Source organism: Ambystoma mexicanum, chromosome 13 (genome assembly GCF_040938575.1).
Source record: "Ambystoma mexicanum isolate Mex_15411 chromosome 13, UKY_AmexF1_1, whole genome shotgun sequence".
Taxonomy (NCBI): domain Eukaryota; kingdom Metazoa; phylum Chordata; class Amphibia; order Caudata; family Ambystomatidae; genus Ambystoma; species Ambystoma mexicanum.
In genome coordinates, this window is record NC_090938.1 from 829661776 (window position 1) to 829805954 (window position 144179).

The 144179-nt window shown below is 46.0% G+C and overlaps 1 long non-coding RNA gene across 1 annotated transcript; it reads left to right on the forward strand.

The window, feature by feature from the left end:
- Positions 1 to 23088: 23088 nt before the first annotated feature.
- On the forward strand, positions 23089 to 107549 carry LOC138520702 (uncharacterized). Its single transcript, XR_011282868.1, has 2 exons — positions 23089 to 23639; positions 107242 to 107549. It is a non-coding gene; the product is annotated as an uncharacterized lncRNA (long non-coding RNA).
- Positions 107550 to 144179: the final 36630 nt, after the last annotated feature.

The window sequence follows — 144179 nt, forward strand, 5'->3', positions numbered from 1 at the left end:
AGAGGTGAATAAGAGATAAAAGTGACGGGAACCTAGCTCCGAAAGGGGGTGGAAGGCGGCACCGCATAGTGCTATCTTGACTAGTACTGGGAATATATGAAGAAGTGGAATATGAAATAAAAGTGTTCAGCAAAAGGGGGCACTGAGAATATATTAGTGATCGCTATTACTTCTTTCTTTTCTTCTCTTTAGGGGTAGGGGGAGAATAAAAAGTGAGATTAACACAACCTTAGGGGACAAGTAAGAGAAAAAGAGTCCTACTGGAAGGGGGGAGAGCAGGCTAACATATATATATATGCGCATCCATATATTCAAATAAGACGGACAGGGACAGCCGGCTAGGGAGGAAAGGGAGGGCAGCTTGAATGGTGAATTGAGTGGTGCCAAGAGGTGTGTGCACCTCGTATGTGCCAGAAGACATTTTGATGTTGTGAATGTGTAAAACGGTTATAAATGCATAATGTTTAAATGGTCATGGTAAGTGTGACCGGATAAAACCCTTTTTTTTTTTTTTTAAGACAACGTCGATACAGTGAAGTGAGTGGGTACCTTATGATTTCCGGGTTGATATTGTCATAATAAATGACGGGTTGCTCTTGTATGTGCCCCCCCCCAAAGAGAACAGAGTAGACACTGTGTACAGCCAGTTTTGTATTGTGCAGTAAGGGAGGGGGAGAGCCCAAAGGAGCCCAATATTGAATGTGAAGTAAAATACGAAGAATAATATTAATACTACATTTACATTGTAGTTGCAAACACACAGAGACACACCAGTACTAGGAGGGCACAGAGATGGGGGCGGAAACACCCTTATCACATATTTGTAAGAATCTCCCGGGGTACGCCGAGCGGATTAAAAAATATCACGACCAATGGGTGACCGAGCTAAAGGGGGAGGGGTTACCTCAGATTTGGCCCGAGGGAGGGTCATTTGATAAAAGTGTTCTGGATACGGTGGCCACATGCATTTTTCTAAAGTACAAAGGGAAGCAGTTGCAGAATAGGAAAGAAGTATTAGATCTTTGGAGGTTATTTGAAGAGATACCACTGCCTAAAACACCAGCATTAAATCCTGATCTCCCGTCCACCACAGACAATCCACTACTAATACAAAGAGCTGTCAAAGAAGGGTCAAGTGTAGCGCCACCAGTAGAGGTAATAAGTTTGTACCCGATATTAAACAAGCCTGTGCCCGCAGTGGGGTACAGTGACCCCACTTACGTACCTCCCCCGACAGCTACTACACCCCGCCGGCCCACGGCACCTCCGCCATATGAAAGCACGAGGGAGCGAGCCCAGGCAGGCACACAAAGGGTAGACATAGAGAAGCTCACAGATGATTTAGAATCAAGACTGTCGATAGCAAAAGATGAGCTCTCAAGGATAAAAGACATATCCGAACGAACAGCACTAGATGCAACTAGACCAGGGCGTACGTCTAGAGCATCAGGTGAAAACAGAAAGCCCGAAGAGGGGTGGAAAAAGGGGGAGATCCTGTTTAGAATTGAGGAAGAACCAACACGAATAATAGAAGTAGGGACCCGAGAGGGAGATGTTGGTAACGAAGAAAGGCCTGGGGGAATTAGAGAGGAATTACTATGTGCTATAAGGGACGAGTTAGAAGAAAGCGACAGGTTGAGTATGGTGATGGGAGGGGGAAGCGAAGGGGAGGAAGGTACATGTTCAATGAGAACCCTGGATGATGAGTGGACGGGGCGACTAAGGAACAGAGTGGGGAAAATGGCATCACTGGGAACATCAGCAGCCAAAACGGGTCCGGATGCAACAACGAAAGGAAGGCTACAGCTCCCGTTGATACACAGGGGAGGAGGGAGGCCTAACTATATCCCTTGGGCACAGATGGATAAATCCAATTTATTAAAGCTATTGCCCCCGTTATCAGGAGGGGCAAGTAAGTGGATATACGCCTTTGAGAAACATACTGCTGGGGTACCCCTAGCTATAGGAGATGTGAAAAGTCTGCTCGTATCAGCAGTGGGCGATCAGGCTGAAAGAGTATGGGTTAAAGCCAGCTTCCCGGGAGTAACGCTAGACTGTGACCGCCATGATGGGGCCTCCTTTAACACAGTGCGTGCTAGGGTGTGGGATGCCTTACGCGAAACATTCCCAGACACACCGGACTTACAGTCAGTGATGCAGTGTACAATGAATGACGGGGAGGAGGCTATGGATTACATTTTTCGGGTCCAAGAGATGTGGAGAGCAGAAACGGGCACGCCCTGGTATCAATCGACATCCCTATTTTACTTCATTATAAAAAGAGGGCTCCGAAAGGAAGTGCAGAAGGCGCTCGACAAGATAGCAGGTATTGAAGCAAAGGGATGGCCAGAAATTCAGAGCATAATAGTACACCATTGTAAACGAATCAAGGAGAGGGAGAAGGAGGTGGCGCAGAAAAGATTGGCAGACGAGGCGAAGTTAGTACAGACAAAGTTGGTGAAGGTTGCAGCAGCAGTAGCCGCGCTCCCACACAGCAGGGAGGGAGATGATGAGGAGGAGGGGCTGATAGCACTACAAGGAAGGGTGGCAACTAATTGGGCGGGAACAGGACAGAGGCAGTGGAATGAGCAGGAGCAAGGCGGAGGTCCGCAGTGGCAAGAGTGGACCCCTCGAGGGGGACGAGGTGGGTACAGGGGCCGAAGAGGAGGTGGACCGGGGTACGGGGGAATGGGAGGAAATGGATGGCAAGGTCCTAGAGGTGCACAAGGAAGTTGCTGGAACTGCGGGCGATGGGGGCATTACTCTAGAGAGTGCAGAAGCAGACCCAACAACGGGTTCCAAGAGGTAGAACAATATGGCCATCCCCACCCGGGAAGCCCATATGGTCTCCCGATGGGACAACAGCAACTAAGGAACCCAGGCCAGGGTAATGCGGGCCAGCAACAGGGACCCCAGTACAGAACACAGAACCACCCACAAAACAATGACAGTATGCAATACACGCCAGGTAACCCTTTCGCGACAACAGCAAACGGGGCCCCCGCACCAGCACCTTACAACGGCATGTCAGTGGTTTCAGGAAGTGTCTTTAATGAGGGAGGGGCGATGATACACCCCGCATAGGACAGCCCACAGAGAACACTTGCGTGTCCAGTTCTATCCACCACCTACAATGCAGCAGAGGAACCATTGGTAGGGGCGCAGATAGGAGACAAGCAGTTCATATTCATGGTTGATTCGGGAGCGGAAAAATCATGTGTCAGAGAGGGCCGATTCCCGTTATCTAACAGGAAGTTAGAGACGCAGGGGTTCTCTGGGGCTGTAATTGAAGTTCCATACACAGAAGCTTTGGATGTAACAGTGGGGGGTAAGACTGTGAAGGCACCCTTACTGTAGTACGAACATTCCCCAATAAATTTGTTAGGGAGGGATCTTCTGAGTAAACTCAACATGACCATATCATTTACCGAGAGAGGAATAGTGTGTTCTACACCCGGGATATGCCCCTTGCGTGCGATGTTGGTAGTACAAGCCTACACAACCACACAGGAAATACAAGGGCTGCCACAAAATGAGGAAATGTTTATTGAAGGGCTAAAGACTTTGGCCATCATAATTCCAGAGCTAAGAAGCATGGACTGGAGGATTCCAGCGGAGTTCCTCTTCCGCCCCATAGTGTGCCCCAACGCAGCACCGGGATCAGTGGTATCATTAGACTTGCACGCTGTGCAGGTATCAGCTAAAAGGATCGCTGTGATTGGAGTGGACGGGGAAGGGTGTGAGTGGCGCACAGTGCTGTGTACAAACGCCAACATCGCCCTACGAGAAGTAACAGATGAGGATCTCTTTTCTGACACAGAAGGGGATGGCGAGGTAGTGATGGAAATAGCAATGCCCTGTGACATTTTAATACAAGCCAGGGGGACCCCCGTCCAATTAATGACAGTGGTAGGAGCACCGCCGTCATTTTTTGATGACGACATGAGGCTCGTCCCAAACAACTTATGGACAACAGGCCCCCATGATGTAGGGCTGTTGCACGGAGTACAACCTGTGGTAATAAAACTAAAGCAAGGAGCAATTTTACCCCGAGTTAAACAGTATCCATTGTCCCGTGAAGCTGAAGAAGGGATAAAAGAAACAATAAATGCACTACTAGCACAAGGGATAATAGTGCCTTCAAACTCCCCATGTAACACATGTATTTATCCAATCAAAAAAGCGAAAGGAGGGTCTTGGAGGATGATACAGGACTTACGCCCCCTCAATGATGTAATTCAGAAGGAGTTCCCTCTAGTCCCGAACCCTGCATCGGTACTATGCAGCATCCCGAAAGTGGCATCACATTTTACAGTAGTAGACTTGAAAAACACATTTTTCTCCATACCCCTGGCTGAAGAGAGTAGATACCTTACAGCCTTCACGCTGGGGGGTAAGAGATATGAACACTGCAGACTACCACAGGGATACTGTGAGAGCCCGAGCATATTCAACCGCATATTGCATGAAGACTTGGGAAACCTATCAGTTGAGAGTACGATTATTCAGTACGTAGACGATTTACTCGTCTGTGCACAAAACGAAGAGACATGCAGAAAAGATTCCATAACACTACTGACTTTACTGGCCAACAAGGGGTACAAAGTGGACAAGGGAAAGCTACAGTACTGTCTGACGGAGGTCCTATACCTGGGACAGCTAATTTCAAAAGATGGAAAGAGAATAATACCCGACAGAGTAGAAGCCATAAGATCAGTAGGAGAACCCACAACAGTAAAAGACATGCAGAAATTCCTGGGAATGTGCAACTACTGCCGAGCATGGATATTAGATTATGCGGCATACACCAGACCCCTATTACAAGCATTAAAGGTGGCCCAACAGGAGAACAGAAAGATGGAATGGACGGAAGAGATGAGCTCCTCTTTCCAAGCATTAAAAGATTTAATTTCAAGCGCCCCAGTACTCGCAAACCCTGATTATGGACGCAAATTTTACCTATTCTCACACTGCAAGGAAACAGTCATGACAGCAGTACTGACACAAAAAACGTCCTTAGGACACAAGCCATTGGCTTACTATAGTGGTACTTTAGATGCCGTGATGCAGGGCCATTTCGCGTGCGAGCAATCACTCGCTGCAGCCGCGTTCGCGATTGAGAAAAGTGCCACAATAGTAATGGGTTGCCCTGTAACATTGTTTGTAGAACATTCATTATTTGCAATACTTGAGAGATCAAAAAGCACACTGACCACATAGCGGGCGACAGCCTACGAGATTATATTGTCCAGCTCCAACATCCATATAGTGAGATGCAAGATTGTGAACCCCGCCACATTCATTACAGAAGCGTGCACACTAGAGGACATGCAGAACCACGATTGCGCAACCTACACAGGAGAAGGAGGGGAGGACACAGTGGTGTGCTAGAACGCTCTAAGCGAGGGGGAAGTGTACTTTGTGGATGGGTCTGCATCAATTGACGTGGACACGGGAGAAAAACACGTTGGCATGGCAGTAGTAAGGTTGGAAGACGGTGAGTATGAAACACTAGTACAATACTGCCTCCCATCACATTACTCCGCACAGGCAGCAGAACTGATTGCGCTCATAGAAGCACTACATGCAGCAAAGGGTTGTGCAGTGACAATATACACAGACTCAGCTTACATGACGATGACAGTACATGGAGGTCTAGCCAGATGGCGGCGTAGGGGATTTAGACGGGCAGATGGAACGCCAGTACAGCATGCAGAATTGTTGAAAGAGTTAATTGAGGCCCTACAAAACCCTACTGCAGTAGCAATAGTAAAGTGCCAAGCACATACGTCCAACACCGATGTTGTGTCTTTGGGGAACGCGGCAGCGGACGCTGCCGCCAAGGAGGCTTCCTATTTTCAGAAAAATAACACAGGTGAGTACATGCTTAAGCACAAGAGAAACGAAGAGCCCCCAGAAGGATATAACATGATGCCCATATCACAAATACTAGAATTACAGGAAGGAGCTAGTGCAGAGGAAAAATTAATGTGGACAAAACGGGGGTGCAGCAAGTCGGGAACAGACCTGCTGTGGCGGCAAAATAACTCAGGGAAAGTGGTAATGCCAATACAGTTACTAGAAGTTGCATTTCAACAGCTACACTTCCCTGCACATAACACCAAACAGCACATCGCAGCAGAAATACAGGAAGAATGGTTCGTGCCCTGTCTCCAGGAGCATGTGTCTCAATTGGCAATGGAATGTACAACATGCCAAATATACAATTCAGGAATGACATTACGTACTCTCCGGGGAACAATTCCTAAACCCATTGGCCCATTCAGAGAACTGCATATAGATTACGCAGACATGGGGGAAAGGTGTAATGGCGCGCGGTACATGATCGTGGTTGTGTGCCCATTTTCAAGGTGGGTGGAAGCAGGACCCTGTGCGCGACCTGATGCCAAAAGCGCCGCCAAGTTCCTAGTAAGGGAAGTGTTCCCGCGATGGGGAATTTGTGACGTGATTCGCTCAGACAACGGCACTCATTTTGTGAATGAGCGTTTCAAGGAAGTCACTACATTATTGGGAATAAAACATAAATTATGTTCGATTTATCATCCTCAAAGTAACGGCGTAGTGGAAAAGATGAACGGACTGTTAAAGGGCAGGTTATCAAAACTATGCTTTTCATTGAAGAAGAATTGGATTTACTGTCTACCCCTTGCGTTATTCGAATTGAGAAATCAGCCAAGCAAAGACCACCATTTGTCCCCGCACGAGATCGTGACTGGGAGACGAATGAACACAGCACACTCTCCACTGCGCGAACACTCAGATGCTCACAGAAGCGCCGCAATATTGGGAGATGAGTTCACAGACTATTTAAGGAAATTGACAAGGGCAGCGCGCGTGATATCAAAGCAACTCTCCCCACCCTTTACTAGAGAGGAGGGAAATGTAACAGGATCTGTCACAAAGCCAGAGCAACAGCTACAGCTAATGCCAGGCGACTCAGTTTATGTCAGAAGCTTTGTGCGTCGGTGGAATGCACCACGATTCCATGGCCCATACGAGGTAATATTTTGCACGCCCACGGCAGTAAAGGTGAAGGGCTTGAGGTACTGGGTGCACTTGACCGATGTACGGAAGGCATATAGCAATGTACAAGAGGAGGTAGATGAGGAGGCACAGACAACAGCAAACGATGCAACTGAGCTGAATGTCTGAATATGAACTTGTGTGTGTGTATTGGTACTAGACTTGAATGGGAGAATAACTGATAAGGATACTTAAAAAAATGTTTTCTCTTTTATCTTGTTGAGTTGTATATAATTAATGGAATGACAAAATTATGGCCTGTATACACCCTTGTCTGTGAATACCCCTCCCCGCATCCCCACCCGCTTCCATTCCCCGTCAAATATATATATTGGCACTGATGGTGCTAGCAAAATGTTTACATGCATGCACTTAATGCACTTTTATATCTCAAACAGGAGCTTCCATGGCATCTAACGGGCAGCCTGCAACGGATAGAATTAGTAGAATGAGAGAATTAGTACATGAAAGATGCAGATATTCGTATGAGTGTGGATTATCTGTATGCATTACACTGTTTTTTATACTAATGTTTGGCCTGGTCACATATTGGTTTGTAGCGTTCATCTCTATCGAGATGAACGAGGGGGGAGGGACTAACAGCACTATTGGACCCAATACAACTACAAGGGTCAAGACAAGGGAAGGTGATTTTTTGAGATGGGATGGAACTAAACTTGTATGGGGGTATCATACCACACCATCCAGTGCTGTCATCTTACAAAGAAAAAAGCCACAAGGTGGAATGCAGAACAACACAGTGTCTCCACCAGGGGTATCTAATTACAATGCCCACAGTTTAAATGACCGAAACCCGTCTGCCATATCATGGTTGTATAACACCCCCACCAGCCAGCCTGCCCCTATACTAAAAAACAACCTGCCAGATAACGTCAGGAAGGAAGAGGAAAAGCTACTGGCAATACACGAAATATTATATGATGCATGGGCCAAGGGGGGCGGGAATGAGAAAGGGGGGTCTAGTTTGTCCCTTGCCCAGGGAGTTGGAAAGTACATGAGGAACAAGAACAACAGACGGAAGAGGGAAGCAGGGAGGAGGAAGTATGATGAGTACTATGGGCTAGGTCTAGATAAGATGGAAGACCCACGACACCCCCACCAAACAAATAAGTGGTATGCAGATATGAGTGCCACAGCTAAACAAACAACCAACGAGAGCTGTTATGTCTGCTCCCTCATCCCTCACGCATCAGGCACACCCAAAGTATTGTTACCCAAAGAGTTGCCAATTATAGATGCCCAATGTCTCCTTCATCTCACGTTATGCAGGATTAAGAACACCTTCCAGGCACATGAAGTGACTTTTCAAATGCTGCAGAACGAGAAAACGTGCTACCCAAAACCGGCAGGGGTGGTATGTCTGAAAGAACCATTTTTTGTAATTGAAGGGACACTTTTTTCTGATAACAAGCGGAAGGATGAAGAAGTAGTGTGCAAAGCGGAAGCACTGAGAGGTGTGGCACCGGAGAAATAGCAGTGGATAGAGGAAACATGTACACCAGTATGGAAAGAACACATTTCAAAACTAACCTGGGTAACCGCCATCGAAAAACCTTTCAAACTACAGAGCGAAATGGACTATGAACTGTGTTTTAAAGGAGAAGGGAGGACCTCCATGGGAACAAACAAGAGCTGTAACAAGACCCTCACCATCCCAGATCTAAGAAAAGGGACTGCGGCCCTTATGGACACGTACTGGGTATGCGGCAACCAGGCATACCTACACCTCCCCCCGTCATGGAGTGGCAGCTGCTCAATGGCCACTCTGCACTCAGCTCTAATGGTGATACCAGAAAGCCACATCGATGGGAGCAAAAGGATACAGGAACGCATGCAACAGAGTGTGGCTCAACCAACTGCAGAGTCACAAATGTATGTCCTGTCCTCCGGAAGCAAGGGAGAGGTGCTGACCCGTAACAGACGAGCATCAAATTACATATCACAGGCATCATCAGAACTATTGGCTCAGATCCCAGACAAATATCGATTATTCAGCTCAGCAGAAACATTTTTTGCCTCGCTCGTCTCAAGTGTCCAAGCAAGGGCAAACGCAAAATGGCTCCAGATAACCCGCTGGGAATTGATTCAGCTGGCAAACGACACTGAAGAAGGGTTCAACATAAAAAAGATGGAACTAAGAGCTTTACGACTGATGACCATGCAAAACAGGTATGTCCTGGACCTGTTGACGGCGATGGACGGCGGTTTTTGCCGAAAAATAGGAAGTGCCTGCTGCACTTTCGTACCTTCTGAAGACGCAGAGAACGGCTCCCTGTCCCATGTGATCGAAGCAGTCCACAACCTAGGAGAAAAAATGAAAATGGAAGGTGGAGCAGAAGACAGTGCATGGTTCGATAACATCTTCTCCTGGGTCCCCTCATGGCTTGGAACAACTGTGAAATTTTTGATGCCAGCTGTGGTGTTCCTCCTTTTAATTTTTTGCCTGTGCCAGGTGGGTCTTCGAGTTTGTGCTAACGCAGTACCAAATGGTGCAATGATGATGGTGACAATGGGCAACTCACACGGTACAATAAAAACGATTCAAGAAGCACAAGTACAAACAGGGATAGATAACGCACCCAGGTACCAACTGGTGCCTATGTACCACGATAAGGATATTGTAGATAAGTTGTGGCACACCACCATCAAAGAGCCCCGTATACTAGAATGGTACGAGGAAGTTTGGGTAGATTTGGAGGGAGATGGTGGATGTATATATCTAACGTGTACCCCAGATGAATACGCCAGGAGAGGTGAGAGCTTAAGGGGGGTGTGCAGAGCATGGATGCCCATCAAAGGAACTCCTGCATGGGATGAGGCGGTGATGGACGAAGCAGAATGTAGGAGGATAGAAGATTTAAAGTATTCGTTACTTAAGTAACGAAAGGGGGGAAATGTAGGGGAGGACTGGTCCAGGAGACCCCCCTCGCCTGCGTTTTCTCCCCAGGTGAGGGCAATGGCTCATTGGGCGTCCCCTCATGCCACCCGGGCCCAGGTGGTGGAGGGTTCACCCGCTGGAGACATTGCCCACACGTATTTATTGCCCACATGTATTAAAATTTAGCTAGGCCTAGAAACCATTTTGTCCGGTAAAGATGGTGTGAGCTCAGCGCACTGTAGCGCGGCCCCCACACTTGGAGAGTCTCAGTCATCCCTGTCACCGCAGCACCCTGGCAGATCCGCTGCGAGCACGTTCCCACGAACAAGACGGACATGAGCTAGCGTAGTACACTAACATTGTAACAGTTCACCTCCCGTAGTGTATCATCGCTCCCAGCATGACCCGGCCAGCAGGCCTGGGAAATGGAAAGAACAGTAAAATGGTCATCAGATGGCAGACAGTCTTTATATATTAATGTCAAGACCACTCGCAGAGTATGCTTTCTTCCACAAAATCCCTTATATTACAAAAGCCTGTAAAATGTATAAACATAAGAAAGCATGCTTCCATGATATAAGCGATGGCGAGCCTACACCATTGCAGTTGGGTGCTAATAATAAGGAGCGCTCCAGGGATCTGTTTGTTACGTGTATCACTGGGAAACCTACCCTCCATGGTTTTGCGCCATAACCAAGTTAATGCTGCTAGAGTACACGAGAAGACGAATGTAACCATACTATGGACTCATGTGAAGGATGCGCGAGAATGCACTCATCATGTGTGTATGTCTAAGCCCCTTATGTGCCAGCACCGTCACGTACAGTGGCGGGTCATTTTCTATGTACTCCACCAACCCGACTACTACCTCATTTACTGCAAATGTATATGCATGTAACTAAAATACTGTAGCTGTTAAAACATAGTGTACGAATACGGTGCTCGGACTGGGTATAATCAAGACACATCTAGCAAAGTTTAAATGCATGTTTTAAAGTGATTTGAATAAGTATTATAGAGAGTGTTCAAATGTTTGTGATGTCTTTACCTAAAGTCGGCAACACACGAGGGAGATACCTTTGTGAATGCGTGCAAGGCCATTCCCCCTCCCACCCTGCGAAGGCTGCCAAGACATGAGAGCAGAGGCCCGCTCTGCGCTACTCCACCTCCCCCAACCAGACTGGAGCCGCTTCAAAGATTTGTAGCCCCCTCTGCAGCACCCAAGGCCGCGGCCCGCCACCTGCATTATTTACAGCACAGCAGTAAACCTCTGCCTGAACACACGCGCCCCCTCGTAAACCCCACAACCCACCGGACTATCTTAGACTTATGGCCCTGTGCAATCAGGACACCCAACACTTAGACAACACACAGCGGAACATCCATAACAACTTCTAACAAGGCAGAAAGACCTGTACCGCCCGTCCCAGGCCCTGAAGCTTAGCCCCTCGACCTATGGCCCCGGTCAACAGGACACGGGTAACCATGTCCTGACGTATTACCTCCAGACCCCTCACAAGGTACATTCCTCCTGTGTTGCATTAACCTGTAGTATAACTTATTGGAAGATTTACTAAAGAAGATAATATTGCAATGACTGAATGACTGCGGTGTGCATGGCCTAGGACAAATAAGTCAGGAAAAGACATTCATCTCTGACACTGGCTGCGATGGCACAACAACACCGCCCGGATGAACTTTGACAACCTACCAGGCCCAGCCCAACCCACGAGGCTGACCAAGTGACGTTCTCCAGCCACGGCCAACCACATCGCAGCAGCATCTATAGTTAGTCATCGCCACCCAATCCCATTGAACTTGTGCCCCCTATAGTGTGTAGGTTCTTATGACGTTTTTTGTAAATATATACGCCTGTCTTTGCTATTGTCAGACAGAGCGCTCTCGGAGTTTGCAGAGTTCTTTGCATGCCCAATTCTGATTGATAAACTCCCATTTACGCTCACCCGCACTCTGTCTTGGCCTTATTCCCATTTTGGGAGAGTCCTTCATTGTCTCTCATTGCGGGGAGGATCGTGCTGTTTGGGGACGCTTGCCTTCACTTCTTATGTTGGATCAAGTTGTTGTACACCAACACGACAGCAGCAGTGTCGACTAATGGCCTCTGCTCTGACACTATTAGGTTAGAAAAGGGAACTTGACAAGGTTGTCCCTTATCACCCTCATTGTTTGTGTTGGCAATGGAACCTTTGACTATAGCAATCATGCGATGAGAGAATTGTTGAAGTGAACTATGGAGGTATATGTCAAAAATGGTGGCTTTATGTTCATGACCTGCTGCTGGTCCTTAGAGATTTGGACAGTTTGTTGCCGGCTTTGATGACCCAAATGGAATGGTTCAGATACATGTCCGAATATGAGATAAATTGGTATAAATCCGAAGCTATGCCAGGGTCGATGTTGGGCTTGAAGATGGACCTGACCTGACCTGACCGCTTTGGGCTTTCATTGGTGGTCCACACCACTTTAAATATTTGGGTACATGGCTGACGTGCGATGTGCGCCAAATTATGTTTGAAAATATAAAGACTCTAGTGTTACCACCTCACTTACCTGTCAGAGGGGGCGCGGTTATGGGTTCCGACGCGCCCCCTCCTGGCGTTGTTATCCCCGATACCGGTTGGGGGGATCGCGGCCATCCGCGGCACCCAGCGTTTCCGGGGTTTCTGTGTCCCGGGGTCTGCGCATGCGCGGAAAGCCGCGGCCCGGTCTCCGCGCATGCGCAATCCACAAGCTTGCTTCCCAAGCCTCGTTCCGGACGCGGCAGCACTCGGGACAGCACGGCTTGCGTTCCAAGCCTCCTGAGTGCTGCCGGTCCTATTTAAGCAGCGAGATCTCGAAACTCAACGCGTCTCAACGCGGTTTGTTTTGCGGATCGTGTCCTCGCTCCTGAAGCCTTGCTGCTTCAGTCCTTACCTGCCTCAGCCTGCCTTCCAGTCCTACCTGCCTCAGCCTGCCCTCCAGTCCTTACCTGCCTCAGCCTGCCTTCCAGTCCTACCTGCCTCAGCCTGCCTCCCAGTCCTTACCTGCCACAGCCTGCCTTCCAGTCCTACCTGCCTCAGCCTGCCTTCCAGTCCTTACCTGCCTCAGCCTGCCTTCCAGTCCTTACCTGCCTCCAATCTACTCTTCAGTCCTGCTCATCTGGCTCGCCTTCCAAGACCTGCCTGCCTCTTCCTTTCCGCCTACCTGCTGCCTCCAGATTGCGTCTTCTGTAATATACTAATGCAATCAGTCTGCAATCCTACCTGGCATATTGTTACATTCTGCAAGAACAAGGAAGGTGCACTTTTGGGGCGTTGGGAGCTGGTCCACCTCTAACCCTGTTGACTTCAGGGGAAGGGGTGCGCTGGTTTCTCGCGTTTCATAATCTACAATAACCTATCGGACAGCCTGGCGACCTCACCACGAACTACTACCGGAAGCCCAGGTACTCAGCGCCCTAGAGACGCCATCTTTAACAGATTGAGACGCCTGCCTTCCGATTCCGAGATGGACGAGACTCAAGAACTCCGGGAGGAGATGCGCGTTCTTCGGGCCGAAATTACAGCACTCCGCCAAGAGAACATTGGTCTAAGACAGATGATGTCACAATCCTCTGGAGGAACGTCTCAGGGAGAAGGGGCCATGTCCCAGACTACGCCCATCAAGTTTGACGGAGATCCGAGACGTGTAGCGGAGTTTTGCAATCATTGCAGAATACATTTCCTCTTCAGAGCCTCACACTTCAATTCCGATAAAGCCAAGATAGGATATATTTTGGGGAATTTGATCGGAAATGCCTTGGCTTGGGCCGTTCCGTTGGTGTCCACCAATAGCCCTATACTTAATGACTTTGCAGCTTTTGAAAAAGCATTTCTGGAAGTCTTTCAATCACCTAATTTGGCCTCCACTGCCCAGAACTTATTGATGGAACTGAAACAGGGTGCTACAGATATCATAGCTTACATTGGTCGTTTCCGTCAATTGGCAACCGACTCCCAATGGCCTGAGATAACCCAAAAGACTTTGTTCCGAAGAGGTCTACGAGAGGAGTACAAGGATGAATTATTACATATTCCTGAGCCTGATACCCTGCAACTATTAATTGAGCAAGTCTTGCGAATTGACCACAGATTGGCAGAACGGAAGGGTGAAAGAAGACGAGCTGAACGGCTGTTTACAAGACCACCCAACGCTCAAACTGGAAATTCCGGACCCTCGGACTCTGGCCCTGAACCCATGCAGTTGGGAGCCGTTAGGGGTCCGCTCTCGGAAGCTGAACGGAAACGCAGACGGAATTTAAGACTTTGCCTATACTGTGGGGCTGCTGGGCATTTCTTGGGTACTTGCCCTTTACGCCCACAAAGAAAGTCGGAAAACTAGTTGACCTGTCGTCAGTAGGAAGGGCAACGACAGGTCCAGATTCGTATTCAGTCCTTTCCAGTTCAGTCTCTTCATTGCAGCCCATGCAACCGGCAGTTTTATTGGTGGTGAGGATCAAGTTGTCATGGTTAAACAAGGAGACAGAGGTGCTGGGCTTACTGGATTGTGGAGCATCTGGGAACTATATTGATGAGACATTTGCAGCCTGCCAAGAAATACCCTTGTTACCCCGGAGAAGTATCTTGCCCGTCGAGGTTATTGATGGAACTCCGTTATCTTCCGGTCCGATTCGTCAACAAACCATGTGTCTTCATATGCAGATTAAAGAACACGGGGAAAAGATCGTCTTGGATGTCATCAGATCACCCTCTTATCCCGTGGTCCTGGGTTTACCTTGGCTTCTTCACCACAATCCTACCATCAATTGGGGAGCTCGCCTTTTGGATTTCACCTCAGTTCTCTGCCTCCAGGACTGCTGTTTGGCCGGTGTGTCAAGGAAGGAGATTTCCTCCATACCCCTCACGAGGGGTACTGGCTGTCCTGAATTTTGTGCTCTATTGTCTGTTCCTCAGGAGTATGCTGAATTCCAGCCAGTGTTTTCTGAACCCAAAGACATACCATTACCACCTCATCGAACATTTGATTGTACTATTGAATTGGTACCGGGTTCAGTGATACCACATGGGAAGGTATACGCCTTGACCATTACTGAAAAGGCAGTTCTTCAAGACTATTTGTCAGACTGTATTAAGAAGGGTTATATCACTCCCTCGAAATCACCAGCCGGATTCCCACTATTCTTTGTGAAGAAGAAGGAAGGAACCCTACGACCCTGTATTGACTACCGTCAATTAAATGATATCACAAGAAAAGACAGGTATCCATTGCCTTTAATTCGAAGCATCATGGAGTCCCTTCGAACTGCTCAAGTGTTTACAAAGTTGGATTTACGAGGCGCTTATCACTTAATCCGAATTAAAGAGGGAGACGAGTGGAAGACGGCTTTTAAGACCCCTTTTGGGCATTACGAATACAGGGTTATGCCATTCGGATTATGTAATGCCCCGGCAGTCTTTCAGCGTTTCATGGACAGCATTTTTTGTGATTTAATCGGGATATCTGTTTGGGTGTACCTCGATGATATCCTTATTTTCTCTGTCTCCCTAAAACAACATGTGGAACATGTTCGAGAGGTGCTTCGACGTTTGTCCCAGAACCACTTGTACGTGAAAGTTGAAAAGTGTTCTTTTCACCAGAAAAGAATGGAATTTCTGGGCTATGTGATCAGTGGCACTGGAATTTTCATGGATCCAGCCAAAGTACAAGCCATTCAGGATTGGACTCTACCTTCTGATGTAAAGTCCCTTCAACGGTTTTTGGGTTTTGCTAATTTTTATCGGCAATTTATACCCCATTTTTCCCAACTCACAGCTCCCTTAACTCAACTAACTAGCATTAAAACACCTTTTTTCTGGGATACACAAGCCACCAAGGCTTTCAACGTCTTGAAACAGGCCTTTAGTACTGCTCCAATTTTGCGTCATCCCAATGACGAGATGCCATTCATTATAGAAGCCGACGCTTCCGACCTTGCGGTGGGAGCAGTCCTTTTACAAAGAGAACCAGAAACGGATGTGGAACACCCTGTGGCATATTTTTCCCGCAAGTTAACACCTAGCGAACAGAATTATGCAGTAATCGAGAAGGAATTGTTGGCAATAAAAGTTGCTTTCGAAGAGTGGAGACATCATCTCCTCGGAGGTCAGCATTCCGTGGAAGTACGTACTGACCACCGAAATTTGCAGTATTTAAAGTCCCTTCAGTGCAGAACCTCTCGTCAAGCCCGATGGGCCTTTTTTTCTCTCATTATGACTTCCATATCACATACATTCCCAGTGCTCAGAATTTTAAGGCTGATGCCTTGTCTCGATCCTTGGAGGTAGAAGCAGGAAAGCAGTACAGAGAAGAGCCAATAATATCCCCAAAGCATTTCTTGTTCACTCTCTCACCTTATCTTCAGAAGATACTACAAGAAACAATATCCGATCCTGATCGGGAAAACCTCATGAAACGTCCACAGATTACTGAAGATAATGGACTGCTTTTCTTCCGGAACAGGCTATATGTTCCCACGACCAGTCTTCGAACTCTAGTGCTTCAGGGGTTTCACGACTCCCGAGTTGGTGGTCATAGGGGAATCGGGGCAACTCAAGAAATAATATCCAGACAGTTCTGGTGGCCTGGTTGGGCCAATGATGTGGAACGTTACGTAAAGAGTTGCCCTGTGTGTGCCCAGGTGAAGATTCCTAGGAAGAGGCCCCTGGGATTGCTTCATCCCACCGAGATTCCTCCATACCCTTGGCACACCATAGCGGTTGATTTCATTGTGGAACTTCCTCCATCTGAAGAATATACATGTATCATGGTTGTAGTGGACTGTTTTTCCAAAGCAGCGCATTTTGTTCCATTCTTTAAAATACCAACTGCTACTCAGATGGCATCGGCATTTCTTTTGGAGATATACAGGTTACACGGACTACCGCAAAAAATCATATCCGACCGAGGGTCTCAGTTCTTGTCATCATTCTGGCGTCAATTGTGCAGCCATCTCGGCATTCATCGTGCACTCAGTTCTGGATATCATCCTCACACCAACGGCCAGACAGAAAGGACTAACCAGACTCTGGAACAATATCTTCGCTGTTTTGCCAATGCCACTCAATCCAATTGGAAGTCTCACCTGGTTTTTGCTGAAGTCTCCTATAACAACACAGTCCATTCAGCTACGGGACTGAGTCCGTTTTTCTGTTTGTCTGGCTTACATCCTAGATTGGTACCCTTTTGTCCTGTACCTTCGAGTGTGGTTCCCTCTGCTGATTGGCTCATCACTTCCATTCAAGATCAACACTCCTTGGCTCGCAGTACTTTGGCAGAGGTCCAGACTCAGATGAAGAGACAGGCTGATAAGGGGAGGTCACCTGAACCTGCTTTTCAGGTGGGGGATTTAGTTTGGTTGTCCTCAAAACATCTTCCCATTCGCAATCTACCCACCAAATTGGCTCCCCGGTATTTTGGCCCTTTCAAGATCACTAAACGTCTGTCTGCTGTGGCTTTCCGTTTGCAACTGCCTCAAACTTGGCGGGTGCATCCGGTTTTTCATGTCTCCTTGTTAAAGCCATACGTGGTGGACACATTTGGCCGATCTACTCCTCGTCCAGCGCCTGTTGTGATCCGGGGGTCTCCCGAATTTGAGGTACAGGAAATATGCGATTCTCGCATCAGGCGAGGGGTGTTGCAGTATTTGGTGGACTGGAAAGGCTACCCAGCCTGTGATAGAACTTGGGAACCACACAGTCATGTACATGCCCCCCGCCTGGTCCGAGATTTCTATCGCCGTTTTCCTTGGAAACCTGGGGTTTCTGGGCTTTCTGGGAGGGGGCAAAGTGTTACCACCTCACTTACCTGTCAGAGGGGGCGCGGTTATGGGTTCCGACGCGCCCCCTCCTGGCGTTGTTATCCCCGATACCGGTTGGGGGGATCGCGGCCATCCGCGGCACCCAGCGTTTCCGGGGTTTCTGTGTCCCGGGGTCTGCGCATGCGCGGAAAGCCGCGGCTCGGTCTCCGCGCATGCGCAATCCACAAGCTTGCTTCCCAAGCCTCGTTCCGGACGCGGCAGCACTCGGGACAGCACGGCTTGCGTTCCAAGCCTCCTGAGTGCTGCCGGTCCTATTTAAGCAGCGAGATCTCGAAACTCAACGCGTCTCAACGCGGTTTGTTTTGCGGATCGTGTCCTCGCTCCTGAAGCCTTGCTGCTTCAGTCCTTACCTGCCTCAGCCTGCCTTCCAGTCCTACCTGCCTCAGCCTGCCCTCCAGTCCTTACCTGCCTCAGCCTGCCTTCCAGTCCTACCTGCCTCAGCCTGCCTCCCAGTCCTTACCTGCCACAGCCTGCCTTCCAGTCCTACCTGCCTCAGCCTGCCTTCCAGTCCTTACCTGCCTCAGCCTGCCTTCCAGTCCTTACCTGCCTCCAATCTACTCTTCAGTCCTGCTCATCTGGCTCGCCTTCCAAGACCTGCCTGCCTCTTCCTTTCCGCCTACCTGCTGCCTCCAGATTGCGTCTTCTGTAATATACTACTGCAATCAGTCTGCAATCCTACCTGGCATATTGTTACATTCTGCAAGAACAAGGAAGGTGCACTTTTGGGGCGTTGGGAGCTGGTCCACCTCTAACCCTGTTGACTTCAGGGGAAGGGGTGCGCTGGTTTCTCGCGTTTCATAATCTACAATAACCTATCGGACAGCCTGGCGACCTCACCACGAACTACTACCGGAAGCCCAGGTACTCAGCGCCCTAGAGACGCCATCTTTAACATCTGGTAACAAACAAGATATCCAGGATCCATCCATGTCAAAACCTTTTTTATGCCCAATTTAGCATCCCAAATCACTGTTGGGCCGTTGTATTGTCAACATTGCCTTTAGTGTTGTGGCTCACAAAGTGTCTACTACAAATATGTCATCTTGTAGCTAGTTCACTGATGGTTTTGTTGGTGCTAGGCCTGCCCAAAGGAATGCAGATTCAAAATTCAGGCTGTATGATTTTATTGACAATGGTATGCACCTGTGTTTGTTAGGGTATCAGGTGACCCATCGTTTGTTTAAGTAAGAGATATTTTGTTCTTTTAACTGCCTCATGTGAAGGGAACATGAGCAGCAGCAGTGGACTTAAGGAAATGTTTCGACTGCCCTTTTTCTAGGATTTTAAATTGGGCATGAAAAAAGGTTTTGACATTGATGGATCCTGGATATCTGTAGACATGTTGGCCAACTGTATTTTAGATACTGTCAGGTCTGTTGATTAAAGAAGTTAGTTTGTTTTAACCCACAGTTTTTTTATATGATGCTGTCAGGGGCTCCCCAAACGTTGAATTTGTTAGGTTTTGTTGTCTTCTGTTGTGTGCGTGGGTTGCACTGTGGTGCAGTGGGATGTATGCTGTTTTAGTCTTCGGATTGTAGGGGAGCAGCTGCATATCTCTTAAGGAGACTCCGCCCTCTTCCTTCCCTATATTGGGGACATGAGACTGTACCGTGTTTGCCACCAGCTGTTGTGCCAATACCACAGTGAGTGTTTGGAAGAAGATACCCATTGAGAGAACCTTATCGAATGTATCCCCGAAGGGATGATAACCTGCGAGAGGAACACCCTGAAGGAGTTTGAGAAAAGAGCAAAGAAAGGGAGTTAGTGACGTCATAAAAAATATGCACGACGTACCAAGATGCTGGCTGAAGATGATGTATAGATCCTAAAGAAACTAATGACGAAGTAAAGAATCAAGGGAACTTTCAAATATAAAAAAGGAAGATTACAGGAAAACAACTGTTCAATAAATGTACAGACGCTGAAACGCAACGTAGATGAAGTCATCATAGACGCTGGCTATGGTAGTGTATAGAAAGCGGGCGAAGCTGCCAATGTAAAGAAACTAGACATTGGTATCATGAATTTAGTAAGCCAGAACCCATGAAGAGGGAATGGAAAATTGTGTTGCAGCAAGAATAATCGGCTCATGGAACTGCATGGCAAGGTTGTCTGGCCTGGAGTCCAGACTGAAGCAACCAAGGTCAGCTCTCTATTCTGGAAAGGAGCGAACGTGCGGAGGATGAATCTTCTCACGATTAAGGTGCAAAGAAAGAACATCAAGGGTGTCAAGTTTAATTCATTTAGAGCATTTAAAACCTGCAAAATGGACCAAATCGTGGTCTCCTGTCACGTGAGCCAAGGATGGAAATAGAGTTTGAACTTGGAGTCCTAGACACGATAGTGAGTGCCCTCACTTCCGTGCATTCCCAAAGATGACGATACTCTACAAGGCCAAGTAGAAAGACTATTTCATGGCCGAAGGCATGCATGATGAGAGTTGCTGGTCTAGTTGTGTGGTCAGGTAGTTACATGCCCTATCTCCTTGAACCTGGGTCTGGGCTTACGTGCTGCTAACTGAACCGAATGTTCCAGATGTGGCACAAGTGTGCCATCCAATTACATTAGTCCATATAACAAAAGACCTTATAGTTTGAAGACCAATGAGAAACTGTGTATCTAATGGTTCTGAAATTACATGTTTTTTAGAGGTAGGCATAAGTTGTCCACCTGATAACGGAGAGAAAATAACAATCCTAGCTCATATGGAAAAGTATACTTAGATGTTGCCCTTAACCAATCCCGACCCTCAATAGGTTTTTCAATATTGCCACGTAGTATGACATCACTATTATGTTTTTTCTGTGTAAATATCTTTGAGAGACTGAGCGTATGTCCATTTATTTTCCTTGCAACCTCCCTGTTTTATGCAATTGTTAATACAACAGTCCTGAGTTGTTTCCATTATTTGGACTCAGAATTATTCTGGTGTGATCCCATCTATTACATATGCACTTTCCTAAAGGGCCTTAAACTCAGAATGGTGGTTGTGCAGTGAGGATTTAGTGCAGTGTTGTGAGGGCCGAGTGCGTGGAGTGTTTTTCTGTGGTTTACATTCTGGGTGGGAATTGCTGACTTAGGTGATGAGTGGTTTGAGTCTTTGCGTGTGAGGGAGGACGTTGGAGGATTACGCACCTCTTCTTGTGTTGCTGCTCTTGGACGCGAGTAGCACCACCCTCCCTGTATGTTAGTGTGTGGACATTGGCGGTTTGCTTGATCCACCCAGGCGCTACATCCGTGAGTAGCGATGGACCCTGGTCCGATGGTTGGGCAATCCATGATTCTCTCCCCTGTCATGCCTTCCCTACCTCTTGGTGTGTTTGGTTTCCTGTGTGGTTTCCTTGTGTATGGTTTGTGCCAGGATGTGGCAGGCACTGTATCTGGGGGTGGCAATCCTGGGTGGAAAGTGTTTGATTGTGTTGGGGCAAGACTGTGACTATGCATGTGCGAGTATTTTTGGGAAGGAAATGATCCTATCCTGCCCCCCTAGTCACGGCTGAAATAAATAAACTCCATACAAAGATAAGGACGGAGCAGCCCCCACCTGCAGCGTGCATATGAAAGCCTGATAGTGCATAGAACATTAGGCCTGCCCAGCAACTCTATTTTGTATTAGGCCCACGACAGACACACTGAGGGCTGCAGCGCTCTCATCCTGAGTTCACACAAGAGGTACCGGGCCATCCGCCAGCTCTGCAGGAGCCTTGTTCCCACGGAAGTCCATCCTTTCCCTGTCCTCTCATTGTTGCAACTATCTAATATCTCTTCGAAAGAATACAACCTGTGAAGAGCGTGAGACAGTACCAGGCCCCAGCGCTGTGTCCATCCATCTCCACTAAACTGCCATTGAATCCCTGGCCCCCACCCCGCCAGGCCGGAGCCCACCACACTTCTGCACCCAGACCCCCTAACTCTTCTGTGGTATTATTGAAGCCCTGAATGTTGGGGTCAACATACTTATATATTATTCTCCTTTCTTGTGGGCACCCCTTGCTGGTCAGGTGCCTGCCATGACTAATGAATAATTGGTTCCTGTTGTTTAGCTTAGATTATATAGAATGTTTCTAACATTCAGCCTGACGTTCACCGCGAGGATGAGCCCAGCTGACCCGCGTGCACCAAGATCGACTGGGAAAAGACCGCCAATTAGCGCCTGGCATCCCCTATGGAGCAGGCCTTGCTATATTTCCGCACCAACCAGCTTTGTGAATTGTTACCATATATGATAATGTTACTGATGATGTGTTTGGCCTTTTTAGTGTGCTGCCCATGTGATTTTTGGCAGAGCGCTCTCGGGCAGCAGAGTTCTTTGATGGCATTTATATTATATAAAACTTTGTTATCCTTGCAAAATTATCTCTTTGCGTTATTCCCTAACAGGGTGTATTGGCTTTGGTGTGTACGTTCAGAGGTCTAAACATTCAAGTAGTGTTGCAAATGACTGAAGTGTGCATGTTGCTCTTTGTATATGGAGGGAGATGTTGCATTGTATGTCCAGTCTTATCCTGTTCTGCTGCCTATGAATGCATGCTGGTAGAATGTTGGTGAGTGCGATGATTGGCAGCTCAGGAGAATGTCGGGCGAGTGTTGTATCTGAATGTTCCAGGTGCGGTGTCAGTTGTGGGCCTGAGCTGGTGATGTGAGGGTGGCCGGTGGGTGTCTGTGTTCACCACGTGATCTTTGTCCTGTACCGTAGCTGAAAGTAACTGGAACTGTACGCTCGTAAATATGTACAATAAAGACTCCTGCAATTACATCTGAGGCTCCACAGCTGGAATGTGTGGGAGCCGTTGAGCCCCATACCTACACCACAACATTCACTTACTTGCTAAAATGCGAGTTCCCCATCACCTCCCAATATCGCCCGACTGATTGCACCACTCCTTCCATAGCTGTGTAATAATGTCATTTTGTATATTTGTACAGTACTCCTCTTCATTTTAAGCACGTCTCCCTATACCCAGGGTTCATGCTATCTGTGTAAGTCACCTGCTCGTTCTATGTATGTTTATTCTTTCTTTGGTTTCGTCCCTGCTCTATTTAACACTTGTTTACACACTCATAAACGGACCCCCGCTTGTTCTCATCTTTGTGCTATTGTACAGGCACCCCTCTGGCACACGCCTCTGTTATTGTAAGTCATTTCTGATAGAAATTGACATCCCTGTTCTTCAAATAAATGCAAATCTAAAAAGAAATGCTCTGATCCCCTGCTCTGATGTCACAGTGCTGCCTTCCAAAGCTCTGTTATGTCACAAAGGGCAGCAGCAGCCCCTCAATCAAAGGGGAATCTGGAGCCATCGAGGAAAGGTCCTGGCATGTCCCAGCTGCAGCTGGGAGCACCACACAACAAGGGGCCACACTGATCCTCAGGGGGAGAGCTGGGACTCATGCCCAGTGTCCTGATGATTTCACTTCCCCACCACCAGGTGTCCTGGGAAGGACAAAGCACAAGTATGCCGATGGATGCAGAGTATGGCTGTTTATAGGTTAAAGGATATACCGTACTTCGGCCCTCCGAACGCAGCGCCTCCATACTACGTCAGTCCAGGGACACCATTTTACATCAGTGTAGGCGCAGCGCCGCCGTCCTACAGCAGTCCAGGAAGAGCAGCGCCATCCTCCAGCAGTCCAAGAGTAGAACCACCATCCTACAGCAGCACCACTACCCAGCCACCGACCTCCAGGTCCCTAATCACACGGTCACCGTATTTCAGACGCCATCAGACCAAAGTCTTCTGGGTGGAGCCAAAGTCGCGGACCGGAAACCCTGGCTGGGCAATCGCACTTTTGGTGCTGGCTGTGATTACCGTCCTGCTGTTGCTGTGTGTCTGCTTTGGGGTAAGGGTTGATAACAGGGATTTGGGGTCTTGTTTTTGGAAATGGGGAATGGGCACGCATGTAACCACTTCTGCAACACTTTCACTGTGACACAATGATGTCCCTCCCACCAACACCTTGACATGGGTTTGCCATCCCCTTCCTTTCTGTTATCAGGGAAAAGTTACTATGTTAACACAAGTCCTATTCAATACGCATAGAGGGACTCCCCCTGATCTTTGAGGCCCCCCACCACAGATTTTGAAGATCCAGAAATATTATGTGTTACTTTTGACTCCCAAGTCCCACCACAAGCTCATAGGAGGGTTCCAGTGACTTACACTGGACGCCAAAATATGCCATAGCGGGTGCGGTGGAAAAGCATGAGCCACTAATCTTTGGGGGGCTCTCACGTCTCACGTCTCACGTTGAGGGGCGGTGAGCAGACTGATCTCTGTCCATTTGGCTCTCAGAAAGGGTTGCATTCTGGTCCCCATGCTCTTTAACATCTCTCTCTCCAACATGGACGATCTATGGTGTTTACACAATTTAATTCCAGCCAAGCTGGGCCACCTGAAGATCCATTGGGTGGCCTTTGCAGATGATATGACATTATTTGTAGGACTGCCTGTGACCTTCAACAGAAGCTTAACATCTTTTATTTGTTTACCGCAAGTAACAATTTGGTTGCTAATGGTGGCAAATCGAAGGTGGTGATTTTTTTCTAAACAAATCAAGCCTAAAACTATGTGGTGGAGTTTGGGGGCCGAAAGGGTTGAGCTGGTGGCCTCTATTTGATATCTAGGAGGTTGTGTACGCTTTGGACATGGCACAATTGTTTGTGGACAAATTATTCGGCCACAAAGTCAATTTTGCCATGGCCAAATCCGCTGAAATCAAATCCCCAACCCACCCCCATACACGGCCCCACCCACCCCCTACTTACCTTTTCGCCATCTGCTTTGCTTCTGGCCCTACGGCATCAAATCTGTCCCTCCTCTGTGGATCGGTTACAACGCCACAAGGTCTGCTTTTCTTTTTTTTTCTTTTCTTTTTTGACCCACCCCCCTGCCTCCAGACCTCAGGAAGCAGGGGCCTCTCCCGCTTCCCCCAAAAGCCATCACTACCAAAAATGGAGAGCAGGGGACACCCCCGCAACCCCCGCTTCCCATGTTTGGTAATGATTACCCAAATTGGTTGTTTCCAAACGATGTAATGTACTCGCCGTTTTTGGAAATGACCAATTTGGGGAATACCATCTGGGTTACAATTTAATGAACATTTCCTCTTTGGCTATGTGGAAGGCAGCCCTTGAAGACCAAGATCACACCTCTTTCTGCTCAAATGAAGAGGATCTTCGGGCAACTTTGCAGTTTTTCCATTATTCCTGCACTGAAATAATTTTTGGGCAAGGTTGAGCCAGTCATTTAATATGGGCTAAATATGGCGGCTGCTAATCTGGGCCCATACCTTGATTCCCTCCATTTTATGCCATGAATTGAACATAATCTCGCTGCAGGCCCGATTTCACTGGCACCAGTTGTTGATATATTCCAGGATATTGTCTCCCCCGCCAAATTCTCTGTATAGTGATTTGCATCAGATTTGGGTAGAACGTTCAGTAAAATCGGTTGTTTTGTACACTGACACCATATATGACTTGTTTGAGCAAATGGACTCCTCAGAGTTAGAACTCACAGGTCCTTCAGATGCTTCTAAGAATAAACACTCAGGGAAGACTGGAGGGCGACACTCAATGACATGTCTGCGTACTCATCCTCTCAGGAGAATGCAAGGGTTCCCAATGAGGGGTGCCACTCATCGGCGTATCTGACGTGCTTTCTTTCTAAAACGTCCAGGAGCATCTAACTGCGATTTAGATTGAACCAAATCCATACCAAGGAAAGGACTAACCATTGAGCCATGTCTGCATTGGAAGGGAGAGAATTAAACTGTTGATCTGTAAATCTATGTCAACTATTGAGACCCTAACACACTGGATTCTAGAGAGTCCTGCCATAAGTACAATTCAGGCAGTTTCCTTTCCAAAAAAAACATAGATAGCTTCAAAACTGATTATGGCTAGGAATTTGAATGGGCGAGACTTGGGTGAGAACAGTTCCCTAATCATTGCATTGGTACGCTTCCGGAACAAAATGCATCTTGTTTGTATATAGTAGGAAGCAAAAACAATGGACTTAAGTATAGTACAAATGAATGCTTTATTTGAATTAAACTGATTTCTTTTTCCTGTTTTTTATTTCTTTAGGTATATTGTAAATTGTAAAGGGTATGAGTTGTTGTCATGACGCTTAATCCTGTTGTGTGTTTCTTTCTATGTCCATGAAATAGTTTTGTGTGTAAGGTTTCATGTAACGCAAATACATTTAAATATATATATATATATATATATATCCTTGCCAGCTAGGGGTAAACATGGAATTTCTTTCTATGTCTAGAATGCGTTGGGGCCAATCATTTTGGCCAGAATCTCCAAATATATTTGGGTATTCCGAGAACGTCACATCATCTGACACTTGGGTAATTCAGCTTTTATCTGAATACATTTGCTAAGGACCATTAGCCCAGTTGGGGGTAAGAGAAATGTTGACATGACGGTATGGGGAATTGAAGGTTCAGTCAAGGTCGAGGGTCAGTAGAGACCCTGTCAATGAGAAGGTCTAGGGAATTGAAGGTCCAATACAGGTGAGGGTCAGTAGAGACCCTGTCGATGTGAAGGTCGAGGGAATTGAAGGTCCAGTCAAGACAAGGGTCAGTAGAGACCCTGTCGATTTGAATGGCTGGGGAATTGAAGGTCCAGTAGAGGTGAAGGTCAGTAGAGACCCTGTCAATGAGAAGGTCTGGGGAATTGAAGGCCTAATCCAGGTGAAGGTCAGTAGAGACCCTGTCAATGTGAAGGTCTGGGGAATTGAAGGTCCAGTGGAGGCAAGGGTCAGTAGAGCCCCTGTCAATATGAAGGTCTAGGGAACTGAAGGTCTGGTAGAGGTGAGGGTCAGGAGAGACCCTGTTGATATGAAGGTCTGGGGAATTGAAGGTCCGGAAGAGGTGAAGGTCAGTAGAGACCCTGTCGATGTGAAGGTCGAGGGAATTGAAGGTCCAGAAGAGGTGAAGGTCAGTAGAGACCCTGTCGATGTGAAGGTCGAGGGAATTGAAGGTCCAGTCAAGACAAGGGTCAGTAGAGACCCTGTCGATGTGAAGGTCTGGGGAATTCAAGGTCCAATCGAGGCGAGGGTCAGTAGTGACCCTGTCAATGTAAAGGTGTGGGGAAGTAAATGATGCAAAATATATGGGGTATAGCATGTGGAAGGGCAAAAGGGCAGACTGGGGATGTTACGTTACGTTATGTTATGTTATGTTATGTTATGTTATGTTATGTTATGTTATGTTGATTTATACCATGCACTGCTACCACCCAAGGGCAGTCTCAAGGCACTTGTGTGGCTCTGCAAAAGAGGGGGCTGGGGAGGTTGGTGAGGATAGGATGAAGGGATAAGTTCAGAACCAGGAGGAACGGGCGTCTGTGAATGCTGGTTTGCATGTGGGAGTTGGTGCAGGAGGCCCTGTGCGTTGTAACCGTACGGGTAATACTGAGTGCCTCAGGTGTGTGCTAGTGTTTGTGTTGGTGTGTTGTGTGGTGTTGAGGTGGGTTGTGGTTGTGCACACTGCTTAAATTGTGTCCATAATTGATCCAGAGTCATCGGTGGCCGTAGTTGTAAGACTATCTGATGTCTTGGTGTGTACTTGTGTTGTTGACGGTTTTTGGCCTATGTGGGGTGGTTTACTCTAGGTGTGCTTCCAGCATCTCAAGGATGGTGGGTGTGACTATACAATTGATCATTAGTGTGTTTATGTGTAGTGTGGCTAGCCCAAGGTCTAGTGTAGTGACATTGTTTATGTTAGAGGAGCAGAAAGGGGAAGTGGGCTAGTAAGTCGGTCTGTTTGTTGGATTCTCTGGTGATGGTATCTACCCACGTCCTTCGTTGTGGTCTGTCGGCCCATTTAGCCTCCTCTCTAGTTGTTTATCTGTGATGTTATTGCTGCCAGTGTCCCTTTGTGGTTGCTATTGTCTGTTGAATAACCAGGTTTTGAGTCATTTCCTGAAGGTGATGTGGTCTTCTCTGGTTCTAATTTCTTTGGCTATAGTGTTCCAAAGGTTAACAATTAGACGTGAGAACGCTGTTCTGCCGTATTTCCTTTTTTGTAATGTTTTGCCTCTATTTTCCTCTGTTTGTAGGTCGTCACTTGATCTTGGGTTCCTTCTTGGCTGGTATCGGCTGATCTTGGCTTGGAGGAATTTGGCTCCTTGTCTGTGCAAGGCTTTGTGGGAGATGCAGAGTGCTATGAATTTGATGTGCTTTTTTTACTGTTAACCAGTTAAGGCTTTTCCGTGCTGGCGTGATGTGATCTCTTCTGTTTAGTCTTAGTAGGTTCCTGACTGCTGTATTTTGCTCCCTTTGGAGTTTCTTGTTGAGTCTTTCTGGCATTCCTAGTTGAAGGCCGTTTGTGTAGTCTAGTCGTGTGAGTACCAGGGATATGATTGTGAGTGTTCTGTGAGAGAAGGAGAGGTAGGGGAGTAATCCTCTGAGTAGTGTTAGATATAGCAGGAGGCGCTTTGTGGCAGCGTGAGCGTACATTAGACTAGCAGATGACTGGCATCATTATTTGCTGATAATTCATGCATTCAATATCTGATCACGGTTGTGAAGCAGGCGATGATCTCGAGGCACTGGAAAGGGCGAATAGATGGGTCATTGCTTAAGCCGTGCACAATATTCCAGCTCCAATCCTATCTGCATCTGCAAATGAACAAGTTTCAATCCAATGAGCTCAAAGATCTGTCACAAATGACCTAGTTCACCTTATTGGCCTCAGCCAGATCATCTGTGCCCACTGCCAGGGCTCATAGAATCCGGGTGCAGATTTAAGTCTCAATCGAAATGTATCAATGGCAAGAAAGCTTACCCGCCAACTTGAAATTCTCCCAATACATACAATGTAAAGTGGAGGCAGGGTCAGAGGCGTTGCTAGGGAGGGGGCTGAGGGGGCTATAGTCCTGGGTCTTTTGATTGTAACCCTGGATAAAAGCTTACGGGATACAGCCAAAAGGCGATCTAGCCCCGAGTCCCGGATCTTTCCCAGACATAGCAATACCCCGGGGGAGCAACACCTCAGACCCCGAGTGATGCCACAAAGCCTATCTGGAAATGCCAAGTCCGCAGGCAGCCATTTCCTCTCCATGGCCAGCTGTTCCCAGAGAACCCTGCGGAATGCCGGAGAAGGGCGTTCTTCCCGGACTCCAGCCCCACCATGTGTAGAGGTTGGGATGAGGGAGGTGCAGGTACCCTGAAAATGCCCACCTTTCTAAGCATATTCTGGTCATTTGATTAAATACCTCTACTCCTTTTTTAAAAGAAGTATTCTATATATTACTCCAAACTTTCTTTGAAATTCTAATTCTAAAAATACTCTTAAGCAATTCTTCCAAAGAATGTTTCTTAAAGAAAGAAATGCAGGTTTTAAAACGGAATTCTTGACTATATCGACTTTTCCGGAATTTTGAAAACACTGATTTTCAAAGAATTGTCATCATATTTCTCAAATAACCTGGAGAGCAGCAGCTTTGCATCTCAGAGCCCTTGGACAACGTTGCAATTCTTGCTCTTTGATCTTCCCGTTCTCGCGCTATTTCACACGTTTCACGAGTTGGCTACAAATCGACATTGGGCCTTAGCTCAAAATTCCCACGGTTCAGTCTGCAGTTTTGCCTGAAGCTCTTAAGATCATGTATTGTTGCCTGGGCATTTTAGCGAGGCGTGGGCTCTAGTAGAAGTGACCTGGCAGCATTCTGCTGAGATGGGATCCTGGCGCAAATGTAATTGTTGCTGGTCCATTGCACTGATTGTATTCCAGCCATCCTTCTGAGTTGCTCGACATATCACGCTTATGCTGTAAATCTCATGTATTGACAGTACTTCCATTGCATGTGAGTGTGTGCGAGCGTTACCATCTTAACATGTGTTGACTGATGGACAGGTGTGCCTTTTCCCGTGATTACCAGGCTTGTGTGATTTCTTCACGCCTCACATGATTGTGTCTCTAGGGAACACTGGGAAACGCTATTCACAGTTGTTGGTAAGTCTTTGGTGATTTTATTTTTGTTACACTGTCACGAGAAGTGTGATGCATGTGTGCTTGCTGTAGTGTGATCCGTGATTGGCCTGAGCACTGCAGCTCAGATTACTTTTTATTCCTATCTCTGAAAATAAATTCACTCTTTCTGCTGGGCAAGATTTCAAACTATGTTATTTTTTCATATGGCCCTTCATTCCAGCATCTAAGAACGGGACTGGTTTCAAACCGGTACTGCTCGGCTTGAAGACACGCTGTTGCCCCTGAGCTATCCTCCCATATCAGGATGTGAAAGAGGGCCACTGTGTCGAGTGGCTAAAAACTCCAGTGCAAGACGATATTACAAGTCCCATATCAAGAAGTCGCTCATAGCTCCATAATGATCTAGAGCAGGCCTCTGGTGGGAGGTCTTTCCGGTTCAGCAGGTGTGTAGGGGCTCCATCATATCCACAGATCTTTCAATAGTCAGAGCAAGGAGGACATTGTAAATTCCATGTCAAGAACTATTTCTTTAAATGCCAAAGGTCTATTAGAGCTCTATGTCAGTAAGATGTTGCAAGGTCCATGCAGAGAAGTCTTCTGAAGCTCTGTATCAGGAGGTCTACAAGAACCTAAGGTCAGGAGGACTGTGCAATGGTCATGCCAGGAAGTCTTAAGAACATCTGGATCAGGAGGACTCTACACGCTCTATGTTCATGAGCTTAATAGCAACTCTGTGTCAGGAGGTCTACAAGAGCTTGAGGTCAGGAGGACTGTGCAATGGTCATTCCAGGAAGTCTTAAGAACGTCTGGATCAGGAGGACTCTACACGCTCCATATTCAGGAGCTTAATAGCAACTCTGTGTCAGGAGGTCGATAAGAGCTTGAGGTCAGGAGGACTGTGCAATGGTCATGCCAGGAAGTCTTATGAAGGTCTGGATCAGTAGGACTCTACAAGCTCTATATTCATGAGCTCATTGGCAGCTCTGTGTCAGGTGGTCTATAACAGCGTGAGGTCAGGAGATCTGTGCAATGATGATGTCAGGATGTCTAAAGAAGGTCTGGATCAGGAGGAGTCTACAAGCTCTATATTGATGAGCTCTGTAGCAGCTCTGTGTCAGGAGGTCGATAAGAGCTTGAGGTCAGGAGGACTGTGCAATGGTCATGTCAGGAAGTCTTAAGAAGGTCTGGATCAGGAGGACTCTACAAGCTCTATATTCATGAGCTCAATAGCAGCTCTGTGTCAGGAGGTCGATAAGAGCTTGAGGTCAGGAGGACTGTGCAATGGTCATGCCAGGAAGTCTTATGAAGGTCTGGATCAAGAGGACTCTTCAAGCTCTATATTCATGATCTCATTGGCAGCTCTGTGTCAGGAGGTTGATAAGAGCTTGAGGTCAGGAGGACTGTGCAATGGTCATGTCAGGAAGTCTTAAGAAGGTCTGGATCAGGAGGACTCTACAAGCTCTTTATTCATGAGCTCAATAGCAGCTCTGTGTCAGGTGGTCTATAACAGCGTGAGGCGTGAGGTCAGGAGATCTGTGCAATGTTTATGTCAGGATGTCTAAAGAAGGTCTGGATCAGGAGGAGTCTACAAGCTCTATATTGATGAGCTCTATAGCAGCTCTGTGTCAGGAGGTCTATAAGAGCTTGAGGTCAGGAGGAAAATCTGCATCACATGCTCTTTGGATGTTCTGGGTCAGAAGGTATTAGAAATATCTGTCTTGGGGGGCTCCAAGCTAGGAGGACTAGGGGTCCTGGACTTGCAGGCCTATAGAGTGGCAGCACAACTAGCACAGGTTCAGGCATGGCAAAATATAACAAACCGCCCTAGATGGGTAGAGCTGGAACAATCACAAGTGCCCCTACCCTTGCGATTTCTGCCACATATCCCGCCCCCTCTCAGAACACACTGGGGAGACCTCCTTCTATCAACTAAACATACCCTTAGCTCCTGGGACTGGGCACTAAAGCAAAAGGGAGTGCCAAGAGGACTGAGCCCACGCTCCCCGGTCTTCCATAACCCATCCTTCTCACCCGGAGCGAATCCCTGCAATTTTCAGAACTGGATAAAGGGCGGGTTGGAGACTATAGACCAGCTATACATGGGAGGGATACCCCTCACTTTCGACCAATGTAAGGAGAAGTTCCAACTCCAGGAAAGGGACAGATTCACTTATATCCAGCTACGCCACTGGTGCTCACACCCCCAAACTCTGCAAGCAGCAACACGCGCGCCCACCGCCTTGAAACTCACACTGGGGGACCTTCCGACCCAGGGCAGGGTATTCACCCTATATAGGCGCTTCTTAAGCGACTTCCTGTCCACAAAGACCCGCTGTATGGCCCAGTGGGAGGCGGACCTGGGCCATCCAATAGAGGACCAAACCTGGGTGGACATATGGACCAGAACACACACCTCTTCCACCTGCATTACCAACAGGGAATGTGCGTACAAGGTGCTGCTGCGGTGGTATTACCCGCCCCTTCGACTTCACCACATGAACCCACAAGTGGATCATGCCTGCTGGAGAGGATGTGGCCACCCAGGCTCCTTTTTCCATATGTGGTGGGTTTGCCCAAAGATTCAACAGTTCTGGAGGATATGCCTGGAGACCATCACGCAAATTACGGGAACGGCGATTCCTCTGGAACCAGAACCAGTTTTGCTGGGAGCCCCGATCCCCGCGATCTACCCGCGCTCCATCACCAGATCAAAACTATTGACACACTGCCTACTGGCGGGGAAAACGGTGTTGGCCCGGGCCTGGAAATCCCCAGAAGGCGCTCACATAGCCCAATGGTGGACTAAACTCTGGGACATTCTGATTGCGGAGAAGGTGACAGCAGCACAGACGGGAACTCTCCATCGCTTCCAGAATATTTGGGGCCCAGTGCTTGAATATGACCAGCGCTTCCCCGCCCGGACCTATGAACCGATCAGGGCCCGATGGATCCTGAAAAACCAAGAGAACCCTGAGGAAGACACATAGACGCTAAGGCGCGAACTGGGTAACCCAGGAGGGAAAATTCCACCTCCAACACGGGGGGGTGGAGAGACCAGAGGGAGGTGGGAGGGAGGAAGCCTGGAAAAAGCATTGCTTGTAATGTGTGTATTTACCATCCTGCCTTGATTTAAAATAAACAAAGTAAAAAAAAAAAAAAAAAAGAAATATCTGTCTTGTGAGGTCCAGGAAGTTCTGGAACAGGTTTGTAGCCCCTCTTTCCTGGCCCTGGTCCATGCAAACGCATACATGGCCCTTAACCAGAGCATGGGCAGTTCCCAGCAATACCACCACGCCCACCAACCAGTCCACCGGAAAAGGGAGGGGCATTGCATCTGCCAAAATAAAATCACTATTACCAGGAGATGGAATACACCCTCCCTAACTCCTTAGATGACTAACAGACACCAGAATTAATTTTATAGGCTTCCCAACAGGGACCCCTCTTTAACACACTCTTAATCTTTAAAACGTTTACCCTTGGAGTTCCCTGGTGTGAGCTCCATCTAAGCGGATACCTGAACATTAGCTCACCTGTCGCTGGAGGGGTCTCCAGGACCCTTAGGATGAGCCTGCCGCAACCGATTGCCTTCCTAACCTCAGCCACCACCCACATGGAGTGTGAGGCCAGAGGATGGCCTCCATGGGTGATCTCATATTTCTAGGTTGCCTCAGGCAGGCCGCCACCCTATCCTGCCACTTCACGGCAGAGTACCTCCCCTCTACCCCCTATTCAAAGCCATGGCCATCTTTACATCCTACCACTTCTTGTGTTACCCTTTTTTTAAATGTGTTTATTGATTTAGCTGATTTTTGTTTATCAACTTTTCAATCTCATTTGATAAAAACATGATTTTGCATTGAAATATACAGTGTTCATTTAAACGTTTGAAGAGATAAAATTGTTTCAACATCCAACTCAAATATAACAATGTTTTTCGAATAATGAATGAGGAGAATAAGATACAAATAGTGTAAAAGCATAAGAGATACAACAAAACCAAAAAAAGTATTCAACATCATCCAAATGTAGAGCATCCAAAAAGTACATTGTGGCTATTCTTAAAGAAATGTTTTTTGTTTGAGAAGATCATTGCCCTGAAAGTTTCAGCGTCAACAATTTGACAGGTCATAAAATGTAATCTAAAATATTGTTTTTGCTGACGTCCCAAGGAATTGCATTTAACAACTAAATGCTTCAAGGCTTCTGGCTGCTCAAGTTTTTGACAATATCGACAAACATTTTGACTCTGAGATATAATCTTTCGGTGTGCTAAAATTTGGTTTGTTGGCCACAGGTTCAGTCTTAATCGTAACCATGTATTTCTCAGCCTTGGTGAGGGACATTTAGCCAAATAACCTTCTACCAAGCGTAGAGCTTTTGCGGCAAAAGGATTTTGATTAAAGTCTTTATAGACCATACACGACTGGCAAGTTTTGATCCAATCAAAAAGGAGTCTTTTTTCTTCGCTCGGGTAGGGTCACTTAACAGAAGGTCATTTGATGTGTCAGCCTCATCCAGGGCAGCAGAGACAGCCTTTCTCCATGCTTGAATGGACTTATGGTTTGATGATCTGATATAGCTCGTAAAACAGATAGGAGGACATTGTCATTTTTTGCACAATAAGCACAATTCCTACAAGTATAAACAACACAAAGAAGTAGTAACCAATGCATGCCTAATAATAGTAATCAGGGTTGCTTTAGGAAGGCACAAAAGTTGTTTTCAATATTTACCCTCCAATTTTAACCAAAAAAGCTCTGATATGATTGCCTTGGATTCAGCCCATACAATACTTAAGGGACTGCTTTCCGATGGGAAAAGGTGATAAGTGGAAGGCGGGAACATTTCCCATACTTGGCGTGTGTCATTTTGGTTTGGGAAGTAGCCACACACATGTTAGACATGATTGGGGTCAGGTAGGGAGCATCAGACGCATGGTCATTCGTGTTCACTCCTAAGTAAGTACATTGATCAACACATTCCAAAGGGCATTGAGAAAGCGTCCAAGTGGTGATGTTTTTTTTCGGACCTTTAGAGCCTGAGCATATCATCACTTTGGTTTTTTCTAGATTGATATCAAGAAGATTTTGAAGAGCTTAGGTGCCTAAGGCATTTATCGTCTGCTGTAAGCCTTTGGGGGACTTTCACATCTAGAACAAATCACCCGCGTAAAAAAGACATGGAATAAGGTGAGGACCCAGCTTAGGTACCTCAGTCAGCAGGTGTGTAAGATCTTTTCTTAAATCAGAGATGAAAACATTGAAAAGGGCTGAAGCAAGGATGCAGCCCTGCTTCAGCCTTCTAATGGTAGGAATCGAGTCCGATAAGATGCCGTGGGCTTGTATGGAGGTCTCCGTATGAAATAGCAGGATCAGAGTTAAAAGAGATGAAGGGCAATTTGCTTTTTCGAGTTTGATCTGTAAAAGATGTCATGAAACAGAATCAAAAGCTGCGCGGAAATCCACGAAAGCAAAATAAAGGGGCTGATTTTGAGCCAGAGATTGTGCTTGAATGGTCGGAATTAACATCAAGTTGACTGTTGAACCTAATCCTGCAACAAAGCCTGTTTGATAGGAGTCTCGATTAAGAGATACCAAGGTCCATTTACTAAACTCTCTAAGTATAAAACGTGTGAATATTTTGCTGGGTGTATCCAGCAAAGCGATGGGCCTGTAATTGGCAGGCAACTGTCTATTTCTTTTTTTGGATATTGGTATGGTTATAGATTTTAACCATGATTTTGGTAAGGCGTTTGTGAGAATAATAATAATAATATGCTGTACGATAAGAATAACATGCGGAAAGACCTTATATAAGACGGCTGACCGTTCTATTGGATGTTCCTTGAACATAAAATTACTCAGTCCGTCTGGACCTGGTACCCTGGATTGGCTTGACTTCTGGATATAGTACATAATGTCCTCTTTCGTAATATAGGTCAAAATTGTTCGTTTTAGAAAGATTTGTCAATTCAGTGAGTGTGGAGAGATCTGGTAAAGCATACAGGTGGAGAACATGTTTATACCACGCCTGGCCTGTCACAACATTTATTTCAGCAGGTTCTTGAGCAGTATTAGTCGTATCATTTAATAGTTTCCAAATGGCAGACGATGATTTAGATGCAAGAGAGCGCAGCATAGTTTCGCCATCTCGTTGACATGTGAGTACTCGACGACTTTTAACCCAATTCGGTACTGCGTTTTTAGAGTCTTTAGTGTTTGCATTTGTTCGATTGAGTCAAGATATTTAGCATCTCCCTTATTTCTGAAAAGTTCAGCTTTTCTCTCTCATAAGGTTGGATTGTGTGCAGGCTTGGGTACTGGTGTGTAGAGTGGTGTTGCTGTGTTGGAAGAATGTGAAACTAAAAGCTGCATGGGGTTCCAATTCACCCGGAGAAGTCTGAGGATTAAGAATGATTTTATGAAGATGTTCAAGGTTATTGGGGACCATCAAGACTGATTTTCACCAGGGTGGATGGTCACTCTGTCAGGATATTGATACTTTGGAATGTGTACATCTGGCGAATTCCAAGACCACATTAAGATTACCATATTGTGGTCGCTTTGGGTTTGGGTACGTACCTCTAGGCAAGTAGCATTAGTAAAAGTGACTTTGTCCATATATATAAAATCAATTATAGAACAGTGAGGGCGGAGTGAGGGAGAGTGACTTGTGGTGTGAGAGTCTGCTCACTACCTCCATCATGACACGTGAACACTGGGCTGAGCATTTTTAAACATTACATTTCGGCAGAGCCACTGCGGAGTGAGGTAGAGTGACTTGTGACCCGTGAACTGTGACTCGGGTCTGGATACGAGCACTCGCTGATCCGCGGCTAAATTTGTCTTTTACGAGCTGAAGGTGAGAACTTCCACAATGTGTTACTTTGAGGTGAGACCCCCCTTTGGAAAATGTTATGATGCGTCCTGAACCGCAGTAGGTTGAGAGACTTTATGGACTGCGGTTGCTACATGGGAAAGTGTGGCTAATCCTTGTGTCAATCAACCTCAAGGATAAACCGTCAGCACTACAGTTTTATATGGCATAAACTGAAACCGGTACTGGTAGTGAGACCCCTCCCAGTGGTATTAGGGGAACAGTATACACGGACACGCCCTATATTTCTTGAAGGAGGCGTAAAACACATACACTGAGGCTATGTAGCGCGACACAATGAAAACAAGAAATAAGAAACGGGTGAGCCTTAAGAGTGATACGTTGCTAAAGGGAAAAAGGCGGCAGAGCCCTGGTCCCGCTCGGAAATTAAAGGACCAACCAAAGAAGCACGGAAAGACCGATAATCTAATAGCCCAAACTACAATTCCTGTTTTTTTTTGTGGGGCTAGATGAGGAAGATGATAAGGGCAGCCGGTTAAATCAATCTGCTTTATCGCCTCTGGCTACCACCAGAACAGAAAGAAAACCTAGAGATGGAGACAGAGAATATCACTGTATCCGAGGTAGGAGCTGGAGAGATTATTCATCTGGATACTAATAAAGATACCATTATTGATTTTTCCTCTTCGGTGCACTCAATAGACAATAACGGATCTCTACTCAATGTATGTAAGTCTTTACAACGTAAACCTACGGGCGAGATCCCCTAGGGTAAAGGGGTGCAACATTTGGGGAACCTATCCTTGACCCCCAACACGATTTGCATTTATGGAGATATAGCATCTCAAGGTGGGGGAAGACAAAGGATGGGAAGCACCACCAAGTGGGGCTAATAGCCCCACTAGTTTTGAGTATAAATCAATCTCAGAAAGATTGAAGGATATCGACAGGATCTGTTCCAATCTAGTATCCCATCAGCTCCAAACTCAAATACAATTGAACATTGTTATTGAGGCGTTGGGCTTACAGTCTTCGGATCCAGCACTCCTGGGAGAAGATACAAAGCCTTGTCCAATGAAGGGACAGCAGATAGAGGAAGCTGCAGCATACAGTGCAGCGACTGAACAGGTTAGGGTACCTGTGCAAACTGACAAGCAGGCAGATAGAGGTGTCCATATTTCCCTGGACGATACTGGAAAGGTTACCAGTCAAATGGTCGAAAACATTTGGTCGACAGACAATTTGGTCGACACCATTTGGTCGAATGCCAAATGGTCGAATTTTATTATTTTTTTTTTTACCCATTTTTTGGTTTTTTTTGGGGGGGTCCCCCCCCCAACCCCCTTTTTTTATTTTTTATTTTTTTTCCCCACACGAAAACCCACAAAACACATATATATAAAAAAGAAAAAAATTCGACCATTTGGCATTCGACCAAATGGTGTCGACCAAATTGCAGTCGACCAGTTTGTTGTCGACCAGTTGACTGGACACCTACTGTGGAAACACTTGGAGATCAGATGCCTCGGTTAATATAGCAGCAAATGAGGAAGAGGCGCTAGAGGCGCTATCTGCTGAAATTTCGTTGATGGGGAGAGGCCAACACCCGAGTGAAAAACAAAGTGAAAGCCGAGATAAGAACCTCTGGACCAAAACAAAAGGGGCACAAAATCAGCTATTTATTAACCACACAGATTTTGATAAAACCTCAATGGCAGCGGCTAGAAGAACATCTGCCCCTGCAAAAGATAAAAGAGTTGCCCATACTCTAGTGGATGGGTCCAGTAGAAGTGCGATATCAAGAGGACCCTTGGATAAATGGACTCTGCCGCATATGGGGGGTGGTGGGCCAGCTGTTGTATCTGGGGTTAAAAGTGTGGGACCATTAGGGCCACCGTCTGCTTTTATATTTTCTGCTGAGGTTGATTTTTGTTTTAAGCAGAAGCTGTAAGTGGGCCCCACCCCCTCCCCCCCGGGGGAGCGTCATCCTAAATAAGGCTGCCACCAAAGGTTAAGTTTGCACAAGGGCTACCAAGCGAAGATGTGTTTTCCTCCTCTTTAAAGGGGGATAAAGGAACGGTACCTAATATTGACCTAGAGGTAAAGTTATTGGATAAGTCAGTAGCCATGGTTAAACCGGGGTGTATGGTTAAGCTAGTGGAAAAGAACAGCACAGCGGGCAGCCCCTTTATGAACCGGACTAACTGGTTGCGAATGCTGGCTTCAGTGCCTTGGTTGTCCACTATGAGATCAGCGGACATGTTGGATGTAGATTTGGCTGAATGGGACAGTCCCACATATTGAGTTCTCTTGCGAGTGGCTAGCCCGGTAGTGGCTGCCTTAATGTGTGCACATGTTGATGCCTTGGAAGAAATAGGTTTGAGTTTGTCGATATGCGGGAAATAGTGAATGATAGCTCGGGGGGCAAAGCAGGAAATGTGGGTCTATTTAGCATCCTCGGTGCATTGGGATCCTCTGAAGCTAAGCACGTGACTTTGAGGGTGATACTGGGATCGGGATTTATCCTCAAGATAAAGATTATAGGCGCTGATCTATTGACTTAATCAGTTGGAATACACATGGGCACAGTCATTTGCTTAGTAAAAAAGGATCTCTGCCTACACTGCTGGGCACTGACATGTTTATGTTGCAGGAGACCTGGCTCGATTGCCCTGTATATTTTGAAGGTTTCCATTTGCATCACTTACTGGCTAGTAAGGGTCAAAGGGGAAGACCTACAGGAGGGCTGATAATAGGTGTTAGCCAGACGCTGTGCTCACGTGAAGTATGGCGAACCGAAGAGGGCGGGGTTGCCCTTGGGGTAGAGATCAGTGGTACCATTGGAAATCAAAAATGTGTTTTGTTGGTCATTAATGTATATTTACCACCAACCCTAAAATCCATTTTGGGTTTTCTGCTTAAACTGGAGGACTGTTTGGCCAAGAATTTGAAAGAAAATGGGAACGATGGATTGGTACTGTTGGCGGGCGATTTTAATGGCCGCTGTATTGATAGTTCTTTAGGCCCCCTTTATATAAATGTTGGCACAAGAAGCATTATGATGCAATATATAGAAAATTGTAGCGGCAAGCAGTTGGTTAGGTTCTTTAAACAGTGGGACATTAATATGTTGAACGGTCGAACTAAGGGTGATGATCCCGGTCAATATACTGTTATCGCTACTTTAGATTATTTGTCTGGCAATAACGCTTGTTGCATGACAACAAAAAATTAGAAGTGAAAGACTCGACTTTTAGTGACCCTCATGCACTTGAATTGTCCTTGGAACTGATTAAGGGTCGGGAAAAGCAGGACGGATGGCCAGGGTGTACAGGGCACAGACTAACCATTCAGGAAATCTTATAAGATGGAATGAAAGAAATCTGGCCAAGGTTGGCAGGCTGGTGGACAGCCTCGATCCTAATGAGGTGTTGTCACTGGGAGGTATGGGTGGTAACGCCATTGGAGATTGGATTAGGCAACTGGCTTTGTCCACTGGAAAGTGCTGTACAAAATCCTAAGCATAAGCGTACCTTTGATCCTGTTGTTCGAGTGGCCAAGCGCAATATGTGCAGGGACATAAAAAAGATTAGGGATTCTACTCAAACTCACAAAGTGAAGAATAATGAAACATGCAGAATTAAGAAATCCTACAGGGGTGGAGTAAACGACGGAAACACTCCCTTAGAAATAAAGGTTGGCACAAAATAGTGGAGAAATTATAAGGATATATGGCGGCAATTGAATACAGTTAAATTGGTTAAGGATGCTATGACCCTTAATCCTATACAGGAAGCAATGTGGGTCGAATATAGTAAGAAGACCAACAGTAAGGGTAATTTTACGTCCCCTCCATGTTTTTCTCTCCAGGGGTGGCAACTGGAGATACATGAGGGTGTTCTGGAGGAAAAGATCTTGAGTTTAAGTAACTCTAGGGCACCTGGACCTACTGGTTTAGCTAACACTGTACTAAAGCTCAATCCAGGGAAGTGGTCAAAAATATTGTATACACTCTTTAATAGTGTTTACACTACGCAACGTATTCCCCGATCCTGGAAGGAAGCCGTGTTAGTCTCTGTTTATAAGAAGGGTGTGCGTACAGCACCCGAGAACTATTGGCTAATACCCTTGCTGGATTCCACGGGGAAAATATTTGGGACCTTTGTATTAGCAGCCCTTCAAAAATGGGTTGACGACACAGGTATCCTGAATTTTGCACAAACAAGGTTTCAACTTGGTTGCAGCACACCTCATAACCTTACTGTAATGGATACGCTGTACAGGGATGCCACTGGAATAGGAGGTAAGGGCGTATACTCCATATTTGTGGTTTTTCGATCCGCTTTTGACGGGATGAATAGGCAAAAACTTTGGGCTAAAATGGAAAGATGGGAAGGCCCGGGGTGGTTGCTAAATGTTCTTAAAGGTTTGCACCATGAGACATCGGTACGGGTTAGGTTGGATGACAAGGGGGCTCTATCAGCACCCATATATACTAGCGTGGGGGTCAAGCAGGGATGCACATTGGCGCCCTTGCTTTATTTTATCTATACGACAGACCTCCCACTTATATTTTCTCAAACTTTGGGCTGTTGCCCGAAAATTGGTGGTCGACTTCTACCATGCATGTTATGTGCGAATGACCTTGTCTTGTTTGATTATACTTTCAGTGGGGTTAAGAGTATGTTCCAGAAACTTATCAAATATACAAATGCCAATGACTTAACCATTCATTTAGACAAAACCAAGCTGATGGTAGTGGGAGGTAAACCTACTAAATGCACGGTTGTATCCACAATTATAGAAGTTATATCGAGGGTTGATAAATACCCCTATTTGGGCCTAGAGATGAGCTTGTCTAGAGCCTATAATTATATTAAAGAAACAAAAAGGCTCAAGGCAGTAGAGTTAGCTAATTTAGCATGTAGATTTGCTATGCAGTCTGCTGGGTATTCCTTGGAAGGGATCCTGATACTTTATAAGCAATGGTGTAGTCCTATGTTACTTTGTGGGTAGATGCATTGGCAATGCAGGAGATGCTGTGGCTGGATAGAGCCAAGAGCTATTTCTGGAAAACCGTTCTAGGCCTGCCCCGGTCGATGCCTATTGAATATATTAAATTGGAACTAGGCTTGACATCACTGAGGGGACAAGCTATTGTGAGACAAGGAGCTCTATATCTTAAAAAGAACACTGCATCGCATTGTGAATTTCTTTCTCTTCTGGCTAAAACCCGGCCAGTACTTTAAGATGATAAGTAAAGATTTTGAGAGCTGGGTTGTAAAATGTCTGAAGAAAATTGCTTGGAGCTGAGATTTGAACCACGGCACCGACTATAATATTTTAAAATGGATATTTAATAAGAAGATATGTCTGTGGGATTGGACTAATAATTATGACCACTTGTACAGTTTAAGTACACATGTCGAAGTGGCGAGTGTTACTCGTGCATATGTTATGGCGCAAAGATATATCAAGTGTTGTCCGCGTCCGGCTCTGAGAATGTTTCTGTTTAGACTTAGGACCAACCTGAAGATAGGTCACCAATTTAACATTCCTCGTAAAGACGGAATATGCTGGGTATGTAACAGTGAAAATACATTGGAATCTACGAGACATCTGTTTACGGAGTGCCTAGGATTAGCTTCGGCCATTGTTGAGATCCTTGGGAGTTATGTTCATGATCTAAAGTACATACAAACTGATCATTTTTGGACTTATTGTCTGCACTCTGAAAGCCCAAAGTTACATTTTGCATTATATCGACTCTGGAATGTGATTTTGAAAAAATGGCTGAGTACACCCATTTTTGTGTAATTCGGGGTGCTGAGGATGCCGTGTGAGCTGGGGGGGGATACAAGTACATTAGCTTTTGCCATGGTGATTTTAAGTATGTATAGTTTTATATGTTTATTAATTAATTTATTATATTAAGATTAATGGAATTATATACATTTTGAGGAGAGAATATGGAGGAATTTTAAATTAAAATGTAGTGCTGACAGTTTTCGTTTAATTGAAGTTTTAATAGGTTGATTAATGATGAATTTGATTAGGGAAAATAAGGTAATGGATGTTGAATTAAAATTGTATTTGTAAATTGTATTGATCAGATGATGCTTCTAATTGATATACTGATTGTATGTGTTTTAATTGATTGATAATAGAAATTTGTAAAAGTTTTATTACTGAATACAAATAAATAAATAAATAAATTATAGAAGATTGAGATCCTCTGGACCACGTGTTCTTAGGTGGACAATCTCCTGGAATAGCTCCATTCGCCATGAATAAAGAGTGTGCCTTTGTGAAAGCTCGCCACTGATTAATGGTTTCATTGCCCTGGAGCCATTTATGATTGAAAAGATGGAGATTTAAATCGCCTACTAAGATAATAGCTGAAATGGTTGCAGTAGCTGAAATCAAAGAAATTAGTTTATTTATGTCATCAAAAAACCATTTATCTGTAATTTTGGAATGATTCTAATACGTGTTGATTAGATCTAATGTAGACGAGCCTTGAGTGATTTTCACTGTGTGTAATGATTAGGGGATGCCCCCGCCTCACAGGTGTATCCAGTTGCAAAACGGGTGGCCTTTGCCAGATATTATTGCATTAACTGTTGCTATCTGGAATCCCTCGCATGTCGAATTATCAAGCAGCCAAGTCTCTTGTAGAGCGACGATTTCAAACTTGTTTATTCCATTTTGTGAATCATTCTTTAGATGCACGTGTCCTCTGGTGTTCCAGCTAACCAAGGAGGTTGTGTTCTTTTGAGTCTGGTCGAGTTGTTATGTTTGTGAGAAAGTTCCAGGTCTTGATAGAAATGAATGTCTTTGATTATTTGTTTAAGTTGTTCTTGAAAAACGGTTGGAAAGTGAGGTCGAGCTTTTTGTTGGTACTGACTGAAACAGGGGTCCCTTTGGAAACCGTGAGTTTGGGTTCAAGATTTTGTGAGCCGAATCTTGAGGTAGTTCAAAACCGAGCTCGAAAAGTTTGTTCTTCGCTTTCCACACAGTATTGAGGATTACTCCCGACTGCATGAGTTGTCTGACTACAGAAAGGCCAGTTGTGCGAATAAATTCAACTGGGTTTATGTCTCCTGAGAAAACATCTTTCAGGCTTTGAATTTCTGCAAATATGTTGAGTGCATTTGCGCTATTCAAGTCGTATGATGGAAATGGAGCCAGTCTCCACTTCAACAAGAGACGATGAAGATGTAATTGGTGGTGACGTACCTGTGAATTGTTTTGTGTGAATGCAGTTTCTGGTTTAGTTGTTACAAGATTGGTTACAATTTTTGTTCAAGAGGCACAAAGACATGTCCCGATAAAGGCAAGGAGGGTTGCTGATGAGAGTGGTTGATGAGCTGAGGTCTCGGTAAAAAAGTTGTGCATATAATCTCTGGCTTCTTGCTTGGCGGCATGTTTTGTGTCAAGAAATATTGCATAAGTGGTTTCTGGATTTCTGATTGCCGTATTTCTAGGTTGGATTGCTGAGGAACATGTATCGATAGGCAGCGGAACTCGGTGGTTTTCTTTGTTGTATCAGGTTGAGGTGTTACTTTTTTTGAAACAGTGTCTTCATTTACTGCTTGGCTGAATTCATCCAAAGGGTCATGGGTAAGTGGGTCGGTATGAGATTGAGTGTCATTTCCAGATCAATCTACCGTATGGTTATCATATTGTTTTCGAATCACAGTGCTCTTTACAACGTTTTGAGTTTTTTAAGCGAGATAGCTCGCAGGAATCATCTAGTGCCTGTTGTAGTTGGCACCTGAGAGCATACTATATTTTTTGATTTTTTGTTTGGGTTGTATACTGGCTTTGTTCATTTTTGTCGTTTGTTTTGCTGGTTGCAAGGGCTCAAAGATGTTATATGGTTGTTTTAACGCATTTGATTTGAGACAAGTCGTGGAAGGATTGCCAGATTGTTTCTGAGTGTTCAAGTGTGGTGAGGAAGATGGATTAAGATCTGATTCACAAGGTTTGATGATGTAATCAAAAGCAGGTAGAGAAGCTGTTGCTGGACACAATAAATGCTTTGCATTTCCTTCGGATAAGGAACAGCTTCTGAAGTTTTAACAATTGGAGGCTCTAAAAGGCAAATGAGTCTCTGTATCAGCTGAGGGTTCTCAGAAAGGTCCTTGTTGGCATAACAGCCTTAAGAGTTCAGTTTGTTTGTTAACTTTATAATCCAAAACTTCAAAGAGTTTAAATAGTGATGAAAGAGTGGTATTTATAGCATTCAAAGTCAATTCCAGTAAAGGTGTTGTCGATGTTGTTTGTGCTGCTGTGACGTTTTCTGAATGATATTCAACACTTGAGCCGACCTGAGAGGTGTCGGTGTGAGTAAGAAATCAGAGATATAGTCTAATTGTGTATAGATCGCTTGAACATGAGTGGGGAAAGATTTTGAGTTCCGCAATCATGCAGTTGATCAACACAAGGAGTCTTGGTTGGGTAATGTCTGAGTTCACGCTGTAAACTGAGAGCTATCGGATGTTCGCTATTAACTGAAGAAAGCCTTTCAGCTTCTGGGAAGATGAATGTGATGTGGTAAGGCCCTTACTTGTTGCCGCGGCACCTAATATTATGTTATTAGATGAATTACCAGATCTGACTAACCAAATTCTTAGATCACTTCAAGAGATGCTAGACACTGTGGCCCCCCCTTAAGAAAAAGTATGCCTCCAACTTTCATAAAGGCAATAACTGGTTTAAAGCAGATTTGTATAAGTTGGAAACAGTTAAGTCCACAATGCTTTGTGTGTGGAGGAATAACCAGGATGTTCTCAGCCTTGCTGTACATAAGCAAGCAGTGAAGCATTATAAAATTGTGCTGATCTCTGCAAAAAAGGAATTGATAAATAAATGTATATCTAATGCTGGCTCCGAAACCAAGGAACTTTTTAAGATCTTGCAGGGGCAAGAAATATTAAAAGGGCCGGAGAGAGAAACCATTTGTAAAGATAATACCTGGTGTACTACCATCCAAGACACTATGGTAGGCAAGCTAGAATGTATCAAAAAAGGAATTGAGGACCAGAAAGCCGCCTGATTCTCATGCAAGGCAGATACAGCATAGCCCAGATGTAATACCTGCTATAGCCGAATTTAGTCTCTCACAGATCTCTGAACAAGATCCATTGAAGGTCATTCCTAAACTCAAAGGCTACAGTTGCAAGGGTGTTCCTGGGTCCCCTATGATCATGAGAACCTGCCCACGGCTTCTCTTACCGGCAATGTGCACATTTGTAAATCGTTCTTTTGCTGACAATCTTGTTCCAGGTACACGGGAAAAGGCATGGATATTACCACTCCTCAAAAAACCGGGGTTGTGTCCTCTGATGGTGAGTAATTATAGACCCATTACCAACACCCCTTTTTTGTTGAATATTTTGGATAGGGTTGCTTATCAGCAAATTTCAGAACATCGCAATCCGAGTTTAGACAGTTCCATGGAACAGAAAGGGCCCTTCTTGATTTGAAGGCCAGTTTGCTGTGGTCTCTGGATAGGGGCCATATCTCCCTTCTCATAATTCTGGACTTGTCCGCCGCTTGTGGACCACTCATTACTCTCCACCAGGCTTAGGGAAGTGGCACATTTTTCCTGTAATGCTATTCTATGAATACTTTCCTTTTTAACCAATAGACAATGCAGAGTAGTGAGCCGTGATGCTGAGGCCAATCCCTTTACTCTACTCTATGGTGTTCCACAGGGGGCATGTGTTTCACCCTCGTTGTACAACTTGTTCATGGTCCCTTTTTTTAATATGTTGGCACATTTTGATATTTCTTTTACGAACAATGCAGATGACACGCAATGTATCATCCCGCTCACTGGAATATATGAGAAGGATGAGCGTAAAGTCAATCAGGTCTATGAGATCATCCGTTTATGGATGATTCAAAATGGCTTGGCGTTCAACAAGGAGAAAAATGAACTCATGAAGGTGGGCACTCCAAAGAAAATTCAGAACTTGGGACTGGCTTACAATAGTTTTTTTCATTTTGGACGCTAAAATTGAAGTGCAATGCAAAGTCAAAACACTCGGTATCATTCTTGATCCGAATCTTATGATGAGAGCTCAGATAGGTGGGATGGTCTCGGCTTCTGTCTATCACGTTAAACTACTGACATCACTCAGACCTTTCATCTCACAGGAGAATGTGGAGACTATAGCACGGGCAATCATTGGGTCGAAACTCGTCTATTACTTTAGTCTGCTGATTGGCAGTTCACAATCTGATTATGATCGCCTCCAGATGATTCAGAATAGTGTTGTGCGGGTTGTTACAGGACTTAATTGGCGAGGTCATGTCTCTGATGCGAGAAGCTCCCTGCACTGGCTTTCGGTTAGAGCTAGAATTCAGATTAGGCTCCTGTTAATAACTCAAAAATGTCACCTGGAACTCATGCCTCTGTATGTCACAGAACATTTGGCTATCAAATATAGCTCAAGGACCTTAAGCTCTAACAACACAAATCAATTAAAGATTCCTGGACGTAAAACCACCAAATCTCAGATCGGATCTTTTTAAATGCTACTCCTAGAGCTTGGAATGCCCTACCAGCAGACTTGAGAGAAATTGAATCAGTGGGACTTTTCAAAAAGGAAATTAAAAACATTTCTCTTTTGTTAGGTGGCTTCTGGACAAACTGAAAAATCTCTTTTACAGATATTCTGGATCCTGACTAGCTAGACTCACTGTTATTTGTGTGTTGGTATTGCCGGCGCTCGTAAGCCCTCGGGTCATGGTAGCGCCGCATAAATGCTAAACATAAACAATGAGGAATCCGCGTCTTGAGCTCTAGCACTAGATTGAGGCGCTTTGTAAGCTCCGTTATGTCAACTTGAATTACAGCTGACGATGAGCTTGGCACGGGCGCTGACGGCGTTAAGGGCTGCATCAAAGATTGTGACGAGGCCGCGCTCATTGAAATTTTACTTGATGTTACAGGCGCGCACGAAAGAGCTTGTGAGGAGGAGATCTGCGATTCAGATCGTTCTTGCAGGGCGGCGCACATGGTTTCACTTGATATTGTGTGACCACTAGGCAGCAAAGAAGGAGGTTCGCGTTGCGGTGAATAAAAGAGGCGGAAGGCAGATACAAAAGCTTTCTTGTTTAGGGCAGATGAGGCAATCATTATTGCTTTTCTAACTGCAATTTGAGCAGGTGACGCTTTGGGAAGAAATGATTCCAAGTGTGACAAGGAGGTATTTACTTCTTTCATTGGAGGCATGTCTGTCTTAAGGGAATACATGCCGTTTTGCTTACTCCAGGGACTACCGTGTGCTCGTGTATTCACCATTTATAATAACGGCAAAAGCAAAATTCAAATATAAACAGAAACAAGTTTAAGTAAATTAAGATAGCCTGTAAAAAAAAAAGAATGCAATTAAAAAAAATTGACATATTTAGCGTTTTCCAATATTGCAAAAAAGCCACGGACCTCAAGTGAGGAGGCTGATGGCTGCTCGCGGCTCAGCTGAGCAGCAAAGCAGCCTTCCACAGCACTTCCAGGTGCACTTCGAGGCCCCCTAATAATTACCCCCAATACCCTAACTCCCCGTACTTAACATTTAGCCTACTTAGCATGTACTTAAGATAACTGTACATATGTATATATATATTGCGCTGACAAAAACCTGTACACTTCACTACAAAAATACTTTCCACCTCCCCTTTATACTTCAAATTAAAACCGAAAAATCCCTGAAATTCGCCAGTTATGGTAAACTAAGCCCCCAACCCTGCCACCGCCCCTGCGCACTGCTACCACTAACACCCAGACCATGAAAGATGCCATCTCAAATGTCAATGATGACATCAATGATGACATCACTTGTTTAGCCCCTTTCTTTTCCTTCCCTGCCATACATATATATGTGCATTCAGTAAAAAAAAATTCACTAAAGGAATGTTATACTTCGCAGTGCAACCAAACACCACTGCACATTCCCCCATTATAGTAAGCTAAGCAACCATAACTCGCACCATCGACGTGCATTGCTAAGACTAAGGCCCAGGACATCAAAGATGACATCACAAATATCATTGATGACATCACGGATGACATCACATGTGAAAATATTATCCCTAAAAAGTCCCTGCCTACAAGGGGTTATTTCTATTATGTTGGTAGCAAGATGTCAGGGGTGATTGTGTAATGTTACACATGTAATAACTAGCTCACAAATGTACACCTTATACACACTTGTGCTAAAACAAACAATACATATGCCGACCCAATGCATATAACTGAGCGGCACATACAGGGAAACCGACGTAGGGTAGAAGGAACCAGCAGCATCCCACAGTTTATCTTCCTGTATACAAATTAATTGTGTGTTTGAGGCCTGCCATTGCCCCATGCATGTGCATCATGAGCTGACACCAGACCCTAAGGAAAGTACTTTAAGAACACACGACAAGGGTAACGGTTTGGCATACAGCACCTTTTCAATTTTCATATTGTGCTGGTCAGTGAATAAAACCACCTAGCCTACATTTTTCAATGCACCAAAATAAGTGAGGCACACATGTGGTGTCATCAGTGATGTCATCAATGATATTTGTGATGTCATCTTTGATGTCCTGGGCGTTATCATATGCTGACGTACAGCATGGGGGCATGTTCAAACAGTCATACACACTTCACAATGACATGTATAACTGGCTGATAGTGCGAAAGTACATTGGGTATTCTTGTAAGAACTTCTAACTGCAAAATTTCCGGCACAGAACTCCACAATGGAAGTGTGCAACACAATATAAGCAAGAGTGCATACTAACGTTTCTGGATCATTCACCCCCAATCCTCCCCAAAGAGTGGGGGATGAATGTCATTGGCAATCGAAATTTTACAGCAGCAATCCGTGGTACCAAGAAAGAGGATTTTTTGTCTTCAACCGGAAAGCCTCCGGCGTTCCCGGCTGAAGAAAACAAATCCTTTTTCAAGATGGCCACCATGCAAAGGGAAGACGGGCATTGGATAGAAAGCCTTCTTTGTTTTCCATTGCAGGCTGCAGAAAGCAAAAAAGAAACTGTGTTCCTTGATAAATGTGTGGTTATGAGCAAGACCTTTGCCAGAAAGGCAGTCTCTGGTGGACATGGCAACCTCAATGCAATGTTTTCTCCCTTGCAGTAAAAGCCAGTAGCCATATCCCCGACATTGTGGCCACTACCCATACATAGAGGCTACCCCTCAGAGATGGAAGCTGTACCGTTAAATATGGAAACACTATCACATGCACAACACAAAGCTTTTCAGTCATTGTCAATGACCTTTACATTCATGTGTTGTACATGTACTAATTTGTTTCTGTAAAAATGAGCGTAAAAACAGCAAAGGAGTAGTGTGCTTACGTTGACATAAAATGCCAAACAAACTCTGTGATGCGAAGCGCAATGACGTCAGAAATACTGGATGCAACACCATTACCACTCACCTTTCGACACATCATTTTGTAATTGACACAGGTGGAAAGGTGTGAAGATATGTGTATTGGGAGGGCGTAACCATATCTTATTGTACAAACATTTCTGTGCATAGAGCATCTGGGTGACAGAAATTGGGCTGACGGTGACAGGAATTGGCCTGACGGCACTAATGCATACGAGATGGGCATGAAATCATCGCCCTATGCAAGTAGTAAAGTAGTTTTGTTTCACAATGAACTGTGCGAAAAGATGGCACTATTCACTTTTCCATAGAAGTATTAAGTTTGTCTCTTTGGTCGACAATGAAAATGTTAAAGGTTATGTTGTTTTTTTCCACACACAGAAAGTAAGCGTTGCCACCACAGTAGTCATTTTCCTCCCACATTGATGTGCAAGACGACGTCAACCACTGTGATCTACACCACCAGAAAGGATGGAATGTTACTTCTTATAGTGACAGCAGCGTAGGGACTCAGAGGGCCCACACGATCATCCCAGTGAATTATGACGCTCAGACAGCCGGTTATGAACAGTTGCATTTGACGGTTAAAGAAGCCGTCACTTGGCATCTGTAATCCGTGACAATCACAATAGGGAAGGAAGTATCTGAGGAGGAAATGGGAATTAAAAGATGTATGAATACGCAACCTTTGGATAAACCACAGTTCTACTACATAACATTTTCAGTAAAAGATGTATTCAATAGGAGGAAATGTAGTGGGACCCTAGGGACGGCAACCATGTGCAATATCCATAATTGGAAAAATAAATTGAACGGCACAGAAAGCAGGAATGTCGTTATTAATAATATAATTTTTGTTTGGAAGTAGCTGCGCAGTGGAAGGAGAAATAAAACGTGTATCACTGCACAACCTGTGCACAAAACAAAATTGTAACACATACCTTTTTTATTAAATATTATTTTAATTTGGGGAAATGTAGTGGCACCCTACAAACAGCGAAAATGCGCAATATCCATAATAGGAAAGAAAATTGCAACGCCACATTAAACTTGTAAAACATTAGGGAAAATAATTTTTTATTTTACAAACTAAAACATAACGTCAATTCGGTATATAGGTGGCAAAAATACACTTACATGATGTGGAGCGCCTCCATTACGTTCGCTGTAGTCAGACAATAGTGTATGTGGAAGACTGCCTGTTCGGGAACTAATTTCTCATGGTCGGTGCAAACGTTTTTGAAGCATAACCTTATCAAATGATATGTTTTTCAAACTGTTACTCACTACATTCTTTCTACTCTTTCCCTGTACTTCAAGGTTAAAAAATAAGGGACCCTTATGGTGTCGACAAATATGCAGCCGTACTGAGCTTGTGTTGAAAAGAGAAAATACAGTGGCCTTCAATCCGATTGCAAATACATTCTCATTTTGCAACAACATATCAACGGCTATTTATTAGAACCGCTACTACCGTACACGTGCAGAAGGACTGTGTGTACGAAATAGTGCAGGTGGCTGGCTGAGATTTCAAACAGTAGGACGCCAGTCTGACCGCAGTAATTCTGTTTATGTATTGTGAAATGGACGGAGTAAATTCATTTCGTACGATGAGTAGCAAGTCCCACTGTACCATACGACAGTGCTAACAAGAATACTTCAATGTTTGACTTTCTACTACCACGTCTCATTAATGCTCACCTTTCGAAACAGTGTTCCATAAGTGTTATAAGTGCATTGGTGCCTTCTTCGTTTAGGTATGTTAGCGCCGATGTTCGCGTTCAACAGAAAATGAAGTAAACATGGCAGGCGTATCAAAAGATTACGACGCACTTCACGCTGTGCCACAACCAATCGGTGAAAGTGCAACATGGTTGCGGGCAGTACGCCACAGAATAGCCAATTGCAATCTTCTCCACGGAGCGAACAGGGAAGTGTGACCGCGGATCGGACATAGATATCACCAAATTTTACAGACATACTTTTTGATCGTTTTTAAGGGAATTACTGGATGGATTGTCACAAAATGTGCAAAAGCACGCTTTTGCGCCCAAGCCCCTGCCACTGCCTCAAATTTGGTGCAAATCCATCCAGCGGGTTGGCCTGTGGCCGTGCGCAAAGTTTTCCCCCATTCAGTCTATGGGAAAAAAAACATTTTGGAACCCCCCTATAACTTCGCCCCCCCTGGACCAAACATCACCAAACTTTGCAGAAGAATTCAGAGTGGGCCATATACTATTTTTGCAAGGTTTGGTGAGGATTCGTCCAGGGGGAGCGAAGTTATAAGCCGCCCAAAAAACTACACAGCCACTAACGTGGCTGTATAATATATATATATATATATATATATATATATATATATATATATATATATATAAATATATAAACTCACAACATATATACAACATAAAACGCTATGTCACAATGAGGTAACTGCTGCGGTCAGTCACCCCTTCACAGTACCTAGCAGGTCTGTCCTTGTGGCGCTTTCCAGGGCAAGTGAGTGCAGGGCCCGTGCATGCTGCTGGCTGGGGTGATGCTGGCTGCTGACTCCCTGCTGCCTGATGTGATGAGCTGCTGGAGACTGAGGCCTGACCCCACAATTGATGCCTGGGGCCTGGCCACTCCTTCTTTTAGGGAGGCCTGGTCCACCACGTAGGACCACCACACTCCCTGCACAGCCTGTGCTCCTTATAGTTTCCTCGGCAGCCCCCGGTGCAAGTGGGGGTCCGGCCACACGTCTCCACCTTGCCACACAGTATTTATATTATTCTGAGTGGGACAACCTGGCTGGGTGGCCCACACACACTCACCACTGCACCTGTGGTATTTATAATATATCATAATATTCTGGGGGGCACCAACATCACTGCTGCAACTCAGTTGCCATTTTGTTGTCAAGGCATCCCCGTTGCCATGGGGATGCTGCCAACCTCACCGCCATGCCTGCCGCTTAACAGATCTTCAGGCCCGACCCCTGCATCTCTAGAAACAGTGTGAAAGCAAAAGAAGATATCGAGGCTGAGTACCTTCAAATAGAAATACACCAAACGCGGGTTATAAAGATACACAGATCTTTATTCAAAGTAACTGAACAGTTTTCAAAGAAACAAAGTATCGGATAGCTATCCGGCCCTCAGTTCACCACAGCGAATACCAGCCCGTTCCTTGTGGGAAGTGAGTGGGGCTGTACATCAGAATAGTCGCACCTTTTATACACTCCAAAACATGATGTCCAACGCACTTGTTAGTTAATGAATCTTGGATCTAGGGTTCGTGCCGAGTTCGCTTCTAATTTATGCAGCTATACATTTAGGCGTTATCCTTAATACATTCTCCAACAAGTTACAATAGCAACAGTGTGTCTTCAGATTTCACGTTAAGCTTTTGCACATCTCTTTATACAATATAGTAAAACAAGTGTTCACATAAGATGCTCAGACAGTATTGTGCATGATATATGTTCATAGATTAGTCTCGTTGGCGCAGGTAATCCTCTATACACAGGTCAACGAAGGACAAGGTCTCAGTACATGACCCTAACATTTGGCCTGCAGGCAGTTTATACATTAACTTGTACACAGAGGTCAAGACGGCCATGTTACATGCAAAACGACACTGTCCACCATCTTAGAACACATGGTGACTTTAGAGTGAGAATCTAAAATGGAGGATGAACCTAAAATGGCGGTTAACACAGATCTAACACAGATCTAAGGTCAGGACCTTGCAACGCGGATTTCCTCGCAGAGCGACTTGGCCTAGGCCAATATAACGTTCCCAACGCGCACTGACACTTTGGGAGAACCAAATTTGGATGGCTTTTTAATTAATTTTGTGCCACTTTGCAAGGCATTAATAAAGATTTTTATTTTTACTTCAACTTTGATGTCCGGACTTTGCTAATTCCAGAGATGTGAAGAGTGCTACTCACCCTGCCTGATGTCATCAGAGCTTTTTTCCCTTTACTGACATATCTAGGCCACATAGTTTTCTTCAGTAACAGTCAGGAACTATATTCCTGACTGTTACTGAAAAGGTACTATATTTGTAGACTTAGGGTCAAGTCACATCATATGAAACATATACATAGCGGAAGACACAGGCTTGAAAGAGCGCAATCCTTTCTGTGCATGAAGATAATCATTAGGGTTATCAGCACTTTCTCATAGTTTTATTTTTATTACTCTACCTCCCCTGTATATGCTCATATTTGTATACATTGTACTCACTCTCCTTTCCTTAGGGTGCAGTCACATCATGTGATACACATACATATGGTAAGTAGCAGCTTTGAAACAGAGCAATAGTTTCTCTGCATAAAGACAATCAGTTAGGTTATGAACTCTTTCTGCTACTACTTCTGCTTTTTTGTTTACTTCACTGTCCCTGTATATAGTCATATTTGTATGTGTTGTTGTCTCTTTGTGTTTTGTCTGTAATAATTATGTATTAAGTGGGTTTTGTTATCTACTTATTACATTTTTCACAGTACGCAAAACTCTAATAAGAAAGCAGTTATCACTTCACTATTCAACATGGCAAGATTATGAATATGGCACCTTCATCATGTATGCTGCACACACTGCCTATGTTTCTGCATGTGTAGCTTAGTATACTGGATAGAACTTCATAATAGAATGCTATTGATATCAATGCATTGCTTAATGCGCTAATTAGCTCATGATATTTATCCCAATGATCCTTGACAGTTTTTGGTCAGCATTATAAGAATCCCACTTACAGAGTTTTTATGAAAAGTAAATGCACATGTGATGTCATCAGTGATGTCATCAATGACATTTGTGATGTCATCTTTGATGTCCTGGGTGTTAGTGTTAGCAGTGCACGGTGGCGCGAGTTATGGTTGCTTATCTTACCATAACTGCCGAATTTCAGGGGTTTTTCAGTTTTACTTTGAACCATAACGTCCCTTTAACAAAGTTTTTTCACTGAATTTCATAGGTTTTTAGTGGCGCAACTTAACCATAACGTCTCTTTAACAAAGTTTTTTCACTGAATTTCATAGGTTTTTAGTAGCGAAACTTAACCATAACATCCCTTTAACAAAGATATTTTTACTGAATTTCATAGGTTTTTAGTAGCACAACTTAACCATAATATCCCTGACTTTAAATACATGTAACATAGAACATACTGAACCCCTAGCTAGTGATTTCGATGTCCGCGGACTACCACCATGTCCGCGGACATACCGCAAATCTGAGCGTGGTGAATGTAAATTTAAATAGTGTGCCCCATTCCCCCTTTGAGGTTGACTCTGAAAAGAGCCATTTTCTTTGTTTCTTTTGCAGATGCTTGACAGACACCTGTTATTTTGTATTTTTTTTCTTCTTTTTTTCTTACTTTACTCCTACAATCTTCACATAACCTTCTCCAAAGAAACCCTTACATTCCAAAACAGCATGGCATTTCCCATAAAAGATAAGGAAATGCCATCTTCTTTAAAATAAACAGCATTACTGGAATCAATATTCTCATCATTACAGAAGAACATACCAGCTCTAAGCATGATGGCACACATGCCTCGGTTGATTACACACCTAGAATTGTTTTGCTGAGGACAAAAAACTGAACTATTGTCCCATATTGCCCTAGGTAGTAATCCAGAAAAAATTATTTTGGCATTTGGAAGGATGTTCATTACTGCTTGAACCAAGTGTTCCAAATCTGCCAACAAAGTAGGGGCACTGACATAGCCCAAACGGAAAGCACCATAGTGCAAAACTACCACATGGGGACTGTTGATCCTGCCCATATCTTCACAAACTTGTACAATTCCCTGTACATTGCAATCAGGCACAATGCTCCACACAACCTCCACTCCTTTAACATCATAATTCTTTGCAACATGCCTCCATTGAGCATACTGTTGTAAACCATGCACAAACATATCTCCGAGCACCAACACCCTGACTTTTTCCACTTCTGCCATCTTCACTACACACAGTCTCTTTCAACACAAATCCACAACCTCAACATCTGATTGGCTGATCCCTACAGTCTTCTTTCCATGCTGGATTTGCTGGAAAACCCCGGATGTAGCACGCCCTGTCCATGGACAGCCGCGGTGTCCGCGGACCGCGTAACTCTTGGACAGCCCTTCTACCATTTCCACTTCACTCTCTGTGCCATTCCCTCATTGCATACAGCTAAGCAGTCACACAATACGGAGAACGTCCTCAGAACACCCCCATTTTATTTATTTTCGAACATTTCAGGACACCGCGAGTGTTCTTCTGGCTCACTCTTTTTTCTTTTGCTGACATATCTAGGCCACATGGTTTTCTTCAGTAACAGTCAGAAACTAAAAATTGTATTTTATTTGTAGACGTATCCTACAAGTAGGTTCTTACAGTAATTCCCTTAGAGTCCAGTCACATCATATGAAACATATACATAGGGGAAGACACAAGCTTTAAAGACAGCATTATTTTCAAGCAAATAAATGATGATGTCTCTGTTTCAAAGCTGCTATTTACCCTATGTATATATATATTGGTATGTGTTCTTGTCTCTTTCTGTTTTCTCTATAGTAATGCAATTATGTAATACATGGGTGTTATTAGCTACTTATTACATACTTCACAGTTCACAAAAATCTATTAAGAAAACAATTATCATTTCATTATTCAACATATTAACATTACGAATATTATACCTTCATCTTGTACGCTGCACACAATGCTATGTTTCTGCATTAGTAGCTTAGTATACTAGATAGAACCCCATAATAGAATGCTATTTATATCAATGCATCGTTCAAAGCACTAATTAGGGTATGATGTTTATTGCAATGATCCTTGACACATTTTTCGCAACATTATAATAAGAATCCCTTGTACACATATTTCATGAAAAGTACATACACATGTGATGTCATCAGTGATGTCATCAATGACATTTGTGATGTCATCTTTGATGTCCTGGGTGTTAGTCTTAGCAGTGCACGGTGGTGGCGCGAGTTATGGTTGCTTAGCTTACCATAACTGGCGAATTTCAGGGGTTTTTCGGTTTTACTTGGAACCATAACGTCCCTTTAACAAAGTTTTTTTATTAGCACGCAAACAATATACAAAGATGGAGTGTAAAAAGCAATTTCTCAGAGATGGCTCTACACAGAGTGTTGCAAACTAAGAATTTATGGTCGTTTACAGTGAAGGTCAGCTGCTTCCATTTTTTGCTTGCGTGCCGGAGAGGCCCACGACTCGCACTATAAGGGTCTATTGTTTTTTGACCTTGAAAGACAGGGATCGTGCTAAGAGACTTCTTTTGAAGGAGTGTTGCAAAAAGTAAGACACGATAAGGATGAGATTTCTGAAACGAAACCACTTTTATATATTATATCACTATGAGAAAGATCGTTGGCACAGACAGAGTTGTATTTTGGGACTGCACTACGCTTAGACAATGGAAAATTCCAATATAATGTAAGTAACCCTTTAGATTATTTTATACCGGAATATAATAACAATAGCGTGGCGTTAAAGCCCGGTTAAGTTGTACTTGTTCCTTCAATGTGGCATAGTGTTTTCTACCGCGCACTATCACCGCCGAATTGGTCCCCTGTCGCTGAGAGGGCTCTGAAAAAGGCAGAGGACAGAGGGTGGGTTAATGGGAATAAGTTAACATACTCAGTTGCACTATCCTCGCTAGCAAATAGTTTCACGCCCTAATAAATAAAATGAATATTTTTAATGAAGATCGGCTGGTGAGACTAATTTATGTTTTTTAAAACAGGTATGTCCTCCCGTACTGTGAATGCCACGATTTTCAAACCCCAGCCGATGGATTTTTTAACTGCCAGGTGCAGCTACTTCTAAACCACTTCATGACCCTCATCATTTTATGGGACGATTGCCAAGGACCAATATGCCCTTACGCGGTACTAGCGGCTAGAAGCAACATACCAACCATTATGGTGGTCTAATGCCTCGTTGTTGGAACAGCCTTCCGATTATCAGTGCCACCATAGTGCTTCTTTTATCATAAACCAACACCCTGTATACCGCAAAGGAACAGCGCGTGACTCAAGATGAACTTTTGCGGATCGACAGCAAAGACAAAGGCAAATCGCTGAATATTCTCTAAACATTTGATGTCAAATAAAAGTACTTTACGAAATGTACAATCTTGCTGTTTGCTTTTAAATCACAGTTTCATATTCCGAATTGTGGCGCGCTGTGTTGTGAGATGATCTGTGTTGTTTTCCGGGTTCTGTGTAAAGTCGCGTAGGAACCGCAAAGGAACAGCGCGTGACTCAAGATGAACTTTTGCAGATTGACAGCAAAGACAAATGCAAATCGCTGAATATTCTCTAAACATTTGATGTCAAATAAAAGTACTTTACGAAATGTACAATCTTGCTGTTTGCTTTTAAATCACAGTTTCATATTCCGAATTGTTGCGCGCTGTGTTGTGAGATGATCTGTGTTGTTTTCCGGGTTCTGTGTAAAGTCGCGTAGGACTGGAGACGACTGGGTGTGTTTGGCTACGCACCCTGTACCATCACGGAGAGAGATGGGGAATATGAATCCTTTGATAATGTCAGGCTTAGGGGCGGGAGATATGATTTAGTGTCGCAAAAGCAGGTCATCCAGGTCGATGGGGCAAGTGATACGATTATCACATAATGTCGACGCACAGCAGCCTGATTTATCGTTTGTTTAGTGGACAAAAAGTCGGGTAAGGGCCATAGGAAATTGTAATGTCAACGGACATAAGGAGGGTTCTTAGAACACTTTCAACCTGACAACGAACAATACGAACAGCGTTCTCAGAAAACCCCCATTTTGTTTAATTGCAAACATTACCTCCACATCCACTCTTCCTCGTCTCAGTACTTACTTCATGAGGCCCCTGCCTCCGACACAGGATCTTCTTCTATTTCTTTAAATTCCTATAACTCCTCCCCCACATCCACATCACTCAGTTTCATGTACCAAGCATGGGACCTTCCCCGCAGGGAGGGTGAGGAGGGTCGTCAGTACTATGACGAGGAAGAGTAGGACTAGGAGTAATGAAGATTACCGGTAAGTAATCAGAGCATTTGAGGGCACCGCGAGTGTTCTTAGAACACATTCAACTTGCCAGAGTACAATACGGACAGCGTCCTCAGGACACCCCCATTTTGTTTATGTACGAACATTTAAGGACTCTGCGAGTGTTCTTAGCTCAATTTTAGCTTGCTTGCGAACAAAACGGACACATACTCCGTCCTCAGAATACCCCACCATTTAGTTTATATAGAACATTTCAGAACAGCCGTGTTGTCCGCAGACAAATCGAACACAACAAAAGTGTCTAGCATATAAAAAAAACAGAACATTGAACCTATCTCATACTCCCCCACCCTCCCCAAACACTCTTACACACCAATACACTCCACTAAATACAATTTTTAATCCAAGTTTCACCTCGCTTTCCGCGGTCGTCTGCGAATGCAACAAATCGAGGGGCCACAGAAAATCTGACGTGCTTCACGCACCACGCCGTCCAATCAGCGAACACGTCGGGTGTCCGCGGACATCGCGCAAGCCGCTCAGCCAATCAGGGCGCTGTCCGCGGAGCGAAGAGGGAAGTCCGTCCGCGAAGCGAACAGAGATATCAATAATTTATTTGCCTTACATTAGGTCATTTTAAAAAAAACTACTGGATGGATTTACACCAAATTTGCAAAAGCACGCTTTCGGGATCAAGCCCCCACTCCTGCCGCAAATTTGGTGTAAATCCGTCTAGCGGTTTGGGCTGTAGGCATGTGCAAAGTTTTTTCCCATTATGTCTATGGGAAAAAACAAATGTTTTGGGACCCCCCCTATAACTTTGCCCCCCCTGGACCAAACCTCTCCAAACTTTGCAAAAAAAATCAGAGTGGGCCATATACTTTCTTTGAAAAGTTTGGTGAGGATTCGTCCAGAGGGAGCGAAGTTATAAGCCACCCAAAAAATGTTCTTCCTATGGAAACACCAACTTAACCATAACTACATGGACGCTACCGCATCCATGTAATATACACACACGATCTAGAGGGTATAATATGATTTCCGGTTCAACAAACCCTCCTTTTGGCCTATGCCAAGCGCTAAACTACTTCTAATCACTTTACGAATAATTCCACGTCTCAATGCCCATACACCATGAATCACCGTCGGAGATATCAATCGCCATTAGATCGGTTACCAGAATTTCTTTCAGAACATATTCATTGGAGTTCTTGTCTGGGGCGTATACCTTGCGTCCTAATGTACCCATCGCCTGTGCGCAACATCCCCCTAGCATCGAACATATACTAGGAAGACACTGTATACAGCAACAAAGGAACAACAAAATTCCCAAAATGGTCAGCAAGATCGAAAGTACCTTCCAACCCCAAGATCGCAAGAAGTTCCAGAACCAAGCGCTAAGATCCAAGTTTCCCTCAGGAACATGTACTTCTGAATTTAGGACATGAATATTCTGTATTGCCTTGAAGATAGTTGGGGAGGAATCTGGCAAGAAAACGCAGCAAGCGGACCCCACTAATTTACATACCCCTCCACGTTCAGCCAGGATGACATCTAATGCCATCAGGTTCTGAAGTGCTACTAACCTTATTGCTTTCTGTTCTAGAGTCTGTTTGTGCCCTCCCTGACTTATATGTGTATAAATGAATAAAACAGACACTCCCTCGACAGGGGATAAGGCACAAAAGAGCAGGCTGCGAGAGTTCAAGGAAAAGTTTATCTAGATCTCTGAGAGCGCTCTGACCACATCAAAGTTACACCATATTATACAGTACATTGGCATATTTAACACATGATGCTACGTTGGACCCAGATTGGTCAGCCAGGGTGGTGTCTTAGGTGTGGGCATCATCTTTTCCTCCGGGTTGGTTGCTTACTTGGCGGGATGATTGACGTCAGAAGTCTGTACTCCAGATGGGTGAAGGTCAGGTCGCTGTGAAACATGGTGGTCACTATCTAAGCTAAAAAAATACATTCTAAATAATGCATGCACTAAATAATGGTTGATCAAAAGACACTCAGTAGTTTATCATGTCAATACACAAATCACACAGGTGTCTATAACATCTGTGACATTTGGGTTATACGGATCACAGGTTTACGAGTCTTGACCACTATAATACTGTCATTGAACTGTAGGGTTAGTCTCACAAGAATCTCAGGTAAGTGGCATTTGTTACTATTGGGCATGATATACTACAGCAGGGGTCTAATGTTAGTTGGAGGTCTGTTGGGTGGGCTTCATAGGGATAACTTGCCAGGGCACAGGGTTAGAATGGCAATAAGTTTCAACTGGCGAGGGTGAGAGGGCAAGGACACTTTTGTGGAGATGGACGAGCTATATGCTTGGCTCATGTTGGTTCACATGCAGAAAAGTGATCTCAGAGGAAAAGAGATGTGTTACATTTATTATTTGTTGCAAGCATCTCCGGCTTCAGTGTGAGAATGGAGCTGCAGAGTTTTCCAGTCGGAGTGGGAACGAGGGTGGGGGCCATGTGCTCCGAGCTGCTGCGGCGGGGAAAAGGGAGAGAGGCATTTTGTACTATCGCAGTGAGGCCTGGCCACCAAGATGGAGTCGAAAGGGGGTACAAAAAATGGATGCCCCGTGTCCTGCTCGGTGGTCCCATCTACGCGAATGTAACCCAAAGTTAACATTGCGTAAGGGCGAGGGGCGTACCCACCACTAGAGGCACTTGGTCCGAGTTTTGTACTTAGAAGTGATGGCAGAGAGGGGCCCATTGGCCCCTCGCTCCCACACAAGTCATATTATAGAGTATGTCAGTGGTTCGGTTGATGGCTCTCTCCAGTACTCTCGCTAGTCTCCTGATATCCTCAGAGTTCATTATTTGTCCCCAAAATGGCACAAAGGATTTTGCTACGTCTCCCAGAACTTGTGCTGGAGTGTCACCATTCTCGTTCCGCCATGGACGAGCCTTTGAAACCTCTACAGTACTGGCTATGAATACCCCGGGTAACAGGATCCCTAAATAACAAGTTCCCTGCCAATCCCTGGGTAACCATGGAAACGCTACATTACCGCAAACAAAGTAGACAGATTCGCCTACATACAAAGGTCTGTCTTCCCCAGTCAAATTGGCAACGTTGGTGCAACCTTTAAAATCACCCATTGACTGAGTACCATTCCTCTGTATGCAGAAAGAAACTGAATTGGGGCTATGGTTAATGGTGTATGAAGGAGGCGTGGCATCCTTATTGCCTATTGGAGCCATTTTAAAGTAAATCAAAGATTGGAAAGGACGAGACAGTCTATCAGAAGGCCTAATAGAAGCAACGTTGAGCTTACTCCTATTTGCGAAAAGCGAGCATCCCAAGGGAGTCAAAACACGTTTTTCAAATTGATTCAAATGAGTCCCATCGAAATTCCCTGAGATGCTATCGTTCCAACGACCAAAGAATAGTGCTCTAAGAGAAGCGTAACATGTAGTTGTCAAAGGTAAAGGATGAAAAGGTAAAGGTAAAGGTCCTCTGATATCTGCCGCCTTCCTGAGGAACTGGACCATGACGTCCTCGGTCTCACTGAGACATGGTTCACAGCCAGCTCTGTCACCAGCTTTGACACACTCCTACCTGACGGCTACAAGATCCTCTCCGTGCCCAGGCCCAACCGTGCTGGGGGGGAGTGGCCCTTATCTTCCCTGAGTGGATTCCTGCCACTGCTATTCCCACGCAGACCTACTCCTCTTTTGAATTTCTTGTCTCCCGACTCTCTCTCTCTCCTAGCCATTCCCTTACCGTGGGTGGACCTCCGAGTGGGCGGACCTCCCCTCCTCTCTCCTGTCCTCAACCACTCAACTCTTTCTTGGAGACTTCAACATCCACCTGGATGCCTCCTGTCCCCCCTCTGGACTCTTTCGCGACCTCTGCGACTCTCTCTCACTCTCTATTCTCCCGTCTGGGCCAACCCATTCTGCTGGGCACACTCTTGATGCCCTGATCTCTTCTGACCTTCCCCTCTCTGTCCCTCTCTCCACCCCTCCCTCCTGGAGTGATCACGTTCTCCTCTCCTCTCACCTCACCCTCCCTACCCTCAGGAAAAGCCACCCTCATCACTGCCATCTTCCTTCTCGGTCATCCGACCCATGAAGCGTGTGTCAGTTGAGGCTTTCGCTGCCACCTGCTCGCCCCCTCTTCCCCCCTCGGCTGACTCCCACCCTGACACAGCCCTCTCCACTCTCTACTCTGCTATATCTGATACTCTTGATATCCTTGCCCCTGTTATGAGAATCCACCTGAAGCCCAAAGCTAAATGTAACTCCTGGTATGACTTGGATCTCGTCACCCTTAAACGCTTGTGCAGGGTGGCAGAGAGGAAATGGCGTGGTTAATGTTCATCCTCTGACAAACTGGCCTGTCGCCTGCTCTAAAGGCAATACCGGCTCTCCGTTCTCACCAAGAAGAGAGCCCTTATCCCATCCTGCTTCACTGCGGCATCTAACAATTCGGCTGAACTCTTTAAAATCTGCAAGGAGCTGGCCAACCCTGCTGAGTCTCTACCTCTCCTGTCCCCTCCCAGGTCCTCTGTACGGCACTGGCCTCTCACTTCATTTAAAAAACTCAGGACATCATGTCCTCACTCTCCTCCCATCACCTCCCCCCCTCTATTCCCTGCCCATCCTCTAGCCCTTCTGCAGCCAACCCTCCTCTCTCCTTCTCTGCCTTTCCCCTTTTTTCTGCTGATGAGGTTTCGAGACTTCTGTCTTCTGCCTTTGATACTGTCAACCATACCATCCTGCTTAACCGTCTCCGTGATAATCTGGGTATCACTGGTTAGGCTCTGGCTTGGCTGACCTCTTTCCTCTCAAATCAACCCTCTCAGGTCCAACTGGGGTCTTTCCTGTCTGACATCTTTTTCTCTACCTGTGGTGTCCCCCAGGGTTCTAACCTCTCTCCCTGGCTGTTCAACCAGTATCTGGCACTTCTCGCCCACCGCATCGCTGCTCTCTGCCCCAACTTTCAGTGCTATGCGGATGATACCCAGCTCATTTTCAGGCTACCCTCGGCCTCCTCTTCTCCTTCCCTCATCTCTGACTGTCTTTCTGCTATCCAGGAATGGTGTGCCGCCAACAACCTCTGCCTTAATGCCAGTAAGACCGGGATTCTACTCATCGGCACACCCACTCCCTCCTTCCCTGCAGCTCTCTGGCCGGCCTCTCTTGGCCCTCTTCCTGCTCCTACCTGCAAGCCAAAAAACCTCGGGGTCATCTTCAACTCCACACTCTCCTTCTCTCCTCACATTTCTGACATTTCTAAGAAGTCACACTACCAGCTGCACCTCTTCAGAGGTATCTCTCCTTTCCTCTCCTTCCCCCAGTAGCTCACTGTCTCCAGAGCCCTGGTTCTCTCGAAGCTGGACTACTGTAACAGCCTCTATCTAAATCTGCCTGCCTCTACTCTCCGCCCTCTGCAACTCATCCAGAACAGGACTGCGAGACTTGTCCTTGGCCTCAAGCCCAGGGACCGTATCTCTCCAGGACTGAAATCGCTTCACTGGCTCCCTGTGGCTGCGAGGATTAAGTTCAAAACCCTCTGCATTGTCCACAAGGCCTTCTGGGGCCTGGGGCCAAATTACCTTCAACTCTCCCTTCCTAAATATCTTCCTTCTCAACACTTCACTCTTCCGCCTCCAACTCCCTCAGGGTCAGCCGCTTCTCCAAGCAACGAGTTGGGGGAGATCTCTCTCCGCAGCAGGGGCCTCCCTCTGAAACAGCCTTCCTGCCTCCCTGAAACTTGAGGAGAACCATCTCCGGTTCCGGAAGCACCTCAAAACCTTCCTCTTTGCTTCTGCTTTCTCTCCCCCTCTCCCCTGCTAAATCACTGAAACTGTACTGAATCAGCAACTGGGCCACTCACCAATCTCGGTCCTTGGCCCAGCCACTCTCCCCTGCACTGCCTTCCTGGCAACCCCTGCACTGCGGGACTGTCTCTGTATCCCTGCAGCCCCCCTTCCCAGCACTTGTCTGCACTTATCTTGCACTTGCCACCAGCTGGCCCTTATTATTTATCCTGTTCATTACTAACCATGTACTGCACTTTCCCCTCTCCCTTTCCCCCTTGCACTTTTCCCGTCCCCCCCTACCCATGCATTTGAGCGATCTGAATGAAACCTGGCCTAGTAGGATCGTTGTCTGTCTCCCCTTGTTCCCCCCTCCCTGCCTTGCCGCGCCTTGAAACACTTGTGTATAGGCGCGTTACAAATACCATATCATATCACATCATATCATATCAATATACCAACGTAGCCCCTTATCCCAGTGTTGCGGTCAATGCGAGCAGACCCAACAATTGGATTTGTTAAAGATGGCATGTGTAGCATTCATGATAAGTAATAGCGTGTTGTTATAATATCTCTGTCTGTGCTGAGAATCCCTGGGAGATAGAGTGTGCAGATGCACGAAAGGCGTAGAAACAGCGGGTACATTTTCAGTCATTAAAAAATTCTCAAGCGGATGTACTTCTTCTAGATACCAGAAGCCTAAAACAATGACTATTATAAAACCAATTAACATTATCAAAAAACAGCAGTATGTTTTAGGGGCCTATGTTACAGACTGCCCTTTCTCGCAGCTGGTCACACGTTCACTTATCAGTCCTGTATGAGCGGTAGCGGTGGCAGGCATTGTAATCTTCAAACGAACACGCCAATTTTTAACTGGCGGCCTCCAGGCCGAGCGTCTTCTTATTCCTTCCACAAACCCTAGCCAACAGAATTCCCGTATAGACAATAGATCGGGCCGAAAAGGCAAGCCCTTGCTGATTTTCCTCGACCGCACAGCCGAACCGTGCAGTAGGTCTATTTCCTTGGTCGCAGATCGTACCTCGTGCTTCCTGGTACTGAGTGATCTGAGAAAAACGTGTTGTCACTTCCTGTTGGGAGTGATGTATCAGGAACAAAAGAGGATGCAAGATCCGGAACAACAGCTTCCGGAAACAAAACTGTTGGAGAGTGCGAAGGTAAAATGGCTGTTTCCACAGGCCCCATGGGCTCAGGAAGAGTCTCCGACACACTCTTGATGCTGTTTACTGCTTCGGGATCGTTGGTTCCAGTACTGATGAGGGGTTCTGTTTCTTCTGTATCGTGTGGCACTGGGTGTGGAATCTTCTTGGTGTGCGTCGCATGGATCCAATTTTTCCGGCCTGCCACCCGCACCGCCGTCTGCGTGACCAGCAGGACTTGGAAGGGGCCCCGCCACCGAGGTGCAAGGCAAGAGGATCACTCGAATACTTTTGTCAGGACCCAGTCGCCTGGCCGTATGCTGTGACCAGGGCCCTCGTATCATACAGGTAAAGCCTCTCGCACCTGGTGATAAATCAAATACAAGTTTTTAGTCAACTGGCTACAGTAATCTGAAAGAAGTACATTTTCTACATTTCTCAAGGAACGACATTTCGGAAGGTTCCAGATATTAGCAGGCCTCCCCATAATCACCTCAAAGGGAGAGAGCCCAGTCTTAGTTTGAGGGGTTGTACGCATTGACAACAACACGATCGGTAAGGCATCCAGCCATTTTAGTTTAGTGCCGGCACATGTCTTAGCGAGCTTGTTTTTGATGATGCCATTGTGTCTTTCCACTAGTCCGGCTCTCTGAGTGTGTCTGGCCGAATGGAACCGTTTATCGATCTGTAATCCCGCGCATATCTGCAGAATTACAGCAGTGATAAAATGTGGACCATTGTCCGACCAGATGACTCTTGGTAGCCCGAACCTTGGGAAATACTCCTTTAACATAGTTTTTGCAGTAGTCATAGCTGTAGTGTCTTTAACAGGAAAAGCCTCAACCCATTTGCTAAAAGCACAAATGACAACTAACGCGTACTTCAGGTTGTTACACCGTTCCTTTTCAATAAAATCAAAGTGTATAACCTCGAAGGGGACGGAAGGTGGACCCAAACTTCCCCTAGGAGTTGGTGTTCCCTTTCCCACATTATGCTGTAAACAGATCATGCAGTTTTGAACAAAGTGTTCAGCTACCTTAGAGATTTTGTCGTTCACCCATACTTTTTCCAACATTTTTGTAATCTTGCGAGCACATATATGTGTGGGACCATGAGCCATAACAACCATCATCATAATATAAGCGTCAGGAAGTAGCCACTTCCCTTCCACTCTGTCAACCCAACACCCATCATCATCAAGTTTCCCCAAGCACTCAGCCCATTTGTTAGACTCTTCTAATGTGGCATCAGCTTGGATATCCCTCACAGAATCGATACCCTCATCCAAAGTACAGGCATTTGTGGCTTCCCTTGAAGTATACATATCTGAAGAGAGATCAGTGGCAGTCTGTCTAGCTATCTGGTCAGCAAAAGCATTCCCTTTTCCTATATCATCTACAATCTTTTGATGCACTGCGCATTTTACAATAGCCAGCTGAGTAGGGAGTGCAAGTGCTGAGAGTAGCCATACTAACAGGGAGCCATGCTGGATCTTTGTACCATGTGAAGTTAAGAACCCTCTTTCTGACCACAGTCTCCCAAAGTTGTGAACCACCCAAAAGGCATACTGACTGTCAGTGTATATATTCACGGTAAGCCCTTCGGAAAGTTTGCAAGCTCGGGTCAATGCTATAATCTCTGCGGCCTGCACAGAGTTATGCGTGATTCTCTTGGTTTTCACGACCGTGCTCAATGTGGTGATTGCATAAGCATTTGTGGATGTACCATCCGGAAGTTTGAAGCAGGAGCCATCGCAAAACAGCTCCCCTTGTGGATTGTTCAAAGGAGTATCTTTTAGATCAATTCTACCCTTTGTCGCTTGTTCGGTAGTGTAAAGACATTCATGTGACTCTTCGTCACTGCAAGCAGTACCTTACCGAAAAAGGTAAGAGTTCAGCCAGATTAAGAACACAACACCTCTTAATTTTAATGTGTGGTGCAAACAAGATCAATTCATATCTTGTCAACCGTGCAGAGGTTAGGTGTTGCGTTTGAGTTCTGTTCAGTAGAACATCTACAGAGTGAGGTACCATCAGGGTTAAAGCATGGCCTAGGACCATTCCTTCAGTCTGTTTTACAGATGCAGCAGCAGCAGCGACAGCTCGCAAACATCTTGGCAAAGCGCATGCTACAGGATCAAGGGCATAAGAAAAGTAACCGCACGGCCTATTCTTCCCTCCATGTTCCTGCGTTAATACAGCCAAAGGACATCCATCACATTCTTGCACAAACAACACAAAGGCCTTTTCATAATTTGGTGTGCCCAAAACCGGTGCCGAGCACCATGCAGTCTTGAGCAAATCAAATGCACGCTGGTGCTCCATGTTCCACGGCAATGGCGAAGAAATGCCCTTCTTCGTCAGAGCCAACATCAGCTTGATCGTTAACAAAAAGTTGGGGATCCACTGCCTGCAGTAAGAAGCCATTCCTATCAAGGCTCTAACTTCTTTCTGCGTATTTGGGACAGACATGCTAGAAATGAGTTTTATCCTTTCAGGCGTCAATATTCTACCCTCCTTTGACAGGAGATAGCCTAAATAGGCAACCTCCTGGCAACAATATTGAAATTTTTTAAGCGAAGCTTTATGTCCATGTTTAGCCAAGTGAATAAGCAACAACACAGTGCCCTCCTTACAAGCGCTCTCCGAGTCAGCAGCTAAAAGCAAGTCATCAACATATTGAAGCAGTGTACAAGTAGAGGGCAATTCAAGGGTATCAAGTTGTTCTTTCAGGGCCCTACTGTAGATGCTAGGACTTTCCGTGTAACCTTGTGGTGCACAGGAAAATGTGAAGGAGCGTCCCCTAAGGTGAACGCAAACAAATATCTACTGTCCTTGTGTATAGGAACACTAAAGAAAACATTCTTCAGATCCACAACACTAAAGTAAGTAGCTGAAGCCGGGATCATAGTTAATATCATTGTCACATCAGGCACAATTGGAAATTGTGGAGCGATGATCTTATTGATGGCACGTAAATCAATTATGAAACAGAAAGGAATTGCATTATCGCCTTTTTTGTGCATGGGCAAAATCGGACTATTGCACAAACTACCTGCAATTTCATCAATCACTCCTCGATGTACAAAACCGGAGACGATGCATTTCAAAGCTTGCTCCCCATCAACTGAAATCTTATACTGCGGAATACGCGGCAGCTTCACTCCATATTTCAAAACAATCTTAACAGGCTCAATTTGCAAAACACCGACATCATTGTAGTCAACTGCCCACAAATACTCCGGAACATCACTAAATTCCAGCGGCAAAGGTCTAGTCAAGAATTGAGAGACAGAAAGTTGCTGTGGTGATATCGTCAAACGCACTCCATCAGAGGAACAATGAATTACAGCATTTAATTCCTTCAACAGGTTCAACCCCAGCGAATTCTCTCCACAATTTGAAGTAAAAAAGAATGGACAATGGTCTGTAAACGGACCCAAAGAAATAGGTACCGGCGAAAAAACCGGACAGACAACTGGTGTGCCAGAAAACCCTACAGAAACATTGGTTTGCCCTGACAGTGGAATCTTTGGAACCCGAGAGTGATCAATGGAACACTTCTGTGCCCATGTATCTATTAAGAATAGATGTTTCCTATTTCCCACTATCATTTCAATGTAGGGACCTTTCTGATTAACAGGAATAGGCGTAGGTTCCAAACCCTGCTTCGGGCAATCCTAACGAAACAGAATGTTGTCAAAAGGAAGTTCTTCAGAGAGGTAAGCGGCAGAAGGATGGTCAAATATGTTTCTAGTATCCACACTTGGTGCCTGATTATCCTGTGAAAAAGGTTGCTGTGAATATTGTGAAAACTGACCTCTACTAGGGCCCCCTACACCCAGGCGACCCCTGGGTCGTCTACCCATATTCCCAAATGTGTTATTTGACCTCTGTCGGAGGATCGGGCATTGTGCACGCCAATGATCCTCTTGCCTACAATAGGCACACTGGTTAATGTTTACAGGACCCCAGGGCACATTTCCTTGTGGAACATACTGACCTCGAAACTGTGAATTTCCCCCTCTAGGGCCTCTAACTATTTGCTGTAACAATACCTTTATTTTTAAATCACCTTTTCTCTTTTCGACTCTTTCTTTTTAATTATTGACACGATTCTCATAGTACTGAGCCATGTGCAGTACTTCTGATTGCGACTTTGCTTGCCAAGCGCTCTCGGAAGACATAATTTGAGACTGGATGTCAGGCAGCAATCCACGCACAAATTTGTCTACAAATAATCTTTTCCCAGATTCTGTACCTAAATCTTGTCCACTGAAAACCGAGAATACCTGTTCGAACCGATTAAAGAACTCGGTAGCACCCTCAGACTTCCCTTGGACACAGGCAGTAAGCGTGTCCCAAATAATTATCTTCTCAGGAATTATAGTTTTCAATTTCACAACTATTCTGTCAGGCAATGTTAGTATCACCTGAGGCGGTCTTTCGCCAGCTGGCCTTTCTCCATCGAGTCTAATTATGTTAGCCCATGTATCTCCTAGCCCTGATACGTCATCTATAGTCCTAACCTGTTTCCACAAATCTACAGACAGGAGTACAGGAAATAACAGATCAATATCACTTAAAGTGAATACTGAGGATTGCAAAACAGACTCTATGGGGGTCATTCCGAGGTTGGAGGTAATGGACAAACGATGCCGGTAAAGGATTACTGGCATCGCTTACCACTACGGGCTATTCTGACCAACCAGACCGCTATTTACGGCACCGTAAAGTACGATGCCGTAAATAGCGGTCTAGGGTCGCCCGTGCGACACACCATGCCGATATTAGCGGCATGCCGTAAACCGGAGCTGATCACAAGTAATGTGGAATGCAAATAACCGCCTCCTGAAGCCCGAAAAGTACCTTACCGGCATGGAGTAAATACCGGCATCTCCGAGAAGGTGCTAAGAACCCTGAGCAGTGTTTCCAAGAGCCACAGGTGCACACAATCAGCACAGGTGGAGGCAATGGAGTCTCGAACAGCACAAAAGGAGCACACCCAGACACCACACCCCCCCCCCACACCAAGATGATACCAATAGTAGTAGCATTACTGGAGCTGGAGGCCTTGCAAGATAGCAACAACAACAGCAACAACAACAACAACCACAGCCCCCACCACAGAGGATACATAGGAGGAGAAGGAGGGTGAGGCAGGCCCAGCATGTCCCACCAGTGCAGCCACAGTTACCACGCCGGCAGCCCCCAATCCCTCGCATCACAGCCACCCCCTTCAACCTAACACCAGAGCAGATCCACACCCTGTACTGGCATGACCGTGACACCATCACCACCATAGTGGACCTGATACATGACAACATAGTGAGCCTCATAGAAATACTCACCGCCATCCACCCTCCACTGAAGGTAGTATCTGTGCTCCACTTCCTTGCCACAGGCACCTACCAGCACACAGTGGGGCACATGCATGGCATATCACAACCCTTATTTTCCCAGATACTGAACCAAGTGCTGGATGCCCTTCTCAAGCACACAAGGGACTACATATCCCTACCATGGACTCCCCAGGAGATATTCGATACAAAAGTTGCCTTCCATGCGCTGGCAGGCAAACCAAATTGTATCGGTGCCCTCGACTGCACCCACGTGGAGTTGGTGGTCCCGCATGGCATGGAGGTGGCGTATCGCAACTGCAAGCAATACCACTCCATCAACATGCAAATGGTATGCAACGCAAGCAAGATCATCACACATTGCTGTGCCTGTTATCCAGAATCAACTCATGACTCTTTGGTCCTGTGGAACACCACACTACCATGCTACATGAAGCGACATGCTGGACAACGTGCCTGGCTGCTTGGTGAGTTGCCTGACTGGCCCATGGCAGTGCATCGGGGTTGTGAGGTGGGTGGCTGCATACTCCAGCTGGGTGGGAAGGGGGGGAGATGCATACTCCACCTGGGTGGAAATGATGACGCCAGTGCACAATGAACACCTCACCGAACACTGTGCCCCAGAGCCAGTGAAACCGCACATGACTACCAAATCCCACAGTGATGAAGTAAGGCCGACACCTAACACTACATGACCAACAGGTGACCAGGCCACATCCGACAACACATGCACCACTCATCGGCGGCCCTCACACACCGTAAGGGCATCTAGCAATATGCACTGCATATGCACTATGTCGCTGCCTCCAGCATATCACCACAAAGGAGAGTCATCCCTGGGAGTGCATTGAACTGAGCCTAACAGGGATACCACAGCATGGTACGAATGTGCTACTGACAACAGCCAACACTCCCTAATACCAAATCTCACAGAACACAACACAGCAATGATCACACTCCAACACTGCTGCATGCATATACGAGGCACGTACAACAAGATGTGGGTGCACACAATAAACCACCCTGAGGATGCTACCCACTCCATCATCCCATTGCACAGGACTCATAGCGCAGTCAGCAATGGGGCCATTGCATCCAGGGACATTTGCGTATGGGCAGAAATTACCTGCTGCCAAGTAAGACTAGTACAGTTGTCCGCCATGAATGTACAAACACTTACCTTCATTCCCCTCTCATGCAGGTGATGGTGGCTATCCCTTGAAAGCGTGGCTCATGACCCCTGTCTGAAACCCACAGAACAGACAAGAGGAGGACTACATTCGTTCCCATACCCGTACACGTGTGGTGATTGAGCAGATCTTTGGCCTGTTGAAGGCACGATTTTGTTGCCTCAGCCGGTCGGCCAAGATCACCAGGGTATGTGTAATGCTGCACAATGGGGGTCATTTCGAATGTGCATCCGTCGGAACGTACCCTTGCCCCCTGACATGGAGCTGCAACCACCTGATGATGATGAAGGGGAGGAGGAGGAAGAAGTGGCAGGACAGCATCACGGTGCCGAAGCACAGGAGGGACGTGCTGTGCGGCAATCATTGATTGGATAATATTTCTGACAAACAAGTCAGCAGAGGGTGTGAGGATGTCAGGACATCGGGCACTGGGTGTGGGGATACATGTACACTATGCACTGTGAAACATTAAATGACGCATGCGCAATGATGAATGTCCACTATGTTGTCTTTTTGATGAACAACCGGTGTATTGAATTAGTAGGTTCAAATGTGAAAAACAAACCCTCCACCACCCTCACCCCCTTACCCCTCCCCCCACAACTCCCAAACACACCCTCACCCCCCTCCACCTCCCCCCACAACTCCCAAACACATCCTTGCCCCATCCCCCTGTCTTGATATGGGCAAAATCTTCCTCGGGGCCAGCCCTTTGAGAGCAAAAATACCCAATTCAGCCCAAAATACAGGTTCTATTGTGCTGAGCAGTGATCTCATGCTAGTGACAAATGACACCCTCAAAGTTTTAGCATATTTATTCTAAGCAGTGAATTTCATATACATTTGGGATTCAAGTTAGAGAATATTACAAAGCATAAAACAAAGAGCAATGAACATAGAGAAACATAGAGAAATATAGAGAAACATAGAGAAACACAGTCTTACGTCCCTTAATCTCAGCCCTGGGAGACCTGGGTTTTTCATAGAAAAACAAGGCTGGAGGACACCGTGAGAGCCAATTCCGGGCACCTGACTGTACACGAATCAAGTCCACAGGCGATCTCCCCCTGATCCCATGTGTGCATGGATATTTTATAATCTCTTGCTGTCAGTCACCATGACGCATAGTTCCAGAACTTTCCCTGTGAGGCTGGTTCATGGAAAAAACCCAGCTCTCTCTGAGATGCTCCCTGCTCGCTCCTACCCCCTCCCTTGGTTCCCATCTGCGCTGGCTGAGGAATGTCTTATCAGTACCTTCCCAGAGAAAAGGAAGATTAGCTTGGAGCCAGGGCTACCGTTAGTGAGGCTGAATATTCTAAGGGAAGCAGGGATGTATTAACCCCATCTGCAAGCTCTAAAAGGCATGCACTCATAGCTTAGTGTTTATAGCGCTTAAGACTGGCTATCTAAGCGCTATATAGGTGCCATGATGTTCCAAACACTCCAAAAACCTATTAGCTACATAGCTGGGGCCCTCTCCCTGCCGGTCTATCAACAATGCATAATGTGACCTATTTCATACTAGGCCTGCATATCCCTTGTAGCTCACTACTGCATAATGGAAGTGCTACAACAGACTCATGTCAGCATTTTTAGCACATACTTTGAATACACTATTGGCTTTCAGCGGCTAATGCTGTCATCTAAAGCCCTGATTGGCAAGGTTGCAATTTCGTGTATCACTACATTCCACCCCTATTCAACGTGTGTGCGACAAAATGCTGACTAATACCTATCAATATAGTATTTAGTGCAGTGATAAAGACCTTGGGGCTTTGCAAGAGGTTTAAGCAAACTATCTTCTAGCGGTTAGTTAGCGTGGCATGCAAGGTAAAACACTACCTAAACAAAAATGTACACAAAGTGCACAGTGACATATACCCTTGCCAAAACCTGGCCTACACAAAAATACCTACGCCAAGTGAACATGGACATTTACTCTAGCCAAAACCTGGCCTACACAAAAATACCTAAATCAATTTTGTATAACTGATTGTCAGTTAAAAAGCAGCATGCAGTTAAAATGTCAAGGCAATCCAGTGTAGTCTAATCTACAATGCACTATTGCATTTATGTATGGTTACCAATTCTAAAACCTGGCAGCCTTTCACCCTAAGGGCCTACCCTCCCCCTGATCCCAGGGCATTCAAGCGTGACTATGGGCTGTGTGATTAGACACTTCCCCCAGGTAGGTGGAACCCAACCAGAAACCATCTAATTTCGTGAACAAGGTGAACCCATGGGCACCAGGTTGTCTAAATAAAAACAATTCTACTAATTTACATCAAAGCATGGCATGTGTTATTCATGCAATCAAAAAGCAAGCAATTCAATCCATATGTATGCTGGTAACTGTAGCTCTGCGTGCCAGTGTGTGGAGGATGGTTGCCCCCACCCAGTAAAAAGCCAACACCTGCTGATTTAACAATGTTTGCCATACAATGCATTGTGTGTATTTAGCAGTCTTGTTGACCTGCCCTATGGCAGACAAAAATGTCTTCATGTCTAAAATTCTGTCATCTTCAGTTGGCTGTCAATACTTGTAGCAGTGCTGGGCATATCAATGGGCCCCACTAGGCCAGAGGTTCTATAGCAGAGCTGGCATCAGAACCCATAGTGGCTAGCTTATTGTGCACAGTTTCTATGTCACAAGCATATAAAGCTCCTGTTACTCCCCGCTGCTCCTGCAATTAATGAATCTAGCTCCCTAGCTACGCGCACTCTAGTGATGGGCCATAGAAATGGACTCCATTTGTAGCAGCTTGGTAGTACTAAGGAAACATTGCCTCATGATAAATCTATGTCTAAGTGTATCACTGTAATAATGAAGGTGTGCATTACCAGCCTACAATTTACATGTTGTCTTACTACTGGAAAATCTAACAGGTTCACAGTGTCTACCTTCTGTGACTTGGAGAATACCCTTCTTCAAGTGGGATATCTACCATATACAATAATAACTTTAGCCACAAACACCATACTACTATCCGGCAGTGGCTGTTTCATCACACCATGGTAAAATTCATTTAGTCAAGTTATAGTCCATAAAATCTTGGCGAGAACACTCGCTGCAGTTCTTGGTCAGAAAAACATCACATTAGACAAATTAAACAAATGGTATCCATTCAGTGACAAAAGATGCCCGACAATGTGCCAGGCCAGTACGCTAGCAATTCCATGTGGATACTCATTTGTAGCGCTTTTCCAAAGAATTATTCCAAATGTCTACAATCAAAAGGTGACTCTGCATTAGTGTGCTGGAGACAGCTGTCCCCACAAAAACATGAAACTGGTTGGTTTAACAAAAACCGTGTCACACTCTGTGTCATAAAATCAAACATCAAGTCAGTCATGGTTTCATTTACCTGCCTTAAGCTGGCTGTAAAAGTATCCAGTGTTTCAAAGATTACCATTTCAAATTATAGCTCATACACTTGGCAGCATTACTTCAATTAAGAATCTTAACCTACGCACAGGTGACTTTGATGTGCGCACTCATCTTATCTCAAAATAAATTACGCTCCTGCTTGCATAATTCTGCTGCCCCAACAGTTCATAAATCATTCTCCTGCCTACGTGCAATGTAGAATATTTTTTTTTTCTTCAAAAAAAAACAAAACATCTCTGGTTAAAGCCATTCAGTTGGAAGAGTAAAACCATTTGGTTTTTTCAGATTCATCTCAACAGTGCATTTAAAAACCATTTTTCAATGTGTTAGCATTCAATTGCTGTGTCACACAGCTGTATGTGGTGCCTGATGTTACAGTCCACAATTCATTGTCCATGGTCCTTTAAACAAGAAAGGGCAAAACATGTCATTTAAATGTGTAGCATCAAATACTTGATAATTAGCCAAGTCTGCACCGTGCCAGTTCAGCAAAAGTTATTACTCTGTTGGACACTATTCGCAGGTTACAGCATTGAGTGCGGTGCAGGGCACGTTAAAGTTGAAATAGCATGTCGCAGTGGCTCGCTTTCTCTGAGAATGCGTCTGACCCTTCTTTGATCAGTGTCACCCACAAACTGCATATTAATTTCTGATATTATGAAATGTCTTGTCGTGCTTTGCCTAGGCAAAATACAAACAGAAATGTTAGGATGTCATCAAAACTTCAATATCAGCGTTATCCACCCCTTCCCATAATACCACCCCCATCTTCAAAAAGTCTCATCAGGTAACTACACACTTTGTCATTGCTACTGCAATTATTTATACATTTTTTCAAAGGGCGTTTGCTGTTTCCTGAACCACCCCTTTGAGTGCGATAGTCTAAGTCAGTTTCTTTTGTTGCTTCAACAAATCATTCATTCTTGCACTAAGCCGTGTGGCTTCTGGATCATGGCTAATGTGCAGTGTTCATGTTGTACTTCAAAGCCCCGCTCTGCATGTTGTCTCTTGCAAAACGGCTAAGCACTTTTTGTCAGTTTTGCTTCCATCTGGAATGCCATAATGTCTTTGTCAGTTACTCCATCCCTGGCAATGTAGCTTGCAGTTTGCCAGATGTGTATTTTCTCTTCTCAAAGCGCCTAGAGGTTTCTTCTCCAGTGCACAGCGCTTTACTTCAGTTCACATCACATGGAGCATTGGAATGCAGCTTGCACAGCAATAGCGTTTCACTTCACTTCACATCACATCACATGGGAATGCGGTTTGCACAGTAATGTCTGTTGGAATGGGCAGCTGTCTTTTCTTGGCCCATTCACAGATGCATAGGTAAATGTTCAGATGTGATGTGCCCGTCTGCCATCCTGCATGAAGCCTTTGCTCCGTACCACAGTTTACTGGGCAAATTCTTTACTTTTTGAACAGCTCTCTGTTTTTGCTCCCCCTTCCTCAGGAATGCAGGCATGTTTATCTTTCGTGTGCACCTGGCAGCGCCATGAGCACGCAGCTTATCTCTTTTGCCTATAACTCTTATACTGTGGCGGCTTCACTCGTTTCAGACAGTTCACCCAGATTAACTCTTTCTTGTACTGTTTCTGCTTTTGTTTGCCTTCACGCACCTCGCCCAAGACAGCTTCAAGGCACAAGCTCTGCACACACAGCAAGACTCTTGTTTTCAAAAGCGGCACTTTTCTTGTAATGTGCGATCTTTCAAGAGAACTCGCAACCCATTAAATCTTTGTGCTATCTTATCACACACAGATGTTTCATTCTGTTGTACCATTGCCAAACTATAACCACTCAGTTCAGTGCATTTAAAAAATAAAAATGCCAATGTTTAGTGCAGCTCCCTGCACGTTTTTTTTTTTCTGCAAGAACAACCCACACTCTATTGCTTGTGGGCTGTTTAATGTGTCAACAACATTTTTCCCCATGTATCACAGTCAACAGGTCACTATTTCCAAAGCATACATCACTTATAAGGCAACAGCACAAATCCATGGCATAGCATGGGATCAAAAAATACTCCAGGGGCAATTTAGAAAAATATAAATTGTTTTTCCCCCCAACCATTGCAAACTGATTCTGCAATTTCAAATCAGTACACAAAAAACTTCAATATCAGCGTTATCCACCCCTTCCCATAATACCACCCCCATCTTCAAAAAGTCTCATCAGGTAACTACACACTTTGTCATTGCTACTGCAATTATTTATCACCTTTCTGCATGTTTCTGGGGGCTTATTTACACTCAACCATACGGGGTGTAACTGCCTAATCACAAACTTATTTGTGCAATGCAATCATAGCTGGTCAATGGTACCTCAGACTGATCTGTGCTTTTACAAAGCCATATAGTAAGTACCCAGGTCGCACAATGCTTTTCTTTTTCACCAAAGCGATCACCAATGCCAGGCGCCAACTTGCTTCCAGTGTCCCATGATCTTGGTTTAGGTTGCCCTGCTGGCATCACTCCATTTTTCAAAGGTAAAGTCTTTCAGTCCAATACCGCTTACAGTTGTACAAACAGCTGTTTATTTTTCTTTCCTTACAGGCAGTGTCTTTTCAAGCCTCTGGTTTTTTCACTTGTCATTTTTTCAAAGGGCGTTTGCTGTTTCCTGAACCACCCCTTTGAGTGCGATAGTCTAAGTCAGTTTCTTTTGTTGCTTCAACAAATCATTCATTCTTGCACTAAGCCGTGTGGCTTCTGGATCATGGCTAATGTGCAGTGTTCATGTTGTACTTCAAAGCCCCGCTCTGCATGTTGTCTCTTGCAAAACGGCTAAGCACTTTTTGTCAGTTTTGCTTCCATCTGGAATGCCATAATGTCTTTGTCAGTTACTCCATCCCTGGCAATGTAGCTTGCAGTTTGCCAGATGTGTATTTTCTCTTCTCAAAGCGCCTAGAGGTTTCTTCTCCAGTGCACAGCGCTTTACTTCAGTTCACATCACATGGAGCATTGGAATGCAGCTTGCACAGCAATAGCGTTTCACTTCACTTCACATCACATCACATGGGAATGCGGTTTGCACAGTAATGTCTGTTGGAATGGGCAGCTGTCTTTTCTTGGCCCATTCACAGATGCATAGGTAAATGTTCAGATGTGATGTGCCCGTCTGCCATCCTGCATGAAGCCTTTGCTCCGTACCACAGTTTACTGGGCAAATTCTTTACTTTTTGAACAGCTCTCTGTTTTTGCTCCCCCTTCCTCAGGAATGCAGGCATGTTTATCTTTCGTGTGCACCTGGCAGCGCCATGAGCACGCAGCTTATCTCTTTTGCCTATAACTCTTATACTGTGGCGGCTTCACTCGTTTCAGACAGTTCACCCAGATTAACTCTTTCTTGTACTGTTTCTGCTTTTGTTTGCCTTCACGCACCTCGCCCAAGACAGCTTCAAGGCACAAGCTCTGCACACACAGCAAGACTCTTGTTTTCAAAAGCGGCACTTTTCTTGTAATGTGCGATCTTTCAAGAGAACTCGCAACCCATTAAATCTTTGTGCTATCTTATCACACACAGATGTTTCATTCTGTTGTACCATTGCCAAACTATAACCACTCAGTTCAGTGCATTTAAAAAATAAAAATGCCAATGTTTAGTGCAGCTCCCTGCACGTTTTTTTTTTTTCTGCAAGAACAACCCACACTCTATTGCTTGTGGGCTGTTTAATGTGTCAACAACATTTTTCCCCATGTATCACAGTCAACAGGTCACTATTTCCAAAGCATACATCACTTATAAGGCAACAGCACAAATCCATGGCATAGCATGGGATCAAAAAATACTCCAGGGGCAATTTAGAAAAATATAAATTGTTTTTCCCCCCAACCATTGCAAACTGATTCTGCAATTTCAAATCAGTACACAAAAATCGAAAATCCAAATAACATTCACTCACTTTCCTTTTAAGTGAGTCTCTCACCCAATAAAAGCATGGCACAGCCTAAAATGCAATATAACCATTTTAGTGTGTTTCCTTTAAACAGAATTTGCCACCATTAGCACATGGAATTTTACAGTTGCCAAAAGAAAGAAAAAACTCTTTAGGCTCTCAGCACAGATGTTACTCATTCTCCTAAGCATGGCTCATTCCCCTTCAGGAATGCCAACACTCAAAAGCATACATCAAAAAAAACGAACCTTCGCCTCCGAACATTACAGCCCCCACTCGCTAGCACACTGGGGCTGAGTCAATGGTTAAATCACTATTCACAATTTGCATGTCAAATCCCTGCAATTATTTTTTTTTTCCTGCCCTCATGACAGAATAGAGATGAGAGCTCCGTCTCACTATGCATTCCAAATTACAACTTTAAACTTGGGAAACCACATGATAAAATTCTTTTTCTAATTGAGCATACATCTTTCTTAACCATTCATCGGAGTGCTTTAAACAAAGCCATTTCCCGCTCGTTTATTGCCTTGTACTCCCTGGCACCAATCCCATGCAATAAGTCAGTCACGACTGATTTACTGAAGGGAGTCTTAACCACACAAGCTATCGGCCACGGCAAGCCGACACAACATTGCTGCCTTTTGAAGTCTCAGAGCTGCAGTGAGACCATCAAGGAAATGCGACAGCCTGCTCCCCACTCTACACTGTGTTCTCTCACACCATTTGTCATGTCAGCATGGCACTGCTCTTCACAAATCCCACAAAGCTGCCACCAAATGTCTTGATATGGGCAAAATCTTCCTCGGGGCCAGCCCTTTGAGAGCAAAAATACCCAATTCAGCCCAAAATACAGGTTCTATTGTGCTGAGCAGTGATCTCATGCTAGTGACAAATGACACCCTCAAAGTTTTAGCATATTTATTCTAAGCAGTGAATTTCATATACATTTGGGATTCAAGTTAGAGAATATTACAAAGCATAAAACAAAGAGCAATGAACATAGAGAAACATAGAGAAATATAGAGAAACATAGAGAAACACAGTCTTACGTCCCTTAATCTCAGCCCTGGGAGACCTGGGTTTTTCATAGAAAAACAAGGCTGGAGGACACCGTGAGAGCCAATTCCGGGCACCTGACTGTACACGAATCAAGTCCACAGGCGATCTCCCCCTGATCCCATGTGTGCATGGATATTTTATAATCTCTTGCTGTCAGTCACCATGACGCATAGTTCCAGAACTTTCCCTGTGAGGCTGGTTCATGGAAAAAACCCAGCTCTCTCTGAGATGCTCCCTGCTCGCTCCTACCCCCTCCCTTGGTTCCCATCTGCGCTGGCTGAGGAATGTCTTATCAGTACCTTCCCAGAGAAAAGGAAGATTAGCTTGGAGCCAGGGCTACCGTTAGTGAGGCTGAATATTCTAAGGGAAGCAGGGATGTATTAACCCCATCTGCAAGCTCTAAAAGGCATGCACTCATAGCTTAGTGTTTATAGCGCTTAAGACTGGCTATCTAAGCGCTATATAGGTGCCATGATGTTCCAAACACTCCAAAAACCTATTAGCTACATAGCTGGGGGCCCTCCCTGCCGGTCTATCAACAATGCATAATGTGACCTATCACTCATACTAGGCCTGCATATTCCTTGTAGCTCACTACTGCATAATGGAAGTGCTACAACAGACTACTGTCAGCATTTTTAGCACATACTTTGAATACACTATTGGCTTTCAGCGGCTAATGCTGTCATCTAAAGCCCTGATTGGCAAGGTTGCAATTTCGTGTATCACTACACCCCCTCCCCCCACAATTCCCAAACACACCCTCACCCCCACCCCCTCCCCCACAAAAACCCCACACTAGTCCCATTAGGACAACATAGGCCACACGTGTATGCCAGCATTGTCAATGTGCGCTCCCAGAGCCAGGGGGATCCATGTCATGGCGGCGCAATGTACGCTGTGAGCGACGGAGTGGGCTGGTCTGGGTGGAGGAGTTTTGAGAATGTGTGTCCTCCTGCTGGGGCTGTCGTGCAGGAGGTGCAGCCTCCAGGGCATTTGCAATCCGGCCAAGGACCTTGCAGAGCCGGTTCGTGCTGCTTGTGATGACCTCACCCAGTGCCCTGAGTTCATTACGCCACTCCTCCCTGGACTCCCGATTGTCTCAGATGAACTCATTAATGAGGCCTGTGAGCTGCTCAGAGCGCTCTGCATCCATGGCTAATGTGGCAGATGTGGTTGGCCCCCTGGGAATTGGGCTTGCATGGATTGCCGTTGCTTCAGTAAGGGAAGTGGACACAGGACTGGCATGTTCCAGGGTGGCTCCTTGCCCTGTATGCCCTGGTGTATCGCTCTCACCGGAGTCGCTGTATGAAACCTGGGTATTGGATTGGGCATCAGGGGTGTGGACATTCACATCGGTGTCCTCCTTATTAGCTACGCATACAGATGAGGGGCTGTCAGGGACATCGAGGGGGCCCGTGGCTGCATCCTCCCCAGCCACACTGGTCTCCTCAGTGTGCGGCATGGGGCATGTGTCCTGCGCCAGTGCAGGGTGGGGTAGGGGTGGGGTGGGTGTTGTGCACCCTCCATGGGCCCTGCAGGAGCCGGTGGTGTGGCTTGCGGTGTCTTCCTGCTTGCAGGTAGACGGCGGGCCCTGGCTTGGCCCCTGGAGGTACTGGGCCGGTTGGCTACCGGGTCCTCGCTGTCATGCTCGCTGCCTGTGGGGGTGGAAGAGAGGGACGGCATGAGCGATGATTTTAGATTCTGCATTTGGACATACGTACAATATCACAATGGGATTCTAGTGGGTTGTCTCCATTTGGGTGGTGAGCGGCACATTGATCCATGCTTGGATGGTAAATGCATGCATATGTCTGGGTCATTCATGTTGGCCAGGTACTGTGCTAGCTCACATGCACAATGTTTACATCACCTGCCCTGTGTGCCTCACGGAATAGGCCTCTTTGCGTGGTATGTGCCATATGGGTTACAGCCCTGCACCTGGCATTTGCCTGGGTCTCACTTGTTTCGGCATTATTGAAAGGGGGGGTGGGGGTTGGCCAACCATGACGTGACACCTTGGCCAGCCCTTGGCAGTACAGACTTTCATTACAAATGCATTGTCAGTATTGACTTTGGACACTCACCTCCATCGACGGATGACGTTGCCCCTCACTCCATGTCGCCAACCCCTTCAATGGCTTCTGGGCCAATCATGGCCGCACACGTCTCCTCCCACAGCATCATTTTGATGGGGGAACCTGGCCCTCCTCCTGTCTCCAGGGCTTGGCTTCTGTTGGCAGAGAGAATGCTCTGCACCCTCAGCCGTAGGTCGTCCCACCGTTTTCGGCAGTCCTTGGTGGTGCGGGCGGTATTGCCCACGGCGCTCACCTTCTGTGCTCCCATGGCCCAGATCTCCTTCTTTTTTACAATCGTCACCCTCCGCATGTCACCGCTAAAAACGGTGTCTGAATGCTCGTGGAGAGTGTTCACCATCATCTGGAGCTCATCCGGGCTAAAGCGCTCCTTCCTGAGGCGGGCTGCTCCCTTTTTTGGTGCTTTCGGCATGATGGTAGTGTTGATGGTAGATGTGTAACGCTCACCTGGTTCCCACGGAGGCGCGGCGTCGAAGGCGCAGAACTCTGAAGATGGACAGGAAGGGCCCCTCTATTCTGGCTTCCCTGGCTCGTTGGATACCCTCCTGTACGTGAAAAGGGAGTATTACCAACTGTGGAACAATGCTCAAGCCTCCCACTCCCTTCCAACCCTCCACGATACCTCCTCCACGATTCCCCGTGAAGCCTCACCTTAGGGTTTGGAAGGATGAGCTCTCCATCCTTCTTCTGATCCAGGGGCGCGTTGAAACCCAGTTACTTCACTGGATTGAGGATTGATGGGAGTTCAGGTAAGCTTGACTGTTCAGGTAAGGCGCTGTAAAAGTTCTGTTCAAAAGTTCAAGCTTAATAATAATGTTCGTTGTCTAATTGCAGCAAGCGCTAATGCTTATGTCTTTTTCCCCTTAGGGGCCGGGGTTCGGAGTGCCGGAGATATGGCGCCGACCCGAAGTGAAACAGTTCTGGATGAGCGCTCAGGTAATGTCTTTGCATTCGCTCATTCAATGTCTTTGTCTTTTTTCCCCATAGGGGCCGGGGTCCGGAGATGCCAGGAAGCGGCAGGACCCGAAATGCAGTGGGAATAATCCAACAGGTAAGACTTAAAAGGAAACTGAGCTTTCCTTATTCCTTTTCTCCCTCTCACCTTTGTTCTTGTCTTTTTTCCTCTAGGCGCCGGGGCGTAGCTGAATCCGGAAGATCGCTGCTGAAGATGGAAGCGCCTTGCAAAGGTGAGTAAAATGCAGCGCTGCAGCGATCGAAACGAAATGCCTTTAAAATGATGTCTTCCTTTTCAGGGCCATTGGAGAAATGACTCCGGGATGCAGATTTAGCAGGTAAGGGCTTTTCTTCTCCTATTCTTTTCCTTTCTCCCCTTGCAGGTGTTCCAGGTGCTGGCAGGCGTGGCTGAAGTCAGGATGCAGGAGCTGACACGGTGAGCGTCCAGCTGCTAGGTGCAGAACAACGCGAAGCATGTGTGGCTGTTCGGATGGGGTTTAAATAGCCTTGGAAGAAGTTCCTGGTATGTATCCTTCCACCAATCAGGTATGTATCCTTCCCTGACCACACCAAGGTGGTGAAGTAGTCCTACAGGTTAAGTAGTCCCATTCAGGCCTCAAGAGGGCCTGGATGAAGCAGCAAGGTCTGCATCAGGTAAGTGTGCACCCAAGCACTTAAACACATATCCTCTTCTATGAGCCTGGCGCCTAAGGTGCCAGGACTGGGGTCCGCTATGAGCCTGGTGCCTAAGGCGCCAGGACTGAGTCCAAAGGGCCCCGACTTGGGCCCGCTGAGACTTCCCTGGGGAAAATGATGTCTGCCTCTGGGGTTGCTGGGCCCAGCCTGGCTCCTTAGAAGTAGGCATCATGACAGTACCCCCCCTCAAGGCCCCTCCCAAGGTCTTTTCCTCCAGGGGTTTTGGTTTGTGCGGGAATCTTCGATGGAATCTTTGAATTAATCGTGGTGCGTGAACATAGTTACTGGGTTCCCAAGATATTTCCTGAGGACCATATCCTTTCCAATCAACAAGATAGAAGAGTTTCGACTTAACTATCTTGGAATCTAAAATGTCTTTCACTTCGAATTCTAATTCTCCATCAATTTGGACAGGGCCTGGGGGCTCAGACAGTCTGGTTCCAGGTTGTACTGGTTTTAGAAGAGATGCGTGAAAAACGGGATGAATCCGCATGTTGGATGGTAAATCGAGTTTAAAGGCCACTGGGTTGATAATAGCTTTGATGGGGTAAGGCCCAATGAATCTGGGATTAAAAGTTCGCTGACCCTTGAGGGGTAGATGTTTAGTTGCTAGCCATACCTGATCTCCTACTTGGTAAGGAGGAGTTTTACTTCGGTGCAAATCAGCGTTTTCTTTATACTTTTTCTTGGCTTGCTGTAAGTGGGTTGTAGCTTCTTTGAAGGCTTGGGTTATTGTGGAATGTAGGTGATTTACTGCAGGCATCTCCAGGGTCAGAGGTGGATCTAGGTCAGAGGTCCGAGGATGGTGACCATACAGGGTATAAAAAGGAGTCTGTCCGGTTCCAGAATGCACTGAATTGTTGTATGCATATTCTGCAATCCAAAGGATGTCCTTCCAATTCAACTCGGATTGGTGTAACATGCACCGCAGATATTGCTCGAGAGTCTGATTGGTTCTCTCGGTTTGTCCGTCGGTCTGGGGGTGGTGGCTGGTGGATAACCGCACGTCTATTTGTGCTAGTTGGCAACATTTCTTCCAAAAGTGGGAGATAAATTGACTTCCACGGTCTGAGACTAATATGGAAGGGAAACCATGTAACCGCACTATATTTTCCATAAATTCCTTGGCCAAGGTGGAAGCTGACGGCAATCCTTTTAAAGGGATAAAATGGGCCATTTTGGAGAATAGATCCACTATTACGAGAATCTTGTTGTAACCACCACAAGGAGGCAGGTCAGTTATAAAGTCCATTGACAAGGTGTGCCAGGTGGAATGTCCAACGGTTGAAGTAGGCCGGCTGGCCTTTTCTTTTGACTCTTGTTTTGGGCACAGATTCCGCAAGACAACACAAATGACTTTATGTCTTTTCTCCAAGAAGGCCACCAGAAGTGGCGTTTGATCTTTTCTTCTGTTTTCGCGATACCGGGGTGTCCTTCCATTAATGATTCATGATGACGGGTAATGACAAGTTCCTGCAATTCTTTACTTGGCAGAAATAACCGCTCTTGGAAGTAGGGTAAATCATCCTTAACGGTGTAGTGAGGACCCTTTTGACTCCATTCCAGTAAGGCAGAAGAGTCAAAAAGCTGTTTTACTTGAGCTTGGATGTCCTCAATGGTTTGCAATGAAGTCAAGCCCAGAATTCTTTGTTCCGGTATGATTGGCACAGGTTCTAAACTCGAATTGGGTTCTTCCATGCCTATCCGGGATAAGGCATCTGCCTTACCATTCTTGCAGCCAGGGCGATAGGTAATTACAAAATCAAATTCCGCAAAGAATAAAGCCCATCGGAGTTGTCGCGAAGATTGAGCTTTGGCCGTCTTTAAATACTGCAAATTTCTGTGGTCCGTAATTACGGTGATGGTGTGTCTTGCACCGAGAAGATAGTGACGCCAAGCCTTGAAAGCTGATTTAATAGCCAGTAGTTCTTTGTCGGTAATTGCGTAATTGAGTTCAGGTGGAGAGAATTTTCTGGACCAAAAGGCTACAGGGTGTAGTTGGTTAGTTTCTGGGTCTCTTTGCGACAGGACAGCTCCCATGGCCGAACTGGATGCATCGGTTTCCACGATGTAAGGGAGATCTGGGCTCGGGTGCTTCAATACAGGTGCAGAGGTGAATTTGGTTTTCAGGTCCTGAAAGGCTTGTTCAGCCTCAAGAGTCCATTCAAAGCGTTTGTTTTTCTTTAGGAGAGCTGTGATGGGTTGAACAGTTCGAGAAAATTCCGGGATGAACCTTCGATAGAAATTGGCAAAGCCAAGCATGCTTTTCACTCCCTTCACAGAGCTAGGAGATGGCCATTTGAGAATGGCGCTCACTTTCCGCAAGTCCATTCGGATTCCTTGAGGTGTCAGGATGAATCCGAGAAACTCCACTTCTGTGGTATGAAAAACGCATTTTTCGAGCTTGGCAAATAATTTGTGCTGGCGCAATTTCTCAAGAACTGCCCTAACATGGTTTCTGTGATCAGATTCTGAGGAGGAATACACCAGGATGTCGTCAATATAAACGATGACACAAACATCAATAAGTTCCCGAAGAACATCATTCATGAAGTACTGAAAGGCGGCAGGTGCGTTGCACAAACCGAAGGGCATTACTTGATATTCGAAGAGCCCAAATTTGGTGCGGAATGCAGTCTTCCACTCGTCGCCCTCTTTTATACGTACCAGGTGGTAAGCTCCTCGGAGATCTAGCTTGGTGTACACACAAGCATCTTTTACTTGGTCGATAAGCTCAGGTATCAGGGGCAAAGGGTAACGATTCTTAATTGTTATCTGATTTAGGGCGCGGTAGTCAATACAGGCCCTAAGGTCTCCTTCCTTTTCAGGTACGAAGAACAAAGCGGAAGAGACTGGTGACTTTGATGGGCGAATGAAACCATTGGCCAGGTATTGATCCAAATACTGGCGCAAATGCAGGTTCTCAGGTTCAGTAAGAGCATAAATCCTACTACAAGGTAGTTGTGCATTGGGTACCAAGTCGATTTGGCAATCGTAAGATCGATGGGGAGGTAAGGTGTTAGCCTGCTCTTTCTGAAAAACGTCTTGGAATTCTTGGTATTCAGATGGTAGCTGTACAGGGGTGGAAGTTACAGAGGCTAGACCCATAGCTGGATTCCTTGGGTAACAGGTTGGTTCACAATCAGGAAAAGTTATCTTCTTTGCTCGCCAGTCTATTCTCGGATTATGTGTTTCTAACCAAGGGATTCCAAGAAGTACTTGAAATTGTGGGGCCTTGATCACATCAAACACGATTGCTTCCCGATGTCCGTCCTGACCCACCAGAGTGATTTCAACTGTGGAATGCGTTACAGGCCCTGAGGCTATTTCGGTTCCATCAACTGTAGTAATTACATCTTGGGTTACTTCCGGGCGGAGAGGAAGCTTAATCCTGGAAGCCAATTCACGGTCTATGTAATTTCCAATAGCTCCACTGTCTATGTATGCTTTTATAGCATGCAACTGCTGAGGCTGTTTTGGGTTCACAAGCACCATTGGCATGACAAAATGCGAGGTCAAAGAGTTTGTTTTCAAGCTCGGCAAGCGGACCCCTACGCTTGTCGGGCTAGGTCGTTTCCCGAACCAGGTGTCAATAACTCGTTATCAGTGGCTCCAACCACCTTCTTGGGTGGTTTAACTGGACAACTTTGAAGAAAGTGACCGGAAGTTCCGCAATACAGACAAAGTTGCATTTGTCGCCTTCTCTCTCGTTCCTTCTGCTTTAATGGTCCTTTAACACTGCCCATTTGCATAGGTTCGGAAACGTCAGTACTCTTGGAGTTAACGTGGGTCTTGATAGGTACTCTGGTTTCATACTTGAGCCGATCTGCTTTTCTATTTTGAAGTCTGTGATCAAGTTGAACCACTAAGTCTATGTAGTCTGCGCAGGCCTGGGGTGGATCTACTATCTGAGCTATAACATCTTTAAGCTCTCCGCGCAGGCCTCGATGAAACAATGTGATCCTTTTGTTTTCAGGCCATCCGGTTTCCACAACTAGTCTATTAAAGGTGGCGATATAGGACAAAAGATCCTGATTACCTTGTCGTAAGGATAGCAGTTCGTTGTCAAGGGCCTGTCCCTGCGAGTGTCGAGCGAACAATCTTTCCATGCTGGCCTGGAAGCCCTGGAAATCCCGGAGAATGGGATCATCCTGATTTACCAATGGAATAGACCAATCGGCAGCACAGCCACTGAGGTAAGATAGTACAAAGGCTACTTTGGTCTGGTCGTTGGGGAAGGCCCCGGGCCTGCATAAAAAGTGTAAACGGCATTGGTTCATAAAAACGGCATATTTCTTGGGATCCCCCGCAAAACGTTCCGGCGGGGCCAAAGGCATGTGTCCAGGTAGATTGATTTGTACCGGGTTATTCGAACCCATTGTTGTAGAAATATCTCCGGAAACAGGTAAAGGAGTGTGCTCTGCCTGGCCCTGCAATAACCTTTTGGCCAGATCATCAGTTCTTTCCTTGGATAGGATTAGTTCCCTTCTGAGAGCGTTAGTCTCCTGGCGGGCTGAGTGCACTTCTGCCCGTAATTCCCCTAAAAGATGGGCCAGCTGATCTGTCTCGGAAGTCTCCATAGCGCCCAGGTGGGAAATTGTGGTAAGGCTTCACGTTCTGTAACGCTCACCTGGTTCCCACGGAGGCGCGGCGTCGAAGGCGCAGAACTCTGAAGATGGACAGGAAGGGCCCCTCTATTCTGGCTTCCCTGGCTCGTTGGATACCCTCCTGTACGTGAAAAGGGAGTATTACCAACTGTGGAACAATGCTCAAGCCTCCCACTCCCTTCCAACCCTCCACGATACCTCCTCCACGATTCCCCGTGAAGCCTCACCTTAGGGTTTGGAAGGATGAGCTCTCCATCCTGCTTCTGATGCAGGGGCGCGTTGAAACCCAGTTACTTCACTGGATTGAGGATTGATGGGAGTTCAGGTAAGCTTGACTGTTCAGGTAAGGCGCTGTAAAAGTTCTGTTCAAAAGTTCAAGCTTAATAATAATGTTCGTTGTCTAATTGCAGCAAGCGCTAATGCTTATGTCTTTTTCCCCTTAGGGGCCGGGGTTCGGAGTGCCGGAGATATGGCGCCGACCCGAAGTGAAACAGTTCTGGATGAGCGCTCAGGTAATGTCTTTGCATTCGCTCATTCATTGTCTTTGTCTTTTTTCCCCATAGGGGCCGGGGTCCGGAGATGCCAGGAAGCGGCAGGACCCGAAATGCAGTGGGAATAATCCAACAGGTAAGACTTAAAAGGAAACTGAGCTTTCCTTATTCCTTTTCTCCCTCTCACCTTTGTTCTTGTCTTTTTTCCTCTAGGCGCCGGCGCGTAGCTGAATCCGGAATATCGCTGCTGAAGATGGAAGCGCCTTGCAAAGGTGAGTAAAATGCAGCGCTGCAGCGATCGAAACAAAATGCCTTTAAAATGATGTCTTCCTTTTCAGGGCCGTTGGAGAAATGACTCCGGGATGCAGATTTAGCAGGTAAGGGCTTTTCTTCTCCTATTCTCTTCCTTTCTCCCCTTGCAGGTGTTCCAGGGTGCTGGCAGGCGTGGCTGAAGTCAGGATGCAGGAGCTGACACGGTGAGCGTCCAGCTGCTAGGTGCAGAACAACGCGAAGCATGTGTGGCTGTTCGGGTGGGGTTTAAATAGCCTTGGAAGAAGTTCCTGGTATGTATCCTTCCACCAATCAGGTATGTATCCTTCCCCGACCACACCCGGCTGCTGAAGTAGTCCTACAGGTTAAGTAGTCCCATTCAGGCCTCAAGAGGGCCTGGATGAAGCAGCAAGGTCTGCATCAGGTAAGTGTGCACCAAAGCACTTAAACACATATCCTCTTCTATGAGCCTGGCGCCTAAGGCGCCAGGACTGGGGTCCGCTATGAGCCTGGCGCCTAAGGCGCCAGGACTGAGTCCAAAGGGCCCCGACTTGGGCCCGCTGAGACTTCCCTAGGGAAAATGATGTCTGCCTCTGGGGTTGCTGGGCTCGGCCTGGCTCCTTAGAGGTAGGCATCATGACAAGATGTCTGTATTCATTGGATGGCTCCAGATCCTGTGCAGTGAGGATGGCAATGGATTGTGTTTTTAAAGATGGCCGCCATGTTCCTTCCAGTTCCTGTGCAATGACGCTGTTTCTGGTTCCGCTATTTAACGGTGACCGTAAATAGCGGTGACCGCTAATTACCGTCACCGCTATTTATGGTCACCGCTATTGCCGCTTTGCTCTATGGCGGTAGTGTTATGTACGGTGCGTTTGATGCCGCTAGGGGCTTTTTGGGGCCCTTTTGCAGCATGGCGCTTGGTATGTTACTGGCATGGCGCAAAGCTTGTGCCCGCGAAGTTGTAATAGGCCGCTTTTAGCGGTCTATTTCCAGCTCGGACATGCTATTTGCACCATGCCGGTAATAACCGGTACTTACCTCCAAACTCGGAATGAGGGCCTATTTCTTTACAGAACCCTGTCGCATTTTTCATGTCGAGAATAGATTGCCTCATGGTGTTCACTTCCTGTCTTGAGAACGGGACGTGAACAAACTGAGACACATAATGTGCAGGTATTTCATGAGCAGCTGTACCCGCTGCAACATTAGCGGGGATCTCAACTTTTGGGACAAATGTCAGAGGAATCTCTCTCATAGGCAACTGAGAAGTAGGCAACTCCGAACGCTTACTAAGCAACAGAGCCCAATCGAGTGCTAAAGTAGCCGAAGAAGTGTCAAATGAAAAAGCTCTCTTATAAATACTTAATAACTCTACCATTACCTGTATCACTTTCCTCTGCATTTCTGGCGTATACTGACTATACATGTCATATACTTCAACTGGAGTTAACGGCGAGTCTAAGATCCATCTAATTGCGTCCTTCATGCAAATTTGCATTTTCTCAGATGTCGATTTGCGACAAGGAAGGAACCATTTCTGCACATACATACAACTCCTTTCTATACTCAAATACCCTCTCGACATGCTCTTGTACCTTCTCCGCACTGTCTCTAGAGAATGCTAAGGTATTCAGATCCCTCAACCCTTGTGGGAGATCTGTATAGTTTAATCTGTCCCACATTACACACAAATGGATCCCTAATCCCTCAATATAAACATTTTTCTCAGGTAAATTGTCCATATTAGAAAGCGTGGCAGAAACATTAGCTTGATCATCCCTCTCCATACAATGCTTAGCCCACGCAATCAATTCATGTTTCTTCTCTGGAGGTACAGTATTGCGAGTGACAACCCTCGATCCCGTTCCCTGAGCTACTACAAACAGTGCAGGACCACTTGGAAGAGAGAGAGTAGGCATGTTCAACGGAGGTGCTATCACTGGTACAACAGGAAAGAGCGGAGGAGCAGGTGGAGGAGCAGCAATAAAAGGAGGACCAACGACTGGAGGAAGAGAAACGACAGGAGGAGCGATAGGAGCAAGAGGAGGAGCAGCAGGAGGAACAACAACAGGGAGAGGCAAAGCAGCAGGAAGAGGAACATACAGAGGTAGCGCAGTGGCACCAGGCCTTTGTTCATTTAACAATTTATCGATAAGTTCATCGGAAACATGAAAGTCTTTAGAAGGATAGATTTTCTGGATACCAAGTGAGAAAGCCCTATCCATATTCCTAGCTGATTCAGACTGTTTATCTTGGTCATACAACAATGCTTTTTCGGCGTTCGTCTTATGACGATGCGCATGTTTTTCTCTACTCTTAAGCTGCTGCAAAGCTTTTTTCTTCCAATTCTGTAATACGTCAAATGCTGCAGGTCTAGCCTTTTCTTTAATAATATAGATTCTAAGTATTCAATACGAGGAATTTTAAAACTACCATTTATTGGCCACTGAAGTTCGGAAGCATGTCTAGTTTGTCTGTGCCAAATATCATTAAACACTATACTACCAATGCCATGCTTACAGTACATAGTACAAGCCGGCGACCCCTCCTGTGGTGCCGGACCGCTAAATTCCACAGATTGTCTGTCACTGCGGAATAATGTCCTAAAGCAGGCAGACAATTTCCCAGGCATGTCAAAATACTGGTGTTACCTGGTCAATAATTGTACTCGCAAGTGCAATGCTCAAAAACAAATTATCAGGATACTTAAGAATCGGGTCATGACTCACCTGATCAAGCCTAAGGAGGCCCGATCGGATTTCAAAGTTTTTCTAACAAATTTCTCCTCGTGTTTGGTGATTTCGGCAAATCTGCCCGCCTCAATATGTGGACCCTCGTCAAGATGCCGACTCGGACCGCGTGCGCACCATCCAGGGATCGGGCCATGCAGCGCTGCTGAAGTGTCGCTTCTCATTCGCGCCTTTTACACCAACCAATCCCGGTCTGTTTGCCGCGTCAACCTTCAACGAGCTGGCATCAATCTTGAGGGTCCCTATTCGTGCGCCATCTGTGAAAGCAAAAGAAGATATAGAGGCTCAGTACCTTCAAATAGAAATACACCAAAGGCAGGGTATAAAGAAACACAGATCTTTATTCAAAGTAACGGAACAGTTTTCAAAGAAACAAAGTATCGGATAGCTATCAGGCCCTCAGTTCACCACAGCGAATATCAGCCCATTTGGTGTGGGAAGTGAGTGGGGCTGTACATAAAAATAGCCACACTTTTTATACACTCCAAAACATGATGTCCAACCCACTTGTTAGTTAGTGAATCTTGGATCTAGGGTTTGTGCCGAATTCGCTTCTAATTTATGCAGCTATACATTTAGGGGTTATCCTTAATACATTCTCCAACAAGTTACAATAGCAACAGTGTGTCGTCGGATTTCACGTTAAGCTTTTGCACATCGCTTTACACAATATAATAAAACAAGTGTTCACATAAGATGCTCAAACAGTATTGTGCACGATATATGTTCATAGATTAGTCTTGTTGGCGCAGGTAATCCTCTATACACATGTCAACGAAGGACAAGGTCTCAGTACATGACCCTAACATTTGGCCTGCAGGCAGTTTATACATTAACTTGTACACAGAGGTCAAGACGGCCATGTTACATTCAAAACGACACTGTCCACCATCTTAGAACACAGGGTGACTTTAGAGTGAGAATCTAAAATGGCGGATGAACCTAAAATGGCGGCTAACACAGATCTAAGGTCAGGACCTTGCAACGCAGATTTCCTCGCAGAGCGACTTGGTCTAGGCCAATATATATATATATATATATATATATATATATATATATATATATATATATATATATATATATATATATATATATATATATATATATATATATATATATTACACAGCCACGGTAGTGGCTGTGTAGTTATGGTTAAGTTGCTGTTTCCATAGGAAGAGCACTTTTTGGGTGGCTTATAACTTCGCTCTACCTGGACGAATCCACACCAAACTTTGAAAAAAAAGTATAAGGCCCACTCTGAATTTTTTTTGCAAAGTTTGGTGAGGATTCGTCCAGGGGGGGAAAAGTTATAAGGGGGGGGTCCCAAAACTTTTTTTTTCCCATAGACTGAATGGGAAAAAACCTTGCGCACGGCTACAGCCCGAACCGCTGGACGGATTTACACCAAATTTGTGGCAGGAGCGGCGGCCTTGTCCCGAAAGCGTGCTTTTGCAAATTTGGTATAAATCCATCCAGTAGTCTTTTCAAAAATGACCAAAATGTAAGGCAAATAAATTAGTGATATCTGTGTTCGCTTCGCGGCGGACTTCCCTGTCCGCTCCGCGGACAGCACCCCGATTGGCCCATGGCCTTGCGCCATGTCCGCGGACATGCAACGTGTTCGCTGATTGGACGGCGAGGGGCATGGAGCGCGTCAGATTTTCTGTGGCGCCCGCCATCTTGTATTCGCCGTCGACCGCGTACAGCGCGGTGAAACGTGGATAAAAAATTGTATTTAGTGCCGTGTGTTGGTGTGTAAGAGTGTTTGGGGATGGTGGGGGAGTATGAGATAGGTTCAATGTTTTGTTTTTTTATGTGCTAGACGTTTTTGTTGCATCCGATTTGTCCGCGGAGAACACGGCTGTTCTGACATTTTGTAAATAAACTAAATGGTGGGGTGTTTAGAGGACGGAGTATGTGTCATTTTTGTTCGCAAGGAAGGTAAAAATGAGCTATGAACACTCGCAGTGTACTTAATTGTTAGTAAATACACAAACTGGGGGTGTCCTCAGGATGCTGTCCGTATAGTAATCTGTCTAGTTGAATGTGTTCTAAGAACACTCGCGGTGTCCCGAAATGGTTGCAATTACACAAAATGGGGGTGTTCTGAGAACGTTGTTTGTATTGTTCGTTGTCAGGGTGAAAGTGTTTTAAGACCACTCCGCCGGACATTATGTGATAATGCTATGACTGCCGCTATTGACCTGGCTGACTTGCTTTTGCGACACTAAATCATATCTCCCGACCCTAAGCCTGATATTATCAAAGCATTCATATTCCCCGCCTCTCTCCGTGACGTTACAGGGTGCGTCATCAAACGCGCCCAGTTCTCTGCAGTCCTAAGTGACTTTACACAGAACCCGGAAGACAACACATATTATGTCACAAAACAGCGCGCCACAATTCGGAATATGAAACAGTGATTTAAAAGCAAACCGCAAGATTGTAAATTTTGTAAAGTACATTTATTTGACATCAAATGTTTAGAGAATATTCAGCAATTTGCATTTGTCTTTGTTGTTGATCCGCAAAAGTTCATGTTGAGGCACGCGATGTTCCTTTGCGGTACAGAGGGTGTTAGATCAGCTTACAACTCAGTGCACCACAATTCGGAATATGAAACTGTGGTTTAAAAGTAAACAGCAGGATTGTACATTTGGTAAAGTACATTTATTTCACATGAAATGTTTAGTGAATATTCAGCGATTTGCTATTGTCTCTGCTGTCGATCAGCAAAAGTTTATTTGGAGCCACGCATTGTTCCTTTGCGGTAGATAGGCTGTTGGTCTATGATAAAAGCAGTAAATGGTCGCTCTGATAATCGTAAGGTTGCTCCAACAACGAGCCATTAGACCACCCTATTGGTTGGTATGTTGTTTGTAGCCACTAGTACTGCGTAAGGGCATATTGGTCCTTGGCGATTTTCCCATAAAATGGTGAGGGTCATGAAGTTGCATATTTGGACCTGCACCTGGCAGTTGAAGACCCCATCCACTGGAGTCTGTAAATCATGACATTGGCAAAATGGGGTCACATACCTGTTTTAAAAAACATAAATTAGTCTCACCAGCCGATCTTCATTAAAAATCATCATTTTATTTATTAGGGCGTGAAACTATTTGCTATCGAAGATAGTGCAACGGAGTATGTTAAAAATAAAATAATAATATTTTCCCATTCATATAGCGCTAAGAACCGTGAGGTATCTAAGCAGTGCTTATTATTAACCACGGTGTGTGGTGCTCATTTATCGACCACGGAAGGATGAAAGGCTGAGTTTGGCCTTGCCGGGATTCGAACTTGCGTTAGCAAGCTGTGCACGGATGTCAAAGCGAGCATTGTACTCGCTGTGCCACTTGACAGGCTACAGTGAAGTGGCACAGCGAGTAGAGCACTTGACCGCCTATAGACCGGTTAAATTATTTCTATTAACCCACCCTGTGTCGTCTGCCTTTTTCAGCGCCCTCTAAATGACAGGGGATCAATTTGGCGGTGATAGTGCGCGGTAGAAAACATTATGCCACTTTCAACGAACAAGTTCAACTTGAGCGGGCTTTAATGCTAGGCTATTGTAATTATATTTGGTATAAAATAATGTAAAGGGTTACTTACAGTACAATTGCAATTTCCATTGTCTACGAGTGGTGCAGTCCCAAAATACGACTCCGCGTGTGCGAACGATCTTTCGCATAGTGATATAATATATAAAAGTGGTTTCGTTTCAGAAGTTTCATCTTTATATTCTCTTACGTTTTAGCAACACTCCTTCAAGAGAAGTCTTTCATCACAATCTCTGTCTGTCAAGGTCAAAACACAATACAATGTTATAGTCCGCTTCGTGAGCCTCTCCGGGGCCCGAGAAAAAAATGGAAGCAGCTGATCTTCACTGTAAACAAGCATAAATTCTTACTTTGCAACAGTCTGTGTAAAGCCATCTGTAGAAGTTGGTTTTTGCACGCCATGTTTGTATATTGTTTGCGTGATATTAAAAAAAGTTTGTTTAAGGGACGTTATGGTTCTAAGTACAGCCGAAAGACCCCTGAAAATCGCAAGTTATGGTAAGATATGAAAAATAACTTGCGCCACCACCGTGCACTGCTAAGACTAACACCCAGGACATCAAAGATGACATCGCAAATGTCATTGATGAAATCACTGATGACATCACATGTGTATGTACTTTTCATGGAATTTGTGTACTAGGGATTTTTATTATAATGTTGCAAAAAAAATGTCAAGGATATTGCAATAAATATCATACCGTTATTAGTGCTTTGAACAATGCATTGATATACATAGCATTGTATTATGGGATTCTATCTAGTATACTGAGCTACTAATGGAGAAACATAGCATTGTGTGCAGAGTACAAGATGAAAGTATAATATTTGTAATGTTAATATGTTGAATAATGAAATGATAATTGTCCTGAAATGTTCGAAAATTCACAAAATGGGGGTGTTCTGAGGACGTTATTCGTATTGTGTGATTGCTTAGCTGTATGCAATGAGGGAATGGCACAGAGAGTAAAGTGGACGCCGTCCGCGGACACCGCGGCTGTTCGTGGACAGGGCGTGCTACATCCGGGTTTTTCCAGGAAATCCAACATGGAAAGAAGACTGTAAAGATCAGCCAATCAGATGTCGAGGTTGTGGATTTGTGTTGAAAGAGACTGTGTGTAGTGAAAATGGCAGAAGTGGAGAAAGTCAGGGTGTTGGTGCTCGGAGATATGTTTGTACATGGTTTACAACAGTACGCTGAATGCAGGCATGTTGCAAAGAACTTTGATGTGAAAGGAGTGGAGGTGGTGTGGAGCACTGTGCCTGATTGCAATGTACAGAGAATTGTACAAGTTTGTGAGGATATGGCCACGATGAACAGTCCGCATGTGGTAGTTTTGCACTATGGTGGTTTCCATTTGGGCAACGTCAGTGCCCCTACTTTGTTGGCTGATTTGGAACGCTGGTTCAAGCCGTAATGAAGATCCTTCCAAATGCGAAAGTAATTTTTTCTGGATTACTACCTAGGGCAATATGGGACAATAGTTCAGTTTTTTGTCCTCAGCAAAACATTGCTAGGTGTGTCATCAACCGAGGCATGTGTGCCTTCATGCTTAGAGCTGGTATGTTCTTCTGTAACAATGAGAATATTGATGCCAGTAATGCTGTTAATTTTAAAGAATATGGAATTTCTTTATCTTTTACAGGAAATGCCTTTCTATTTTGGAATGTAAGGGTTGCTTTGGAGAAGGTTATGTGAAGATTTTAGGAGTAAAGTAAGAAAACAAACCAAGAAAAAAAAATACAAAATAACAGGTGTCTGTCAAGCATCTGTAAAAAAACAACAAAAATGGCTCTTTTCAGAGCCAACTTCAAAGGGGAAATGGGGCACACTATTTAAATTTACATTCACCACGCTCAGATTTTCGATATGTCCACGGACATGGCAGTAGTCTGCGGACATGACAATCACTACGAGGGGGTTAGTATGTTCTATGTTACATGTATATGAAGTCAGGGATATTATGGTTAAGTTGTGCTACTAAAAACCTATGAAATCCAGTGAACAAACTTTGTTAAAGGGACGTTATGGTTCAAAGTAAAACCGAAAAACCCCTGAAATTCGGCAGTTATGGTAAGATAAGCAACCATAACTCGCGCCACCGTGCACTGCTAACACTAACACCCAGGATATCAAAGATGACATCACAAATGTCATTGATGACATCACTGATGACATCACATGTGCATTTACTTTTCATAGATATTCTGTACAAGGGATTCTTATAATGCTGACCAAAAACTGTCAAGGATCATTGGGATAAATACCATGAGCTAATTAGTGCATTAGGCAATGCATTGATATAAATAGTATTCTATTATGAAGTTCTATCCAGTATACTAAGCTACTCATGCAGAAACATGGGCAGTGTGTGCAGCATACATGATGAAGGTGCCATATTCATAATCTTGCCATGTTGAATAGTGAAATGATAACTGCTTTCTTATTAGAGTTTTGCATACTGTGAAACATGTAATAAGTAGATAATAAAACCCACTTAATTATTACAGACAAAACACAGAGACAAGAACACATACAAATATGACCATATACAGGGACAGTGAAGTAAACAAAAAAGCAGAAGTAGTAGCAGAAAGAGTTCATAACCTAACTGATTGTCTTTATGCAGAGAAACTATTGCTCTGTTTCAAAGCTGCTGCTTACCATATGTATGTGTATCACATGATGTGACTGCACCCAAAGGAAAGGAGAGTGAGTACAATGTATACAAATTTGAGCATATACAGGGAAGGTAGAGTAATAAAAATAAAACTATGAGAAAGTGCTGATAACCCTAATGATTATCTTCATGCACAGAAAGGATTACTCTCTTTCAAGCCTGTGTCTTCCGCTATGTATATGTTTCATATGATGTGACTTGACCCTAAGTCTACAAATATAGTACCTTTTCAATGTTTACTTCCTGACTGTTACTGAAGAAAACTATGTGGCTTAGATATGTCAGTAAAGGAAAAAAGGGAGAGCCAGCCATGTGATGTCATCAGTGATGTCATCAATGACATTTATGATGTCATCTTTGATGTCCTGGGTGTTAGTGTTAGCAGTGCACGGTGGCGCGAGTTATGGTTGCTTATCTTACCATAACTGCCGAATTTCAGGGGTTTTTCGGTTTTACTTTGAACCATAACGTCCCTTTAACAAATTTTTTTCACTGAATTTCATAGGTAGGTTTTTAGTAGCGCAACTTAACCATAACGTCCCTTTAACAAAGTTTTTTTACTGAATATATATATATATATATATATATATATATATATATATATATATATATATATACACACGATCTAGAGGTTATAATATGATTTTCCGTTCGACAAAAGGGGGCGGGCCACTTCCTGGCTGGTTCACTAGGTTGCCCGGGGCTTTCTTCACCTGGGCCACTAAACAGAGCAGCCTAGTACTTCCTCCACCTCCTTCCTTTTCTCTCTCTCCCTTCTTCACCTCCCAGCTGCACCTTGCATACGTAGCCTGGGAGTACTTTAATGATGACGATCCTGCCTCGCAGGCCATGAGTCGGGCCTTTGGGGGGCATGGCCGGGCCGCCCAGTCTCGGCCGCCCCAGACATGTGGTCTGAGCGGACTGTTCTTTGTGAACCCAGGTAGCCTCTACTATGCTGCCTGGGCCGCAAATGTTTCTGGGCCCATCCAGTCTGGTCCCCAGGTGTGCCAACAGACATCACAGCCCAGAGGTGGTCGAGCTGCCCCTGGCATAGTAGCTCAGCCCCCCTGCAAACAGTTGCTACCGGGGGTTCCCCATTGGTCACCCAATTCTACCAGATGGCTTATGGACCTGGGGCGCACTAGAAACAGTGATCCCTCCCCACAGGTAAGTCTCTCTCCTTTCTCCTTTTCCTTAACTGCCCTTTTTCAACTGTTTTTTTTTTAATTTGTTTAATCCCTCTGGATTCTTTTCTCCCTTGCCCAGCCCATTCTTGGGCATGGGAGTTCTTTTCTATTGTTTTATCTTTATTTTCTCCTGTCGTTCCATCCAACCCAATGGTAGGCTCAATGGTTTCTCCCAAACATAGACACACACAGTACATAACATATAAATAAAACACTTACTACACTTTTAATAAAACCTTTTTTGCCCTAGTGTCTGTGTCTTTCTTTCTAGGTGTTGCCTTAGAGGGCATGCATGTAGACACACTAGCCAGGCCCTTTGGGGCCATGGGCTACAGGTGTTCTCAGCAAGGTCCAAGCCAGGAGGTCTTTTAAAGTATTGTGCCCAAAGTCCTTTGGAAATTCCTTGCCACAATGATTTGAGAATGCCTGTGCTAAGTAGTCTAGGGACGGTCTATCTGAAGAGGTCTTAGGAACGTCTGCGTCAGAAGATGTCAAGAAGCTCTATGTCAGGAGTTCTTAGGAAGGCTCAGGTTAGGAGGTCTTTAGAGGTACTGCGTCAGAGGTTCTTAGGAAATGTTGGGTGACAGGAGCAGCTAGGTTTTGCAATGTCAGGGGGTTTTATAAATGTCTGTGTCAGGAGGCCTCAGGAAAGTATGCATCGGGACTTCTTGAGAAAGCCCAGGTCATTACGCCTGTGAAACCTTTCTATCAGGTGCTCCATACAGGGTTCCTGTCAGGATGTCTGGGGAACGCTCAGGAAGATTTAAATGAGGAGCCTATGTTAAATGGTTTCAGGAAGGTTTACATCAGGTGGTCTTAAGCGGTCTAAATCAGGTGTTCTTGGAAAGATCCATGTATGATGGTTGTTCTTGTAGAGACCCATGCCAAGATGTCTTGGGAAGGTCTATGTTAAGGGGTCTTAGGAAGGTTTACATCAGGTGGTCTTGAGCGGTCTAAGTCAGGTGTTCTTGGAAAGATCCATGTATGATGGTTGTTCTTTTAGAGACCCATGCCAGGATGCCTTGGGAAGGTCTATGATAAGGGGTCTCAGGAAGCTTTACATCAGGTGGTCTTGAGGGGTCTAAATCAGGTGTTCTTGGAAAGGCTCATGTATGATGGTTGATCTTTTAGAGACCTGTGCCAGGATGTCTTGGGAAGGTCTATGTTAAGGGGTCTCAGCAAGGTTTACATCAGGTGGTCTTGAGCGGTCTAAGTCAAGTGTTCTTGGAAAGATCCATGTATAATGGTTGTTCTTTTTAGAGGCCCATGCCAGAATGTCTTGGGAAGGTCGATGTTAAGTGGTCTCAGGAAGCTTTACATCAGGTGGTCTTGAGGGGTCTAAGTCAGGTGTTCTTGGAAAGGCTCATGTATGATGGTTGGTCTTTTAGAGGCACATGCCAGGATGTCTTGGGATGGTCTATGTTAAGGGGTCTCAGGAAGGTTTACATCAGGTGGTCTTGAGCAGTCTAAGTCAGGTGTTCCCAGGAAAGGCTCATGTATGATGGTTGGTCTTTTAGAGGCCCATGCCAGGATGTCTTGGGAAGGTCTATGTTAAGGGGTCTCAGGAAGGTTTACATGAGGTGTCACGATTCGCTCCCTTCGCTCCCACTCCCACCACTTGGGGACATGATTTGGGGTTTATTCCCTACTGGACTTTCCTTCCGAACCTTATGCTACAGTGCTGTGATGAATTGGGAGCGCTAAGTCCTTATTTTCCAAGCAACTTCCCTTCCGGATCCATTCCAGGTTTTCGGCAGCCATTATGCTGCTTTAATCAAATGACTATGCTTCCCAGAATACCTGGGCCACAGCTTCATCTCCACCCTTGCAGGACATGGCTGGGTGGAGGCTAGGCAACACCTGTGGGTGCAGGTGCAGCAAGCAGCACACCTGCAGCGAGTGCTCGTTAAGCAGCTTTAAAAGCCTCCGTTTGGTTCAGTCCAGCTCTGGTCATTGATGCATTGCTCCTGTTTGTGACTGGTCCCTTGTTCCTGGTTCTTAGCTTTGTGCCTAGTTCCAAATTTCTATTCCTTGTTCCTTATCCCTGGATTTCGAATGTATGTGCTTAATTGATTTCTGCTTCCCAGATTCCCTTTCTGTCTTCCTCTGTTTGCAGGCAGCATTTCTCAGTGCTTTCCCTTTTGGTGCAGCCCATGTTGCCTGTGTTCTATATTTCTTTGACTTTGTCCTTTGCTGCTGTAAACCGTAATGCTTTAGTCTTTCGTCTTTATAGATTAGCTTCCTGCCTTTTTCATTGGATGGGTGGGGGATGTTTGCCCTTGTAATATCGTTTTCCCTGCTCCTGTTCCTTTACTTTCTCTTGGAATCCATTCCATGTTTTCCCTTGCACCTTTGCATATATTTCCCATTGATTATTAGGTGTGGTGTGCAGTTGTAGCTAGCTCCTGTGTGAATGCCTATGTTTTCCTCACTATTCTGTAACCATTATTCCTACTTGCCCCTTGTCTTGAGTCTTATGTGTTTAGTTATCCTTCCATTGCTTTTACAGCCTTTCGGGGTCCCTGTTTGATCAACAGGGTTCGTAGGCTTGCTGACATTCAAGTGGTATTTCTTGTCCTCGTGAGTACTGTTTTTAAGTTCCCTTATTCAATACCATCAAGAGTGTTAGATCACAGATCCTGTTGTTGCTTGCCTTCTACGCGGGCTTAGCGCTCTCAGCACCTGCAATAACAATTGTGGGTAAGGAGCTTGCCGACTTTCCCTGCAGTCATAAGGAGCTTCTAAGTGCTTACCCCACATCCCTTTTCATATATTTGTATTTTTGTCACACTCTATTTGCACTCCTGGGTTTTTGTATACATGTGTCTTGGTTCCTGTGTGCATGTTGTTTAACACAAAGCTATTCACTGTGTGATTTTGTGCACATTTCCCTTGCCATATTCACTGCCTTTGTCCTCACCTGACATCAGGTGGTCTTGAGGTATCTAAATCAGGTGTTCTTGGAAAGGTCCATGTATGATGGTTGTTCTTTTAGAGGCCCTTGCCAGTATGTCTTGGGAAGGGCTATGTTAAGTGGCCTCAGGAAGGTTTACATCAGGTGGTCTTGAGTGGGTCTAAGTCAGGTGTTCCCGGAAAGGTCCATGCTACGAGGGCCTGTAGATGTGTACGCTGGTTGGTCTTTTAGAGGCCCATGCCAGGATGTCTTGGTAAAGTCTATGTTAAGGGGTCTCAGAAAGGTTTTCATCAGGTGGTCTTGAGGGGGTCTAAGTCAGGTGTTCCTGGAAAGGTCCATGCCACGAGGGCCTGTAGATGTGTATGATGGTTGGTCTTTTAGAAGCCCATGGGCCTCATTAGGACTCAGGCGGTAAGGGGTTTACGGCAGCGTAAACAGCGCCGACCCTTACCGCCTGATTCCGAGGTCCCTTAGCGCCATGGCGGATTTAACACCTGCTTTTAGCAGGTGTTAAAATCCATGGCGCTAAGGGACCATGTTGTTAATTACGCCACCGTAATTTACGGTGGCGTAATTAACGCCTTCCCCACTCCCATTATGCCCTATGGGGCAAAAATGGGAATGGGGAAGGGTAAATGGGGATTGGGGACTTACCGCCCCGCCAACCTCGGAATGGGGAGGTAAGTCCGCCAACCACCATGGCGTAAACGTAGTTTACGCCATGGTGGTAAAGGTACGACCCAGGCGGTAACTTACCGCCTGGGTCGTAATGAGGGCCCATGCCAGGATGTCTTGGGAAGGTCTATGTTAAGGGGTCTCAGGAAGGTTTACATGAGGTGGTCTTGAGGGGGTCTAAGTCAGGTGTTCCTGGAAAGGTCCATGTCACGAGGGCCTGTAGATGTGTATGATGGTTGGTCTTTTAGAGGCCCATGCCAGGATGTCTTGGGAAGATCTATGTTAAGGGGTCTCAGGAAGGTGTACATCAGGTGGTCTTGAGGGGGTGTAAGTCAGGTGTTCTTGGAAAGGTCCATGTAGGATGATGGTTCTTTTAGAGACTCATGCCAGGATGTCTTGGGAAGATCTATTTTAAGGGGCCTCAGGAAGGTTTACATCAGGTGGTCTTGAGGGGTCTAAGTCAGGTGCTCTTGGAAAGGCTCATGTATGATGGTTGTTCTTTTAGAGGCCCATGCCAGGATGTCTTGGGAAGGGCTATGTTAAGTGGTCTCAGGAAGGTTTACATCAGGTGGTCTTGAGGGGGTCTAAGTCAGGTGTTCCTGGAAAGGTCCATGTCACGAGGGCCTGTAGATGTGTATGATGGTTGGTCTTTTAGAGGCCCATGCCAGGATGTCTTGGGAAGATCTATGTTAAGGGGTCTCAGGAAGGTGTACATCAGGTGGTCTTGAGGGGGTGTAAGTCAGGTGTTCTTGGAAAGGTCCATGTAGGATGATGGTTCTTTTAGAGACTCATGCCAGGATGTCTTGGGAAGATCTATTTTAAGGGGCCTCAGGAAGGTTTACATCAGGTGGTCTTGAGGGGTCTAAGTCAGGTGCTCTTGGAAAGGCTCATGTATAATGGTTGTTCTTTTAGAGGCCCATGCCAGGATGTCTTGGGAAGGGCTATGTTAAGTGGTCTCAGGAAGGTTTACATCAGGTGGTCTTGAGGGGGTCTAAGTCAGGTGTTCCTGGAAAGGTCCATGTCACGAGGGCCTGTAGATGTGTATGCTGGTTGGTCTTTTAGAGGCCCATGCCAGGATGTCTTGGGAAGATCTATGTTAAGGAGTCTCAGGAAGGTTTACATCAGGTGGTCTTGAGGGGGTCTAAGTCAGGTGTTCCTGGAAAGATCCATGCCACGAGGGCCTGTAGATGTGTATGCTGGTTGGTCTTTTAGAGGCCCATGCCAGGATGTCTTTGGAAGGTCTGTGTTAAGGGGTCTCAGGAAGGCTTACATAAGGTGGTCTTGAGGGGGTCTAAGTCAGGTGTTCCTGGAAAGGTCCATGCCACGAGGGCCTGTAGATGTGTATGCTGGTTGGTCTTTTAGAGGCCCATGCCAGGATGTCTTGGCAAGGTCTATGTTAATGGGTCTCAGGAAGGTTTACATCAGGTGGTCTTGAGGGGGTCTAAGTCAGGTGTTCTTGGAAAGGTCCATGTATGATGGTTGGTCTTTTAGAGGCACATGCCAGGATGTCTTGGGAAGATCTATGTTAAGGGGTCTCAGGAAGGTGTACATCAGGTGGTCTTGAGGGGGTGTAAGTCAGGTGTTCTTGGAAAGGTCCATGTAGGATGGTTGTTCTTTTAGATACTCATGCCAGGATGTCTTGGGAAGATCTATGTTAAGGGGCCTCAGGAAGGTTTACATCAGGTGGTCTTGAGGGGTCTAAGTCAGGTGCTCTTGGAAAGGCTCATGTATGATGGTTGTTCTTTTAGAGGCCCATGCCAGGATGTCTTGGGAAGGGCTATGTTAAGTGGTCTCAGGAAGGTTTACATCAGGTGGTCTTGAGGGGGTCTAAGTCAGGTGTTCCTGGAAAGGTCCATGTCACGAGGGACTGTAGATGTGTATGCTGGTTGGTCTTTTAGAGGCCCATGCCAGGATGTCTTGGGAAGATCTATGCTAAGGAGTCTCAGGAAGGTTTACATCAGGTGGTCTTGAGGGGGTCTAAGTCAGGTGTTCCTGGAAAGATCCATGCTCGAGGGCCTGTAGATGTGTATGCTGGTTGGTCTTTTAGAGGCCCATGCCAGGATGTCTTTGGAAGGTCTATGTTAAGGGGTCTCGGGAAGGCTTACATAAGGTGGTCTTGAGGGGGTCTAAGTCAGGTGTTCCTGGAAAGGTCCATGCCACGAGGGCCTGTAGATGTGTATGATGGTTGGTCTTTTAGAGGCCCATGCCAGGATGTCTTGGGAAGGTCTATGTTAAGGGGCCTCAGGAAGGTTTACATCAGGTGGTCTTGAGGGCGTGTAAGTTGGGTGTTCTTGGAAAGGTCCATGTAGGATGGTTGTTCTTTTAGAGGCTCATGCCAGGATGTCGTGGGAAGGTCTATGTTAAAGGGTCTCAGGAAGGTTTACATCTGGTGGTCCTGAGGGGGTCTAAGTCAGGTGTTCTTGGAAAGGTCCATGTATGATGGTTGGTCTTTTAGAGACCCATGCCAGGATGTCTTGGGAAGGTTTATGTTAAGGGGTCTCAGGAAGATTTACATCAGGTTTAGTTTAGTTTAGTTTATTTATTTATAATGCGCACCAGACCCAGGGGCATCAGGGCGCAAAAGATAAGAATATGTCCAGCTTAGTTACAGGGTACATAGGTACATGAGATACAGAAGAAATATACAAGAACGTCAAACATAATACATTATACAGGTATATACAATGTAAATTAAGTGGTCGGGAAACATGGCATTAAGTATGTACAGTGTAAATTACATGATCAAGTAGCATAGTATTGGTGTGAGCGCAATACATCCGGAAATGAGTTCAAGTAGACAAGCACATAGCAAGCGAGTCAGAGAACAGAAGGGTAGGCGTCAAGAGAGGGATGTTAGTCCGAGTGATTATTTATCATTTTCTTTTAGCCAGTTGGTCAGATTCTGTCTAAATGTAGAGGTCTGGGGTTCTCTAATGCCAGGAGGTAGGGAGTTCCACAATTGTGCTGCCTTAACTGGGAAGCTATGACCTCCTATAGTCGAGAGTCTGAATCGTGGAACTTGGAGGCAGTTTGAGTTGGCTGTTTTCGTCGGTCTGGACGAAGTTTTTTAACATAATCTGTTCATGAGGTAGGGCGGTGCATTATTTTTGAGACCCTTATGAGTAAGGGAGACAATCTTAAGTTGGTTTTTATCAAAAGTAGATAGCCATTTGTGTTCTTGGTCTTGAGGTGTCTAGGTCAGGTGTTCTTGGAAAAGTCCATGTATGATGGTTGGTCTTTTAGAAGCCCATGCCAGGATGTCTTGGGAAGGTCGATGTTAAGTGGTCTCAGGAAGGTTTACATCAGGTGGTCTTGAGGGGTTCTAAGTCAGGTGTTCTTGGGAAAGTCCATGTATGATGGTTGGTCTTTTAGAGACTCGTGCCAGGGTGTCCTGGGAAGGTCTATTTCATCAGTAGATCTTTGATGCTCCATTTCAGGACTACTTTAAACCCTCAATGTTTGTATTTTGTTCTTTTCTTCTGCTTCAGCTTTTTCGAAATCGCGCAGAATCAACGAAATGAGAGCATCTCCCTGTGCCAGAGGGGCGCTCCTCCTCCAAGCTGGATGGCACCCTCCCAGATGAGGCGGGGCCCGAAGTGATGGGTGTGAGAAAGAAGAATGTCCTTAAGTCTGAGGGGATGGTGCCAAGTCTGAGCTCCTCAAGTGGCCCTCATACTGAGGAGTGTTCTGCCCAGGCATCATCCCTCAGCGTATGGGGCACGCATCGGAACACCCCCACTGTGGCTACTCGCCACTAAATATTCCATGTAGAGAGAATAAATATGCCTGACAGACACTCTGCATTATTCTGCCTGTGCTTGAAGCCCATGATGAGCTCATGTCTCCTTCTGTGTTTCAGACTCACACTTTGTGCTTTCCTCGCGCTCTTTGTTATTTCCTCTTTCTTTTACTGCTTCTATCGTTCACCACTTATTGTTCTGTTCCCTCACTCTCGTAGTGTTTCCCTATTTCCCTCTTCCCATGACTCTTTTTCTTCCTTGCTTGTGTGTTTTTTACACTCTCTTCGTCACTTCCTGTTTCTCTATTCTGTGCTCCTCTCTTCCTCCTTTTATGCTTCAGTCGTTCACCACATTTCTTTTTCTCGTTTCAGTCCTGGTCTCATTCTTCCTCCCTTCCCTTCTTTGCTGTTTATTAATCCCCATTTGTTCTGTTTCTTGTTGAAGTAGTTCTGGGTTAACTTGGGAATTTGAACAACTTTCTTTGGGCATGCAATTATCTGTGCGTCTTTAGAAAAGGTAAGACAGAGGTAATGGCAGCTGGCAATATCTTTCTCTATATCCTTCTGTCTCCTGTTAACCTTTGCTTGCTGCTGGGTGCCATACACATGACACACAACAACATACAAATCAAACTCCAACACACACCTCCATGGAGACAACTATTTAAATACTCATGCATGTTCCTTAATTGTCACTATGCACCTGTCTGCCGTGACCTTATAGGAGATTTCAATACAGGGGCATGAGGCAGACATAGACATGAGGCAAGCATAGGCATGAGGCACACTTGGGCATGAGGCAGACGTGGGCATGAAGCAGACGTGGGCATGAGGCAGACGTGAGCATGAGGCAAACACGGACATGAAGCAGACTTGGGCATGAGGTAGACAGAGCTATGAGGCAGGCATGGACATGAGGCAGACCTGGGCATGAGGCACACTTGGGCATGAGGCAGACGTGGGCATGAAGCAGACGTGGGCATGAGGCAGACGTGAGTATGAGGCAAACACGGACATGAAGCAGACTTGGGCATGAGGTAGACAGAGCTATGAGGCAGGCATGGACATGAGGCAGACCTGGGCATGAGGCAGACTTGGGCATGAGGCAGACTTGGGCAAGAGGCAGACATGGGCAAGAGGCAGACGTGGGCATGAGGCAGACTTGGGCATGAGGCAGACATGGGCAAGAGGCAGACGTGGGCATGAAGCAGACGTGGGCATGAGGAAGACGTGAGTATGAGGCAAACACGGACATGAAGCAGACTTGGGCATGAGGTAGACAGAGGTATGAGGCAGGCATGGACATGAGGCAGACTTGGGGAAGAGGCAGACATGGGCAAGAGGCAGACGTGGGCATGAAGCAGACGTGGGCATGAGGCAGACGTGAGCATGAGGCAAACACGGACATGAAGCAGACTTGGGCATGAGGTAGACAGAGCTATGAGGCAGGCATGGACATGAGGCAGACCTGGGCATGAGGCAGACTTGGGCATGAGGCGGACTTGGGCAAGAGGCAGACATGGGCATGAGGCAGACTTGGGCATGAGGCAGACTTGGGCAGGAGGCAGACATGGGCAAGAGGCAGACGTGGGCATGAGGCAGACTTGGGCATGAGGCATACTTGGCATGAGGCAGACGTGGGCATGAGGCAGACGTGGGCATAGCCGGTAAATAGAACTCCATTTCTGCAATTTTGAGCGCACCTGCCCGCAATCGTGGGTGCACTCTGAATATGACGAGCTCGTCTGGGTGGGTGAGCTTTAGGGTGGTAGCCCCAAAACACATTTTTGAGATCGACCCTTTTAAAAGCCATCGACATTTATGTCAGAGGGACATAAGGTGACATCTTACATTTGTTAAACAACTAAGAAGGAAATAAACAGTGTGGAGCTCATTAGCACACGGTGGACTCTGTCAGAGGAACACCGCCAGTGATAACTAGCGCTTCTCCAGTGGCGCTCCTGATCACCTGCCCAGCCCCACGATACCACTGCAGCAGTGCCAGAACTACCACCAAGTGCCTGTAGATAATGTACAGCAGGGATGTCATGTGAGCTCCTGGGCTGTGGCCAGCGCCATGTGGCTCTTTGGTTCTGGAGTGGCTGGCTTTCATGTTCAGGCCTCTTAAAAGAACAAGGGGTTCCACCAGTGCAGTGACCCTAAATAAGGAAGAATAGGAATAACAAGTAATGCATCTTTCTGGAATTCTGTAAATAATTCCTAGACTCACTAAAGGTTTATTTCAGGCACACTTCAGGGGGTGAGTCACTGATTTAGTCTCTTCTTAAACACCTCAAATTCACAATGCAGACAAATACTATATCTTGCTTTTCGAAGGCTGCAGTTATAGCGTGTGTTTTTCTGCCATTGTCTCTGTTACGATCATCACAAGACATTCCATCTCGGTGTCCTCGGTCACTTGACAAAATCATTGTGCCTAAAGGCTTGGGTACAGTGTAGAAACGTTTAGCCATAGCACATCAAGTGGCCCTTGATGTCATTGTGCCACAATTAATACTTTGTTGTAATGTCTCTATCTTTCCCATCTCCCTGGCATGCTGTTCAGGATGTTTGTTTGCATCTATGAGATAACGAGTGCCCAGAGTACGGGATGCTGTATGAGTGCGCTGCTTTCCCTGCGCTACTCCAAATTGTTTACTACACAGTTATGGACCCTCCCAATGGTATGTATTTTGCCAACCTCTGAAGCCTGAAAATTAGATCCCCGCAGGCTTGACACGTGGCCAACTTTGCACCAGACCTGAAGATGAACTAGCCTGCTGTTACATCTCCGTTACCAGTTTAATGGTATCCACTGTTGCAGGGTGAAAGTCAGCGTGCCACCTTAAATAGTGGGCCACCTTAAGGCAAGGAGAAAGGACCTGACACGAGGGACAGGGGAGGAAGAGGAGGGGCTACTAGAGCCCGGGATCAGATGCCTGGGATCAGATGCTTGTAGAGGGCAATAAAGGAGGTTGTTCCCTGAGCTGTCTCCCACGTGTCTGTGTGTGATATGGCCCCCTCGGGGCTCACAGGCGCAAAGGTGCATGCTAACACCATATTGTGGTCCAAGTGAGGACTACAACAACTGGCGACAAAGGGACACGAGCGCCCCCATTGTGCAGCAGAGCTGAGGGTACAGGGCACGCAGCGACAAGAAGGACCAGCAGAGCTGCTGAGGACGCAGCACGGATGACATACGAGGCCCAGCCCACGTTGCACAACACATTAGACTGGTGGTGAGGAGATGTGCCCAACATTGTGATGGGGAAGAGACGCCTGCAGTTAGGAGCCCCGCTGCACAGCCCACAGAAGAAGAGCAGAGCACGAAGACCCCACAGCGGTGCCCAGCAGGTAGAGGTGTACACAGCGCCCACCACAGCAGAGAAGACCCGACCCGAACAGGCCGCATGGCAGACGGAAGGCACCCAGCAGCCCACACCGTGGAGGAAGGGAGGAAGAGTGGCTGGTAAGAAGAGCCCAGCAGTGCAGACCATCCAGCAGCGTGGTGGACACCGGGAGCCCAGCAGCGTGCTCTGCAACTGGAGAGCGGCCGGCGAGCAGGGCTCAGCAGCAGAGACTTCGCGGAGGAGGGGCAGCGAGCAAGGCCCGCCCTGCAGTGGAATCCTGCCCAGAGGATTGAGCCGCATGGAGGATACAGAGGTCACCAGTGACAACACAACAGCCTGCAGCTACATAGGGACTGAGCCAAAGTACTGCGCGCAGTGACCGCATGGACACCTGAAGCAACGGTAAGGGGATCTTCGCCCCAACAGACATTGGAACCCAGCTCACTGCACCGTTTATTTCCCATTAAGAGTATCTACTTTGATCCGGCTACCTCGCCACAAGCAGGCTGTGGGAAACAGAGGAATTACAGGAGAGTGCACCGCACGCATGTGACCCAAGGACCAGGGTTACGTGAGGGAGAGAAAGCGATGACACTGCACGCGGACAACTGCACTTCATGATGCCCAGTGCTAAAGATAGCTCTGTCTGAGATAGTTCATGTCGCTGCATGTGAGTGAGGACTTGATGCATCCCGGGAGAAACATTGCAAGAGAGAGTACAGGCTGGAGGAGACAGATCCCAGCACTGCACTATAGTCTCACACCACAGGGAAGTGAAAGGACAGCTTGGCGGCAGCAGTGCATGAAGGAGCAGCACTGTATTAAGGAGGGACGCACTGCTTGAACCCCAACACTGCATGAGAGAAACACTACTGCCTCAAAGAGAACCAGCACTGCACGAGAGACGCCCGAATGACAGAGACAGCACAGAACCAGAGAAGCCGGCACTGCGAGCGAGGCAGCACCACCCGAAGGAGACAGCGCATCAGTGGACACCATTCTTTGGTGACAGCATTGAAAGAGGAACCCAAACAGGAGTGAGGCGGCACTGCACCGTGCAAGCCAAGGCAGTACGAGAGGGAGAGGAACCTGGAGGAAAACGGGTGCAGTAAAGAGAAGCACCACAGAGAACAATATCACCTGGTGCCGCAACAGGCCACGGCAGCCCAGGGGACCACAGATACACCTGGAAGACCATGCGAACCACCTGCAACGGTGACAAGAACAGGCTCACAACAGACTACTAGAGACTGCTCATCGGAGTGCCACCAGCCGCCAGTAACGCGGGAACGACTTGGGAGCTGGCAATGGGAAAAGGCGGTCTGGCAACACTTCACATCACCCACTGAGGACCCAAGGAGCATCAAGAGATCTTATGCAGAACTAAGCACCCCTTGGAGGGATACTGCTTAAGAACTAATCCTCTCAGCTGGTCAGCAGTTAGCCCAGTGAAACACACCAAAGAGGGTGAAGCACGAACGTTTTAGCACAGTGGTGTTGCCGAGGAGCTAACACAGGGGTGACACAAGGAGGATTGCCACGTGAGACTCATGGCGCACACAGCATGTAGCAGACCAACAACGGCATAAGGACCAGGACATAAAATGGCCTGCTACGAACCAGGAGCATGGCGCCGGAGGGCCACTAAGAAAGAGAAGAAACAAAGAGGTGACCGGACTGACAGCAGGACCGGAGAACGACAGGATGGCAGTTCCAAGAAGAGCAGGTGATGGGGGAAGATCTTGATGACCGTGAGGCAACGGCAAATGAGACGGCCCCAAGAGAAGATTTCCCAAGAGGGGGGGCAAGGCAAGGCAGGAGGAAGAAGGGGAAGTCCACCCACAGCGAAAAGAGGGCACTCCGCCCAACAGCAAGAGATGAGAGGAAGGCAATCCGACCACATAGACGGCAGCCTGCTGCACAAGTAGCAGGAAGGCTCGAGAGACCCAGAGTAGATGGGAACCCAGAAAGGAGGGCAGCAGAAAAAGGAGCCCAGAATGGAGGGCAGCAGAAAAAGAAGCCCAGAAAGGAGGGCAACAGAAAATGAAGCCCAGAAAGGAGGGCAGCAGAAAATGATCACCAGAAAGGAAGGCAGCAGAAAAAGGAGCCCAGAAAGGAGGGCAGCAGTAGAAGGAGCCCAGGAAAGAGGGCAGCAGGAAATGAAGCCCAGAAAGGAGGGCAGCAGAAAATGGAGCCCAGAAAGGAGGGCAGCGGAAAAAGGAGCCCAGAAAGGAGGGCAGCCGAAAATGAAGCCCAGAAAGGAAGGCCGCAGAAAAAGGAGCCCAGAAAGGAGGGCAGCAGTAAAAGGTGCCCAGGAAAGAGGGCAGCAGGAAATGGAGCCCAGAAAGGAGGGCAGCTGAAAAAGAAGCCCAGAAAGGAGGGCAGCAGAAAATGAAGCCCAGAAAGGAAGGCAGCAGAAAAAGGAGCCCAGAAAGGAGGGCAGCAGTAAAAGGAGCCCAGGAAAGAGGGCTGCAGGAAATGGAGCCCAGAAAGGAGGGCAGCACAAAATGGAGCCCAGAAAGGAGGGCAGCAGAAAAAGGAGCACAGAAAGGACGGAAGCGGGAAAAGGAGGGCCACAAGAAAGGAAGCCCAGGTGGAAGGGCCAGAGGACAGAACAGGAAGGAGTAGGACACCCACGACAAAGTGATCCCAAAAAGGGGAGCCACCGAAAAGAACAAGACTGCATGCAGAATGTCGCAAAGGGTCGCTCGAACACGTGACTATTGCACATCAATCACACCAGCAGCAGAAAAAGGAGTATCCTGCAAGGAGAGAACACATCGGCAAGGAGTACTGCAGGAAAACGATGGAAAAGGAGCAATCTACAAGAACGGAGAGACTAAAGGAGGAGGACACAGGAGCAATGGCTAACAAGACCAATGCACACAGTGGCGACCACCAGAACGCAACACAAGCCGCCGACCCCACAAAGATGTTAAGCAGGGGGAGGTGTTGCAGGGTGAAAGTCAGCATGCCACCTTAAATACTGGACCACCTTAAGGCAAGGAGAAAGGACCTGACACAAGGGACAGGGGAGGATGAGGAGGGGTTACTAGAGACCGGGATCAGATGCATGTAGAGGGCAATAAAGGAGGTTGTTCCCTGAGCTGTCTCCCGCGTGTCTGTGTGTGATTTGGCCCCCTCGGTGCTCGCAGGCGCAGAGGTGCATGCTAACACCCATATTGTGGTCCAAGTGAGGACTACAACATCCACTACAGTGTGTAAGATGCTTTCTGACTTTGAGAACATTCAGACATGTAATTGCTCATTTTACCATAGCCGGTAAAATAGCTCAGTGTGTTGATGTTTGTGTGATCTGCAGGTTGCAGATTGAAATCCTGGCATGGCCTACTCAGCCTTCTATCTTTCTGAGGTCGATAAATGAGTACCAACACAGGTTGGGTTATATTGTATGTATGTTTGTTCTATATAAAGCGTTTAAACATAAGTGCTGTATAATAATACACCATTTTCATTTGGCATTGGACGTCTGCTTGCATTCACATTAATTTGGTAATATGGGCCCATAGGCACTGATATTAACGATACATATGGCGGTCCATTCTTGTATGAAATGTATATCACATTACCATATTTTCCGTAGTGCACTTAGGAACAATGCTATTTGATGCCACTTCCTGTTTTGTTAAGGGGTGGATGGTTGTGTTCGATCGCTTCCTGTGGTGTCACTTTGGGGTGGGGTCAAATGACATCACTTCCTGTGATGTTAGAGGTCATGGGCCGTGTGATGTCACTTCCGCTACCCATGGCATTTTGGTGAAATGACAGCCCTGATGTACAGTGGACTACAATTAGCATAAAGTTTAATTGGAGAATTCTTGAACAGCCTTTGAAGAATTCTTAAACAGCCTGACACGTGTTTCGAGCTAAGGGGCTCGTCATCAGAGGCTGGTGATTCTTATCTTCCTTGCGAATCAGCCTGACAATAAATTGATTGATAATCCAGATCAATAATTAAAGTGGGCTCGACTAAATAAAACGCTACCAATGCGTAGAGAAATCAGCGTCTCAGCCGATGTGAAACTGGCGGCCCCTTAGCTCGAAACACGTGTCAGGCTGTTTAAGAATTCTTCAAAGGCTGTTCAAGAATTCTCCAATTAAACTTTAAGCTAATTTGTAGTTGAATTGTGTCTTTGTGCGCAGATATTAGGCAAACAACCTTCTGTCTCACTCACATACCGTTGGCAACGTTGGCAGGTTGCCCTCAACCCTTGCCTCATTCTGCAGCCCTTGCTCAACATATTTAACTGTCAGGGCACCTGTTTCTCACAACAATCCTTCTCTGCCAAATAAAAGGTTGTCTGATGTACAGTGGTGTTCATATGCACGGGTAGGTCAATAATATGCATTATGTAACAGAAGGTAGTAAGAGTCTGGACATCAGAGATGCCCACTTTGCACCCCTTCCTATACTTCCATTAAAAATACTGTTTCCTGTATTTAAAGAAAGCACTTGCACATCGCAGCTGTACACAAGGCCTGTTTTATTTTTTATAATTTTGACCTCTGCATCTGGGTAGGAGGCCAGAATTGGTGGGTACTCAAGGTGGAAAACCAACGCATAATATGGTAGTGTTTACCGCAGGCATATTATATTGCAATTCACCTTCATGTATATACCCCCTAAACCAGGTGATGTATTGCAAATACCACCTCATGAGCCTTTGATGAGGCTTTGTACCTAAAAAAGGAGTGTTTCTGCCACCAGCAATGATAAGTGCCCAGGAACACCTGAGGGAGTAAATATGAGCTGACTGACCTGACCCCCCACCCCACCCTAGCCCTGTCACTCTCACCATGGCTGTGGTAACACTGTCCTGCTGGCTGCCTGCTTGGGAAACCACCTCCTGCCGCATGCCAGAGTACTTCACATTACTACGGATAATGTATGGATTACTTCAGATTACCTCGGATTGCTCTGGATCACTTTGGAGTCCAGTAAATTTGCTCGTTGTGCTTATTTCACAGCATCATGTTGGCTGGACTCTATGGGGTAACGTCTGTTAGTTCAGGGACTCTGGTACCTCTTCAGGGTAACTCTGAGAGGAAGGGGGATGTATACTGAAATCTACTGGACTGGGGGTTCTCCCAGCCCTTTAAGATGAGTTAACAATACTTCAGAGATGGACGGTGCATGCAGAGTTTACCCAGACATCAATAATAGAAACAACTGAGGAAATTGGCAAAAGATACTGTTTTAATCTCAATTATCTAAAACAAGGAGTACAAAGGATATCAACAGACATCCCTCATCATGATCACTCTGGAGACTTCTCAAAACATTTCATAAGAAATTACATTCTTATAGTAAAAGATCGCAATAGGTGACGTTTAACCTGCGTATCACTAACGTCATCATAAGTGGCAAACTCCAAAAACCTAATGGTGAGTGTGATAGATTCTACAAGGATCATCTAGGTATACAATCCATACTCGTTTAGGGCAGTGGAACAATGTGATTTGCTTCTAAGCATCAGGTGCGGCAACTAAGCCCTTCCCTAAAAATGTGTCACTATGAATCTCACCAAATATACGATGTCTAATTGGCTCCACAACTATAGGACCTTTGATCAAGCAGTCCTCTATCATTGGTTACTTTCTAACCTCTGTCAGTACCTTCCCAACCTATGTTAGTAGTACGCAGACTGAAAGTCCAGGTGCGGGTGAGCTCGTCTTAACCATAGCATATCCAGCCATCATCACCACAGTGGTCCACTGTCAATTAGGTCTTTGAACTCGGCCTTGAACATGTTCTTTGCTCCGGGGAATTCAGAGGAATGAAGGCACGCTCTGGCCTTGTGCGTAGCTTTGACCATCATGCTCGTCCAACTTCTTCTCCCCACATGACTAAAGTCCATGTATTAAAACACTGTGTATTAAAACACTGTTCTTTAATAGACCTCTGACATCTTCTTGTTTTGTCCAAGCCTTCTGAAGAGGAGCTTCATCCTTTCACACGATTTGTATCCAATGTCAGCTCACCCCAGTCTGATATGGCCTTGGCTCATCCAACCTCGCCTTTCTGAGTTTCACCTGTAATTCACTTGTTTTCTAACTGCGCCACATTTGGAAAATGGAAAAAAGTGGCCTTCCTTCTTTTGCTCAGCTCTGCTATCATACATAGTGGGAACATCCATCCTTTACTAACTCCGATATATATATACATGAATGTACATGTTGGCGCATACCGCAATCTATTCACTATAAAACTAGCCTTTAAGATTACTTCATCTGCTTTCCATGTGTACACGTGTGAAGTAGCTTGATATCTTCATTATTTCTGTAGCATAAGTTTCTTAATCTTGATCCCAAAGCGTCATGTATCTCGATACTTTCTTGATGCCTTATAGAATGATCTGCTTTCTCTGGTCTCTGCATCTCTTCTGTATACGTCAACGTTGCTTTGCAAGATGGTGGTGGTGACGTCACCATTCACCTTCAGCATTCAGCCGTCCCGTTTCTTCTGGAATTTCATTCAGATGACCATCATATTGTCTTGTGTGCAAGTATGGTTTCCTCAATGGGAACCTTGGCTCCCAGATTCTCCTAGGTATCGGTATCTTCACTGGTACCGCATGTGTCTCACACTCTGGAATCCAACATACAGGTGCTCCTCTACTCTCCCCCCTCTGGGCAATTCATCGTCCACTCTCCCATCAGCCTTCATATCTAGACATCCTTTACTGAAGAACTGTTTCTTTGGGACCAATTTCTTTATGACTCCCTTCAGGCATCCAGCTGATTTCACATGCCCATCTTCATTCCAATTCATCAACGTGCACTGTCTACTTGGACTGCAATAGATCCATCTTCCCACATACTTCTTATGTTTCTTTGGATACAGAAACTTCGTTCCCTCAGGTGCATGGATACTGGCCTTCAGAAAGTCTCTGATCTCATCATCTGTTAGATCTTTGACCTTCCATCCTGATTCAACATCGATCATGACCTTCATCCCTATGGCTTTCTTTGCTCTCTTCTTTCATTGTGTGATTATTATCTTGATCACACAGAATCCTAGCAACACAAACACGATCAGCGCTCCAAGGAACTGCAACATATCTGCAATCCATTGTGGAACCAGAGAAAAAAGTGCTCCAAACCAGCTGTCATTGACAATGTCTTCTACTTCGTCTGTCATCTGGACATGTAGCTTTGTTAACGTTTCTATGGCCTCAGTGAAGGTGCCATTCTCGTCATCGTGAGAAGGTATTAATTTGCAGCAGGATTCTCCGATTTTTGAACAAACACCTTCATCCATAGCTGTGATCATGTCCAAGACATATCTGTTCTGAAGAGTCATCACTCTTATGGCTCTCATCTTTTAGCTGATAACATTGAATCCCTTTATGGTACTGTTGATTGTCTCTAGCAATTCCCTTCTGGATATCTGTAACCATTTAGTATTTACTCCAACCTGGATTCTCGGCATGAAGATTAACGGGAATATGGACAAAGTCTCGTTAAATAGTCTGTGTTCATACGGGATAGAGTCAAAGGTTTCTACTGATTTGGCAGAGAAGTAGTTCTCCCTCTTTATTCGATGAACCAGCTCCACAGATCTCTTCTTCCTCAGATGAGCATCTGCTTTTGGGAAACAGTCAATATTCAGGTTGCAATTAGGAATCACCAATGCTGGAACATGAACATTCACTAGTGAGCATCGTCCTCCCCAATCCTTGGGTAGCCTCAAATATGATATGTGCGTTCTGGTACGCATTGGCTCTGTCTCAGAGACAGAGCCGACGCGTACCAGAACGCATATATCAAACAGAAACATGGGATTTAACCCCACCAAATATGAGCACGGCATGAACTAGATTTTGGCCAGCTTCGATAAAGGCTTAAACTAGCCAGAAAACGTGTCGCATAAGGGCATTGCAAAAATAAAAAAGAAATCATGAGTACTAATTGAGTGGTATGAATTGTCTGCTGGCAAAACAGAAAGGTGATGGCTGGAAGGTTTTGAATTAATCATAACCACGGGCAAAGCTCTGGGCAACCCTCCAGACCATCGTTTTTCAGCCTGCCAAGCCATTACAGAAGGGGAAAAACCATATGCAAATCAGGCTTGGTCCTACCCCAAAAGGGGCAGTCCAGCCCGAACTGCTAGGTCACATCCCTTCTGCACGAGACCACAAGCATCCCCAGACATGTTTCAGCCTTTTTGGGCATCATCAGTGAGGAGTAGCTTGGGTCTCTAGGCCCGGCAGACTCGGGACCCACGTCTGGGCATACCCGTCCCACTCGGGGTGACTTTAGCAAAACAGAAAGGTGATGGCTGGAAGGTTTTGAATTAATCATAACCACGGGCAAAGCTCTGGGCAACCCTCCAGACCATCGTTTTTCAGCCTGCCAAGCCATTACAGAAGGGGAAAAACCATATGCAAATCAGGCTTGGTCCTACCCCAAAAGGGGCAGTCCAGCCCGAACTGCTAGGTCACATCCCTTCTGCACGAGACCACAAGCATCCCCAGACATGTTTCAGCCTTTTTGGGCGTCATCAGTGAGGAGTAGCTTGGGTCTCTAGGCCCGGCAGACTCGGGACCCACGTCTGGGCATACCCGTCCCACTCGGGGTGACTTTAGCAAAACAGAAAGGTGATGGCTGGAAGGTTTTGAATTAATCATAACCACGGGCAAAGCTCTGGGCAACCCTCCAGACCATCGTTTTTCAGCCTGCCAAGCCATTACAGAAGGGGAAAAACCATATGCAAATCAGGCTTGGTCCTACCCCAAAAGGGGCAGTCCAGCCCGAACTGCTAGGTCACATCCCTTCTGCACGAGACCACAAGCATCCCCAAACATGTTTGGGGATGCTTGTGGTCTCGTGCAGAAGGGATGTGGCCTAGCAGTTCGGGCTGGACTGCCCCTTTTAGGGGTGGGGCCAAGCCTGATTTGCATATGGTCTTTCCCTTCTGTAATGGCTTGGCAGGCGAAGAACGGTGGTCTGGAGGGTTGCCCAGAGCATTGCCAGTGGTTAAGATTAAGTCTAAACCTTCCAGCCATCACCTCTTTGTTTTTGCTATGTCACCCCGAGTGGGACGGGTATGCCCAGACGTGGGTCCCGTGCCTGCTGGGCCTAGAGACCCAAGCTACTCCTCACTGATGAGCCCCAACAAGGGCGAAACATGTTTGGGGATGCTTGTGGTCTCGTGCAGAAGGGATGTGGCCTAGCAGTTCGGGCTGGACTGCCCCTTTTAGGGGTGGGGCCAAGCCTGATTTGCATATGGTCTTTCCCTTCTGTAATGGCTTGGCAGGCGAAGAACGGTGGTCTGGAGGGTTGCCCAGAGCATTGCCAGTGGTTAAGATTAAGTCTAAACCTTCCAGCCATCACCTCTTTGTTGTTGCTATGTCACCCCGAGTGGGACGGGTATGCCCAGACGTGGGTCCCGTGCCTGCTGGGCCTAGAGACCCAAGCTACTCCTCACTGATGAGCCCCAACAAGGGCGAAACATGTTTGGGGATGCTTGTGGTCTCGTGCAGAAGGGATGTGGCCTAGCAGTTCGGGCTGGACTGCCCCCTTTTAGGGGTGGGGCCAAGCCTGATTTGCATATGGTCTTTCCCTTCTGTAATGGCTTGGCAGGCGAAGAACGGTGGTCTGGAGGGTTGCCCAGAGCATTGCCAGTGGTTAAGATTAAGTCTAAACCTTCCAGCCATCACCTCTTTGTTTTTGCTATGTCACCCCGAGTGGGACGGGTATGCCCAGACGTGGGTCCCGTGCCTGCTGGGCCTAGAGACCCAAGCTACTCCTCACTGATGAGCCCCAACAAGGGCGAAACATGTTTGGGGATGCTTGTGGTCTCGTGCAGAAGGGATGTGGCCTAGCAGTTCGGGCTGGACTGCCCCTTTTAGGGGTGGGGCCAAGCCTGATTTGCATATGGTCTTTCCCTTCTGTAATGGCTTGGCAGGCGAAGAACGGTGGTCTGGAGGGTTGCCCAGAGCATTGCCAGTGGTTAAGATTAAGTCTAAACCTTCCAGCCATCACCTCTTTGTTTTTGCTATGAATTGTCTGCTGGCACGGTCTTGAGAAATTACTTCAGTATAATTTTCTAATAGCGGTTTCTGGCTATATCCGCTTTTCTCCAAGACACAACAGATTTCTTAGTACACAATCATCAGTCAACTAATATCAGCAAATTTAACATAACAGGCTCATATAGAGGAGTCGCCGCCTGACCAGTTTACCAAAGCCAAACACCCTTCTTCTTCTTTATCCTCATATATGCTCTGGATCCACAAGTCCATTAGTGATCCATGATCACTGCTGTTCCAATTTTCATCCCTGGTACATAAAGGATTTGCCCACGTTTCTGATTCTCTCCAACTTTTCTTGTGCAATTTTCTCTGAAACACAGCTTTGAACTTTCCAAAGGTACTATCTGCAAGGGTCCTCCTCTGTCTTCAACCCAGGTCAATAGTTTAGCAGGTCTTAGCCATAGAGGTTTGCAGCCATTCTGCACTATGTCAATGGTTGACTTGTAACAACCAATGACCACCAAGGCTCTGCAGATCACCCCTCCTCTTTCCCATCCATCTGGTGATAGCACTGATTCCCAAATCTGCATTTGGCCTCTGTTCTTCCATCTACAAATTTATTCTACAGATTTCCCTGAAACCTGAAGTCTTTTGTTTACTTCCCATCTGATTCCAGCTCTTTTCACTCCAGGCTTTTTATATCTGATCACATGATTCTTAGTATGAGCTCTGTTTCTTGTCTTTGGATCTTGTACATAGTCATCTTCATCTGGATCTGTCCTTTCAGTTGCCCATTTGAGATAGGCATCTCGGCCCATGAACTGGCCTCTTGTTCTGCAGAGTGCTACGTGTGATAGACAATGTCCTGCCTGGACATCTATTTCGACAGCTATGAAGATCTTAGAATTTCCCATGCTATAAGGCAGGAATGCACATACGAAGCACTCCTCCTTCAAGGCACTTCTTCCTACTTCTTTCATATGCTGATACCAAAGATTATCACCCAAATGTGCTGTACTGTCCAGGTAATCATTCAACTCATGATCATTCTCCCTAGCATTTCTCTTGGATCTCATTCTTCCTTTAAGAAGTACAGCAGCATAGTTTCCTCTTACCTGACCAATCACAGAACCATTCATCAGTGGACTAGGCGTTTTCACATGTGCTACCTGAGTAGGAGAAAGTTCTAGGAGTTTCAATCTCTCAGCTTAATTTTTAGGCATAGAAATGTCTCGCAAAATCTCCATGTGTGATTTTGTTTTAGAAACTAACCTTGGTTCATTTATCACAGGACCAGATACTTTTGCATGCATCTCTAAGGTAGGGACAATAACCTTAGGCCTCGGCTGTCTAATAGTTGCCACATTTGTACTAGTCTCATGCACAGGAGGATACACAGAACTCTTTACTTTCTGCATCTCTACAAAAATTACAGTGTGTTTTGTAAGTGAAAGTATTACCACTATGAATATAATGCAAGTATAGATAACACACAAATACGAATACTTGCACCATGAGCTTCGTGCACAACGGGGACATCTCTCGCGATCTGTCATGATAAAGTTGCTATTGATGCTGCCCATATTACATTTAAGGAAAGAAAACGTATTTTTAATGGGGCAACATCATACAATATTCTGGCAACATCTTAATCTTCTCAATAAGTTCTTCAAGCATCTGGCTGATCTCAGGATGGTTAACAGGGTTCTTGATGTATAGAAAAGAGTGGTCCTTTCGCCAGACGAAATGTGGATGTATCTCCAATAAGAAGTAGAAGACTACAGCAAGTAGGCTCTGGATCTCTTCCTCAAAAGTCTCATTCAGGATGTCCTCAGTCCACTTCAGCTGGCAAGATTATTTCAATGACATACACCAATTCCCATACGATACCACAAATCTGCTTTAGACCAGATGACATGAAGATTTTTCTTTCAGCATGAAACAAAAGGTTTTCTCAATTAGTGAAACTTTTAATCTTCTTCCTCAAAAGTCTCATTCATTCCTTAAGGTTCTCTCGGAATACTCATTCACTTGGTGGATGATGTCTCTCAATATTTGATTGGGCTCTGAATTATTTCTCGGTTCTCTCAAGAAGGTTCTGACATCAGTTTGTCTCCCTACAAGATGTGGACATTCTTCAACCAATAGAAAACTAGACTGACCAGTCTATGTGCATTATCCAGTGACGGGGGCATCTGTGTTTCCCCCACTGTACTCAGGAAGCTGAAGAACTTGTTCAATGATAACTATGCGCAATCTTCTCACAATTGGGCCATTTTTAGGATCTTGCAGGAAAATAGGAATGCTAGTAGCTCTCCCCACAAGTGCAGGTTATGCACGCAGTACATACTCGAGAAAAGCAAGAACTATCTGTGAAACGTTGTCATTGGGCACCACTATAGGCACCTCCAAATAGAAAGTCAGTAAGAAAGGAATTGGGATACTGCTCTCTTTTCCAAGCGTTGAACAAGAATTCCAAATCTGGCCTACTCCTCTGTTTACTCAAAGCTTAAGTGTGCCTCAGTCCAATGTCAACAAGCTCCTGTGGCTCAAGAACCAATATCTTCCCTTAACTGTCTTATTTTCAGTAACTAAAAGAGTGTCTCAAAATAAGCCACAGTTCAATAAACTCTTTTGTCTTTACTTGACTGCTTCTGCGTTCTTCTTCCTCACCATAGATTTAGCCTGCACGTGCTATGGTTTTTCCCTGTTGCTTGCTTCCAATGCTTGCTTCCCATGTGTGTGGGTGTGCTGTGGATTCTTCAGCCTGGATCTTTACATTCATCAAGGAATGTCCAAGCACATCTGCCTTACACCGTGACTGCAGACGGTATACTGACTTTCACTCCAAAGGGGCTGCTGGAACGATCGTGCCACCTTTTCAACAAAGTTTGTGAGTCTATGATCTTATTTCCGGAAAAGGTTTGGAAACACAAAGCTCTACATCTCTGATTGTTGTAACATCTCCTTCTGTGTTCTGCGCTGCCCCACACCCTTGTCGCTTGAGTGGAGCTGAAATGACAGATGTACTTGAAATAATACACATAAAAGACACACGTAACTCCTGTCCTAACAATTCTACTGTTCGCTGGGTATCACTCCTATTTCTATATAGAGGTGTGAGAAATATCCTCATTCGCCTCCTTGTCATTCTTGTGTGAAACAAGATGGTTTTCCTAAATCTGTCCAATTTCTTAAAGCATGTAATGTCAGTGATAAGCACCATAACCATCCTTTCTTTAGGGTCTTTTTAATTACTCTCTTCTCCTCCTTAAGCAAGCTATTACGTCTTCTTACAGACCTTATTCGCCCGCTGGTGACCTGTTCATGAAAACGTGTGCCTTTTCTTTAAGCATCAATCTTATGTGTCCATAGACTTTTTCTTTAACACAATCATAAGGTTGAAATATGACCCTTATTAATTCCTATACTCTCTATCTAGTAAACACTTATCGTGCAGCGATTCTTGGCTATGGTAACTTAATCTACCTTCTAACGGAAAGAGACATACCCTTGTGATCATTTATCTGAGTCTATATATAAATCCTAACAGGGATCATTGGGTCTCAGCATAACTCTTTAATTGTGCGTAACGTGTGTTCAGTAATAATCTTTTTAATCATGAAACACTTTGCTATCCAAAATGCTACATATTCTACTATATGCAAAACCGAACCAATCCTTTGCACTCGTTGCAGTAAGGTTATCTCTAATAATGCACAATGTAATGTAGCTATTCTAACACCACCCTTAATAAGGCTACATGCATCACTGGTTTACCAGTACTGTCCTGTGGCCCCAATCCTCTCCGGGTCACAAGTCTTTCTTATCTTGAAGCGCTTCTCCTTATGTCCTTACTCATTAAAATCTAAACATTTATCACAATAATTCAACATACTCATTATCATCATACTTTCATCTACTTTTAAAGATTTCACTAGCATAAATACTTCTATACATACAACACACATCATTTTCTTCTCTAGTTATTTAATTTCTATGTGAACTAAAATTACCCTTTTAGTGTGAGCTGCACATTTTATGACTGTGATGGCTGCTGGAAGTTATAATACTCTTATAAGCTTGTCCAATAAGACTGCATGCCAACCAGAGAGCCGTCCTCTTAGAGGTGGCCCCTCCTTTTTCCCAACCTGCTAGCCCTCAAGTGTGACAATCAGCGCCACTAACTCTGCAGCCTGTGCCAAAAAGTGAGACTTTAGTCGTACACTTGACACTACTTCAAAACTCTCCATTGGCCGTGTGCTTTACTACAACGGATCCCCTACATCTTCGCTCATTTATCGATTCTAACAAAAGACCCTTCAAAATAAAATATAATCTCCTCGGCTATCAATGCATTTCCCTTCACTTTTGGGATAAAGCTCCCAACGCAATCATATGCGTGCTCACCCTCTGCCGGTGATTTCAATGTGATTTTCTTCTAATCGCGATTTTCAATATTACCACCCCATTAGCAGAAGCCTTCTGAGATGTCAACGTCTTTAGGCTCTTCCTAGATGGCAATTAATACATATTCAATAACTTACATCATAAAACATCCCATTACTATACTGACAGCCCTCTCAATGGCGAAGGTGGCGGGCATCAAAGATAGTTCATGCCAAACATGATCCCATACTGCTGCATGTAAAATACTTTTAAAATATGCAAAGTACAATATATACCTTTTATAATAAAACCTTTTTAATTCTACCAATGCTCCTCATATGGGCATCCCTGTTATACATGCCATGATACATTCATTCTCATTAAAACAATGCATTCTAAATACAAAAGCTTCTGTCCCTTCATCTAATAGAAAATAAAATGATCATACTTCATTTTCTTACCCCAATATATGAACCTATGTCTGTCTTAACTACAACAAAAATGATTGAGACATGTCTCTCTCTTATAACAAAAATATTCCTTCCTCCTATTCATGGGCATATTAAACCCATGTTTATGCTCTTTAACTTCTGAGAGTTTTGCTGCACTTTCCGCGCTTCTCTGCTGCATTGTCTGATTCTGGGCAAACTCATCTTTATTCTACTGCTAATATGCAGGCGGGTTTTCCATCCTCCTTTTTAAGTTTGACTATTCTGCATAAATCCTTAACCTATTTATATACCATAGAAGTGTTCTGTCATACCACATGCCCACCCAACAGGCAGAGGTCTTTTCATTTGCCTTTTCTTCATAACTCAAGTACTCCATAAGTTTTCTTAATCATTCTGGAAGTTCCTACCTCGAAAGTTTCCCTTTTCCCATGGTATAAATCCAATTTTTACCTCGGTCAACTGTGTCTGTTTTTTGGTATGTTTGCTGATTGCTATGGACCTGACCCCTTCTCTTTTAAACAACAACTGTGAAATCCAAAAAGCTCACATTTGTCATTCATCGTTTGCCTGCTCATGGCAGGGACAATGGTCCTGTATTGCCTTTTGCTTGACAATGGCCTTACCCTGCTCATATATAATGGTGAGTCCCCCCTCTGACCATGGGACTGCAATTTTAAGGTCAAATTAGATGAGTACTCTTGAGTCAATCGGATTTACCTTTCCCTTACAGGACTTCCTTAATTTTCGTATCATGATAGACTTGATCAATTGCATCCTAAATGCTTTTCGAGTTTACCTCATTTTCCAAATTTGCTCTGGACAGACCTGTTATGAACGCATGTATTGGGAAGAGCTCATCTAAACCTTCCCTTGTCACTGCTGGATTTAGGATGCATTACTTCTTTTTCCATATGATCAATGCTGTGTGCTCTCATATCCTCAATGCTCTTACCTTTGAGTCTGTGCAAACTCTGACCAACCATTAATGTGTTCTGTATAAGCGCTAGCCCATCAGTTTTGTCTTTTTCCTTCTTACCATCCCTTCTATATCCCATCCTATATCTAAAGATATTCTCAGATATTGCTTCTTTTCTTGTCGCGTCTCTCCTTGTCTCTTGGGACTTTAGAAATGACATCTCTCTCTCAGTATCTTCCTCCGGGCCCTCATTGCTGCATTGCACAGGCAACTCGTACGCTGGGTTGCTATATCTTATTACTGCCTTGAGCTCCCTTAATGGGTACAGCACGTCATTGTTCTTACTATTGCTGTCTGCTTCAGGCACGGCGGGTGGAGCAGAAGGCTCCTCACCCCTCTCTGTGCATACATTAAATATTTGATCACTAGGAGGTGACTCATATTTCTCCTCCTGATATATTTTTTAAAAGTGAGAGCTCACTAGTAGCTTGTCTAATTTTTCTTGTATATGCAGCATAAAAATATGTCATCATGTACTGCAGAACTTCCTTCACTGGCAATCCATCTTGCGGTTATAAAATGCACTTTTCGTCTGTGGTTCTTTTACCCCATTGCTTATTGTATTCTCTAAGCTTAGGTATGTGTTTACAGCAACGTATAAGCGGAGTAATATCCTCCAATTTTGACAATTCACTCTCTGACTGTCTATATTTACTTTTTACACTTTGCAAAATTCAAATTTACTTATTCAATAAAAAACAAGATAATATGAGCATGTACCAATCATTGCAGGCTCAAAACCCTCTGTGTATCAAATTTTTTACTTTAATCTGCTAAAAAACATCATCAATATAAAATCATTTTAAATACACGCTTAGTTCCTCGAACTCTCGCGTTTAGGTTCGTCTTTAATCGAACCCGTCTCCTACGTGTTCCAATATGGGATTTTAGGTGCTGTTCCTTCTGTTACGTTCTATAAAACGCAGACACTGGGCATACTCTTTATTGTGGCTCCTCCTCACGATATTTCTTAAATTGCTTGGCCTCCCCTCAAGTCCATTTTTACTCATGTTTAACGCGCATTGTTTCTCAAGTTACGTCATCCCTACCTCCCTCAGTTACATATTTGTCCCTTATCATTCTCTTTACCCACTGCCCAATCACTCTTCTGCCACCTCACTCAATTTTGACTCACCATTCGTGTTTTTTCAATTTCCAACTCTCGGGATCACACGCCTCTTCAGTTCTCTCTTCCAACCTTCCGTTAGTTCAGCATCCTGTAGACGCCGGGAGGGGTATTCATGGAAACCGGGGAACCCGTCTTACCATAGCTTGTACAATATTTACTTTACTCTAAAACCGCTATCTACAGGGAGCTTCACGTCCTTTCAGCCGAATGGCGGAGGTTGTGTGATATTGCCGGGACCCCAAAGCTTATTTCTCTCAATTGGTATCTAACCATCCAATCTCTGCTACCTCGTGAACTGATTGTTCTCCCAGCCCTTTAAGATGGGTTAGCAATACCTTAGAGATGGACGGTGGCTGCAGAGTTTACTCAGACATCAATAATAGAAACACCTCAGGTAGTTAGCGAAAGATACTGTTTTAATATCAATTATCTAAAACAGCAGACATCAACAGACATCCCTCATCATGATCTCTCTGGAGACTTCTCAAAACATTTCATAAAAAATTATGTTCTTATGGTAATACATCGTCATATGTGCCGTTTAACCTGCATATCACTAACGTCATCCTACGTGGCAAATTACAAAAACCTAACGGTGAGTGTGATATGTTCTACAAGGATCATCTAGATATAAGATCCATACTCGTTTAGGGCAGTGGAACAATGTGATTTGCTTCTTAGCATCAGGTGGGGCAACTAAGCCCTTCCCTAAAAATGTGTCACTATGAAGGTCACTAAATATACAATGTCTAATTGGCTGCACAACTATAGGACCCTTGATCAAGCGGTCCTCTATCATTGGTTACTGTAACGCTCACCTGGTTCCCACGGGGCGCTGGTCTAGTCTGGATTGCTGTGGCCTCTTCTAGCATGATGCGCAGGACCCGGAACACCGATTGGACAGGACCTCCAAATCGTGCTTGCCTGGCCCGTAGGAATATCCTTCTGCAGATGAGAAAGGGGATTAACAGTCTGCAGAATAGTGTGCTAGCTCCCCCCTTTCCCCCTTCCCCCTTCGTTCCTCTCTAACTTCCTCCAAACCCCGGTTTAAGCTCACCTTATGGTTTGGAAGGATGAACTCTCCATCCTGCTTCTGGTGCAGGGGCGCGTGTTCGTCCAGTTACTTCACTGGTTTTCAGAATGGCGCTGGCAAAATCCACTTGACTTTCCTGAGCGATGCGCCGTAAGTATGAAAGTTCAAAGTTCAAGTGAGGCCCCCTTTATGTTGTCTTTCTAACCTGTGATCTGTCCTTTATTTCAGGTGCAGAATGAAAGCGATGCGTCGAGGGGTTAAACTGCCGAGGTGAGTAGTGATGAGGGCAATCCCTCTAAATGTCCTTATCATTCCCCAGAAATCTCTCTTGTCCTTTCCCCATAGGGGCCGGGGTAAGGTACCTGCCAACGGGGCGGCGCCGACCCGAAATGTGGAAGAAAAGCCAGTAAGTATTATGGTGTTAATCAGGCTTTCCTTATGTGTTCCTTCTGCTCACCTTTTGTTTCTTCCTCTCTCCCCTAGGTGCAGAGATGTGGCGTCCGATGCTGACAGCCGCGATGGAGCCGGGAGATGTCTCGAGGACAGGTGAGTGAAGCGTGGCGCTGCAGCGAGCAACGCGATGCTTTTAAATGGAAGTCTTTCTTCAGGGATGCTGGCAAGAAGATTCCGGATGCAGGTAAGAAGTTTGAAATAGTCCTTGGTTTTCACCTTTCTCTTCTCTTCCTTCCTTGCAGGTCTTCCAGGTTCGAGGCGGGCGTGGCTGGAGTCCAGGAGCAGGAGCAGACACGGTGAGCGTTAAGCTGCAGGAAGCAGAACAACGCGAAGCATGAGCTGCTGTCTGGGCGTGGCTTAAATAGCCTCCAAAGAAGTCCCAGGTATGTATCCTTCCCCAACTAGATATGTATCCTTCCCTGGCCACGCCCGAGTGAAAAAATAGTCCCTATGAAAAAATAGTCCCTTTCAGGTCTCAGGGAGGCCTGAAGTGTGCAGCATGGTCTGCATCAGGTAAGTGCACAAAACACCTCCCTTTATGAGCCTGGTGCCTATGGCGCCAGGACTGAAGTCCAACATGAGCCTGGCGCCAAAGGCGCCAGGACTGAGTCCAAAGAGCCCCTATAAGGGGCAGCTGGGCTTTTACCCGAGGGCATGATGCCTGCTTCCGGGGGTGCTGGGCCTGGCCTGGTGCTCCGGGGGTTGGCATCATGACAGCACTCCCCCCCAAGGCCCCTCCCAAGGTCGTTCCTTCTGGAGGTTTCGGTTTGTTTGGGAAATTCCGATGGAACCATTTTACCAGCCGAGGTGCATGTACGTGATCACTGGGTTCCCAAGACCTTTCCTGAGGCCCGTACCCTTTCCAATCAATTAGATAGAAAAGTTTTGATTTTGAGATATTAGAATCCAAAATGTTCTTCACCTCGAATTCAGGCTCCCCATCTATCTGAATCGGTTCTGGTGGCTTTGTTAATCTGGTTCCTGGGTGCACTGGTTTCAAAAGTGACACATGAAAAACGGGGTGAATCCGCATGTTAGCTGGTAGATCGAGCTTGACTGCCACTGGGTTGATTATAGCTTTGATCGAGTAAGGGCCTAAATACCTTGGATTAAAGGTTCGAGGCCCCTTGAGTGATAGGTGTTTGGTAGCCAACCATACTTGATCCCCTATTTGGTATGGAGGCGCCTCTCTTCGATGCAAATCCGCATTCTTTTTGTATTTCCCTTTCGCATGTTGCAAATGTGCAGTTGCATCCTTGAAGGCTTGAGTAATCGTAGAATGCAAATGGTCCACTGCGGGCATTTCAAGGCTCAGAGGTGAGTCCAAGTCTGAAGTACGAGGGTGATGTCCATATAGGGTATAAAAGGGGCTCTGACCAGTTCCAGAGTGTATCGAGTTATTGTATGCATATTCTGCCACCCATAAAATGTCCTTCCAATTACCCTCCGGTTGGTGCAACATACATCGTAGATATTGTTCAAGGGTCTGGTTCGTTCTCTCCGTCTGACCATCGGTCTGTGGGTGGTGGCTGGTCGAGAGTCTTACGTCGATTTGTGCCAGTTGACAACACTTTTTCCAAAAATGAGAAATAAACTGGCTTCCCCGATCGGAGACTAGTATGGACGGGAATCCATGCAAACGGATGATATTTTCGAGGAATTCTTTGGCAAGAACAAAGGCTGAAGGTAATCCTTTCAACGAAATAAAGTGGGCCATTTTGGAAAATAAATCCACCACGACCAGAATAGTATTGTAACCATTACAAGAGGGCAGGTCCGTGATAAAATCTAGTGACAGGGTGTGCCAAAGTGCTGGTGGAATGTCTAAGGGCTGAAGAAGACCGGCGGGTCTTGTCTTTTGACCTTTGTTTTGGACACAAACTCCACAGGACATCACAAAAGATTTAATATCCTTTCGCCAGGAAGGCCACCAGAATTGTCATTTAACCTTTTCCTCTGTTTTGGCAATGCCAGGATGTCCTTCCATCAGGGTATCATGATGACGGGAAATAACCAGTTCTTGCAATTCCTTTTCTGGCAAAAATAAGCGTCCTTGGAAGTAAGGTAAGCCATCCTTGACTGAAAAGTTAGACCCCTTTTTGATCCAATCCTGCAAGGCTGAAGAGTCCAGGAATTGTTTCACTTGTGCTTGAATGTCTTCAAGGGTTTGTAAAGTGGTTATCCCCAAAATTCTTTGTTCGGGAATTATCGGCACAGGTTCTGAGTTTGTGTCTATTTCTTCCATTCCAATTCGGGGTAGAGCGTCCGCCTTACCATTCTTATAGCCGGGGCGGTAGGTGATTACAAAATCGAACTCAGCAAAGAACAAAGCCCATCGGAGATGTCGAGACGATTGAGCCTTGGCAGTTTTTAAATATTGTAAATTTCGGTGATCAGTGATCACGGTGATGGTACGCCGGGCGCCGAGGAGATAATGCCGCCAAGCCTTGAAGGCGGACTTAATGGCTAATAGTTCCTTATCGGTGATCGCATAATTTATCTCCGGCGGCAAGAACTTTCTGGACCAAAATGCTACGGGGTGCAGTTGGTTGGTTTCAGGGTCTCTCTGAGTCAGGACAGCTCCCATGGCTAAGCTGGACATGTCGGTTTCGACTATATATGGGAGATCGGGACGCGGGTGCTTCAAAATAGGTGCGGACGTGAACTTAGCTTTCAACTCCTGAAAGGCCTGTTCGGCTTCCTCGGTCCATTCAAAACGTTTATTTTTTCGCAAGAGTGCAGTGATGGGTTGCACCACACGTAAAAACTCTGGGATAAATCTGCGATAAAAGTTGGCAAAACCAAGCATGCTTTGGACACCTTTCACCGAACTAGGTGATGGCCATTTGAGGATGGCATCCACTTTCCGTGAATCCATTCGGACCCCTTTAGGTGTCAGGATGAATCCGAGAAACTCAACCTCGGTGGTATGGAAAACACATTTTTCCAGCTTGGCAAACAGTTTGTGCTGGCGCAGTTTCTCTAGGACGGCCCTGAAATGCTTTCTGTGATCAGATTCCGAAGAGGAGTACACAAGAATGTCATCGATATACACAACAACACAGACATCGATGAGTTCCCGAAGGACATCGTTCATGAAGAATTGGAAGGCTGCAGGCGCGTTGCAAACCCGAAAGGCATCACCTGGTATTCCAATAGTCCATATTTTGTACGGAAGGCCGTTTTCCATTCGTCGCCTTCTTTTACTCGTACCAGATGATAAGCCCCCCGGAGATTTAACTTGGTGTATACGCAAGCGTCCTTCACCTGGTCAAGGAGTTCAGGGATCAGAGGCAGAGGGTAACGATTTTTAACAGTTATCTGGTTCAATGCACGGTAATCGATACAAGTTCTAAGGTCGCCTTCTTTTTTAGGCACGAAGAACAAAGCTGAGGATGCCGGGGACTTTGACGGGCGAATGAAACCATTGGCGAGGTATTGATCTAAATATTGTCTCAAATGCAGATTCTCTGGTTCAGTAAGGGCGTAAATCCTGCTACAAGGGGGTTGTGCACCGGGCACCAGATCGATTTGGCAATCGTACGATCTGTGGGGAGGTAACGTGTTGGCCTGTTCCTTTTGGAAGACGTCCTGAAAGTCTTGGTACTCTGGAGGTAGTTGCACAGGGACAGAGGTTACTGATGCTAAATTAATCTTTGCATTTTCTGGGTAGCAGGTTTGTGCACAATCCGGGCAGGTTATTCTCTTCGCTCGCCAATCAATTCGAGGATTATGTGTCTCTAACCAAGCGATTCCGAGAATAAGCTGAAACTGCGGAGCCTTGATTACATCAAACACAACTGCCTCCCGATGGCCATCCGGACCTACAAGTGTCACCTCAGCTGTGGAATGTGTTACCGGTCCAGAGGCAATTTTGGTTCCATCTACTGTGGTGATGACATCTTTGTTGGTTTTAGGACGCAGAGGGAGGTTTATCCTAGAGACCAATTTTCGCTCCACATAGTTTCCTATAGCCCCGCTATCGATGTATGCCTTTATAGCATGCAATCGTTTAGGCTGTTCTTGATCTACGAGGACCATTGGCACAATGAAATGCGAGGTCTGAGAGTTAGTTTTCAAGCTCGGCAAGCGGACCGGCGTGGTCATTTCCCCATACAGAGTTTCCATGGATTTTATCAACGGCTCCTACCACCTTCTTGGGCGGCTTAACCGGGCAATCTCGTAGAAAGTGTCCAGAGGACCCACAATAAAGGCATAATTGCATCTGTCGTCTTCTTTCCCATTCTTTTTGAGTTAGGGGTCCTTTAACACCTCCGATTTGCATAGGCTCCGAGGCATCAGCCCCCTTGGGGTTAGCGTGGGTCTTGGCCAACACCCGGGTTTCAAACTTGGACCGATCTGCTTTTCTGGTTTGCAGCCTGTGATCCAATTGGACCACTAAGTCTATATATTCAGTGCATTCTTGGGGCGGATTTACAACTTGTGCCAGGACATCTTTAGGTTCTCCGCGTAGACCTCGATAGAATAACGTGATTCTTTTATCCTCTGGCCAACCGGTTTCCACAATTAGTCTATTGAAGGTTGCAATGTAGGATAGAAGGTCTTGATTGCCCTGTCGCAGAGATAGAAGTTCGTCATCCGGAGCCTGTCCCTGGGAGTGTTGAGCAAATAACCGTTCCATGCTTGTTTGAAATCCTTGAAAATCACAAAGAATCGGGTCATCTTGAGTTACCAGTGGGACTGACCAATCGGCAGCACAGCCGCTGAAATATGACAACACAAAGGCTACCTTGGTCTGATCATTAGGGAAGGCCCCAGGTCTGCATAGGAAGTGCAAACGACACTGATTCATGAATACGGCGAATCGTTTGGGGTCCCCAGCAAAGCGTTCAGGTGGGGCCAGCGGCATGTTTCCAGGTAGATTAATCTGCACCGGATTACTGGAAACCACAGGAGCGGGGTTCCCCCCGGAACCGGGTAAAGGAGTTTGTCCAGCTTGACCTTGCAAAAGCTGTCTAGCCAGGTCATCAGCTCTATCCTTTATTACAATCACTTCCCTCCTGAGGGCACTAGTCTCTTGATGAGCGGCGTGTACTTCGGACCGTAATTCCCCCAGTAATTGGGCCAACTGGTCAGTTTCGGAAGTTTCCATAGCGCCTGGGTGGGAATTTGTAGGAAGGCTTCGCGTTCTGTAATGCTCACCTGGTTCCCACGGGGGCGCTGGTCTAGTCTGGATTGCTGTGGCCTCTTCTAGCGTGATGCGCAGGACCCGGAACACCGATTGGACAGGACCTCCAAATCGTGCTTGCCTGGCCCGTAGGAATATCCTTCTGCAGATGAGAAAGGGGATTAACAGTCTGCAGAATAGTGTGCTAGCTCCCCCCTTTCCCCCTTCCCCCTTCGTTCCTCTCTTACTTCCTCCAAACCCCGGTTTAAGCTCACCTTATGGTTTGGAAGGATGAACTCTCCATCCTGCTTCTGGTGCAGGGGCGCGTGTTCGTCCAGTTACTTCACTGGTTTTCAGAATGGCGCTGGCAAAATCCACTTGACTTTCCTGAGCGATGCGCCGTAAGTATGAAAGTTCAAAGTTCAAGTGAGGCCCCCTTTATGTTGTCTTTCTAACCTGTGATCTGTCCTTTATTTCAGGTGCAGAATGAAGGCGATGCGTCGAGGGGTTAAACTGCCGAGGTGAGTAGTGATGAGGGCGATCCCTTTAAATGTCCTTATCATTCCCCAGAAATGTCTCTTGTCCTTTCCCCATAGGGGCCGGGGTACGGTACCTGCCAACGGGGCGGCGCCGACCCGAAATGTGGAAGAAAAGCTGGTAAGTATTATGGCTGTTAATCAGGCTTTCCTTATGTGTTCCTTCTGCTCACCTTTTGTTTCTTCCTCTCTCCCCTAGGTGCAGAGATGTGGCGTCCGATGCTGACAGCCGCGATGGAGCCGGGAGATGTCTCGAGGGCAGGTGAGTGAAGCGTGGCGCTGCAGCGAGCAACGCAATGCTTTTAAATGGAAGTCTTTCTTCAGGGATGCTGGCGAGAAGATTCCGGATGCAGGTAAGAAGTTTGAAATAGTCCTTGGTTTTCACCTTTCTCTTCTCTTCCTTCCTTGCAGGTCTTCCAGGTTCGAGGCGGGCGTGGCTGGAGTCCAGGAGCAGGAGCAGACACGGTGAGCGTTAAGCTGCAGGAAGCAGAACAACGCGAAGCATGAGCTGCTGTCTGGGCGTGGCTTAAATAGCCTCCAAAGAAGTCCCAGGTATGTATCCTTCCCCAACTAGGTATGTATCCTTCCCTGGCCACGCCCGAGTGAAAAAATAGTCCCTATGAAAAAATAGTCCCTTTCAGGTCTCAGGGAGGCGTGAAGCGTGCAGCATGGTCTGCATCAGGTAAGTGCACAAAACACCTCCCTTTATGAGCCTGGCGCCTATGGCGCCAGGACTGAAGTCCAACATGAGCCTGGCGCCAAAGGCGCCAGGACTGAGTCCAAAGAGTCCCTATAAGGGGCCGCTGGGCTTTTACCCGAGGGCATGATGCCTGCTTCCGGGGGTGCTGGGCCTGGCCTGGTGCTCCGGGGGTAGGCATCATGACAGTTACTTTCTAACCTCTGTCAGTACCTTCTCAACCTACGTTAGTAGTACGCAGGCTGAAAGTCCAGGTGTAGATGAGTTATTCTTATCCATAGCTTCCCACCAATTTACATATTCATTCTTCATGACCTCAGTGGTCCACTGTCAATTATGTCTTTTTACTCTGCCTTGAATATGTTCTTTGCTCCGGGGAATTCAGGGGAGTGAAGGCAAACTTTTCCCTCATGTGTAGCTGTGACCATCATGCTCGTCCAACTTCTCCCCCACATGACCAAAGACCACTAAATTGAGCTTTCAGTGTATTAAAACACTGTTCTTTAATAGACCTCTGACGTCTTCTTGTTTTTGTCCAAGCCTTCTGAACAGGAGCTTCGTCCTTTCACACGATTTGTATCCAATGTCAGCTCACCCCGGTCTGATATGGCCCTGGCTCATCCAACCTCGCCTTTCTGAGTTTCACCTGTAATTCACTTGTTTTCTAACTGTGCCACACTTGGAAAATGGAAAAAAGTGGCCTTCCTTCTTTTGCTCAGCTGTGCTATCATACATAGTGGGAACATGCATCCTTTACTAACTCCAATATGACAATGCATTACTTACCATAAAAGCATTTCTGATGGTTGTATCTGCTTAGATTCACATGCTGTGCATAGTCCGACACCCAGTGGTCACTGCGGAGTATTGCATTTTGTTTTTCGTAGTCGAAAAGGGGATGTCGACAAGGCGTGTCTGTAACACTATCCCTATAGTGACATGCGTTGTACCCACAATCCCTCACGCGTCGAGGTCCCTCTGTTTGTATTTTTTCTGCCCTGAGGGAGCCTTCTATATGTGAGTGAGTACACAAAAGAGAGAGAGATGTAGAAAGGTGTCTATGTTCCTTCCATCCGAGCGGGGAGGAAGGGTGGGCGCATGTGAATCTAAGCAGATACAACCATCAGAAATGCTTTTACGGTAAGTAATGCATTGTCTTCTGATGTTTGTTAATCTGCTTAGAATCACATGCTGTGCATAGACTAGCGAGCAGTACCCGGAGTTGGTGGTGGGTTATGAGAAGGAACAGTAGAGAAAAGATGTCTTAATACTGCCTGTCCCACCTGGGAGTCAGATCTAGAGTGTGCATCTAGACAGTAGTGTTTTGTAAAGGTGTGCACAGAACTCCAGGTTGCCGATTTGCAGATGGACTCAAGGGGAACATTTGCAATGAATGCTATGGATGCCCCAGTGCCACGAGTAGAATGTGCTCTTGGCTTGAAGGGTAGTTCTCTCTTAGCAAGAGTGTAACAGAGAGTGATGCATTGAACAATCCATCTAGATATAGTGGATTTTTGAAACTGCATCTCCTTCTCTTCCTGCTGCCACCGAGACAAAGAATTTCCCTGACCATGGAATCGATAGACCGTTCCCCTTGGATTGGTTCTGGGGGTACCTGGAGGCGTAATCCTGGCATTGTGAGTTCTCCAGAGTTGCGAACAGGTCTATTTCTGGGAATCCCCATTGTGTGAAGACGTCGAAGACGATGTCTTCGTGCAACTGCCATTGGTACTCTGAGGGCAGAGGGAAGTCTCTGCTGAGTTCGTCTGCTAGCAGATTGAGTTCCCCTGGTACATGTTGCGACAGTAGGAACATGTTGTGTTTGAGAGCCCACTTCCAGATATTCTGGGCCAGCTTGGATAGTCCTGGAGAGTGGGTGCCCCCTTGCTTGTTGAGGTAGTACATGGCTGTGGTGCTGTCCATAAGGACCATCACTGTCTTCCCTTGTAGGTGTTCATGGAAGGCTTTTAGTGCCTTGAACACAGCTAGTAGCTCCAGTAGGTTTATGTGCTTGGATGCTACGCTCGGAGTCCACACTCCGTGACCAGTCTGATGGGATAGGTGAGCCCCCCATCCTGTGAGGGATGCGTCTGTGGTTAGAGTGTCTTCCACTGCGGGGGTGGCGAATGGTTTCCCTATGACAAGGTTTTCCTTCGACCACCACCGTAGTGAGAGAACCAAGGCCTGCGAGACCACCACTAGATCGTCCCATTGTCCGCTGGCCTGACACCACTGGCTGTTGAGCCATTCTTGCATTGGGCGCATGCGCAGGCACGCGTGAGGTACCAAATAAATACATGACGCCATCATTCCTAGCAAGCGCATCGCTTTGCGCACCGTCACCTCCCGACCTGCCACATATTGGGGGATCTGAAACAGCATGTTTTGAACCCTCTCGTTGGAGGGGAAGACGAGGCCATCCTTTGTTCAAATTAGAGCCCCTAGGAATTGTTTGACTTGGCTGGGGTCTAAGCTGGACTTCTTCTCGTTGATGGAGAAGCCCAGTTGGAACAAAAGGTCTACAGTCTTTTGGGTGTTTGAGAAGCATGTCTCGTAAGAATCCCCTGTTATGAGCCAGTCATCGAGGTAAGGGTATACTGGGATGGATAATCTGTGCAGGTGGGCCGCTGCCACTACTTTCGTGAATACCCTTGGTGCAGATGCTATGCCGAAGGGTAGCACTCTGAACTGGTAGTGTTTGCCCTCCATCATGAACCCGAGGTATTTTCTGTGCGCTGGCAACATTAAAATATGAAAGTATGCACCTTCCATGTCCAGTGTTGTCATGTAATCTCCCTGTGATAGCAGTGGGATCACTTCCTGTAAGGTCACCATACAAAACTTTTGGGGTTTGACAAACTTGTTCGCTGGGCGCAGATCTAATACAGGGCGCATGGTTAGATCCTTTTTGGGTACAAGGAAGTACACTGAATATATACCTTCCGTTACCTGAGATAGAGGCACGACCTCTATAGCTCCTTTTTCCAGTAGCTGCTCCACTTCTTGGAGAAGGATGGCCAGGTGTTCTGGTGTCATGCGTCGTCCCTTCGGGGGTCTGTATGTTGGGGAACTGTTGAACTCTATACAGTAGCCGCGGGCTACGGTGGATAGTACCCAGCGGTCTGATGTTATTCCCTCCCATGCTGGAAGAAAGGATGTTAACCGGCCCCTGACGGGCGATGCATGGGAGGGGACCCGAATCTTCGCGTCACTTGGTGTTGTTGGTGGCTTGGGAGCCTCTAGGGGTGGAACCCCGGCCTCTCCCCTTGCCACGGCGGTGACCTCTCTGATTGTACTGGCCACTATTATTGTTGATTCTGTTGCTGGCGTTGGCCACGAAAAGAACGCTTGTTGCCAAATCCCTGCCTGTTAGGGGGCTTTGAGATTTGGTCCAAGGTCTTTATGGTATCAAATTCTTTTTTCACATTTTCCAGTGCGTCGTCCACTGCCTTTCCAAAGAGGTTAGACTCTTCAATAGGCTTGTTAATGAGCGCCGCTTGCGTTTCCGCCTTAAACCTTGAATTGCGAAGCCAGACGTTGCGCTTCAGCAGAATTCCCTGTACCAAAGAGCGCCCAGCTGTTTCCGCTGCATCGAGGGTATTCTTAACGATGCACTGGTTGACCAGAAACCCTTCATTAACTGTAGCCAGCAATCTAGTTTTTAGGGGTTCAGGGACTTCCTCGATGTCCTGCTTAAGCTTTCCCCATTGCGCATCAGCGTAGCTTGCCAGCAATGTGTTATTATTGGCAATTCTAGTTGAGAACGCTGCCGAGGTGGTAATTCTTTTGGCTAGGGCATAAAGCTTTTTCCGCTCTTTATCCGGGGGTGCCTCGCTAGTAGACAGTGGAACCCCAGCCCTTTTCCTAGTGTTAGTCACCACTAAGGAGTCCGGGATTGAGTGACCCTTAATATATAGTGGGTCTGATTGAGAGGGTGAGAACAATTTTTCGATTCTTGGATTAACCCCTCTTACTAGTGCAGGGGTGGCCAGTGAAGGGTTGATTCGTCTCTTAACAGAGGCGAGTATTGGAATTGTTTGGCTGGTGGGGTTTTTTTCTTTGATAATCCTTTCCACGAAGTCAGTGTCTGGGTTAACCTCCCCAGTTTCGACCTCAAAATGTGCTGCTGCTTTCCTCAGCAGCGCATTAAAGGTGGGCTGGTCGTCAACAGGCGAAGGGTTCCTGACTGGTGTGGTCTAAGGAGACCTGATGTCTATAATGTCTGGCTCTGTAGACCCTGATGGTGACTGCCAGGGATTTGGGTCACCCTCACCTGGGTCTTCTTCGTACCTTTCCTCACTTATGTTAGTGTCCTCATGGAAGCCTTCTCCCTCTTGTTGGTCTTCATCATTAATGAACTCCTCCTGGAAGTGAGTGTCCTCTTCGGTGAGATCGTAAGAGTTCATATCCTCCTGAAAGGGGTTATAGAACAACTTCGGGTATTTAGCCCTTGGACTTTCTAGGAGTACCTCCCTAGGTCTTTTAGGTGTCCTATTTTCTGGAATGGCCATGAATCTGTCTAACCTGTCCATACAGGACTGGAACTTCTCTAAGGTCCACTGAGGTAGGCCAGAGCGGTCTGGGAGTAAAAAGGAGTCTCTTCTCCTTGTATTCGCCTAGATCTGTCCCATAGCGGCGAAGATTAGGTGCCTTCGCCTTCTGAGAAGTGTTCTGGCAGGCGAGGGCTTTCCGTCGACGGTGGGAGCTGTCCCAGCCTACTTTCCGGCGCCTTCGGCGTTTCTTTGGCCTTGTGCGCGGTTTTCGGCGTGTCACTTCTCGTCCGTCTCTGGCCGTCCTTAGAAGATATACGCGTGAGGCTTTCGGCGATCATTCTGTCTGCCGAGGGACAGCTCGCCGTCGCGCTAAGTACCGTCGAGTCTTTACTGGCAACGTGCGCACTCTTACGAGGTGCGTCACCGCCTGAGGGTTTGGGGTTAGCGCCCTTATTTCCAGAGTGCCCGGACGCCTGTCGCGGGAGTGGTGGCGGGGAGGGCTGGTGACCCTTACAGTCGGCGGACGACGCCGGTGGGCCCGGCACCTCCATTGGCACTGTGGCTGCCTTCATCTTTGACTAATGCGTGCCGTGGGGTATGTGTTTATGAGATTTCTTGTGTGCGTCCTTGTCGCCGGGGTGTTCATCCCCATAAACTGGCGTGAGCCGGGCTTGTCGGGGCCGGGGATGGATGAAGAGGAGCGAGAACGCTCCCTCGAGAGGTCTACAACCTCCGTTACGGAGGCCGTGTAATCACTGTCCTCATCACATTCGGCGGCGGCAGCAGCAGGCGAGGAATCTGACCTAGACATGGCGTAGGCCGCCCACCTTTTGACCCTGCGGTCCTTTATCGTTTTGGGCTTAAGTAACTTACAGGCCGCACAGCCGTCCTCCTTGTGATCGAGGGGCAAGCAACGGTTGCACCGTTTGTGCTTGTCCTTCCAGGTATATTTGCCTTTGCAAAGTGGGCAAAACCTAAAGGGCGTCCTCTCCATAGCTGAAGGCAAGAAGTGTGATTACGACCTCGAAAGAGAGGGAGGGGAAAGAGAAAGGCATTCTCGGAGTGAAAAGAAAAGATCACACAACCCCACTCTCCCTACTGTGTAAGGCAGGCGAGGCCAGGCCACATGTTCGGCGGCGCCGAAGGATCTCCTCCGCTCGTCCTTCCGTCGAAGATCTTGCTCGGCGGAGAAACAGCTTGCAGCTTCGTCGAGGGAGGGATATTAATAATAATAAACGACCAAGGGTCGAAGAAATGATTTCGCAATGTCTCTCGAGGAGCTCCGCATAGAGGCGACCAATAACTGGGCGGAAAAAAGCAATCTGAGGAACCTCGACGCGTGAGGGATTGTGGGTACAACGTACGTCACTGTAGGGATAGTGTTACAGACACGCCTTGTCGACGTCCCCTTTTCGACTACGAAAAACAAAATGCAATACTCCGCAGTGACCACTGGATGTCGGACTATGCACAGCATGTGATTCTAAACAGATTAACAAACATCAGAAATATATATACATTAATGTACATGTTGGCACATGCCACAATCTATTCACTATAAAACTAGTCTTTAAGGATACTTCATCTGCTTTCCATGTGTACACGTGTGAAGTAGCTTGATATCTTCATTATTTCTGTAGCATAAGTTTCTTAATCTTGATCCCAAGATGTCATGTATCTCGATACTTTCTTGACGCCTTATAGAATTGTCTGCTTTCTCTGGTCTCTGCATCTCTTCTGTATACATCAACTTTGCTCGGCATGACGGTGGTGGTGATGTCACCTTTCACCTTCGGCATTCAGTCATCCTGTTTCTTCAGGAATTTCATTCAGATGACCATCATATTGTCTTGTATGCAAGTGTGGTTTCCTCACTGGGATCCTTGCCTCCCAGATTCTCCTAGGTATCAGTATCTTCACTGGTACCGCACGGGTCTCACACTCTGACATCCAACATACAGGTGCTATGGGCGAGATGGTTGAAGTGGGGATACTTAGCTCCTTCTCTACGCTACCACTTGATAGAGAATACTTCCTGTGTTGCGGAAGAGTTCACGTGTTTGCATATTCGTCCAGTGCACACTTGCATCCAACGTGTTTGCTCTGCTTCTGTGTTTTTTCACAGAAAACCTGCAGGCGGGGCCGGCCTTAGCTGTGGCAGCGCTCCGGGTGATACCAAATGTGCACCCACATGTCTTGCAAAGGGTGGCTGGCCTCTGCATGGGAGCCTTTCACTTAAAGGGGGTGGCGCCAGCCCCCAGCTGAGGAAGGCTGAAGCCCCCCACTTTGAGGAGATTGCAGGCAAAAGGCAGCACTCAGCCTTGATGTCCGAGTGCTAAGCCCTGAACTTCGATGGAAAAGGGCTGCTACCAAGATCCTGCCCGATTTCATATCCTGGGGGAGCAGACTATTTCCATTTAAACATTCCTTAAGGTGGCGGTAGCAGCAGCAGCAAACCTACAGTGGGAGGGGGCAAAACCCTGCACAGGCCATATCAATACATGATGACGAGCTCTCAGAACTGTCTCCTAGCGACCCCTCGCCCCCCAAAATAAAATGTGGGCTGGCTCCACCAACGGGCCAGCTCGGGGAAGCTCTTCAAGGCACTTTCATGCTGGTGTGAAAAAGCTCCTGGCACCAGGACAGGACCAAGGCTGGCCAAAGCAACTCCAACATCAGTTGCCAAGCCCAGCTTCAGAAGACTTGGCATGAGACTGAACAGCCTCACATCCTGTTCAAAAGATGTCCAAGTTGGTATATATGTCTTGCATGTACAACATTTTGTTTGTTAGGCTGAGTAGTGTGACCAATGAGTCCAGCTTCTATTACTCGCTCAAAAGGATTCTTACTGAATCACAGACATTGTTTCAAATGTAGGAATGCCCACAATTTTAAATTTGATACCTGAATCCTTCAATATATCCTTCAATATATAGCACAACAAAAGAGATGATGATTGTAAGGTTCGGAATTAAACTTAACCTCAACCCTCCAGACCATCGTTCTTCAACTGCCAAGCCATTACAGAGGGGAAAGACCATATGCAAATCAGGCTTGGTCCCATCCCAAAAGGGGCAGTCCAACCCGAACTGCTAGGTCACATCCCTTCTGCACGAGACCACAAGCATCCCCAAACATGTTTCGGCCTGGTTGGGCCTCATCAGTGAGGAGTAGCTTGGGTCTCTAGGCCCGGCAGGCACTGGACCCACGTCTGGGCATACCCGTCCCATTCGGGGTGACATAGCAAAAACAAAGAGGTGATGGCTGGAAGGTTTAGAATTAATCTTAACCACTGGCATTGCTCTGGGCAACCCTCCAGACCATCGTTCTTCGCCTGCCAAGCCATTACAGAAGGGGAAAGACCATATGCAAATCAGACTTGGCCCCACCCAAAAAGGGGCAGTCCAGCCCAAACTGCTAGGTCACATCCCTTCTGCACAAGACCACAAGCATCCCGAAACATGTTTCGGCCTGGTTGGGGCTCATCAGTGAGGAGTAGCTTGGGTCTCTGGGCTCAGCCTTGAAGATATGGGCCATGACCCTCGGCTCCACCCTCCTCCTCCCCCAAAAAAGGAGTAGCATGGCCAACTTCACAAAATGGTTTGGCAGGACACTTTAGACATGGCAGCGCATCAAAAGTGGCCGGCAGTGCGTGCGGGTCATATGGTGTCATTCACGAACATCCCTTCCGCTTGTTTGCCAAGTTAGTGGCAGATGGCATTTTAACAATCCCATTGACGAGTGATAAGCTCTGCCTCCTTACCCGCAACTGCCTACAAAAACAAGAAGTCACGCGAATGTGCACACGTGCATTGCAAAGTGCATTGACGAGTGTAGTTAGGCTACGAGACTCTTGTTGCTGCATGGTGTGCTTTCGATCCTCAATAACTTTGATAAGCCTAAATGGACTATTTTTTTAGACACCTATTTTAATGTTGGTTTTTCTTTCTTCACTTTAAAACTCAATTTATTTGGAAGAAACAACTGTATTCTCATTGACGAGCGATAAGTTCCACCTTCATACCCGTAACTGCCTAGAAAAACAAGAAGTTG